Source organism: Canis lupus, chromosome 12, assembly GCF_048164855.1.
Source record: "Canis lupus baileyi chromosome 12, mCanLup2.hap1, whole genome shotgun sequence".
Lineage (NCBI taxonomy): Eukaryota > Metazoa > Chordata > Mammalia > Carnivora > Canidae > Canis > Canis lupus.
Genome location: NC_132849.1, coordinates 16,622,325 through 16,741,839, shown reverse-complemented (window position 1 = coordinate 16,741,839; position 119,515 = coordinate 16,622,325). Strand labels below are relative to the sequence as shown.

The 119,515-nt window shown below is 45.9% G+C and overlaps 1 protein-coding gene across 1 annotated transcript; it reads right to left on the bottom strand.

Annotated features, from left to right (window-relative positions):
* Positions 1 to 29,391: 29,391 nt before the first annotated feature.
* On the bottom strand, positions 29,392 to 92,035 carry HK2 (hexokinase 2). Its single transcript, XM_072769968.1, has 18 exons — positions 91,517 to 92,035; positions 71,571 to 71,733; positions 55,898 to 56,046; positions 50,783 to 50,902; positions 50,058 to 50,153; positions 49,138 to 49,237; positions 48,681 to 48,864; positions 45,962 to 46,117; positions 44,423 to 44,656; positions 42,902 to 43,206; positions 41,228 to 41,376; positions 40,882 to 41,001; positions 37,305 to 37,400; positions 36,756 to 36,855; positions 36,476 to 36,659; positions 35,065 to 35,220; positions 33,641 to 33,874; positions 29,392 to 31,692 (listed from the first exon to the last, which is right to left on the bottom strand). The coding sequence occupies exons 1-18, from the start codon at positions 91,577 to 91,579 to the stop codon at positions 31,548 to 31,550; spliced, it is 2,754 nt and encodes a 917-aa protein (XP_072626069.1). The 5' UTR covers positions 91,580 to 92,035; the 3' UTR covers positions 29,392 to 31,547.
* Between the last annotated feature and the right edge of the window lie 27,480 nt (positions 92,036 to 119,515).

Here is a 119,515-nt window from a genome sequence, read left to right as displayed (position 1 = left end):
GTATTCCAGACACAGAAGTGGTTCTAATCCTCTTGTGAATTGGTAAGTAGACATTCTGGTTTCATGCATCTGCTCTCTGAGCTTAATTAATCAGAGAGCAATGAGATGGATCCACATTCAGTATGCTGACAGATCCAATTTCTAAACATGCAGGGTGGAGACCAGACCATTGGCAGAGGGTATACCACTGTGTGAGGTATCTTGGGAGATGACCAAATCCTCATCCTCTGATATCCCTACATTGCCTTCGTCATGAAATTCCTCTAAGCTTTGTATCTGTTTGCTCACTCTGAGAGCATTGATTTATAGGGAAAGAACCAGATATGGATTGGCAAATCTCTGATGCAGATTAGAGAAAGGATATGAGAGTGAATTCAGAGCATATTTGACCCCTTTCACTAACCAGCTAAAACAACTCCTAAAACTCCTAATGTAATTGACTTCTGAAGATGTTCTTTGATCTTGGCCCACTTTTAGTTAATTTTGGTTAATAAAATACCATTTGTGTCTCTGGGTTGTGATTATTAAGTATCTTTTCATATCTGTCCATTTTCTCCACTATAAAATGAGGATATTGACTCTTCTCATCTCATTGATTTTACTAATCATTCATTCAGCAATATTTATTGAGTGTCCGCCATGTGAGAGGCACCATGCCAAACACTGGTGATATTGAGGAAATAGAGACAATATTGGAGAAATTGACTTCTAGTGGAAAAGACATCATTTAAATGAATTGTGTTAGTCTGCTTGGGCTGCTATAACCAAATATCATAGATTGGGTGGCATAAACAACAGAAATTTATTTCTCATGGTTCTAGAGGCTGAGAAATCCAAAATCAAGGTGTCAGTTGATTTGGTTCCTAGTGAGAACTCTCTTGCTGGCTTATAGACAGCCACCTTTTCACTTTGTATGCACAAGACCTCTTCTTTGTGCATGCATAGAGAGGGAGAGCTCCTTGGTATTTTGCCTTATAAGGACACTAATCCTGTCAGATCCAGGGCCCCATTCTTATGACTTCATTTATCCTTAATTACTTCTGTTAAAGACCCTATCTCTAAATACAGTCACCTCTCTAAAGACTCTATTTCCAAAGAAGGTCTCATAGGAGTTAGGGCTTCAACATATAAATTTGAGGAGGACACACATCGTTAATGGCAACTGAATCAACCATCCCAACCCATTGATTTCAGAGGTATAGCCCCGAGATCCAGTTTATGGTACTTTATTATGGCAGAAAACTAATACACTAATGTTTGAGGGTCCAGCCCCAGTATCAATATCATCTCTATCAATTTATTCAAGTAAACAGAACTAAAGGCCTTCGCTGATATACCAACACTCTCAAAGTCCTCATGTGGATCAGCCTTTCTCCCCACCATTGTTACTGCACTCCCCTTATTGCCTATAGGACAATCATCTCCTTGGGAACTAAGGATTAAACGAGCAATACTCAAAGTTTTGAAAATACAATGAAATCTTGGAATATTTTTGTTGTTCTTCTTTATTTCCGAAACTAAGATTGTACCAAGGAAAAGAGTGGAAAAGAAAGCTTAATATAAAAAAATTACTAACTGGGGTACCTGGGTGGCTCAGTGTTAAACGTCTGCCTTTGGCCTCAGGTTGTGATCCCGGGGTCCTGGGATCGAGTCTTGTATCAAGATCCCTGCAGAGAGCCTGCTTCTCCCTCTATCTATGTCTCTGCCTCTCTGTGTGTGTCTCTCATGAATAAGTAAATAAAATCTTTTTTAAAAATGACTATAACAGGCATTGACTATTAAGGAGTAAAGAGAAGTCTAAAGAAGAGAGGTATATGGATTGGGAGCAGCCACTACCCCCAGGGCTGGGGCAGGAAACAAAGGATGGAATGAACATGGGGGAGCACCCTTACCACCAGAGCTGAAATCAAAGCCTTGTTGGAGAGGATACAGCCATGACTCACTGACCAGTGAAGTCATTGAGGTACCTGCTAACAAGATTTGCTGGCAAATACCTTCTGGATGCTTTGAGAAGATGCCTTTAAAGAAGCGTTGCACACTGCCTGCCACTGTGCCCTACAAAAGCCTGCTCCAAGAAAAGCGCCCTGGAACCAGGAAACGCCCCCCTTTTCCTCCAGTGCCCTCTACTGATGAAGCATAATGTTCCATCAACTGACCAAGGAGAAATGTTCCAACATCACCAACAGACAATGAATGGATTTGTTGCTGAGACGCAATGGACTGATAACATCATGTTAACCCTGGTTAAATCGAATCGTGTGCCTGTTCTACACTGACACCCGTGCAGCTGCGTGAAAAGAGAAAACAACATCAATTAACAAAACCCCACTGACCGGTCTTACTAGCCTGGTCAGTCTCAAGTGGGTATCGGGGCAGCCAGCTGCCCAACCCACTTCCCTGGCCTGCTCACTGGCCTACTCACCCCACATGGCAATTCCTCACTCTCCTCTCCTCTCACATGTGTCACCTTCTCACCATCCACACGTCCTCTTTGCTGATGACCTCGCTTCCTATTTCATGAAGAAAATAGAAGCACTGAGATGAGAGCTTCCGCCCACTCACCACCACACCTACCCACCTGGCAGCACCTGCACCCACATACTCCGCCTTCCTGCCTGCTACCAGGCTGAAATGCCCCGGCCCCTCTCCTTGGCCAGCCCGTGACCTCTCTCCTTAGACTTCCGTCCCTTCTTGCCTACTCACGGAAACTGCTCTCGCTCCTACAGCATCGACATTTCCTCCCTCTGCTGAACCATGTCTATCAGCATACACCTTAAAAAAAAAAAAAAAGCGGACTGTTTACCACATACACTCCTCTAACTTCTGCTCATTTCTTTGCTCTTATTTACAGCAAGTCTTTTGAAAACTTCATCTATATTCATTGTCTCCAATTTTTCTCTTCTCAATCCCTCTTGCACTTATTCCAATGAGGTATTTATCACCTCTGGTCCACTGAGACCATTTTCAAGATCACCAATGACCAGGGGCACCCCTGGTGGGCAGAGCCCTGGACAGGTATTTTTTTCAAGGTCCTCGTCTATCTAAACAATTTTATTTTAAAATGCATTTCAAGAAAAATGTATTTCAAGGTTCATGGTCCTGTGTGAGATGTTGACATTTATCAATGAAGATTTAGAATCATCAGGAGTGAAGAGGGACTTATATATTTGTTTATTGTTCTATCACTGTACATGAAGGTTCTTTATAGAGTCCAGGCACCAAGTACTTCTTTTCAGATGCAGGAAACATCTCTTCTTGCTCTTTTAGCTAATGTTCTGTCTCTCACAGCAAGAAAAAGGCAGCAACACCGTTACTGCTCACAGTGTCATGCTTTGAAATCTGTTTGTATTGAAACAAGATGGTTTTGGGCTTGGGTTTTTTGTTTGTTTGCAGAGGGCTTTGGTGTGTGTGTGCCTCTGCAGTTCTCTAGTACCATTTATTTAATGCTGATTGCATCATTACTTATGACATTGCTGCATCTATCATGGCAGCTGTGCATGCTGGCTTCCAATCACTCTATCAAAGGTTGTCTCTGTACTTCACTGATGATGACCAAGAATGTAAAACTTACCCAGAATATGCAGAAACATATGAATGATAATCTATTTTCTGATTATGTTAAATTATCCAATTGGCATTTTATAGTGTTAGAATAGAAAAACATGTCTCCAAATCATGTATTCTCTTTAATTCTTTAGGCCATAATCACTGCATTTTCTAGAATATGATCACTTCCAGTGTTGCCTGTACCCCTACTTCCACACACCACTACCAAGAAGACATGGAAAGAACAGGAAAAACAGTCTTATTCACATAGGGAATTTCCATTCCTTATTGGGCATTGCTTCAAGACAGACTTGGGAAAGCAAGTTGATGACCATATTATTGGAGGCAAAAGAGGACATCAGGTAGGAGAACTTGTCAGCATTGCAAAGCAACAGTCTTAAAAGCCCTCAGAGGAGATATGCATAGCCTCTGCTGAAGGCCTTCTTAGTAGGCGATGTGAAGCCTGAGGAGTGCAGGGGGTGACAACCCCAAGAGGCAAGGGAGGATGCAAAGTAAAGGATGCCTGCTACTATCCCATATCTTTGAGTGCTATAAATCAGAGATGGCACTATGCTGGAACACAGATGGGTGAAAGCTGGGGCATGGGCTCATACACACAGCTCAAGGCCACAAGTGAGTGGATCATCAGTAGCCCAGGACACTGAAGTCACAGTGTCTGATGTGAGAGTCACCCTCAATCACTGTGTCAGAGCCATTCTGGTGAAATCTCACACAATCCCACACCAGCCAGCAGAAGCAATCCAACTGCCAGACTGCCCTCCCAGACCAGGGTCCAACCAAGAACCCTCAGATGACTCCACTGACACTAATTTGGAGTGCTTCGACCTAACAAGTCAACCCTTCACATAGAGTGCAGATTCAGAGAGTGCTCCAAAGGGGAGAAAACAAGGATTGAGTCCCTATCTAAAGACAGGGGCTGCCATTTGTTTCTAATCACCTGGAGAGTCTGTCACAATTAAACCAGCTCTATTGAAATCAGAAGTCACATAACTTCACATATTTTGCCACTTCCATTTATGCCCTAGCTTCCCTCCTGGGATCCTCATTTCTCTTCTTGGCTTGACTTCACCCATGATTACTTTAAAGCCTAGATACAAAAATTCCTCACTGTCAAGAATTATTTTTTGTAGTGTTTGGAGAGACCCAAAATTTCATCAGGAAGTTTGTTTTTTCAAAGATGCAATAGAGTCACAGAATTTCCCAGCTTGAGGGGATTTGAGACATTCATAAAATCATAGACATTCGGACCTGGAGGAGCTTTAGACCAATTCTTTCTGTCTGAAATCACTCTTTCCAAGCCTCCTCTCATTGTTTCTGTGACATCCAATGCCCTGACTTCCTTCTTATCTTTTTGGCGACTCCCGAGTCTCCTTTGCAGACTATTCTTTCTAGGGCTACATCTTCATACTCTTGCTCACTCTAGATCCCCAAGTGAGCTCATCCAGACCTATGGCTTTAAATACCATCTACATGCTGATGATTCCCAAATTTATTTATATTTCCAGCCCCATATTCTCCACTGAGTTTCAAGCTCACATATCCAGTCATGCAGATGGAAATGGCTCCACTGTACACAGTCCTTACCTAGCCCCAGCTGATGCTAAGTAGACCGAAGAAATACTGTCTCTACCAGGCCCCGCCTAAATTGGTAGGTTCATGAGCAAAATAATTGCTGTCATTGTTTGAGCCACTAAGTTTCGTGGTGGTTTGTAACATAGCAGTGGATACCTGGAACACAGCGGAAGCCCCCTTCTCAGAACTCCCCTCTCTGAGCATCCTAAGTGTCTTTTGGCTTCCTCCATGACTTAAAAGTTGTTATTAACCTCAATGCCTAGCCTGGAGCCAGGCACACAGGAGGAGCTCAATAAATATTTATGGTATGATTGGATGAGTGAGTAAATCCTCTTGCCACATTTGAAGTTTTCAGCCACTGATAAAAGCGAGGTTTGTTTAGTCATTTGCAGGGTGGTGACAACAAGCATGAATTCAAATAGAGGAAAGGATCATTAAGGAGTGTGCTGTCCTGGTACCACTATGCAGGAGCGGGGGCAGACTTTCTGATCACCAGTCAGAGCCCCCATGACCAGAAGTCGTGTACATCTGGGAAGGTAGATGGGAATGTCCCAACCATCCTAGTACTGGTGTCAATACAGGAGACAATATGCCTTTTCTTTGTTGAGGAAGCAAAGGACTCTTTTTGTTGTCTGTCATGCCCAAAAGCATGTATCTTTCTCAGAAGTGGGGATATTCTCAATTTGGGAGACAGAAGACAGGGGATCGAGGCAAAGAAGTTTCAAAGAATCAGTCTTGCAGGAGATGCTGCACTTTGGTGGTGCTGATAATGACAACATGTCAGAGGATTGAGTTTCAGGCGGGTTCCTTGGGGCCCTGCTCATCGCTTTCTGCTCTGATGTGTGGTTTCCTTGGTGACAGGATGGCTGCTGGGTGGACAGAAGCTTTGGGGCCACCTGACTAGCTCTGACACTAACAGGCTTTGACAGCTTTGATTGGGATGAAAAGATTTAGGGTCCCTACTGGCTTTCTTAAATTAAACCCTCTCTTCTGGCATGAGTTTGTTTATAAATGTTGCATTGGATGAGGAGAATTTTCCTGTGCACAGAGCTCCTTTACCATAGAGGCTGACTTGTTGGAGCTGCTGGCAGAGTTTCTAAGGTCAGGCACCCCCAAAGCAGCCCTGCCAGGCGGGGTTACACCCTGGTCTGCCTCTCAAGCAATGCCTCTGACAGCATGTACCAGTCAGTCGCAGTAGGAACACAGGAGCCACTGCAGTTATTTTAACAGAGGGAATTTAATCTAGGCAACATGTGAGGCAGGTATGGGAGGCTGAAAAGGCAAAAAAAAAAAAAAAAAAGAGAGAGAGAGAGAGAGAATATCAAGGTAAAAACAAGGGCAGTGACTGCAGGAAACAGCTCCATTTCTGGGGAGCAAAGGAGGGAGATGTGAGTTCCAGTCACTTAGAGGCTTGGAACAGGAGCCTGCAGAGTTGAGACCCAGACCCCCACTGAGGGGCAACTGTCTAGTATCTCTGAGGCTGGTGCTGGAAGCATAGAAACAACTGGCAATTGGAACACACTGTCATTGGAAGGAACTGTCACAGCAAGGTAAAGAGTCACTGCTGGAGTGATACTCAGAGGAACAAGAAGCAGCAGGGAAGGAGCAAGCCCACTCCCAGCCCCTTACGGACAGAGCCTAAGCTGGAGCTGGCTGTGGTTTGCAGCATCCCGGCCCCAGCCTCACAGAGTATAGAAGGTAGGTTTGAGCTGAGTGATGTCAGCTTTATAACCAGCAGTGGGAGGGCTGAAGAAGATAATCATAGTGGGGGGGCCAGATGGAACACCTGGCCAGGGACATCCAGGCCTATCCGCTCACTATGGAAATCATCCAACTTTCACTGAGTTCTTTGCACATTACAGGCAGCTTTTTACGTTATCTAAAAGTAGATAATGGTAACTGCTAGTGTGTTCTAGCACTGAGGAGAATAGAGACTATCCCCAGCTTCCAACGTTGGTCCCTTTCGCCTCAGCCTTGACCCTGAGCTCTTGCTCTCACAGCCTGGAATAGCTTGATGCACCATGACCTGTGCTCCCCTCATCCAGTGCACTTCCCAGATCTGGAAGTTTTCACCTTGTTCCTCTGGAGCAGATGGACAGGTCCCCAAGCAGGACCGTCACCTTGTCCCCAGCCTTGTTTCAGCTAGAATAGATCCACAGCATTTTCTTCTCACACTGGGTTTCCAAGCCAGCTTACATTTGAAGAGAAGGTTCTACAGGAAACAACAGCTTGGAAACCCCTTACCCTAGTGGAGAATCCTTCAACCTGCCAGCTGCCATTGAGCCAGCAAGGCTCACTTCCCATGGTCTCCTCTTCCGAGATGTCCTCTGTCTCTACCAGCCTCAGGCGGTCAGTCCCTATTTGTCCCCTACAGAAGCTAACTGTCCCCCAAATCCCTCTAAAGTATTCTTCCAAAGGTATGTTGGTGGGTGGTCTGCTGAGTGCTCTGTCTCTGGGCACATGGTTATGCCTGTTTGCATGTAGTGTAGTTTGAAGTACTATTTTTTGTTCACTTATTGGTTGGTGTGTTTTTCCCCAAAAAGCCTTTTAATCCACCCTAGAGGAAGGAAAGGGTAGAGAAGGGAGTGACTTGGTAAAAAGAAAGAGTAGTATTTTTCTGTCCCAGATGGACCCTAGGCCCACACTTGCCTGTAAGGTTTGCAAAAGTATAAACAGAGGCAGTTTGCCTGCATTCCCACCTTTGCTTCCCACCCCCAACTCCACCCAGCAGGCAGCAAGCAAACACCTCATCCCCACTTGTCTAAATTCTACCCAAAGTCTTGCTAAAAACAGCTGCCCTTGGTTGTCCCTGAGGCCTCGGTGAGCTCACAACAGACAGGATAGATGCAGAAGAGGCTCATGCAGCCCTGGAAGAGGCTGGGACATTTAGGCAGAGAATTTTGGATCCCAGGTACCCAAGGGATGGGACAGTCAGAAAAGACTGGCCCTGGTTGGCATAGACTTGGCCCTTGGCCCTTCTCATCCAGTGTGGAGGGATTGACCCCTACCAGAGCCAAAGCAGGGCACCTGAAACAACGGTCCAGGACTGCAGCCTGAGAGAAGAAAAGAGGCTTCCCTGGGCACAACAGAGCCCAGAAGGAGGGGTGGCCACGCAGCCAGGCTCCTTCTGAAGTCCCCACCCAAGCAAGCACTCCTAAGCCAGTGTGAGAAGCAACAGACGTCAAGGTATGGGCCAGTGCTCCATTGCAGCATCCCGTGGCAGAGGTGGCAAGAGTGGCTGCAGCCATGCAGGCTGGCCTGGGGCAAAGGGCCAGCGCTGTTTGCTTAGACAGAAGCCTGGAGGAACTCTGCTTGGGCCTGCACAAGCCCCAGCGTCCAGCAACTCATGTGGAGGAGGCAGGCTTCCAGAGATGAACAATGGGCCCTGCCCTGGCTCGGCCAGTGCTAGGGCTGGCAGCAGTGGGAGCAGAGAGGAAGGGAAGGAGATACCTGGTTGTATATTAATTCTAGAAAAGCCCAAATATGACATTTCTTCACCTTGTTGCACTCACCAATTTTAGGCACCTTCCCTGCTCTGCCCAACATCTCCACTCTCCTACACTCAGAGATCTTGGGTTTACTGCCCTTTATTTTAATACCTAATACCTTTCTTTAAACCTTTTCCCGCAGAGAAATTCAGACAAAGGCAAGAGCAGATGGGAGAGTACCCCCACACGTGAACCCCCACACGCCCCTCACCAGGCTCAGCATCATCAGTTCAGAGTCCATCCTGTTCCACCCAAGCTCCCGCCTCTGTCTCCCCTCCTGTATTATTTTGAGGCAGGGTATGTCTCTTTAAAATGATTCCTTTTTTTTTTTTTAATGATTGCTTTAAAAAATGTAACCTCAATGCCTTTAGCACACCTAGATTAAAAACAAAAGAAAAAACCTTAACACCATCAAATATGCAGTCAGTGTTCTCATTTCCGTGTCTCCTAAATACTACTCACGGCGCCCTGGGGAGGGCACTGGCAAGAGCAACATGGGCCGTAGGATGCCAGTGGGCCTGGCTGTGGCCCGGATGAGGCGGGTGCCGAAGGTTCGAGGCCGGGGCGGATTGTGAGAGATGGCCAGGAGGCGTGGGGGCTGCAGGCGAGCGCTCAGCAGAGGGGACGGAGTCCTCCCCCATTTCTTCGCAGCCCATGGGAAAGGAGAGGCTGCAGGAAGAGGTGCGGGGGCAGCAGCCCTTGCGGGAGAAGTGAGTTCTTCCTGAATGCTGGCCAGTGCTCATTATCAGTAAACAGAAGTGGACGTGCGTCACCTCAGCAGGCAGGCTCCCTGGGATGAGACTGAACTTCCTCCGGAGGTGAACCGTGTGCTGGGCTGGCGGAGGGGGCAGGAAGAAGGGCTGGATTCGGTTAGTGAATGTTAGACCTAAGGCGGCCCCTTTGGAGAGGGAGCTATAAAGGGAAAAGCAGGGGCACCCGAGTGGCTCAGCAGTTGAGCATCTGCCTTTGGCTCAGGGCATGATCCTGGGGTTCTGGGATCGAGTCCCACATTGGGCTCCCTGCAAGGAGCCTGCTTCTCCCTCTGCCTGTGTGTCTCTGCGTGTCTCTAATGAATAAATAAATAAAATATTTTAAAATAGAATAAAAAATAAAAGGAAAAGCATGTAGACTTTGTCCTCACACCAACCTAGGCATAACATCTGCAGCTGCCAGTTACTAGCTGTGTGACCTGGAGCAAGATCTTAACCTCTCTGAGCCTGTTCCCACATCTCTAAAACCATATAATGGGAAACATAAAAGACCCCTAAAGGAATCGATTCAGTAACACGTGTGAAATGCCTCATCAACACTTAGCCAGAGAGAGAGCACCTGCCTGCTGTTTCTATCCCAACCTCTATCTTCTTTCCCCTCACATCTAGATTCAGTCACACAGGTTGCTGAGGAGCCAAGGCTCTGAAAGGGCTCTCACTATGACAGAGATTCTGTCTTTGTCTACCATGCCATATTGTCCAAATGGCTTTCACGCTCATGGGAACTCCAGTCTTTTTCCTCCACTCAAGAAATCCTTCCAGAACGCAGGTGAGGTGGGAGAGAGGTTTTCTGGGACCGGGACATGTTGGGATAGCTGAGGACAGCAGTAATGACTGACCAATGGAGAGGACAGGAGAGACAGCAGCTCTGAGACACCAGGGGGATCAGATAGCCCTAGGAGCTCTGTGAAAGGGGATCTGGGTTTATGACCTAGCACCAGGGTTCCAAGGGTACACTACCCATGCAGTCCCATGGAGTCCCATGCTTAGAAGGGCTTCACTTGGTTTAATGCCTTGCTATCACCATCTTGAAATTGTTAAAAAAAAATTTAAGATTGTATTTATTTATTCATGAGAGACACACGAGAGAGGCAGACACACAGGCAGAGGGAGAAGCAGCTCCTTGCAGGGAACCTGATTCGGGACTTGATCCCAAGACCCCTGGATCACGCCCTGAGCCAAAAGCAGATGCTCAACTGCTGAGTCACCCAGGTATCCCAAAATTTTAAAAAATTTTTAACAAGGACTCCACATGTTCATTTCACACTAGGTCCCACAAATCATGCAGCCAGTCCTACCTGGCACCAACCTGCCAACTGTGTGGATTCCTGCAGCATCCCCAGTGAAGAAAAGAAAATCCCAGCTGATCCAGCTAGTGGACTTCGAAAGCAGGTGCTTCGAAGTTAAGGGACTATCACATGGTTCCAGTGATCACCTATGGTGTCTTGGATGGGTGGGCAGGGGGCTGATTAATTAGAAGAAAAGGAAAGACTCTAGAGTCTGCAGGTCTTACAGACACCACTAGTTGGGGTGGAAGTAGATGTGTGACTGAGCCACAAGAAGTGATTTTATTATCTGCTGATAATAAAAACAACCCAGCATTCAAGCTGGGGCTTGAAGATTTCACAGGTGGAGCACATGGTGTGGCTGAGCTGGGGCCTTGGAAAGCAGATCTTAGTGGAAGACCAGGCAAGCTGCAACTGTAGATAATGGGGTCAGGATGGCGATGGGAAAGTGTGGAGAGGAATGGGGGCTGTGTGTCAGGTGGTTGTACAATAAGTGGAGGACAGTCCTTGATATTCAGAAATCTAGGCAGCAGACAGCACTGAAGAAGATGATCAGTAAGGCTGGAGGTCCCAGCCCTACACAAGGGTTGCAGGTGACACTGCAGAGGGGGATGCCTGAGCCTTGACAGGTTTCCAGCACCAAGACTAATGGAAGAAGGAGGAGGAGGAGGAGGAGGAGGACCACCAGTAACAGGAATGGAACACCAGAATGAAGCCAGTTGGGCTTCCTGGGAAGATAGTGAAAAGGCTGGCATCTCCATTCCTGCCACTCCTGTCCTCGGCATCTACTTGGCACATTCCCCTCCCAATGCTTTGATCTCCCTTGACAGCCTGAGGCTCCTGAAAGGCAGATGCTTTCTCTCTTTCACCTGCTTACCTCTAATGCAAAGGAAAGTACTTAGCACATGGCAGGTGCTGAATAAATGTAGTCTGGTTGGCTGGGCACTAGCTAGTTGGACAGTTCGATGGCCACCCAGCTCAACAGTCAGAGGGAAGCCGGGCTGTAGAGTAGAAAGCCTGCAGAATGCGACACCAGGTGCCCAGGGTTCTAATCCTACCTCTGCTACTTGTTAAATGAGCAATCTTGGCCGAGTTATTTAACTTCTGCGTCTGAGTTTCCCCACTATAAAATGTAAATTTTATTTTTTTTATTTTATAGTGTGCCTTTGAATCAATGTATATAAAGCTTTTAGAACAGTGCTTGACAGTAAGTGTGCTGGACAAGTCATATAATTGCTTTTATCATTATTACAACCGATAAATAACATTTTGTGGGTGTGTGTGTGCATGTTGCAGCTGTCAGCTGCCAGTGGAGATGCGACTCCTTCCCCTGGCACCAGAGGCTTAGACAACACGCAAGAGGCATCGGAAGGCGGGACGCCCCTCCTCCCTCCCCAGTTAACTTCTCTAAAATATCTATGAGGTCCACGTGCACACGGAGGCAATGCGCCCGTGACTCAGAAGAAGAGGCCATGCGTCCACCTGGTGACGGGACCTCTCTGGGTGCCTCAGAGACTACCCCCCAGGAGCCCTCACCTCTGGGCAGTGGGCGCCACCTGGAGGCCACCTCAAGACCTGCAGGGATGCTGCAGGCACTTAGGAAGACGGCAAAATCCTTTCGTTCTATTTTATCCTTTATTAAGCCACTGCTGTGTGTTAGGCTCTGGTGACTTGGGTAGAAATAAAGCTAACGTCTGGTCGCCCATGACATTTATGGCTTGATGGAGAAGACAGACCCTTCACAAATAATTCAATGTGTAATGCTACAGCTGGGAAAGAGATGGATACAAGGAAGGAATAACCAGGACACCTGGGTGGCTCAGTGGGTAACGTGGGACTCTTGATTTCGGCTCAGGTCTTGATCTCAGGGCCCTGGGATCAAGCAGCAGGTAGGGCTCCATGCTGGAGGTGGAGCCTGCTCAAGATTCTCTGCCTCTTCTCCTCTCTCTCTGTCTCTCTCTGTCTCTCTCTCTCTCTCTCCTGTCTCTCTCTCTCTAAAGAGGGAGAAAAAAAGAGAGAGAGTAACCAATGTGGTCATCCCCAAAGCACTTATTGGTGCCAGGCGCCATTCAAGGAACTAAAAATAGAGAAACAAAACAAGCTCCTGCTCCCTAGGAGCTCGTTACAGGTAGGACAGACCGGCAAACCTAGAAGTAGGGAACAGAGCAAAGAATGAGCCAGCCCAGGATCAGAGATGTCTGGAGGGAAGTCAGGGACATCCTCCAGGAAAGTATGACTTCACTTGAATTTTAAAGAATGGGCAGGATTTCTCCAGGCTGAGGATGGAGGTGGGGGGTGGGGGCACAGTATCTTTTGTGAGGTTGTGGAAGAAAAAAAGACATGGGTTGGAGAGTGGCAAGTTTCCGTGTCTGAAATACAAGGAACCTGGAAGAGAGGTGCTGGGACATGAGGCTGGAAAAGGATATTGGAGCCAGATTGTGAAGGGCTCCATCTGATGAGTGAAGAAGTCTGGACCAGATCCACAGGACAGCAGGGAGCATCCGAGGTTCCACAGCAGAGACCTGCGCTATGGAAAGCTCACCCCAAGATGCAGAAGTGAGGACAAGTGAGAATACTAGCAGCTCCAACTCTTAGGTACCAGGGACAAGCTGAGCACTTGGCACCCTCTATATGGGCCTAGGAGCTAAGTATTATTATTATTCCAATTTTGCCAATGGAAAAAACAGGCAAGTGCCCCTACATTGAAGCTAGATTCAAACTTGTGGGCCAGCTGCAGGGCCTGGGCAATTCTGCAGACAGCAGAGCTAGCTGCACCCCGGGGGGGGGTCGAGGGCTAAAGACAAGACTTACTTAGTGGGTGCCATCAGCAGTATGAAATGACTGTCCAGATCTGCAAGATGAAGAATAGGAAAGAGCTAAACCAAATTATTAGGAAAAGTTTACTTTTGAGATAATACATTGTTAGACCTGGAAAATACCTTGTTGCTCATCCAGAACAACCCCATTCTGCCCTCAGTTCAGGCACTGATTCAAGCCATATGAAGCTGTGTTGCATCTCTGCTTTCTGCTCCCACCACCCCCTACCCTCCTAGCCCACACCTCCCTACCCAGGAAGCATGAGATCTGCATGTTCCCAAGTGAAGGCCTCCACTGGACCTACTCACCAACACCACTTCATCCATCAGGCCCTCTCACACTGCCTGCACATTTTTTTTTTAGAGGGAGAGTACACATATGCACGCATGAGGGGGGTGGGCAAAGGGAGAGGGAGAAAGAGAATCCTAAGCAGGCTCCATGCTCAGTGGGGAGCCCATCATGGGGCTCAATCCAGCAACCCCGAGATCATGACCTAAGCCGAAATCAAGAGTTGGTCACTTAACCAACTGAGCCACCCAGGTGCCCCAAACAATTTGTTTTATTTTTCTCTCTACTGAAGGAAACATGGATATGTTCCCAAAACATGCAGATGTACTATAATTTATTCCATCTAAAAACGTTTTATTTTAAAAATCCTATTAACCCCAGATCTCTCCCACCACCACCATTCTATTATGTCAATCCTCTTCAAAAGAGTTAATTATGATCAGACTGCACTTTTTCTCCTCTTAGTCTTTCTTGAACACACTTCAATCAGTTTCATTCCTGTAACGCCACCCAAATTGCTCTTGTGGAGGTCACTAATCACTCCACAGTGCAATCTCAAGTCAATTGAGAGTTCTCATCTTGGTGACCTGTCAGCAGCATTCAACACAGTCGCATGTCTTCACTCAGTGCCTTAAAGCAGTCTGTGCTTTTTCCTACCTGTATCCACTGCCTAGTGACCTGACCTGGCCTCCTGCCTACAACTCCCAAGTGTGTATTTCCAGCCTGACTTCTCCCTGGAAATCAGACCCACGTCTCCAGCTGCTGACTTAACATCTGCGCTTGGATGCCTGATGCCTGGTGCCTGATATGAATCTCAAACTTAGTGTGCCCCAAAACAAACTCCGAATCTTCCCCCAAAACTCATTCCTCCCATTCTCCCTCCCATCTCAAGAAATGAAAAGGCCAATCCTCCGGTTGCTCAGAACAAATCCTCTAACCCTGTTATCTGATTTTGTCAGGATAAATTAGGTGATGCTGCAGTGACACAGAACTCCCAAATCTCAGAGACATAACTCACAAATGTTTCTTTTGTTGCTCATGCCCAGCCTGAGTTGGTAGGAGCTCTACACATCATGCTCACCTGGGGACTTGATCAAATATTTCCACATGCTTTGCTTTGAGGCAGAAGGCAGTCTTGCTCTCACACTTAAATGACACACACATTTCTTCTGCTCGCATTTTACTGTCCAAAGCAAGTTGTATGGCCACACCACTTAAAGGAAGGTAGAAAATGCAAACCTACTATGTGTAAAGAAAAGGAAACAACCGAAATATTGTACACAGTTCCCACCATCCCCAACCGCTCTCTTTCCCTGCCTCGCATTGCAATCCACCAGCAGCCCTTGCCTTTCTTTCAAAAATGATCTAGTCTGACCTCTTCTAACACCTAACACCAAGTTGGTGTTCTAGCACCGACATCTTTCACCAGGGTTACTGTAATAGCTTCTTTACTGGACTTTCTGCTTCTGCCCTTGGCCCCTCAGCTGATTCTCCACACAGCACCCTAGTGATTCTTCTCAGTCCTTTCCAATGCTTTCCGCTGGGGGAAGGTAATAGAGTCTTTACAATGACTCATGAGGCTATACAACCTGCCCACTCTGTTCCTACTTCTCAAACCTAATCTTCTACAACCTCTCCTTTGATCCCTCCTGTTCAGCCCCACTGGGCCCCAGGGGATTCTGGGATACTGAGCATCCTCAGTCTCAACACCTTTATACCTGTTTGCTCCTTGCACCTAAAATGTTCTCACCAAGTAACCATGTGTCTTTCTCCTTCAGATCTCTGCTCAAACATCTCCTATTCATAGAAGCCTTCCCTGATCACCTTTAAAATCACAATCACACACACACACACACATACACACACACACCACACACGCAGCACTCCCCATACCCCATCCCAACCCTGCTTTATTTCTCATTGTAGAACTTTTCACTGCCTGGCATATTACATATTTGTTTTAATCTGCTTAATAGCCATCTCCCCAACTAGAATATATGTTTTATATAAGCAAGAATTTTGTTTTATCACTGTTGGATTTCCAGTGCCTGCAACATAAAATGTGTTGAACTTGAGGAAGAAGCCTGAAGCTGGTCAATGCAGAGCTTGAAATAATCTGTAGCTCTCCAGACCTTCCATCGCAATATACCATGAAGCATCTCAAAAAACCATGTTTAGGCCCAAATTGCCCGGGGAAATGAAGAGCTGCTCACTTCCTCAGATCAGAACTAACACTAGGGCATGGGAAATCTATGCTGTGCATTGTGAGCCCCACCCTCTGGGAAGTGGGTGTGTGCAGAGGACTCATCACGAGCGTTGAGGCTTTTATTTGGAGGAGCCACGTGCAGACCCCCAGGAAGGCAGACTCAATCAGTGGTGATATAATATTCATGATTGGTACCTAAGGGTCTACCAGACTTACTATAATTCATATAATGGAAATAAAATGAGACAATACAGGAAGTGCTTATGGGGGGAAAAAAGGTGTGTTGGCCCAAAAAACCATAAGGGCCAGACAGAGCTCCTCCAGTGTCTTCAGTCCCAGCACCTGCTCTGGTCCCAGCTCCACTCTCAGCCTTACCTCTAGCCCCCACCTCACCCAGAAGCAGCATGTAGACTTCTTGTCCCCAGCAGGGACTCTAGTACTGACCGGCTGGCTCTCCCAGGTCCTTCTGCAGCACGTGGTCTGGCCATGCCTCATCACTGTGTCCTCCATCGTGAGCAGCTACCAGGAGCAGCAGAGCAACGGCACAGCCTGAGTTGTTTGGCTGCTGCTGGGAACTGTGCACACATACTCATGCTGGAATCAGAAGTCAGCAAGTGCTTTGCAGTGGCACCCAGGTTGTGGAAGGAGAAGATTTAGCTAAGAATGTGTACATGTTGCCCAAGAATGTATCCCCAGATGTGCCCAGAACCTCACAAGGCACCCTGTGCTCATCCAGGAACCCTAAGCTTGGGGTTTGGTGGGGTGGACAACCTCCTGCCCTCACTGTGGACTCAGCTCCAGAATGGCCAGAGGAGCATCAAAACTACATGAACACTTTCACAGAGCCCCCAGGAAGGCCATGCGGTGATATTCAGGCTTGGGACAATGAAATGAGTGTGTGAGAACACCAAATGCATCCTAGTGAAGCTGCTCATGAACCTGTTTCAGGCCCACAGGGATGATCCAGAACATCCTGATAGTAATCGCCCTCTTCCCCCATCATTATTTATTCTATCTCTCTACTGCATGATTCCCATCAGAATAAAAACACACTGTAATTCCTCCCACCTTGAAAACTAACCTGTCTGCCGTGCCCCCCTCACACATCTGTGCCATTTTTCTGCTGCTATCTTGCAAAAAAAAAAAAAAACTCTTCTAAAGACTCAAGCATGCTCACTGCCTCTGGTCTCCTTCTCCGCCTTCCAGAATCCACCCAACCCTCCCCACAACCGCTCTGGTCCAGGTCATCGATGGCCTCTCTATGCCAAATGCAATGGTCAGCAGCGCCCCTCCTTTCCTGCCTCATCTTCCAGAGCTCTCAATTTTGGAAATCCTCAAGCAGCCTGTAGCATGTCTTTTCCCTCATTTGTATTCACTTTTAAGGTGATCTCATCTAGTTCCGTGATTTTCATATAATTGTAAATTTAGGACTCCTTGATTTTTGTCTCAGACCGTAATAGTCTCCTGAACTTCGGGCCCATATAGCCAACTCCAACTACCAACTCAGCGTCCCCATCAGGACATCCAATTAGCAGCTCCAACTTCCTGTGCCCGAAAGAAAACTCTCTCCTTCCTCTCGTTTCTCCCTCCTTCCTTCCCTGGTCCCTTCCCTTCCTCTATTCCTTTCTGTCTTCTTAAATCTTCTCCCTCTCCCTCTCATGCTCTTTTACTTGTGATGGGGAATTTCAAATATGTACAAAATAGACAGACTGGTCTAATGAATCGCCATGTGCCCATCACACAGATTCAACATGACTAACTCCTGGCTAACCTTGCTTCTGCCCCTGAAGCCTGCATTATTTTGAAACCAGTACACACTGCATCATTTCATCGGTGTGTATTTCAGTGCGTCTCTCAAAGATAAGACCCCATGGTTTTTTTTTTTAATTTTTATTTATTTATGATAGTCACAGAGAGAGAAAGAGAGAGAGGCAGAGACATAGGCAGAGGGAGAAGCAGGCTCCATGCACCGGAAGCCCGATGTGGGATTCGATCCCGGGTCTCCAGGATCGCGCCCTGGGCCAAAGGCAGGCGCCAAACCGCTGCGCCACCCAGGGATCCCAAGCCCCCATGTTTAAACATGATCCTCATAACATGATTGCACTCACAGAAACTAGCAGTTCCTTCATAGCACCTCGTACCCAGCGTTCCCATTTCCAATGGTCTCATTAAGTTTTGGTAAGCTTGTGTGTTTGAGTCAGGATGCGAAAGAGATGTACACAGTGTGATTGATATACATTTTAAGTCTCTTTTAATCCCTAGGTTCTCCCTCCCTCTCGTTTTTCCTTTTTAATGTATTTGTTGAAACAGGACCATTTGTCTACAGAGATTCCTTAATTTGGGATTTTGTTGAATGTCCCAACCTGTGTATTACCTACAAATTGGTATTTAGATTCTGGAGGTGGTGCTTCTCTCTCTTTTCGTCATACTCAAAACAGTTTATGCTCACCACGTGGGCCCATTACATCATTAACATTGTCCAACAGTGACTTTTAAATTTGTTAATTCTTCTTTATTCCTTAACTGGAATACCTCTGGTGAAGAGAAATGTCCCCTCAGCTACTACTTGGTTACCCCGAGGTATAGTTTGTATAGGAAAGGCAGTATGAATGCTTGACATTTTTCCTATATTAACCAGTTTTCAAAAGAATGAGTGGGTTCCTTAACACTCTCCAACAGAGACCAATTAGGTGACCAAATTTACTACCACCATAAATGCATAGATTTAAATATCTTCGAGAATGTTTCAATGCATCACAGTTTTATCTGCACTGGTGCTCAAATTATCCAGCTTCAGTGTGTGGCGCAGTCCTCTTGACAGGGCCCGAATTGTCTTTGACAGTCCTTGTTATCTGGTATTTGAAGATGCTCCAGGATCAGGTGGTGCATTTCCTGCCCCCAGACCTGGGATCAGTAAACCTGGGAAATGGTATTTTAAAACCACCATCTGGGTGCTGGGGTGATCATTGTTTCTGAATTGGTCCAAAATAGACCTCTTGATTTTGCTCTTCAAAACCTGTCCCTGTCTCAGTTTTCCCCCATGTCAGAGGATGACAACTCCATTCTTTGAGTTACTCAAGCCCAAAACCTTGGGTCTTTTCTTTCCTTCACACCTCCTGTCCATTCTGTTAACAAGTCTATTGACTTTATCTTCAAAACATATCTAGTTTGACAGCCCTCACCACTGACACTGCTACCTGCCTGGTCTGTGACCTCTCACCTGGTTTGCCTCAGTCGGCTCCTAACTGGTTTTGCTGTGTCTGCTTACTCTCCACGTGGCTGTTAAGGGGCATTTTTTGAAAACATAACTCAGCTCTTGGCATCATTTTGCTCAAAACCATTTCCAATGACTTCTCATTTCACTTGGAGCAAATTCCAAAAAGGCTTCCAATGGTTTGTGAGGCCTCACGTGGTCTGGCTTCCAACTACCTGCATACCTCATGCCTTCTCGCTCGCCCCTCGAGCACCTTCCCAGCCATACCAGCCCCTGTCATGCTCCTCAATAGCTCTTGCCTTTGCCTCTGTGTGGGCAGCTCTCCTCCTACAGAGACATGTGGGTCTCCTTTTATTTTCTCTCCTTTATATAGAATAGCCACACTGCCCCCACACACATTCTCGATTTCCTGATCCTGCTGTATTTTTCTTCATAGCACTAACTACATGTGACATAATGTATGTTAGGTGCTCACTTTCTCACTACAAGGATGTAAGGTAGGAGTTTATTTTGTCCACTGCTGTATCCTCAGCATCAAAATCAACGGTCCTAATCATTGTCCAATTGATATTTGATGAATGAGTGAATTAAGGCAAGAAAGAGGAGGGAACATCTGGGGGTGAGGCTAGGCCTCTGGGGCAACTTGCTAGTTGTGGAGTTCCAGGGGCAAAGGAGTAGAGTTGAGAGGTGGAAGGAATGAAGGGTTAGACCAGAGAAAGAAATCACAGATCCAAGGATGTCAGAGCCGTAGGAGAGAGGAGGCCTCCAAGGAGGGAATGCTGGCAGCACCAAGGATGGATGAAATAAGGGGTGTCATGTGAGGTGCACTTTCCCCACACTGACCTAAGCAGGGAAGAAGCTGAAGCTAGTGGGCAGAAGATTTAGCTCTGCCTGTTTTGGGGTGGTCTCTGCCTAGCAACAGTGGAGTTGTGCAGGAAGGGGCCCAGAGACCTCTCCTAAAGGGACAGCAGTGGTGTCATCCCTGATCTCACTCTCCCTGGTGAGGTGTTGCCAGTAAGAAAGAACATAGAGCTCTTGACTGTTCCAGACTCTCCGATTAAAATGTCCCTTCATGATCTCCTATAAAAACATCCCTCATCCAATCTATGGACAAGTCAGGATTCAGCACTGAACCATAAGCAAGAAAGCTTATTCCAGAAAGCTGGAAGAAACAGTGATAGAAAAAACAAAAGAAACAGTGTGAGCCAGAGAAAAATAACCACTCCTGCGTTTCTATAAACACAAGAGAGCAAGAGAACCCAGAAGTCTCTATGTTGGCTAGATGTCAAACAAAGCTGGCTAGGCCCTTGGAAGCATCCCAGGGAGAGGCCCAGGGCCCTGTGGATGCGAATTTCTCAGAGTGCGCGTCTCCACAGCCAGCCTGCTCTCTGCTCCCACAACAGCATTCAGGTGGGAAATTTAAAGTATTGATTTACAATAAACCCAACTCAGTATCAATTTATTAAATTGTTGATTTACAGCAAATAACTGACTTTTAGACTGTCAAGGGTAGACCACTTGCCTTGGGAAGTCTGATGTCTCTCTAAGACAATCAGCTCTCTCTAGTCACAGACCTGGGCTTTGGGGGCTACCTCTGCAGGAGGAGGACCTGGAAGATGGGGACCCAGAGGTCCTGGGGTAACGGTGGAGCAAGGTGGGGATGGACCGTCCCCTGAACACACGCACCAGACAAAGCCTTCTGCCAGTTGTCCCTCCGCCTCACCACCCTCCTCCCTGCCCCCGACGATCCTCTGGAGTGTTCTTAGCAATTTCTCCCTCCTCTCCCCTCCTCCTTCCCCTCCTCCTTTGAAAATACTAAGGAAACACGCACTATTTTAAAATAATCTGCTTGCTTGAGGGGAATGGAAATGAAAAGAACCCATCCAGCGTCTGAGGCTGGAGCAGCCTCCAGGCGTTAAGGTGAATCGCAGGCCCGAAGCGGAATTTGGGGACCTGGATAACGGGGCGCAGCGCCGGCGGCCCCCGGGGGTGAAGGCTGCCGTCGTTCCCACGCGCAGCCACACGAGGGCGCCGCGGGGACCGCGCAGCCCGCGCAGGGTGGCCGTGTGCTACCCGGGATGTGCCTGCCGCCGCCCGGGACGCCCTCCCCTCCGCAGGGACTGGGCCAGCGTCGGGCGCCAAGGGAGGTGGCTCCTTGCTCAGGGGCCCCGGCAGGCTGGCAGGCACCAGAGCTTCTCCAACTGGTCACCTGGGCTTGGAAAACAGGGGTCCCCTATGTGCTCAAAACTGAAGATCCTTTCTCAGGTGCTTCTGGACCATGTTGTCCCCAGAGACTCCCTCTCCATCCTGGGGAGGGGAAGGGCACCCCAATAGTACCCGATATTGGACACATCATCCTCTTGGGGAGGGAGGGCTCAGAGCTCATTTCAGTGCTGTGCTGTTGCTTGCAACCAAACGTTGTGAAGCAAACTCATACCCACTTCATGTATAATGTATATAGACTGAATAATCCACATGCACACCCGCTGGCTCCCCTGCACGTTCACTCTCTCCACTTGGGGCAGCATCTGAGGCTTTGAGATGTGGAGAAATTTGCCCAGGATGGGTTTTTTTGGTTTTGCCGATGGAATGGGGAGCTGGTCCCATGGGGCAATTCTGGAATTCCTAGGTGAGGACATTCCGGTTATGACTGAGTAAAATAGAAAAATAGAAGCTGAGAGGCCTACTGGTGCGCCCTTCCCCATCCCCAGGGTCAGCACACGGCTGCGGACTGTTCTGGTATTTCTCACTGCTTAATCAGAAGGAAAACATTTAATAAAACAGAGAGCACACAATCGTACCTCAGCAGGCCTGAAGTCCTGGCCCTGCCAAGGGTAGTCCACCTGTTTATTTCAACGTTCTAAATGGCGCCCTTCATGTCTGCTCCCCCTGGAAAAAGGCTTGCAGCCTGGAAACAGAGAACATGCCGGAGAAAGAAACAAATTCATCTCTAAGGGAAAGAAGGGAAAAGGCCACATCATCTCCTGTTATTGCAGTGAGGAAGGCCTCATCCCCCTGCCTGTGGGTGGGAGCGTGCTCTCCCTTGAGGGCCAGTTTGTGAGGCTCCCAGCCACGCTGGCATCCAAGCCTGGACTATAGTGCCAGGATTTTCAGGTAAACACGCCAGCAGCAGATGGAGCTTACAAATAACAGAATATAAACGTTCAAGCTGGGCGGGAGCTTAAATCCCTTCATTTCACAGAGCAAGATGGCGGGCCAGGAAGGATGAGTGAGTCACCCACATGATCTACGGTGGCAGATGTCACCCTTTGTCCGCACCAGTGCCCTTACCTATTGGGTGGAGGCGGGGAGGGGGGGGGAATCGGCGCATGTGAAATCCTTGACATCAATTTCAAGAACATTTGGAAACACAAATAAAAACAACTGTTGTCCAATAAGAAGAAAATAAAGGTCACCTGTGCTTCCAGTGTCAAGAAGCTCAGAAATGATTTCTGTTGATGCTAGAATATATCCACAGTCACTCTGCTTCAATGCTTGTCTTTCTCTCTAATTCTGTGCCCAACACCAGAGCATACAGACTTTTCAGACACACAATGCTAGAAGGTCACAGCATTGCCCATACAGTATGCCACAAAAGATGACTTAATAATTCTAAAGATTCAGGGATGCCTGGGTGGCTCAGTGGTTGAGCATCTACCTTGGGCTCAGGTCGTGATCCTGGGGTCCTGGGATCAAGTCCCACATTGGGTTCCCCACGGGGAGCCTGCTTTTCCCCCTGCCTGTGTCTCTGCCTCTCTCTGTGTGTCTCTCATGAATACATAAATAAAATCTTTAAAAAATAATAACAATAATACTAATTCTAAAGATTTAGTATCAAAGAGTCCATATTCTCAGACCATCATGCCAAAAAATAAGAAACAAATAACAAAGTTATACTTTCAAAGACATATTACTAGAAACTAAGTAAGAGAATATTGAATTTTGAAAGGTTAAAAAAGAAAACTTTTGCCAAATTACTAATTACTTAAAATTCCAATGCTGTGTATCAAAATGTGTGGGACCTACCACAGTAAATAGAGGGAAACTTAAAGACCAGCTATAAGACTCACTTAAAAAGCTGGAACAGGAGCAGTAAGGCACACTCAAGAATCAAGAAGGAAGAAACATAAGGGCAAACATTAATGAAGGGGAGAAGAAAAAACAAAACAAAAATTTAACAGAACTCATAAGCTAATTCTTTAAAAAGATTAATGAAATAAAATTCTGACAGGACTGATCAAGAAAAGAGATGAGAAAGAGAAATTATCCATTGAGATATACAAATAGACAATGAAAGGGAGGAGAAAGCACAGGTACAACAAAGATAAATAATGCAATGACCCCTCTGAAGTGGTCTTGCTAAAATATAAAATGCATAGGGCCCCCCGGTGGCTCAATCAATTTTGTGCCCAACTCTCGATTTTGGCTTGGACAGGCTCTGCACTCAGCAAGGAGTCTGCTTGAGATTCTCTTTCTCCCTCTCTCTCTGTCCCTTCCCCCGCTTGCACTCACTCTCTAAATAAACAAAATCTTTTCTAAAAATATCAAATGTACATCTGATCAAGAGTTGAGGTTACACCACCAAGTACAAGAATACAGAGGACAGGGGGAACATGACAGACTAGAAACACAATCATGGGAAACTTGACAAATGACACAATTTCTTCAGACAAAAGGAAAACAGAGTGCAGGGAGCAGAAGATTATGGAGAGATTAGAAGACAGGTCAACGGAGTGCAAGGCATAGACTGCTTTGATTCTGATTTAAACTTTGTAAGTGATATTTATGAGACAACTGGAACTTTAAACACTAGTGGTTTCTTGATGTTGAGGAATTCTTAGTTTCTGGCAAGAGGTGATGGCATTGTAGATAGGTTGAAAATAGACAGTCTTTGTTTTTTTTAATCTTTTTTTTTAAGATTTTATCTATTTATTCATGAGAGACAGCGGGGGGGGGGGGGGCAGAGACACAGGCAGAGGGAGAAGCAGGCTCCATGCAGGGAGCCTGACGTGGGACTCAATCTGGGGTCTCCAGGATCAGGCCCTGAGCTGAAGGCAGCGCTAAACCGCTGAGCCACCCGAGCTGCCCCAGTCCTTGTCTTTTGAAGATTATACAGGAGCCTCTGCAGTTGTCATGGACAATGTCAGAGGTTTACTTCACATTAGCATGAAGGGATGAGCAGAGGCTACCGGTGAAACAAGGTGGGCCAGGAGCTGATAACTATTGAAACATAGGGGAGCCAGTAATCCTTCTGTCTACTTTTGGATGTGCTTGAAATTTTCTAAAATAAAAGTCTTTTAAAGTGTTACAGAGAAGTGTACCCAAAACGATATAACACTCTAGATGTTATTGATGAATTTCTTGGGAAATATGAAGCATCAAGATATAGAATACTTGGCTAGAGCAGTAAAGATCAAAGAAATGGAAGTGGTAATCTCCAAAGCCCCAGCCGCAGATGGCTTCCCAGATGTGTTCCACCTAACTGTCCAGAGACAGATAATCTTTATCTCATCACAGATTGTTTCAGTAAATGAAAAAAGAGAGAAAAGTGCCCAGACTTCAATGTGAAATTAATGTAATCTTGATTCAAAACCAGATCAAGACAATACAAAGGGGGTAAAATGACAGGCCTCTTTCACTTATGAATGAGAATGCAAAAAAATAAGATGCAACTGAACTAATCCAACAATGATATAAAAATATATACTTTATCCCAGCAATAAAAGATTTGCCAGTGAATGCATTGATGTTACTCATCACAGTAAAGACCAAAGGAGAAAAACCACATATCTTTCTCAACAGATGCAGAAAAAGCATTTAATGTAGTACATCTATTTAAGATTTTATAATTTAAAAATTTTAGCAAAGTAGGGATAGAAAAAAACAAGTCCCTTAAGTTGGTATCCAAAACCTAAATCAAACACCTTTCTTAATGGAGAAAATTTAGGCACGAGATTGGGAACAAGACGAATGTGTACTATTACCGCTACTGTGTAGTAGTGCTAGCTAGAGATCCTAACCCATGTGGTAAGAAAAGAGAAAAAAGAGGTAAAGCAAAGGAAAAGATCAAACTTCAATTATTTATAAAATATATGATCATCTATATAGAAAAGCCAAAAGAATAAAGCCCATTATAATTAATAAAATTGAGCAAGTTATCTGAAACAAGATCAACTTACACAAATTTCTAATGTTTCTCTATACCCGAGGTTCTCAACTGGGAGCGATTATGCCTCTCAGGTAGGGTTGATACATTTAACAAGTAAAATTTAAAAGGATAATCAGTTAAATCTGAATTTCAGATAAGCAGTAAGAAATTATATGGTAAAACATGTCTCATGTAATTTTAGGGGTTAAATACCAGGTCAGTATTTTATGTGACAATCCTACCCCCAGAGGACATCTGGCAATGTCTGAAGACATTTTCTCACAACTGGGGAAGGGGGGCTGGCTACTGGCATCTGATGGGTATAAGCCAGGGATGCTGCTAACATCACACAATGCACAGGACAGCCCTCACAATGAAGGATCATCCGGGCCCAAATGGCAGTCGTGCCAAGATTGAGATGCTCTGGGATACAACCAGCCAGAAAATATAGTAAAAATCAAGGACCACACACAGCAAATATAAACTTTCTGGGAACTAATTTAACAAAGAATGCACAAAACCTCTATAGAGAAAACTTTGAAACTCTGAGAAAAGGCAGAAAAGATTGAGTACACAGAGATGTTCTATGCTCTTTTGAATGTGAAAAGTGTCAATTCTACTCTAAAAATTGCTAAATTCATTGTAATTCTAATCAAACATTAAGCTGATTTTTCTTCAGAGACTTGGGAAGCATTTTAACATGTACATGGAGGAATAACAGACCATAAGTAACACAGTCGAATCTGAAAAAGAAAAGTGGAGAAACTTGCTTTGCTAGATATTAAGGCACCTTAGAAAGCCATGGTATTAGAAAGTCAGTTACTTGCTTAAAAACAAACAAAAAAGATCAAGGAGCAGAGACAGACCCTTGTGAACTTAATATATTTTAGAAACACTGCCACAAATCTGTGGGGAAGGGCAGACTTACTAATGACATGAAAAACCAAACCCAAACAAAACTGGACCCTACCTATTATATGGAAGATGCACACCCACAGGGTTTTACACTAACTCTTTTAAGTAAAGGGTAAAACTATACATAAAATTAACAGAAGACAATGTGAGTGGACTATGGGTGAGAAAGGTCAGAAGTACAAGCCTCTGGGTGGATTTGCTTACACCAAAAGAAAGGACTCCTAGTCAACAAAGGATGCCGTGGGCACAAATAACAGACTGGGAGAAGATAGTTGTCATATGTGAGGCAACAACAGACTGTTACCTCCGTCAAACAAGGGACTCTGGTAAATCAGCAAGTGAGAAGAACCCTGCTTAAATAGCCAGCAAAGAATATGGACAGACAGTGAACTGAGGACCTTAAAAAGCTAAGAAACCCATAAAGAGATGCTCCCACTTATTGTAGTGTAAATGGAAACGACCATACAGTCTCACTCTACGCTCAGCACAGTAATAAAAATCAGGAAGCTGGATAATGCCAAGGGCTGCCAGAGATGTGCCGTCGAGGGCTTGGGGGCAGCCTTTCAGGAGAGGAACCTGGCAATACGGGATCAGATTAAGTAAATGCACAATCTGTGATCCCGCTATCCGGATCCTGTGAACGTGCCCAGAGAGATCCTCCAAGGATGATTAATGGGATTTGTGCAAAGACGCTCCCTGCAGCGACCTCTGTGCAGCCAGAGAAGGCTGGGCCGCGCCCTCTGCCCCCGTGGGTCCCTCCCTGGGAGCGCACAGCGCAGGTGCACACCAGAGAATGTGCAGTGACACCAAGGAATGGGTTAGAGCTACATGCGCCAGCATCTATGGGTCTTTAAAAGCGTGATGCTTAATGGAAAAAAAAAAAAAAAGACTTTTGGCCAATAACACTTGTAAATTAAAATGCATGTCCACAAAGCAATAGATGCTTCAGACACACATATAAGTTGCACAGCAACACAGTAACGTGACGGCTGATCATGAGTGAGTGCAGAATGGGATAAAGAAATGATAGGGGATCCCTGGGTGGTTCAGAGGTTTGGCGCCTGTCTTCAGCCCAGGGCGTGATCCTGGAGACCCGGAATCGAGTCCCACGTCGGGCTCCCTGCAGGGAGCCTGCTTCTCCCTCTGCCTGTGTCTCTGCCTCTCTCTCTCTCTGTGTCTCTCATGAATAAATAAAATCTTAAAAAAAAAAAAGAAAGGATAAAGGGGAATATGAAGATAAAAAAAACAAGGAAGATCCTTGCAAAGATGAGAAAATAAATATGCTGAACTGAGGGGAATGAGTAATTTAGCCTCCTGTACCTGGAGCCCAAAGAAAACAAGGCGACAAAGGCAAAAAAAAAAAAAAAAAAAAAAAAAAAAAAAAAGGTACAATGGGCTTGATAGAAGCTGGAAAAGCTACTTCCCAGCTGCAAGTTAACTGGGGTGCAGACTGTCCAACTGTTCCCCCCACTCACCCCCCACTCCTAAGGAGACATCAGGAGCTGGACAGAGAGGCAGCATGAGGGGAACCAGTGAGCATAGGGGTGGGGGGCTGCTGAGGGTCTCCCAGGGCTGGTGCCAAAATCCCAGAGGTGTGAGGGGTCTGCTGAGGGGATGTTCAGGGAAACACAGTAATCCTCGAACATAGTATATATATATATAATTTAACAAAAACAGGATCCTGATAGAATGTGGTGTTCAACTTTCAACTTGAAGCAGCGTGCTGTCAACGCTTCCTGTCATATTAAGTGTTCTTCAACAACTCTCATGCTTTTATGGGGTCCAGGCCCCACCCTCCGCTGCTCAGTCCACAGCTTCCCTTTCCAGCTGGTTCCCAGGCAGGCTCTACCAATGGAGACACTGCAGAGAGCCAGATGAGAGGGTTATTTCTTTTCTTTTTTTTAAAGAGGGTTATTTCTAACCACCCTTCCTCCCTGCCCAGTGGCTCCAGATCCTGCATCCCCTCCCCAGCTTTTGGACTCTGTCCAGCCAGAGGGCTAGAAAGGCTTTTTTTTTTTTTTTTTTTTTTTTTTTTTTTTTTTTTTGCATTGCTAATCTCTGGGTTGCTTCTCCATACTCCGGCTTCTCAGCTTTTCAACACCTGTATAACCAAGCCCCAGAACTAAAATCTGACATAACTGGCTCAGATGATCTTCCTCACTGAACTCTGATGCAGGACAAGTAGACCCATTGTACAGGATGCCCCTTTTCTTTTTTTTTTATAAATCGTGTAATCATCAATACACTCAGAGCTAAATCTTGGTCTCCAACTATCTGTGTTTCCTCTGTACAAATTTCTAGAAAATTACACAAAACATGCTTTGGATGCATGTCGCCTGTCCCCCCTAAATGGTTGTACCAACTTGTACTCCCAATAGTGTCAGAGATGTTTTCATAATCTCATTCTCAAACAGGGCCATGTCAGTGGGGGTCAGCAGGGTCTACTGAGGAAAGGATTGCCCAGGTTTGCATTTTGTTTATTGGAGAGAGGGGAAAGGTTAAGGAGAGAACAAAAGGCACATGCTTTTTAGATGTTCACATAAGTAGGGCTTTCTATCCTGAATGTGAATCAAATGCCTAAAGAGACCAGCTAGAGCCCCAGAGTCCCCTGCTAATGGCTCAGCTGAACTCCTTCAACAGTAGTCTACTGCACCAGCCATGCTTCTTCACTGATGCTTGAAAGCTAGAGGCTCAGGGATCCCTGGGTGGCGCAGCGGTTTGGCGCCTGCCTTTGGCCCAGGGCGCGATCCCGGAGACCCGGGATCGAATCCCACATCGGGTTCCCGGTGCATGGAGCCTGCTTCTCCCTCTGCCTGTGTCTCTGCCTCTCTCTCTCTCTCTCTGTGTGACTATCATAAATAAATAAAAATTTAAAAAAAAAAAAAGAAAGCTAGAGGCTCAAAACTGGCCTAGGAAAGGTCATCTATCTTCCAGCTTCATTGGAACCATGGTTCTGAGAAGAAAGATATCCAGGGTCAAGACCAAGTCTTGGCCACATACCTGCCAAGCAAGCACATGCAGTCAAAATCAAGATAGGCAATTATTCAGACCAGTCAGGAAGTCATAATATGCCCCACAGATGACGGTACCCTTAAAAATCCTCATGAAGCACACGTTGGCTATTTTGAAAAATGTTAAAATTTATTAATAGTTAACCTCACATAGTTAATTCAACTAGTTCTTTATTATACATGACAACAACTTTACTAGACTGAGTGCTCAAAGATTTGAGATTCAACACTTCCCAGTCAAAGATTGAGATTTACTGTATTTACATCAGGCAAAGCAGCATCAGCAAGGAACTGTCACCTAACCATGGGGACACAGACATTCAAAATGCATTTTCCTTTTTGGAAACCAATGACATAACTAATAGCCATACATACAGCTCTACCTTTAAAAAAAAAAAAGGTGCAATTTCACAGACAGTGCCTAATTTTCAAGTTTAAAAGTTAAAATTCATCTCTACTTCTTGGGCATTCTTTAGTGATACGCAGACCCAAACATTGTTCTCAACAAGTATGATACGTGTGCAAAGTTGGGTGCTAGTGAATCCTGTCTTTTCTTCCTCATGATCCTTGATTCCTACTCAATAGTGTTCTAGGGCCATTCCCTCTTTACCATGTAGTCGCAGTATGTGGGTGTGCATAGCTTAGGGAAGACGTGGCTTTCAGATTCAGAATGAACTGCACTCCTGAAAAGTAGAGCATAGATTTTATGCCCCCCTCCCCCCACACCCACCAACAGTTTGAAATAAATACTGTATATAAAAACAGCTCAGCGTTGAGAAGCCCTTGGACAATGCTTCTTGTAAAAACATTTACAAATAAACCAATTTTGCTAGGAGGGCACAAATCTACCAAAGGTGTTGTTCCTGAGGTTTTGTTTGATTGCTTCATTGTTTGGTTTAGGTTTGCTATTAATAATAGTTAGACGGAATTTTCTTTAAATGTTTTTGGCGGCTTCCTTTATCTTCTTAGATAGCTTAAAAATACTACTGGCTGTCCTAATGACAATTCTTAAGCAGTGAGTCTGTCTGAAAGGATTCCTGTTTGCTTTGGTTAAGAGCCCATGTAATATTACCCCAGGAAGGTCTAGACAGAGCAGCTAGTTGCTGTGGTCTCTGTGATCTGTAGACTCAGCTTCCCTCACTGCCTCCTGCCTTCCACATTTCCCAGTCTGCAGGCTAAAAAGGAGCTGGGAAGGAGCTACTTGGCCATTCACTCACCCTGAAGAGGCTTCCCTTCTCTTCCTGCAGGCGAATGAGGTATTTCTAGTAACCTATCAGTATCTTCACCTTCCATCCTGTAACTACGTTCATGGACTACAGAGGCCAAGTCTGAAAAGACCCTGTGTATTTATATACAGAACAAATTGACATATAAATATATTACATACAACCAATCATTACATACAGTGTCAAAATAAAGGAGCAGATGGACTTCATGAACTAAGTAAATTTCAAACATAAATTAAAATGAAAATAGAATTGTTTCCACTTCTGCAGGAAAATTTTAAAAACAGACCAAAAAAGTCTCCCCTGCCCCAAAGGTCCATTGCTTATGGGTGACTCCAGAACCCACAAGGAGATATGACATGCTCTCCAACAGGATTATCAACTCATGGCCTTGGTTTTGCTTTCTCAGATTCAGGATGCTTTCATTCCAGGAAGAGCATTCACTGGAACCCACCAGGCTTGTAAATGAGGTTAAAAAGGGACTGCCACCTCGCCATCCATGGATTTCCCTCCATTGCTGCCTCTATGCTTCCCTCTTCCCCCCAACACCATTTCTGCCTATGGGAGAATCAGGATCAAGCTAACTTGATCTCCAGAGGGATCTCAGAGGAGAAACAATAGCAGCCCCCGCATGCTGGGCGATGCTCTTCACTTAGAAATAAATATCATGTTCAAGGTCCATGGTGAAGCAACCATATCTTTTCATTAGTGTCCCCATCCTGTAGGATGAGACAGGGACATGGAATTTGGTCAGGGGGATTACTAGAGGTTAAAATTTGTCTGAAGTTTTAAAAGAACTGGTAGGAATAGTTGTGACAAATATGAACAAGTCCTTACTTCAAAACATATTTATCTCAAGAGGCCAAGGCTTGGGGATTGAACTCAAAGTGGGTATCCACAGACAGCACACCCAGTCCCACGGGCTCCTCTCTGCCGAGGAAAAGCTGAGGGGCCTGTCTCTGACACAGGGGATGACATCTTATAATTTAAAGTGGGGGAGAGGGGGAACCAGAGGAAGTCCCTTCTGATTTCTGGGACTCTATCGCTGTCCAGCCTCGCGGATGCGGCAGGCCACGGCGGTGATGAGAGCGGCCCCCTTCCCGCTGCCGTCCTCTGACTCGAGAAAGCTCACGTCACATTTCGGAGCCAGGTCCTTCACTGTCTCATGCATGATTTTGGCAAAGCTGCAAATGTTGGGTAGAAGACACAGGAAAAAAAAAAAAGAAGCACCTTAGTCATGATTGATTTGTGTCCTCCGAGGTGAGATCCTAGAAAGTGATGCTGGAACCCCAGGAACTACTAAGATAAGCAAAAGGATGACAGCTACCATGTATGAAACACTGTGTATTGCATATCAGAAAACCAAGGCTTCGAGTGGCTAGCAACATGCCCAAATTCTATGTCACAGCAGGCAAATGGGGAGCCGAGAGCCACTGTGAGGCAACTGAGATTTTGGAAATTGTGCTTTTTTTTTTTTTTAAATTTATTTATTCATGAGAGATACAGAGAGAGAGAGAGAGAGAGAGAGAGAGAGGCAGAGACACAGGCAGAGGGAGAAGCAGGCTCCACACAGGGAGCCCGACCCCGGACTTGATACCAGGTCTCCAGGATCACGCCCTAGGCTGAAGGCAGCGCTAAACCACTGAGCTACCCGGTCTGCCCAGGAAATTGTGTTCTTAAAACTCATCAGTGGGAAGAAAGATTCAAGAGTCATGGGCACCTCAGGAAGGAAGACCAAGCCCCATGCATGAGATATTTTATTTCCCAGGGGTAGGGATTCACATTAGACCCACATCTAATCCAAGATGCCATTAAAGGACCAGGCTCGGGGTTGTTGCCTGCACATTGTGGTGATCACAGCCTTTCAGTGTGGGACTAGGGAAAGAGATAGTCACCACTTTCCCCAACCGAGCAAGGGCAGGAAGCCCTCATCATCTACGAAACAAGTCTCAGTGCCAGTGCCTTAACTTCTATGTCCCTCTCAGCTCTCAATTCAGACCAAGATTCCCACTTATGAGACATTAATCATTAATGGACTTGGAACTTCAAGATTCTCTTTTTACTTTGTAGCCCTGGGCAAATCTCTCAACTCCTTGGAACAGTCATGGTGAGAGCCGCCAACATTTCAAAAGAGGAGTCTCTCTATCTTCACTCTGTCCCACCTACTGTCCAGACTAGGATGTATCAGCTCTATTCTTCTTAACTTTGAGCTGAGAAGCTTCTAGGGGAAAGGGATTGGGGTACTTCCCGACTTCAAAATGATTTATCCAAAACATATGCAAATAAGTGAAGAAGGGACAGGAACAATGGTTGATGAGAGGAGAGAAGAAGAGAGCTGGAGAGACAGGGAAAAGTATTGAAAGAAAAGGGAATTCAACACTTCCACTCTGGTGGGAGTTCGAGGGACATGTTTCCTATGAAAGAGTCAGACAGTAGGTAGATACACTTGCAGCTTTGTGAGCAACCACTCTGCCATTATAGAGTGAAAGCAACCAGAGGCAACACTTATGTCACGTGTGGGCACAGCTGCATTCCAATAAAACTTTATTTATAAAAACAGTCGTGGCTGCAGTCGGCCAGCCCCCACTCCAGACTGCAGAAAATACCTCACTCCAGGGTTCCAGCATCCGTTTCCTAGAATGTTCACAGGAGCACTGTTTGTAGCAGACAAAAATCTAGAAATAACCCAATATCAACTAGCAGTACAAGAAACTATAGTAGACTCATTCAAAGGTATGCTACCCAGCCCTGAAAATTAATGACCTATACCCACATACTTCAGTGTGGATGCATCTCAAAATTATAAATGCTGTGTAGGAAAAGCCAGTCATGAAAGGAGAGATGTAGAGAGAGAGATACATGGCAGAGGAAGCAAGGGACTAAGTCACCAGAGTACCTTCCCCTGGCAGAGGGACAGGGGTGTAACCCTGAGTCCTCCAAGCTGGGTGGTAAAACACAAGCCTACTTCTGGTTATTAACCTTTAAACTAAAGTGTATGTGTTATAGACACGCATTTTAGATGCTGGGTGGTTTGCTAGAAAATAAAAAAGGGGGAGAAAGAGAAGGGAATGCAAGGAAAGAAGAGATGGGGAAAGAAAAGACAGACGGGGCGAGTGGAGGTCAGGCACTCACTGAGGATGGAGCTTGTAGAGGGTCCCATCCACGCCCACTGTCACTTTGAGGGTGTCCAGCCCACGGTTTTCTCGTATTTTGTCCACCACGGCGGCCATGCCTGCACCACAGAGCTGGGCTGCCCGCCGTGCCACCACAGTGCACACCTCTTTGACAATGATGCTGTCGTCACAGGTGCTCTCGAGCCCCAGGTGGTGCAGGATGGCACGGACCTGCAGCAGGGCCAGGCAGTCACTGTGGAGTGGGGGTGGAGGGAGACAGCAAGGGGTCAGTCACATACACCAGGGGCCTGGCCAGGCGGCAGCCCCCAAAACACAGCTCCTATGTTTGAAGCAGTCTAGGAACCCGTGCCCATCCCACTGGGCCACACAGAGCCCCTCCTAAGTGTGACAGGAGCACAAAGAAACAGCTCCTATGTCCACTTGGCCTGGGCAAGGCAGGGCACTGCTACCATACAACTGGTACTTAAGAAAAAAACAGGAAATTCACTGTCTAGTTTTGCACTCATTTGGAAAGAATAAAGACAGTGATAATGCCTGTGGTTGGCCTTTTCGGCTGCAAAGCTCTCTCATACCCATTTCGTTTTTGTTCACGGGTCAACAGGACCAGCATAGACCTCTGTTCTATCTCCACTCCCCCACCCGGGGTGGTCTGATAGTTACTCATGTGCTCTTTATGAAATAAATGTAAATCAAATTTTAAGAAGAAAATGAATTTATTCTATCAAGGGAACTGTTTTAGAACTCCAGAATCAGCTTCCTGCACACAAACGGACATGCAAACTCAAACATATTCTTTTTATTCACTGATACAGATGCCCTAGCCGCCACCCCCCCCCCACCCTCCGCCCCACTCAGGCTGGTCATCCAGTTCCTGGTTTTCCATACACCTGAGAGTAATGCACAGCATTAATTTTTAAAGGGCTCTGAAATTCACTGTTCTCATTTGGAACAGGCTTTGCTGCCGTTAGACTGGAAGAGGGAGGTACTGCTTTAATGAGCTGCCACATGGCCTGATTTCTGATTGCCTGACGTGCCAACCTTCACTCAATCCTGCTCGTCTTATCGCCATGGCAGCAGTTAAGAAGCGCCCTCCTGCCAGGCGCAAGTGCTTTAATAGACTATATCCTCTGTGTGTTCCAATTTATATCGTAGAAGCAAGTTTCTTCCTAACTTAGATGGTTGACCTAAAACCCAACAATATTACTTTGCATGGGCTCCTGTCAGTTCAGCAGGATTTTCCATGCTTAAAATGCCAACTATCCATAAGTTACTTTAACAGTATAGATATGAATGTCTCTGCTACCAAACTGACCAGTAGATAAGCCATGCCCTAATCTTACTTGAGCTATGGAAATCCTTTCAGCTTGTCTGTCCATGAGAGGGAGAACACAGTCCCACCCTACCCCGGGCCCAAATTCTCACCTCTCAATCTGAGACAGAAACTTGGTTTCAAAGATTCCTCTTGTCTTGAGCCGCTCAGAGATGCGGCCACGGAAAAGCAGCCCACGCTTGGTGAAATCGATGAGGATGTTCCGGACAATCTCACCCAGGTACATTCCACTGATCATTTTCTCGAATCTGCAATGCAGGTGATGTTCATGGAGGTTACATAGGAAGGTGAGATGCCCAGAGAGTTAGCAAGTAGAGGGCATGCAGATTCCCACCAAGGAAGGAAGTCCCACTTGATTCACTTGGGCAGGATTCCTGGTATCCATACACACTGACCCACAGCCTTCTTGAAACTGACAACAGCACCTGCCTGAGGCCCATGGGGTTCCCTGGGATCATCCCCATCTCCTGGGCTCAGCACCTTCCAATGCTTCCTCCCAGCTCCTTGAGCAGGAAAACATACCCAAAGCCCTCCTCCAAGAAAAGGGCAGGATGCTGAGTCTTAATCGTGAACTTCCCGAGGTATTCTGTCTGCATGCTCTTTCCAAACCATGACATCACGATCACCCAAGTAACTAGAGCCAACTGGAGATTCCCTGTCTTGTCCACTGGAATTGAATGGGACTACTCAATGGCTTGAGGATCTTCTGGCCCTGCATAGTGCTTTTTAAAAAGTTGAGACCCCCAGTTTCAACCAAGATCCCCATCACCACTCCATCTTGTCTCACCCTTTGTTTCATTAATGACACCTGTCTGGCCCCTATAAGCATTTTAGTCTGTGACCTCTACTTTCAACAAAAGTATATTCTGCAGAACTATGGCCCTTGATTAATCCAGTTAGGAAACACTATACACACCTTCCCAGTGGGAAGTGTGCTGGATCTTATACTATCATCCCACAGCTCAGATCCCCTCTCTGCCAGGCTGGGGCTGGCCCTTGTCCAGTCCTGACAATACAGAGAGCTACATACCGCATGGATGGAGGAGGAGGAAGAGACACAGTCCTGTCTGCTTCCTGTTCCTCTCTCTGCCACACCAGCTTCTTTATCCTACTTCAGCAGATGGCTGTTTTCCCTCACCATCCCAGACCTAGGTTTTAACCCCCTCTCTCCTGTTCTCACAGGCAGGGGTGGGGAGGCTGCTTCTAGCATTTCCTTGTTCTGTGTTCCTCAGTGTCCCCCTTTCATGTCTTTTTGTCCCTCTAAAACCTATGTGACCAATTCCCTATAGGAAATGCTCCTCCCAACTGAGCTTTGAAAGTGTCACAGTCCAGCAAGGAGAACTTTCCAGATATATTTGACAAGAAACTTTCTAAGAAAACTTCCTCTTTTGGGAATGCTGGGATCCCAGTGTCCTGGGATTTGCTGCTGTAGACGATCTGATCACTTGTGGCCATAGTTTCAGGGTACCCATACCAGGACCCACATGCACCAGGGGTGCCTACCTCTGTTTGCCGGGGTTAAGGGAGAGCTCATCCACAGCCACATCAAACTCTGTGCGGATGTCGTCAAGGCATCCATTGTCCCCGAAGGCCCCCCATTCCATGTTGACACACATCCGACCCTCTTCCCCCTCCACCAGCTCCACGTTCCGCATCTCCTCCATGTAGCAGGCATTGCTGCCCGTGCCTGCCAAACACAGACACATCAGCATCTCGTTCAATACCATCCTCCCCTCACCCGAGGCTGGGGGTCGCCGCCCAGGAATGACAGCCGGGTCCTTACCAACAATGAGGCCGACTTCACAGTGAGGGTCTTCATAGCCACAGGTCATCATAGTCCCAACTGTGTCGTTCACCACAGCAACCACGTCCAGGTCAAACTCCTGACAGGGTAAAATCAGATCCCCAGTCCACACCAATGAACCACATTTTCCTTCAGACACTTGTGCAAGGGAGATTCCTATGTATATGAAGTGTATTTTATACAGCAGAGCTGATTCTCTTTTCATTCAGGTCTCTACTCAAATGTCACCTCCTCAGAGACCTCCCCTGTTTGTGCTATTTGAGGGTGCCCTTCCCTAGCCCACTCACCCTGTCCTCACCCAACTTCATTTTTCTTTCACAGCCCTAGAGCACCTGACATAGGCTCATGGGTTTGTTTACAGCACAAGAGTTTGTTGTGCTCACTGCTGAATCCCCAGTGCCAAGAGCAGGGTGGGCTTGACACATGGGGGACACTCAGTCATCACTGAAGGATCACATTAATTCTTCCCCGAACCCACTGCCCTCCTTTCAGCACTCAGGTCACTACCATAGGCCATGCCTCCCCCACCTCTCGCCGGTGGATGGCTTCCTTCAGCAGAGTGACCACATCCTCTCCCTCGCAGCCTGATGCCTTGAAGCCTTTAGTCCACTTGAGGAGGATGCTCTAAAAATCAAGAGCACAGATGAGGGTGTCAGAAGAGGGTTCCTGTGTGATTCCTACAGCCTGGCCAGGCTTCCTATTCCCACCCTCCCCAGGTCATACGGGGCCCCTTTCATAACCAACCATCTCTCCTACACATGACTGAGCACCTACTATGCATGCGTTCTATCATTTAATCCTCACAGCAAACTGGTGAAATGGTTATCGTTACCAGGCCCATTTTCTTGGTACCTGCAGCTCTGGAGTAACCCTGCCCAGGGCCAGAAGCTTGAAGGGAGAGGAGCAGGACCCCCAGCCTCACCGACTGCATGGGCCCCAAAACACCACACAAGCACTCCTGCCAGGGAGCGAAGTTCTATTACATGTGTTTCTTTCACTGGTAAAAGCAGTTTGCTCTGTCCTGTTCTATATTTACATCAGAAGTCAGAGTCTGTCTCTTAATTGTCAAATTTCAGTAGGGCATGAACAAGTGCCCTGACCATAGTTGGGTGACAGCTGGGCTTCATACCACCCCTATGAGGGAAGCACTCTAGGCTCCTCAGAGCACCCCCATGAGCCACTGTTTTTAATGTGGCCATCTGTCATGTCACAGGGGAACAGAGAGACATGGTGGTTTTACATGTGGGAGAACTGCTTCGTGTCTTGTCCTGACTCCCTCTTTGCAGTTGTAGCCCATCAGGAGACAAGCATTAGGGACTCCTGAGCCCCATCCTGCAAGGCCAGAATCCACACATGGCTGTATGCTCACTATCCACCCACCAGCATGGTTCCCCAGGCCTTGCTCGGCATTTTATGGCCCAGCAAGGGATCACAAGCCACAAATCAACCTGGATGCATCACACTGTGTTCAGATCCCAGGAGATTTGGAAAAACAAGATATAATCTAAGCCAGTGTCCTGCTTTACATACTTATATCCTAACAACTGTGTGCTCACCTCCACCTAACTCTCTTGCCTACAAATTAGCTTCACATCTCTAATGAAATTTTCTATTTGGCACTCTCAAGTTTACAGAATGACCAAATAACATTATTCCAGGTGGTCCTTAATAATGAGATGTGGAAAGGTGCCTGAAGCTGGGGAGACTTGCCCCAGGCCACCAGGTGGTCAAGGCAGCTTTAAGTCTCTGGGCCTCAGCACCTGCTGATTTTCCACTCAACAGGATGATCTTACCAGAGCAGAACCCGGTTTACAGACAGACCAATGACAGAGAGAAGAACTCAGCTTCTACTTTATTTGCTATTAATTTTTACAATGCTAGACTATTCACGTGCTCCCTAGAGAAACTTAGAACATACAGAATGAAATCTAATACAATGATCTGGAGTCTTATAATTCAGATAAAACAGTGAACATGTTCTTGAGCCACCTGATAAATACATAAAGATATATACATGTTGGCATGAAAAGTAAGGTGTGTCTATTTAAGAATATTTCAGTATGAAAAGCCTGGAAGCATATATACTGGAGTACTATGTTCTCATCTTATGAATTATAATTTTTACAGGCTTCTATATTGTAGAGACTATCTTTTTCTTAAAAAATTTGTTAGTCTTACCATTAAGTTTTTTTTCCCATATCATTGCAATTTCTTCCAAAAAAACTAGTTACTGCTAAGAGGCAGTGCATGGCTCAGAATTTGTTAACTATTTCCCAACTGTTGAATAATTGGATTTGTTCCTAATGCTTTCATTATAACATGCAATGTTTCATTAAGTATCACAAATATTTATCTTCATGTTCCCTTCGGTAAACTGATGCAAATGGAGAAGGCTTTGAAAACCCAATGCATCGACACTGAGAACCATAATGTTTCGAGACAAAGAAATGAGAAATGCTGGGGAGAGGGAATCAGAGGAAGGTGGTCAAAGGTACAAGCTTCCAGTGATAAGGGAAATGCTCAGGATGGAATGAACAGAGCAAACACTGCTATACAGCATATTTGAAAATTGTGAAAGAGTAGATCCTAAGAATTCTCATTACAAGGAAAAAAACTTTTTTAGCTCTTTTTCTTGTTTTTTATCTATATGAGATGACAGATTTTTTTTTGAGAGAGAGATGACAGATGTTAACTAAACTTACTGTGATGATCATTTCACAAAAGATGTAAGTTAAATCATCGTGCTGTTATCCTTAAACTTACATGGTGTTCATGTTACCATCTCAATAAAACTGGCAAAACAGAAAAGCAAAGAGTAACACTGCCCTATTAACACCGGACAAATGGTGAGACAGATGTTGGGAAATATTGGATTAGGCAAGGGTTTTGATTGTAGGACATCCCAAAACCTCCACTAGACTGGCGCATATGATGAATTTAACTCAGAGGGGAGTAGGAGGAAGCACTTACGAAACTCAGCTGAGCAACATCAAGGCTGCTATTCCAGGATCCTGTGGCAAATGCTGGCCTCTCTTCCCCACTGAACCAAGCTCCCTGTACCTGAGATGTTTCCCACTTCTGTGCTCTCCTCCACACTGCCAGGCCTGTCTGCCCTTCTTTCCCATCCACTCATTCTTCACACTTGGATGACGATCCAAGTCTTCTTCCCAGGTATGCGCTTAGGTTAAAGTCATACTGTGCAGCCTCCGGGCTCCTGTACCTGATGGGTGCCCTGTTCCCAACAGCAGCTCAGGCCTTCCTGAGCTTGCTCACTTTACATCAGCACAGTCTGTGTGTGAGCCCCTAAAGCAGGAACCATGCCTTGTGTACCCTGGCCACTTTGTCCACTGCATACGGTCCATTCGTAAACAGGCAGGTAAGCATCTAGAGAACCAACTGACACAGAGAGACAACTGCTTGGGCAATAGTATCCTAACAACCAATATGCTGACTGTCAACCCACAACAAACCCAGGCCTGGTACTCAGCTCTCTTACATTCCCAATACACCATGTCCAGAATATCTGAGCACACCAGCTCTTCATTCACGGAAGGCAAGTTGAAAAGGAATGAAAAGGGAAGCAAGGACAAGAACTAGGGCATCTAAACAACAGGAGATGAATGAAAATGTCCCACAGGAGCTGGTGGGTACCATTGAGAACAGGGGCTCAGATACAGGAAATCAGAATTCAAATCTTAGCTTGGCCACTCTTAAGCCTTCTGATCTGGTGCAAGATACTTGACATCTCTTTTGTTTTCCTTTCTGCAAAATGGGCATATAAACACCTACCTTATATAACTGCTGTGAGGGTTAAATGAGATAACACATAGGAGGAAGCCTAGCGCAGTGCTTGGCATAAAGTGCTGCAAAAATGTTCACTGTTGTTTATATTTTGATTAGCATCATCGTCATCATCCCAACCATCGTGACCTACTTAACCTCCACTAGCTCCAACTGAACCATTCCTTTCAACAGGCCCCTTGTCACCTCTGCTTACTCATGCCCTTCTTCCCTCCTTTCAACTCAACTTTCTCCCCTGCTACAAACTCTGGCTGGGGTAGATCGACAAAGCCCACAGGCAAGCCCTCTGGGAAGACTCCATTACCTCATCCAGGCTGTTCTGCTGGCAGGGGAAGGAGAAGGTGAAACCCAGAGGCAGGGACACGCCTTTCATGCCCATGTACTCAAGGAAGTCGGCGATGCACTGGACAATATGGTCAAAGAGCTGCGGGGAAAAGTCAGGCTCTGAGGAAGAGGCCCTGCCCACGAGCTCGGGAGGTTCCACTCAAGAGAAATGCAAGCTCGGGCACAAACCTGAGTGAAGACCAGGCCAGGGCCCCAGCCCACCTAGCCCTCCTTGGGACATTGGGTGAGCAGAGAAAGCATTGCCCTCCTGGGCGAGAAGCAGGTATCTACTGGGGTCCCCTCCCAGAGGTGCCACCTTGCCTCACCTCATCCCCAGTGCCATGCATGACCTCCTGCGGGATAGAGTAGATCTTGTTGTGCATCTCCACGCCGCGTCGCTTTCCATTCTTCACACGCACCAGCAGGACCCGGAAATTGGTACCTCCAAGGTCCAAGGCCAGGAAGTCACCTTTCTCTAAAAAAGAAACCCAGGAAGATGATGTGCTGCAGCAGTGCCATGTCACCACTGCAGAGTGACAGTCGCAAGCACTTTCCCCTAACAGGCACCTCCTCTGGCAGCCCCTCAAATGGACTGTGTGCTCCATTTAACAGGAAAGAAAATAAGATCCCTGGGACCAGGGCCTTGCTGTCTCCTTACTGGTCCTCAAATGAGTTCAGATGGCCCCAGAAGCCACAAGGAGGTCTGCGGGACTCTAGAAATTGTGATACATGATACAGTACACTCAGAAAATCTAGGGGCACCTGGGTGGCTCAGTCGATTAAGCGTCTGCCTTTGGCTCATGATACCAGGGTCCTAGGATGGAGCCCCACAGTGTCGGGCTCCCTACTCAGGGAGGAGCCTGCTTCTCCTTCCTCCTCTGCCCTTTTCCCTGCTCATGCTCCCTTACATGTGCTGTCTCTCTGTCAAATAAATAAACAAAATCTATTTAAAAAAGAATTCTAAACATGTCATTCATGCTCAAAGGCCACCTTATCCTATCTTCTAGAATAGAGAAGAAATAACAGAGTTCAACTTTTTAAGGGAAATCTTTTTACATGAAAAAACCCTCCTTTGTTGGGCAATCCTAATGTGCTACGTGCCTCAGAAACACCCTTCATACAACCCTCAGGCAGCCCTGAGGAGGACACATGGCTTTTCCCCCTGGTGGAGGAGGCAGACCTGGCTGAGCTAGGTTGAGTCACTCACTCAGGCCCACAGGCCAGAAGCCGGAAGAGAAGGGACCAAGGCCCAGTCCCTACCTCTGGCACCCGTACCAATGTGTGACACTGGCCTGCTCAATGTTAGTTTTCTCTGAATTGGGAAAAGATCACCATGTCTCAATTTGCAAGATCCAGACCATGGGTCAGCAATCTTGGTCTATAAAGGGTTGGGCAGTAAACATTTTAAGTCTTGTGAGTCACAATCCCTGCTGCAACCATACAACTCTGTCACAGTAGTGCAAAGCAGCCATAAACAAACAATACGTAGACAATTGGGCATGCTGTGTATTGGTAAGACTTTATTTAAAAAATTAAGTAGTGGGCCAGACTTAGCTCATGGGCCTTAGGTTTGCCAACACCTGACCTAGGGCTTATAAGAACTGAACCTTAAACCAAAATTCCTGGGTTTGAACCCCAGCTCTACCATTTTCCAGCTGTGTGATCTTGGGCAGGTCTCTTAATTTCTCTGTGCCTCAGTTTTATGCCATACGTCTTAGTTTGTTAACAAAATTAATTACTAATCTCTGTTAACAGTTAAAGATTAAATGCTTACAGAAGTGCTTGACACATAGCAGGCATTCAATAAGTATTTATTATTATTATTAAATTTAGAGGAATGCCTTGGTTGAACTTACTAAACACTAGAATCTCCTAGTACCGTAGTTGAAGAAACATGTTCTGGTCCAAATAGCCAATGCTAAAGCTAAGGGAGTGCCTGGGGCCTGAACATCACAACAAAGACCCGCCACAGTGAGCTGGGTAGCAGCTGCACCGCATACCTGTGCCATCAGGGGTGGCGCACACGTAAGTAGGCAGCATCTTGACGGGGGCAATGGCATGAGTCTCCTTGCTCAGACCTCGCCCCATTTCTACATTCATCCTCCTCTTGACCTCCAATAGCTGCTCGCGGCTCAGCTTCAGAGACTCCAGGGTATTCTGGCGAGCTCGGTGTTGGTCAGCCAGCCGGTAGGCCACCGCCGTCACCATGGCCGCCCCCTTGCCACTGCCATCCTCGGAACGCAGGAAGCGGACGTCACAGTCGGGCACCAAGCGCCTCACGGTCTTGTGAAGACGTTTGGCGAAACTGCAGTCACCGAGACAGGGTAAGAGATGTTAGAGTCAATGGGGCAAAAGGCTGGCCGCCTCAGCCCCAAGGTCAGGAGGCACCTGCAGGAAGCAGATGAATGGACTCTCCCTGCCCTCCCAAGTTGGCAGTCAACACTATTAAAGCTCACATATTCATCCATGACCACCCTGGCTGGGGGAAGGGAAAAGGATCATTGTCAGAAGGCACTCCCCCCTGCACAGGGTCACATTAAGAACTCCCCTTCCCACAGGCCACAGCTCTTCCACCCCATACATGGGCATCGGAATCAGGGGACTCTGACACCAATGATGATTTGGGCTTCGGTGCTCATTTCATTAGATGCTGCCTGGGAAAGACCCAAAACAGAAAGAGGAGAAGCGCTTTTCTGGACTTTGGTCTCTATGGCCAATTAGTAACAACAATCCCAAAGGTGCCTGAACAGCTCAAGACAACAGGTGTGTTCAGCAAGAAATTCTCGGGTGGTAGCTGCTCTAAGCCCTGGTCTCCAGGGCCTTGCTGTTCCAGGTATGGTCTGTGAGCAGCACACCAGGGGCCGAGACACAGTGTCAAGGGCTGGACCCTTCTGAATCAGAATCTGTCTCTTAACAAGATTCCCCAGGTGATTCATGTGCACTTTCAAGTTTTGGAAGCAATGGATTAGAAGACCAATTCAGTTAACAAAGGCATGCTGCACTGGCACTCGTATCTGATGAAAATGAGATAAGTGAGTACCATAGAGAGAGCAGCCAGGACCCAAATGAAATTTGATTATTTTGATACTTGGGACTGAAGGGATCAAATGTGGAGGGGAAGTGCCAGATTATTCAATGCCCAGGTCAGTCAGACAGACTGAGCTCGGGTGTCCTCTGGCACACCACCTGAATGGACCCTCCAGAAACATGAAAGTCAAGGAAACAAGTGCAAAGAAACCCAACTCCTCAACAAGAGGGTGGTAGACAGAGTCCCATGGCCAGGAGAGCCTTGAGTGCAACTCTAGTCATTGGGAACCCTCAGGAATCACCTCCAAGCCTGCCAAGGAGGACATGCTCCCAATCCCCACATGCCCAGCTGGGAGCTTATTCTACAGAGCCCCTCAACTCCATGGTCCATCACCACCCCAGGATGCAATATGGAGTTGACCGTGGAGTTACTAGGGTCCTCTTTCAGGCCTGTCAGGGGCCCCGTCACTGTGGATTCCAGCACACTGACTCACTGTGGGTGCTTCTTGTAGACGGAGCCATCAACCCCAATGGTGGAGCGCAGCCGCTCCTCGCCCTTGTTCTCCTTGATGCGCCGCAGCACGGCTGCCAGGGTGGCTGCACACAGGCTGGCTGAGCGTGTAGACACAATCTGGCAGACTCGGTGAGTAGCCACGCAGTCCTCCTGTGTCGGGTCTATGCCCAGCCGCACCAGCACCTCACGGGCCTTCCGGATGCCATCCTTTTCCCTGGGAAGGAGGACAGTGTGTGAGCACATGGCCAACCCACTGTGGCCAGTGGGAGGGCAGGCTGCAGGCCGACAAGGAAGCCGCTCAGCGCCAGCAAACACCATCTCCCAACAAACACCGCCTTCAGGGCTCTGCCCATCAACGGAAAGGCAGAACAAAGGGGAAACACAACAGAGCCAATGTGAGGCTCCTCTCTCAGACACACACACTCATACATTCACACACACATACACAGTGCTCAAGTGCTTCTTTTTCCCAATGGGAAAACCAGTATTTTTTATGCACATACTATGTAAGGACAAGGCTCTGCTCTTATGGCTTCACACACCAAGTTTTGTGTGTGTGCGTGTGTGTGTGTGTGAGAGAGAGAGAAACAGAGAGAGATAGAGAGAGGAAGGGGGTGGGGAGAGAACATGCTATGTTTTTCTATCTAGGGGTAGAAGGAACAGTGTCCCTGCCACCAACCACCCAGCTGCAGAGCTCATTTTCTATGAAGCAGTCAGCTCATTGCCTTTCACAACAGAGCAGGCACTGCTTTAACCTGTGCTAGAGACTGTGCTAGTGTCTGCTGCCATGAACTTAGCAGTATTCTCAGGGGAACTAAGTGCTCTCACAAGCATGCATTATTCCGTCCCCTTAGCGTTTAACAAGCAAGCACAATTCCCTCAAGAGTTTCCACTTGAGGTCACTGGAACTGTTTCACTGTTCCCTCTAGCACCCAAATCCCTTCCTCTCCACATCTGGTCCCTGAAACAACAGGCTCCTCAAGCGACAAGTGAAAGTCTCAAGAACAGGAAACTGAGCCCAAGTCTTTGAATACTGTTAACTGAAAAACAAGATTCAGGCCATCCTCACTCAACCATGCCACTGTGTGAAATGCCGGCTTCTGCTATACCTATTGGAACTAAATGGGTAAATCTTAGGGCCATCCAAAGACCTATTCTTCTGTTATAAAGCAGGACAGAGCCCTTTTGGAGACTCACCAACAGAGAAAGAAATGTCAGAGCTTCAGGAGAAGAGAAGGAAAGTAGATACATGAGTCATCAAGGGCCCACTGGGAGCCTCTGGCATTAAGCCAAGCCCCAGTCCCACCCATGTAGCACCAGGAGCCACCTGGGTAATGGACAAGGGTACAGACAGTCTGAAAAGTTAAGTCAAGCCACATGCCTGCCAAGGACCACATTGCACAAGACCTTCTTGCTGTCCAAATCTGAAGGGTCAACACCCAGCCCCCCTTTTTCATTCCCTAAGGGCCTGTCCACTCTTCTGGAGACCCAGCGAACAAAGAGGGACTTGGAAGCTTACCCTTCGATATCTGAAACATCTTTGGTCTCAAACTGGCCAGTAGCAAGGAGCCCTGGGCTGAGCTTCCCCCCGAAAAGTAGCTCTTCCTTGGCCATCTTCACCAAGATAAGCCTCACCAGTTCTCCCATGTACATCCCACTGATCATCTTCTCAAATCTGCAGGGATACAGACCAAACAATAAATAACAGTCCTTGCTCTCAATGAACTCACAACTTCCCTATGAAGGCAACATGCACACACGTGAGGTTGATGCACAACTGTTAACTTGTGTGGCACTGCTGGGACTCAGATGTTCAGGGAGGTGACAGCTCAGGGGAGGCTACAGGATCGGAGCATCTGGGCCATCTCTGCAGGCAGGTGGGGCTTTGAACTATGGAGGGAAAGGGCCGTTAGCAGCCAAACAATATCCAGGGGATTTGGAACATTGTAGAACAGCCTGAATTTTAGGTTAAGTAACTTATGTGTAGGGTATTGACTTAATTTTTTTTCTCTAGCAAGGAAATACTTTTTAAAAATGAAACCTTATGTAGAACCTCAATAGTTATACACAAGAGAAAAAAAAGGTCAATATGATCAAATTAGCGGCACAGACCCAGCAACATCTCACACTGCCCTCCCCTTGCAAGGTCATTTGTGGATTCCTAGAAAACAGTACAAACAACCCGGGGCAGGATTAGGTCAGATTAGAACATCAGATGGTCGTGGGAATCTGGGAGTGGGAAATGTTGGAAGTTTCTGAGCAGGCAGGTGACAAGATAAAGGCATGTTTTAGAAAGACAGAGGGCTGCCCCCAAGCTGAGAGCTAATCAGCTAATTAATTTTTTCAACACTAGGTGATGCTGTTTTCTTTAGAAGCCAGGCTTTCAGGCTCAAACTGTGTGATAGGAGAAACTGAACCTTCTTCAGCATTCTCTGTGGCAGCAAAGAATGCCCTTTCTTGGTATCTAAGGATCTGGGGTCTGGAAAGGAGGCCCCCAGGGCCAGCAGATGCTACCTAGGCAGGGCTTCAGCGAAGAAACCCAGAGCGAGGGTGTTAAGGGGTTACGACATCATCTGGTACAATCTACAGGAGGAAGCCGGGCCCTCAGGAAGTGACCCAGGGCCAGGTGTGGCAGAACTGGAACTAAGTGCGGAGCTGACAAAACTGCTTGAGCCGAGGGTGCACTTACAATGTCCAAGCCCTAGCACAGGCACGCTGTGCGGGAGGCAGCCTGGCTTTTACAGGCAGGAATTCGTGTATCTGCCTCTGCACCTTCTCCAAGTAGCTAGGTCTGTAGAAGATAGGGAATGGGTCCAGTGGGACTCTGAGGTGTGGGTGATTTATAAAAGCTTTTATCTCAGCTTTTTAAAAACACTTTCTTCCCGGCAACATTTAGGAAAATATTTATTTAGAAATACATAAAGAGTGGGGAAAAGTTCCTACTGGAGACCAATGATGACTTCGGGGCTACCATGGCTGACACTTTGGTCTATGTCCTCCCAGACTTTTTGATTTATCTAAGCCTGGGCCAATGGTGTGTTGTCAAGGCAGGGTTGGCAATTGTCTTCAGACACTTTAACGGGCATATGGCTCCTCTGAATGGCTTGGGTGTGCCTCATTCTTGGAGGCAGACATTGAGTGAGTGACTTTTCAACCCATAGATTTTCACCAGCCATGGCAGACATAGCCAGGGTGTTCCTATGAAAGCTACAGATCAGTGGACTCATGCTTCAGTATGTGGGAGAAGCTTGTGACTTATATAAACCATGCCTTGAGGAAGCAAGGACTCTCCCTGTAAAGAAAAAGGTACCCCGTTGCTGAGCTGGCTGATAGAGTTGGGTTTTACTCTCTGAGCCAAGATATATGCCAGAAGGTTTCCTGCAACAGTCATACCAGCAAGAAGACCAGAGGGGACCTGAATTGCTCAAAACATTTTGTAATTGCCTTCAGAGCTTACAGCAATCCCTGTTTCAAGATCTTTAATAGGGACATTGGGCCAATGTTGGTGTAATAATGACAGCGAAATAATGTTTTGTAACAGTCAAAAATAACTAAAAATCAAGTCCAGTCAGGCTGGAGAGTATAATATTCAGGGTGCAAAATGTTGGAGGCCCTCCTGGTTCAGTCCACCCAAGAACCCCTGCTGGGCCACAGGTTCAGGGAAGTGGCCAAGGAGGTTCCTAAACCTACTTTTCCACAGGCCTCGGGTCTGCCTAAAGCTGGTCCAGCTCAGCTCCTGGACAGCTCTAGTAGAGGTTGGAGTCACAGCCTCAGCCAATACATAGGAGGCAATTGTCATAGCCTCATCCTCTGGGCAGTGGCAGGGGTGGGAGCTATGAAGATAGCTTTCAGGAGCCCTAGGCTTGGCCATCTCACGATGACTTTTCCTCTGTGTCTCACAAACTGTTTCTTTGGACAACTTACAAATTGAAGGTGGAAGAAAGAGCAGGGCCAACAATTAGCCTTCTAAAATGATGGCTCTGAAGGACATAGCCCAATTATTACCTATAATCTGGTCTGTCTGCTTGTTTTGTCATTTTTAGAGCCCTCTCAGCAATTTATAGTCATGATGCGTGTGATGAGCACATCATTCCCATAACCAGGGGGTGCCCTGGCAACCTTTCAGGATGTAAGACTATAAAGCAAAAGTGAGAACCAGCCCCCAGCCCTGGTCAGCCCGCACCAAAGTTCCTGAGCCCACCCCCATGAGCCCACTGCACACAGGGGCTGCTCCTCACAGTTGTTTCCCGGGGTTCAGGGAGCCCATGTCGATCTCCTGATCAAACTCAGTGCGGAAGTCATCGAGTATGCCGTCGTCTCCAAAAGCCCCCCATTCCATGTTGATACACATCCGCCCCTCGTCGCCCTCCACCATGTCAATGTGACGCATCTCTTCCATGTAGCAGGCATTGCTGCCCGTGCCTGGCCAAAACAAAGGACTGCTTAGTACCCACTTGCACCAGCCTCTCCCCCACCCCCCAACACCCTCTTATTCCTGAGGCTGCCCAGGAATGCATGTATCCCAGCATGACCTAATCCACAACCACCCCCAACTCTCAAGTCCTGGCTGAGGCATACCATGATCTTCTAATATGAAGTATAAAGAAGCATCCAGGCCATGACGCCTTCTCCTTTTCCAGCCCACACCCCCATCCATTAGCCAGCACTGACTCCCCATACCTAGTGTTCACTCACCTACAATGAGACCAATCTCACAATTCTGGTCATCATAACCACAGGTCATCATGGTCCCAACTGTGTCATTCACTACGGCCACGATATCAATATCAAAGTCCTGCAGGGATAAAAGGGGGGCTCTGATATCACCATCACAGAAAGGTTACAATTGTGAAGACAGAGAGAAAGAGCAGCAAGACACACAGCTCAGGTGCATAAGGGCTGCCCCCTTACAAACCCTACTGGGAGCCAAAGAAGGTTAGAGCTGGGAATTGGGTCCCGATCTGGTCTGACAGCAGTGACTCACTCCCCACCCTGCCTGTCCTCACCATGGAGGCCACCAAACCCACAGTCTAGTTTATAGACATCACTGCATTCACAAGAGCCCATCTTATCATTGCTGTCCCCTTCTCCTTCTCTTTCTTCTCCTTTTCTTTCTCTCCCTCCTTCTATCCTGATACCAACATTATCCCAACCTTCTTACTTGAAAATGATAATCAAGCTTCTTCAGGTTAAAGACTGAAGGGTTTTTCTTGTACCAAGGCTAAGATTATTAATCCATCACATTATTATGAGAAATTCAAATGTATCTGGTTGTTATCCATCATGCGAATGTGAAGACCCAAGAGGCATCTAATTATATATAAGATTATCAGTGTGGCAATCATTTCACAGTATGTGGATGCCAAGTTATTATGAAGCATGCCTTAAACTTAGCCATACATCAACTATACCTCAGTAACACTGGGGAGAAAAAATTAATAGTATTGGGTAAACCTAGCCTGGAAGGAAAAGAAAACCTCTCCTTAAGAACTACAAAAAGGTTCTCATGCTGATTTGAGGACAGACTAGGAAAGATTTCAGAACAGACTCAAAAGAATGTAAAAAGCCTCCAGACCCCAAACTCCTGCCTCCCCATCCCTGCTTCCCCTACTCACCCCTCTCCTCTGGATGGCCTTCCGAATCAGAGTAACCACATCTTTGCCTTCCACACCACTGGACTTGAACCCCTTTGTCCAGGAGACCAGGAAACTCTGAAAAAAGGACCAAGGAATGAACACTGATTCCTCACAAAATTCAGATCACACTACTCAAACAACCAGTCATAAGTGGAGACCTCTGCCATGGAGCTAAGCTAAACTACAACCACGCTTAAATATTCATACTGCTTCCTGACTAGCCTAGGAAAGAGAAACGGGGCCCCCATCAAACCTCCAGAAAGAAGATTCAATGAATGATTCCTTCATGATCTACTGCCCCCAAGAAGTGGAAAGAACAGGCTATGGAAATGCCAAAATAAGATACTCTCATCCTTAACTCCCTAGACATCTTTCTTCCAAGAAACTTTATCATGATACTCCACAAAGGAGTTCTCATTCCTGGTTCCCTAAAAGGGATGAGAATAATGTACAACCTATGGGGGGTTGTATATTATCCTTTGAGAGATGAGTGATAAAGACCCTCTCCCCATTTGACATTTCTTCACCACCCACCCACACCTACACACACTCAACCAGAAGGACAGAACTCTCAATACTCAAACCCCATCCATACAACCATCAGAGCCGCCTCTAAAACCACAGAAGCAACTGGCTCAAAGTTCATCCCAGACCTTCCAACCCAAAGAATGAAGCAACAAAAATGTCTAAAGAACTCATCTTACCTCATCTAGTTTCGTTTGGACACAGGGGAATGAGAAAGTAAAACCCAAGGGGAGCTTCTTGTCTTTGATTTGCAGCTTATCCATGAAGTTAGCCAGGCATTCGGCAATGTGGTCAAACAGCTAAGGGCACACAACACAGGAAGATGAGTAGGGAGGGAAAATAGCATGGAAATTAAGAGCATACCTGGACTTGAAGCTTAGAAAAGAACTAGTTGAATTTGTGCAAAAGATATGTATCCCCTCTGAAGTCTTAATTTGCTCATCTATAAAATGGAGGTGATAACTATACCTGCCCTCAGCGTTACCAAAAGGATTAAATGAGTCAGTACAGATAGGCTTAACATTAGTTAGTGCTTATTAAATACTGTCATCCACACAAACCGTTTATCCAAACCACTGTCACTAGAACCGTGTGGGGCAGGGGAAATCATAGGTAAAGCTAATTACAAAGTTATCAGATACCCTAGGAACAGAACATCCCTTGGCGGCTCTGTCAGAACCCTCCTTGACATGGGTGCACAGCTGACTGTCTTGCCAGAGAGGGCAGCCTATCTCACTGCCAAAAAGTATTTTAACATCCCTGTCTCTTGTGATTGGGGAACAACATTCTCTGTTGGCATTCTATGAATGAACTTAACAAAAATAAGTAACTCATATTTTTCCTCCATTCTGGAAAAGTAATTTCCCAGGAACATTTCAAAGAAGTTATCTTTGATTTCTAACTTCAGAATGAAACACCAAGTGAGTCCATGAAAAGCACTAAAGAATAAACAGGGTTTTATGGATGAGCAGCTTCACAACTGTGACCATGCCAAGCAGGACCCACAGCTCCTAAGAAAAAGCTGTATTTACAATTACCCAGGCTTTCAATCAGCCCTAAGGCCCACAGTCCCATGGCTTCCTTCTTGCCCACTCAGCATTCTCAGAGACTCCCTCTAGGAGAGACCCCCTCTAGATGTTGACAGCCTGAGGCCAGGGGCATTCTGGTACAAAAAGTAAGCAGAAGCCAAGGAGACCAAGTAGATGCCAAGAGCCAGGGTGACCAGATAGCAAAACCTAAAAGCCAAGGTGGGTAGATAAGAACATATCTTTTCCTCTCCAGACAGAAGTAAGGAAGATTCCACTAAACCAGAGGCTCCCAGAGGTTGCTTGTCCTGGACCAGCACATCACCAACATCATGTTATAAATGTAAATTCTAGGGCCCAAACCCAAACCTGCTGGATCAGAAATTGTAGAGGCGGGGCCCTCCAAGTGATCCTGAAGCAGTGTTTTGAAAATCACTGCACTAACCACATAAAGTATTTACATTTACAAAGGAACTGACAGGCTGGGGGAGGGCGGGTGGCAGAGTAGGCTGAGATGCCACTTGGCTCCCCAGATGTCTGAGGTATGCTTCCAGGGAGCAGTCCAGGAAACAAGGCCACCCTCATCTAGAAGGAGGCCAGCTCTAACAACTTCCTGCATTGATCCTGTCCCTGTCATGTCACATACAAAATTAACCTCAGCTGATGCTGAAACGCTCAATTTCCAAATCAAAACATTCTCAAAAGCAAAGACTGGGCAACCACAAGACTCTCTCACAAAGAGGATCACCAGTGCAAAAGTGCCAACTACTCTGAGCAGAAGCTAAGTATTTTAATATGTACGTAAGGTTTCTAGATCAATACTCAAATTCTGTTCTTCTATTGTGAAGTTGACCAGAGACAAAATTTACAATATAACCAAATTCCCAGCACCTTCTTCCTGGTAGTCTAGTCAAATGACCTTTAGTAAAAATAGTGTTTACTCAAAAAAAGGAAGTTGCCGAAGCAGTGCAAAGAGATAAGGCCAATCATCAGAAATGAAGGGAGGGGGAACTTTAAAGGAGGAAAAGCAATATGGGTTCCCTTATCCAGCCCTGATCCACCGTTCCCTTTCCAGTTGTGCTGCCAACAAGGAGAGGCAGTGAAGAGGTAATAACTTCTATGCAGCCTGATCCAGTAGCTACTAGCTATCTGTGGTTATTTTAATCACTTAGAATCTTAAAAAAATTTAATAGTCATTACCTCGGTCACACTGACTACATCTCCAGTGCTCAGTGCCACCAGTAGCTAGCTGGTGGCCAACATATTGCAAGGGGCAGATATGAAGCAGCTCTACTATTTCGAAAAGTTCTACTGGACAATGCTTGGTTAGGAGAACCTACACATCTTTAAAAGCAGGGAAGAGATGACCATCTGCTCTCTTAATTGGAAGACTATCTCCTTTCTATTAGCTGATGATCTCAGGATAAGATACTGGGAGAAAGAGCTAACACCTTCCTGCCATAAAAAGGCTCAAAGGGCATCATTTCATAAGGTTAGAAGAGGTTTCCTTTTCCTTATTGGTCTGAGAATCTGCTCACTCTTCTTCCCACAAGATCCACTTTAAAAATCTATTAAAGGGATGCCTGGGGGGCTCAGTGGTTGACTGTCTGCCTTCGGCCCAGGGCGTGATCCTGGAGTCCCAGAATCGAGTCCCACATCAGGGTCCCTGCATGGAGCCTGCTTCTCTCTCTGCCTATATCTTTGTTCCTCTCTCTGTGTGTGTCTCTCATGAATAAATAAATAAAATCTTTAAAAAAAAAATCTTATTACAATTTGTAATGCACTGCTCCCAAGTGGTAGAAGTCCTCTCAAGTGCTAAAAGACAGATTTTAACCGGGGACCTACACTTCCAAGTTCACAGATACTCAGAAATTTTTGCAAGTTTAGGGCTCAGTGATTTGGTCACGGTCTTAACTAAATTTTATGTTGGAAACCCATTTGTTTTCCTCCAATTAAAAGATTGATACCTATGATCCAAAAGAAATTAAAAATATAGGGGAAAAAAGCACCGGTAATTCCATGACTACAATAACCACTAGGAATTTCCTTCCAGTCTTTTGACCAACTGTTTTCTGCTTTTAGGCATAGAGTATTCTTTCCCTTCCTTAGAGTGAAATAAACACCTATATTTTCTTCATGTTTCATTTTTATGTAGCACTTTTCCATTTATTCAAGACTTTTAAGATATCACAATAGCTTTATAGTTTCTTCTAGGTGGCACTCATAGATTTTTTTTTTTAATTTGGACTACAACATTGTTTATGTATACCAGAGCTGTGACCACCCCCATAGATCTAAAATCCCACAATCTCCGGGACTTCACCTCCCTTGTCCAATTCCATCATTAAAACAAGGAAAGCAAGTTTACCCTCAGCGCTGTCCCCAGAGACAAATAAAGAGTCTAATAGTATGTCCCCCACGTTCTACTTGTGTTCTGAAATTCCCTTCCGAAGAGGTGGCCCAGTATGGTGGGGAAGAACAGTATATTTGGAATAAGAAGGGTCCACCTCTTCCAAACCCTAAGGCCTAAAAAGTGACCACTGGAAGAGCATCTTATGGGCTATTCACTCTTTTGTTTAGTACATGCTGGGTAGAAAATCAGCAGGAATAGCCAGCACTCTAGCTGAAAGTGATCCTACAGCAGTGCCATCTCCAGGAAGGTCTTCAGTGATTCCTACCCATGAACTGATAAGCAGCTGAAGCAGGAACAAGAAGAACATCCCAGGGAAGGTTTTTGCAGAGCAGCTGAAAGGGGAGACCCATTTCCCTGGACACCCAAGAGCAGAGAATCATGCTGGACCAATGGCTGTCACCCACCAACTGGCCAGATACTTCTGGTGTGGTAGCCAGAAGGTCCCCTCTGTAGGAGGGCTCTCCTGATGGAACTCTTGAGAGTGAGAGCCACCAAAGGGCCTGCCCCACAGGACTTCACGTGTGCAGGAGCACCAGCCCCTTCAGGGAGTGCCTACTACTCTGGAAGCAAGGGCAGGTAGTTGGGATCCAGGACCACCATGTTGCATAATTCCAGGAAGTACCACTCACATGGACCACATCACATAGCTTACCAAGTGGACGGAGCCCCTTAGAATTGTGCAAACACATCAACCTTGCTTTGTGTTGTGACTCTGACCCCTACCACCCCTATGATCTAAGGCCAAATCATTCACTCAATCTTTCAAAACCCAATCCTACATCTCTAAAGTGAGATAACAGAGGCACTCAGCCTCATAGGGCCAGTATGAGGATAAAAAGAAATGTATATAAAAAGCTTTTGCTCAGCCCGTCGCACACTAGGTTACCAAGTGTCAGCTCCTCCTGATGGTCACTCATCCACTTCAACACATTTATTACTCTCTGTAAGGGATGGGTGTGTGTCCTGGTGGTCCACTTGTGCTGAAAGCCATGGAGGGGAAAGGCAGGGACTTTGATTCCCACCAAGGATCACTGCTCAATACACAGCAGAGGCTCAATACATGTTTGGAGATTATCACAGTGGCAATTCCATCCTATCTCCTTTTCTTCTAGCTATTATTGAGAGGATTCTTACTCAGATTTCACACTTCTTCTTTATCCACTCCTTTTATTGTTTAGATGCTCTAGAAGCCCCAGAAATATGGGGATGACTAAGCATGATTTGGGGCAATGTAGAAGCACATGGAGTCCCCTACAGTTCCAGGGGGACAGACACCCCAAAGCCGGATTTTGATGTCTTCTCAATAGGCTTCCACCCCTATACGCAAAACCTCTTCTGTTCTAGACAGTAAGAAGAGAAAGAGCAAATAACCACAAAGGCAAGAGCCAAGTTCCATCTTCCTGTGATGCTATGATAATAAATATGAGTCAGAGAGGGCTGCAGAATGACCATAGGGGCAGGTGGCAGTGTCAAACCACAATCCCATGCTCTGACTTGCCATTCAATGGCACCACTAACAACCACAAGTGTCCAGCAGTGTGGGTCCAGCCTCCAGCAGGCTTCCATCAATAACCAGCCCTTGCAAGCAGATCTTAAAAGACATGGCAAATCAAAACATCACTACAGCACATCCAGACACTGGGGCCTCACATGTGCTCTCTGCTCTATGGTCCGTGTGCACCTCTCCTGATGGAGGTGCCTCACTCAGCCTCCAGGCGTAGGAAGGGGTCACCAGGCAGAGAGAGGACAGAAAATCTGAGCCTCAGTCAGGGTCTCCTCCCTTCAGACCAGAGAAAGAGCAGCATCTGCGCCTGTGGAGTCCACAGCCCCAGCAGCCACTGAGAGAAAGGTCATACCTGGGTGCCGCTGCCTCTCATGAGGTCCTCGGGAATGGCATAGATCTGGTTCTCCATCTCGACCTTCTGGAGCCCGTTGTCTGTTACTCTTACCCGAAGCACACGGAAGTTTGTCCCTCCAAGGTCCAGAGCCAGGAACTCTCCATGTTCTGCAGGGAGACGATGGACCACTATTAGTTCAGGAAAGATAAGCTCCTCACAGAGGCCAGGACATAAAAACCCACAAGTCCCTCCATAAACACTGGTCATCTCCCAGTGATGAGGTGGCCAGTGTCTCTTTTTATCACACATATTTATGTATGGCCTGATTCTTTTTCTTCATGCTAAGCATTTTTATATTACTTTTAGAATTCACACAAACAATGGCATGGTCTTACATCCAATGATGGGGTGTGCAGCCGCTCCTAAGAGCTAACTATCTCAGGGGCCTTCAGCCAAGCCCCCACCAAGCTCAAGAGGCCCATCAAGCCCTATCCCAGGAGTCCACGCCTCAGTGTTCTTCATGCCCCCAGGACACTCAGCACACTGCAATAGGCCTGTGGGCCTCTGGGCTTTCAGCCAAATTGTGGTCCCCATACAAAATTTATTTTTTAATGTCTGCATACAATGATGGCAATGTCCTATGGCAGGATAAGAGGGTCATGTGATGGAAGTGAATGGGATCCAAACAGCTATAAATTAAGAGGCCTAGCAAACCAGCCAATCAGGTGCTCCCCAAAAAGATCCCAGGCTTATTAGAATGTGAGAGAATGCTGACCCAAAGGTATGTAAGACAAGAGTCAGGCCACTCAGCTGTTCCACTCAGGACAGACCACAGAGCCAGAGTGGAGGGGGGACGGGAGACTCCACAAACACGAGTGGATCAAGATCTTCAGGTGTCCTTTCTCTCCAGGAAACAAGCAGTATATACAGGAAACATCCAGATTCTAGACAATAATACAGCAGGCTACAGGGACATGCTCCATTGTATGGCACAGAATAAAAGTGCTGAAGAGGCACAGAGGCCAAAGCCAGGGCTGGGGGCTGGCAGGGTGGGAAAGGGTTGGGGGAGGTGGGTTCACCCCCTCAGCAGCCTTCTCCTACCAGTAATAGCTCTGCCAATCTTCCACTGCCCTGCCATATACCTTCTCAAAGGAGACAGTGTTATTTCTTGGGGAATTAACTTATTGGAGTGTTTGTCAATGCTCAGCCTATTTCCCCCTCAGTGACGGCCACTGAAGTAAGGCAGCATGGACCACAGGGGCAGGGAAACACTCTGACTGAGTGGGTCAAAGAGAGTCCATTCTGTGCCTGGGCCCTCTGAGCAGCAGTAACTGGCCCTAAGTAAAGCTACTTCTGCCCGGCTCCCTGGGGGTACTACCCACAGCCTCTACCGTCCAAAGGAGCAACTTTGTGTGTGTGTGTTGGGGGGGGGGTGATGTCATCTAACCAAGATTCTATGGGACTTGCCTCCACACTACCATGGTCTGGTAGTAGTGACATGCACAGCCTGGCTCTGGAGCCCACATTACCTCTGTCGGATACCTGGCCACGTGTTGGCCATGACAAGTTCCTGAGGCTCAGGAACCTCACCTCTAAAATAGGAACGTCATAACTCCAGCGGTTGTTATGAGGGGGGAAACTAGATAATGTGCCTCCAACACCCAGCACGGTGCCAAAAACTTAGGACAAACTCCATAAGTACTAGAAACTTTCCATCCAGGCCCACATACTACCCAATCCCCACACTGGAGTCCTCTGGGCTCACAGTCAGTTAGGGCTGCCTCTCAGACTGAAAAGCACAATCACCCTCACCAGCGGGGACTGAAGGAACCTGTCTAAGAAAAGCCATTGGCATCTGGCCCAGTGACTTCAGCGTTCCTCCTCAGGGGCGCTAATTTCCCATCTGCTCCCTGGCCTATGGAGAGCCTCCCAACCTCACTAGCTACAGGTGTTCAATAGCTGGGCAACCTCAACTCCACCTGGGGTGAGTCTGCCCTTCTCATGGCCATGGGCGACTTTTCCAGGCACTCCAGTTCTGAGCCTCCCCTGGTAGTGGGAACCCTGCCAGACTGCAAGAAAAGCTATGTGGTGGTTGTCATGGGGGATGAAAAGGAAAATCAAAGATGAACTGCCTGCATCAGCACTCTGCAGGCTAGGACGCATGCAATGCGCTGAATCGGCGACCACGGGGGTCATGATTCAAGGCCAGCCCAGCCTCCGTTCCCAGGAAGGAATGTCATCCCTTGCTTTCTTTTCAGACTCTGCCGGAACAGACATTCCTCTCGGCATCCCTCCTCCCCGGCACCCTGTTCTGCAAACACATAGGATCATAACTACCACAGCCCAGGACTGTATTCCTTCCAGGGTCTGATATCTCTGGGGCAGACCCAGCACCATGACTCCTAGAGCTAAAGCTTAAGGTGACCCTTTGGGACAGTGGATAGATGCATGAGAGGCCCCTGTAGAGCAGGAGTGAAGAGTTGGGCCTTCAGGGATGGGCACACAGGCTTTGTTTTGAATTTCAGCTCAGCTACTTCACTGCACTACCTGTATAGCCTCTGAGCACGTCACCTCACCTGTAGAACAGGGCCCACAATACTGACTTTTCCTAGGGGTCCTGAGGCAGACACGAAATATAGAACATACTATGTGTGAATATGTAGGCTCGGAATAACCTGTCAATAAATGGCTACTATCACCACTGCTCCTATTCCTGTGTTTGACCGTGGAGTTTTCTCAGCCCTCCAATTGCCACCTACACCTACCTACTTGTAGCTCAAGTCCCACCTCCACTGTGAACCTTCCAGGACATTCCAGAAGCCCAGAGCAGGCAGCGTGGGAGTGTGTGATGGGGCATGAAGGAGCATCACATCTCTTGGCATGGGACTATCAGACTGGACGGCTCTGGGGCAGGAAAACATGCTTACGGCAGGTTTCTTAAAGAAGTGCACAGTCATGTGACAGAGGACCCAGTACGGTCCAGAGAGATCATTCTGCTGAATTATAGTTGCTATCTTAGGCAACATATTAAGAAAACATCTCCTATTGCATTTGCTCATTGACGGTTCATTTGTTAAACAAAATGTCTGAGTACGAACCGATTTACAATATGAAACCATCAGGTCAGAGGTAAGGTTTCTTTCATTGTTGAGCAGGCCGTTATGTCTGGAAAGCAATTTAACTTGCTAAAAGTAGTAAAGTATAAACATCTGATTTTTTTTTAAAAAGCCCAAGTAATATAAAAGTGGGGAAAAAAATAAAAGCAAGTATCTCTCTTTCTTCTCCACACCCCAAAGGTAATAATTATTAATATTTCCTGAGTGTCCTTATGTACATTTATTTTATAAAGACAGCAGAGGCTATTAACAGACACATTCAGAGAAAGGGGTTGGAATTGCTGGTGCTAAGGATGTATGCTTTTAACGGGGAAAACATCGCCTAAAAGTTCATGCTTAGAAGTTCTCAATGATTTCCACACAAACCAACAGCTGAGTTTTGTTCTCACCAAGGTCTCATGTTATGTAGCAATTAATCTCAACCAAACTGGGTTTCCTTCTATTGTGTTAAGGTTACACATTTTGAATTGTTGACTGGCCTTTTGAATTCCTTGTTCTGTGAACTTGCTATTCACATCTTCTGCCTTTTTAGAAAACGCATTCATTATTTTCTTAATAACCTAAAAGAGCTCTTTGCATATTAGAGAAAATAGTTTTGTTGGTTGTATATTTACAATTATTTTTTTCCAGTCAGATGTCTGTCTTTTCACTTTATTTGTGGTATTTTTGCCATGCAGAGACATTTAATTTTTATGTCTAGGTTTTATGTTTCATCTGTAGAAAGTCTAAAGATTAAATTTGTTTGCCACCTTTTCTAACTCTCACCAATTCCTCCTGGATGTGACCACCATCACTGCTAAAATGAAGGAAGCAAAGTTTCAAAATCCATTGGAAAAACCAAATTCATCTTCTATTTTTTTTTGTTGTTGCTTAAGCCCCCCATCCCCTCCACCTCTCCCTCGGGAGAGGCGCACCACTAGGGCACACAGTTGCTCACTGCACAGCCACCATTTTTGGGTACATTGGCCCAGACGGGTGTGGGGGATCCCCCTTTATAAAATTCAGCCCTGGAGAATGCAGGCATGTATCCTGCTACCTCACACATGCTAAGCAAGTGCTCTACCATTTGAGCTAATTCCCCAGCTCCCATTTTCTAGGTTTTTTATTTGACTTTTTGGGAAAAAAAGGAAGCCCAGAACACTGTGTCCTCATCTCTCTTGCCCCCGGGACAGAGTTCAGACTTCATCACTGGCATCTGGATTACTGTGGTAATAAAACAATGGAAAGGCACAGACAGGTGTGGGGGGAAGATTTAGTTGAGAGAGGGCCAACATGTAGGTGTTTTTAATGGAAGAAAAACTAACATCTGTTAAGTTATGGTCACTTTATTTATAAGCATTATCTCATTACTCTTCAGCAACCCTACAAGACATTATAATCTCAATTTTCCAGATGAGAAAACCAAGACTCGGTCAAGTAACTGAAACCAAGATTCAAATTCAGGTCTGCTTCTCAAGCAAAGTTTTCTACCGTAATGAGCAAGGAGGCTCCTCATGGCAAAGTTATAAATCCTCAAATAAGGAAATCTTCATTAGCAATGCCATGAACATAAAGCCCAGAGGTCACCAGCAGCCTCCAAGCTGGCCTGGGTGGCAGAGGAAGTGACACTGTGGTTTAGTAGCTCCATAACTTGATTAAGGTCATGCAGGGGTAAATGATTGATGGGTTTGAACTCAAGTCCATTTGACCCCAAAGCCCTGCCTGTCCCACTGTACCGCACCCATGTCCCTTGTTCCTGGAAGCTGAGGAGGATCTGACACCAAATCCAGAATGAGGCATAAGCCATAAAGTGGTGAAAAAGAAAGCAAAGATGCCTTAATCTTTATTAGTAACTATAGTTCATCCCTCCCTCCTCCAGGCCTACTGGATGGCCAAGGTGCTCTCAGATGTGACTGGGAGGTGGCAGACCTACTGAATGCAGGTGACATACCCTTTTCCCCTCAGAGTCCAGGATCTTCTAAAACTTGATACCGTCTTTTTTGGTAGCCACAAATCACTGCCCTCTCACATAATTATATGGAACCTCTGTTTCCACCAAGAGATCTATGCCAAAGGTCCTCCTAATTAAAAGCATCCCCCTCCAAAAGAAGACAAGATTAGGGGCACCAACCTTCTTCTAAAAGAAAGCAGGACTCAAAGAAGCACTACTGGCCCACAGTTAAGAGGAACTGGCAATAGGAGCATTATTAGGTTGTCCCCCCACCTCCCCCCCCCATCAAACTGCCCAACAGTTAAGATCCAAGTTGTTTCGTCTGGTGGAGTGTGTTTGCTGACTCATTTCCCATCCTGGACTACCATTCTGCCCACTTCCAGTGAGGCTCTTATCAAATACATAAGGTCAGCCAGATAAAAGGGTTTCAATTTCTCCTGGGAACTCACCTGTCTCAGGGAAAGGCTGAGGAGGACTAAAATGGCATTAGACTAGCCACCTGACATGACAGTCACCATTGGGTTAGTCAGTGAGACATCAGTAATGTATCTGAGCAGGCCATAACTCCAGCATTGTCAGTGATACACAAATAAATGGCTTCTACCTGGCAACGTCCACGTAATTTTTGAGGAATGAAAGTCAAGGGCCAGTCAACTTTTCCAACAGGATCTATTTTCAATCATTAGGTACTTGCCACTAATGAAAATAGCTCACCACCTGTTCCTCCCATCAAGCACTCAGAGCACTGTGTCTACTAGGCCTCAAGAGAGACTTACAAACAGGTTCAGTTTGGTTTTGTATTTTGAAGTAGTGGTGCCCTTCGTCAAAGGCCACTATGTCCAGAAAAGGTAGTGCCCTGCCCGTTCAAGGTTGGAGCCAGAACCTGGTCCCCTCACTTCAGAGCTTTTCCAGAACAAGCTCTAGAAGTCTCTTTTTGAACAAGAAGAGGCTTTTACGCAGTGTTCCCAGAGTTCTGGGGATTCTTTTTTTTTTTTTTTTTTAATTTGTTTTTTTTATTTATGATAGTCACACAGAGAGAGAGAGAGAGAGAGAGAGAGAGAGAGAGAGAGGGGCAGAGGGAGAAGCAGGCTACATGCACCAGGAGCCTGACGTGGAATTCGATCCTGGGTCTCCAGGATCGCGCCCTGGGCCAAAGGCAGACGCTAAACCGCTGCGCCATCCAGGGATCCCGAGTTCTGGGGATTCTTGCAGGTGTTAAGGTCTGGTCTTAGCAGGTTAAGGAAGGCCAATTAAGGCACAGCTTCACCTCCCACCTCCTCACTTCCAATTTTATATCCTTACCCTATTGTTACTGTCTTAGATGGGGGTTCTACATAAGATTTCATTTTGTTTAAAGTTGGGAATGGGGTCCACTACTAAAAAAAAATAAAAGTTTCAAAAATCACTATTTTAAGAATCAAACACAGAATCTATTCTAGGACCTGCCAATAAAATACTTCCCATTCTGCATTTAGCTATTTCAACACGAGCACTGAACATAGTACTAATGGCTTCTTGGCTATCTGGTGCTGTATACAAACCCAGTCCCAGACCAGACATCGAGAAAGGGAGTAGTAGTTAGATCTACAGTGGCAAGTACATGATAGAAGGAATGACTTGTTTTTGCTTGGACAAAGAAGGTTTCTAGCCAGGTCTGAATGGATGATATGAAGCTGCCAGACAGGGAAAAGTGGGAGTTAATGGAGTGCTCAGGGAATGGCATGTGGAGTGGCTACAACGTAAGGCTCCTATAGTATGGCTATATGCATGTAGCAAATACCAATGCCAAAGACTTTGGATCTTAAGCACGGGGCCAGCTTTGTTTTCAAGAAGGCTTTAGTAGCACTGTGGATGATTGGTCTAGAGCCAGGGATGATGGTGAGGAGGACACCACAGGACAGTTAGGCTAAGCAGTGATGAAGCCCTGCGTTCCAGGGCCATGTCCGAGGGTCAACCACCTCAATTTGCCCAAGACTGGCATGGGACTTTCAGTGCTAAAATTAGGAGATTCCCAGGCACACCAGGATGGCTGGGCACCCCAGGACCATGTTAGATTGAAACATAATGCCATCACCCCTTATCCCCTAATGCCAGAGGCATGCGGCCTTGAACTTAGAGGGAGGTCAAAGACACACATCCATACTTTCACATTCAGTTCCTGAATCAAACTTTACTAATTCAATGCCCCCAAAGGGACTAGCTCCCGCCTGCCCTGCCACAGCAGGAACATTTCCAGGGGCCCCAGATGACTGCACTGAACATTTCAATCTTTCTCCATGGAGTAGCTCTGGGTTGGAGACCTTGTTTATCCTTTAGTTTTCAGGTGCCTGCTAGCTAGCACATTGCAAGAGACTGCTCTAAGATTGTATGGTATGGACTCCAATTAAGAGGAATAAAAAAAGAGAAATCTCCAGGTCCTAGACAGGTAAATCCAGCAAAACTTCCTCTGGCAGACATAGGTTTTGAGGCATGTATTTCCCATGTACCTGGAACCACACAGCCACTACCACATCTGGGAGCCTCTTTTCAAGTTCCAAGATCCCAGCTACTCCAGTATAATGTAATACAATGCTGGTCTCCACTCAATAGCTCAGAAATAAAGTAACTCCATGTCACTAAAAGTATCAAATCACAGTTAATGCTGGTGTCTAGTACAGTCATGGAATGGGGGTAATCTGATCTTCTACGCCATTGGTCTTCTAATCATTTCAAGCAATGGGATGCCAAATGCCAAGACATAAAACTAGAGAAAAACAGAGCTGCTCCAATTGAAAGAAGGGGGCTGGAGTACAATAACACATTGTTAAGTGCCCCCAAAGCTCCCAGAACACCATCAGAAAGCACCATTCTGGTGTTTTGATACTCAAGAAATGGTTCTTAAGCTCAAAATATGTGCCAGTCACAGAAGTGTTACATTCGCTCCACAGATGTGAAACCATTCTTCAAAGGATTAAAACATGTTTCAATCCATTGAGTGTGTTAAGATTTTCAGACAGGCAGACCAGGAGTTCAAATCCTGTTTTAGTGTGTATTAGCTGTACAATTTCAGGCCAATTACTAGAAATGTCGAGTTTCCTCATCTGTTAAAAGGGGATAGTAATGACTTCTCTAGCCAACACCTCCCCTCCACTCCCCAAGGCACAGGGGCACAAACGTGTGTGCGCACACACACAGTTTTTGGTCAAGATTCAATGCAATAAATGTGTAAGGTGTTTGGAACAATGCCTGGCACATATAAATGTTTAATAAACTCTAGCTACTACTACATGGAAGCCACTTATCAATACAATCTTTGGTTTATATTGTAGGCACCATATAAATCCACTAACTTGCTGGTGTGCTGGCTATTGATCTGTCTCCACTGCACGCCTGTTGACACAATGCTGAGCAACCAAGATAAGGGCTCCTTTAGGGTTTTACTAGCCTCCATGCAACCTACCAGCAGCCTAGTCTCTCTTTATCATATTGTGTGCTTACATTATATGACTGGGTACCATTCTGTAATCATTTCATCTATGTAAGCCTTATCTCCCCAAGGACAAGTTTCATTCTTCAAAGGCGGGGCACAAGGCAGTTTTAGCATACTGCTGCCCTGCAGAGGACCAGCCTAGGGGTGGAGGGAACTCTATGGAACCAAACTGAAAAGACAGGCCTGAGTTACTAGCAGAAGAATGAATGTATTGTGCTAGCAGGGGGCAGAGGGTTGGGGGGAGCAGGTGGCAGATAAGCATAAAATACACCGTTAGTGGTGTGCCTAAGCACCCAGGCATTGGCACATAGCAGGCAGGCTTAAAATCAAACACTTCCATTTGTTTACTATGTGAGTTTGGGCAAGTTGCCTAATCAAACGAATCTAGTTTTTCTACAAAATGGGGTTCATAGCGCCTACCACTGGGTCAATGGCAGAATTAATGAGATTGCTCAAATACAGTGCTCAGCACAACAGTCAGCATTTAACAAGCCTACAGTTTATAACTCTCACTGTCATCATCATCCTCCTCCTCCTTTTCCTCTGTTCTCTCGGGAGTTCAGTCTGGCTAGACAATAGAGGTATGCTCACCTGTGAAAATAATTCACAATTCAGGAAAGTGGGGAAGTATCAAATGATCAATAAGCAAAGCCTTCAACTCACTCTGCCTTAGAAGGCTTCTTTACATCTAAACAATCTTGTCGAGGGTGATAAAGACACCACAAAGATACTTTATTTCTATGTTGGAACTTGCCTCTGGAATTATTAGTAGATCTCAGTTAGGTTGTGCTTGAGCTTCTTATTTTAATGGTACAATGCCAAACCCTAACTGTGATGTATTTAAAAAGGTGATAATCCAATTTGCTCTAGAAACCTTGGTTTAGCAACAGGAGTTAATGTAAATTATGAATGTTATGGCCATGGAGTCAGGACTACCTCTGCTTAAACCCTTAAACTCTTCAACTCTTCACCTCTGCCATTCACTGGGCATGTGTGACCTTGGCAATCACAAACCTTCATTAGCATCATTTGCCTCATTTTTAAATATCTCTCTTATAGAGTTTGCATGGGGGAACAAACAGATTATTTATGCAAATCACCTAGCACAGACATTGTGGATGTTCATTAAATGGTGTCAATTATTCCTGCATTTACGCTTAGGATGGAATCATCCTGTCCTCTGAAAACTGGATCCCTATGTTATCTGTGGTAGGCCCGCCGACAGGACTGTGGCTGGGGCTGGCCCCATAATCATACGCACAGCCATGGCTTAGGTCAGGAGAGGTCAGAGATGGCGGGGTTCCTGGCAGATACAAACAAATGCTTTCTTTATTCAACTTTGCACTGCAAAGAAGGTAGGGAAAGGGTACCGACAACAAGCATCAGTGAGGATAAGGGGCAAGTGGCACTCTCGCGCTGTTGGTGGGAGTGTAAAATATAGAGTGGAATGGTTCAATCACTTTGGGAAAAGTCTAGCAGTTTCTTATAATAAAATACACACCAAACTTTATGACCCAGAAATTGCACTCCTAGTTGTTTACCCAAGAAAATGAAGGCATGAGTTCACAAAGAGGCTTGTGCAAAAATGTCCATAGCACCTTTGTCCTAATGGGCAAAAACTGAAAACAGCCCAGGCATCCATCAAGATGCATGTCACACAGGCTTCCAAACAGCATGAAATCAGGTACCAAAGGAATGAACTACTGATATACATAACCTGGATAAAGCCCACAGTATGATGGATAGATGAAGCACTGCATAAAGAGTAAATACAGTATGACTAGATTTATGGAAAATTGTTCAACAGGCAAAATGCATACACATGGAAATGTAAAAATGATTGCTGCTGGGGATCAGGGACAGGGACTGCCTGGGAAGGGGCACAAGGGAACTTTCTGGGTTAGCGGTAATGTCCTCTCTTGATGGGGATTATATTAAAACTGTATGTATTTGTCAATTCATCCAATGATACTTCTAATTTGTTATGTGAGATGACAAATACTGAAGTATTTGAAGTTTGAAATACATATAGTGAGATGACAAATACTGAAGTATTTGAAGTTTTAGGGTTGAAATAAACTGATTTCTGTAATTTACTTTGCAAATGCATCAAATAAAACAAGATAGGCTGATGGGTAGAAGGATGGAGGAGTGTGGTAAAGCAAATCTAGTAAAATATTACTATAGAAGAACCTAGACAGTCAAGATATTGGTGTCTGTTATACAATTCGTTCAACTTTCTTAAACTGGGCGGGGGGGTAGGGTAGGCAGAGGAAGGGGGAGGACTTTTTTTATACACTCTGACTGACAGCCATCTGAATAAGATATTCTTAGTCCATTGACATATCTCATTTTTTTTTACATATCTCATTTTTTCTGTGCACATTTCTGTGCAAAGATGGTCCACACAATCTATGAAGTGAGGATATTTGAGAATCAGCCCCCAAGGGCTCAGTGTCTATGAACATTCTGTTCCTTCTCACACAGAACTCAAACCATTTTCCTTCAGCGTAATGGAGGCCTCCATCATAAATGGATGGCCCGAAGCTTCTTGAAGTTTCTCCCACACTTTCTTTTTTTTTTTTTTTTTTTTTTTTTTTTTTTTTTTAATTTTTATTTATTTATGATAGTCACAGAGAGAGAGAGAGGCAGAGACATAGGCAGAGGGAGAAGCAGGCTCCATGCACCGGGAGCCTGATGTGGGATTCGATCCCGGGTCTCCAGGATCGCGCCCTGGGCCAAAGGCAGGCGCCAAACCACTGCGCCACCCAGGGATCCCTCTCCCACACTTTCTACCAGGACTTTCATTATCATTAGACAGCTGGGACCCATATAAAGAAGAATTGGAACCTGGTCCTTGCTCCAAAATGCAGGGCCTCTGGTGATGGGGATGAATCCTCACAGCCACCCCCACCAAAAAGGAAGGATCTAGAAGGCTTACCCGCCCTCTCTCAGTGAACTTGGTGCTGGCCCTGGCTCTTGCAGAGATGGGTTCTGGCTGCACAGGACTGTTTACAGAATACATGAGGAGGTCATATATCCACTTCTCCCTTAGTTCTTGTGCCTCCACCCCAATAATGGTTCCTCCTTCTACAAATGAGGAAACCAAGGTTCAGGGCATACATGAATTTCTCTAAAGCACACAGCTTTAATTCAACCCCATTTAACCTAGAATTCTGATCCTCACCCTTCCTGACACTGCCCTAAAACCACCTCCTGTCCCTATCAAGAAAAAGCCTATTTTACAAATGCCCATCTAGGACAAGACTGGGTGAGGAGCTTTTAAGGCAACAGCTTTCAAACTACAAGCTGGAAAAAACTCAGTGGCTCCAGACCAGCAGCTTTTTAATGAACAGACAGCAATAGATCTGACTGTACCACTTGTAAGAACAGACACTGGGCCCTGAAACTTGTTTTAGCCGTATATAAATATTTATATACATGTTATTTCTTGGTGTAAGTGTGCAGCCCAGAAAAGTTAAAGGCCACTGATTTAAATATTAGGTCTCTCTAGATTAGAGATTTAGATCCAAGAGGTTTAATTTCCCAGATTCAAAAATTAATGCTGGAAAAAAATGAGCTGAGAAAGGTACTGAGGAAGGCCAACATGGAAAAGGCATCACTTGAGTGAAAACTGCTAGCCTTCTGTGGGAGAGACACATAATCACCAGTCACCAGTAGCAGCAACAGAACTCAGGCTGTGGCCTCAGCTGGGAAGCAGATGTACACGGGCTGTCGAGGGGAGAGGTACAACTGACCCACACTCCTTCCTCACAGCACTTGACTAAGATGCCAATAACAAAGCAGAATTTTCATTTTTGATAGGATTTATCTATTGAAGAGTCAGATCCTTATTACCACATTCCATAACTCAGAGCCACAACTAACAAAATAAAAAAGTCTTGGCGTTGACCATTTTAAATTACAACCTCTCATGTTCCCCTCCCCAAGCTCATTTTCCTTTCTTGATTTTCCAAGAGCAATCCCTATCACTCATCTTGGATATATATTCCAGTTAAGATCCTAATAATTTTACAACGTGTGTGTGTGTCCCCATAAGCAATGCACAGCATTGTTTCAGTGATCTTAAGTTATATACAAATACTAGGAGGTACAATCGTTCCTCAATGCTTCATACATTGTTTTTTTAGATGTATCCATATTAATATATACATTTATGTAGCTGCATAGTATCCCTCCAAGGGATACTCCACAAACTGTTTCCAATATGCTGTCATTATAAGCAACAATGTTATGAACATTCTTGAACATGGTTCCTCAGTTGCTATGGGAATTTGTTCAAGTTACAATACAGCTGGAGGTAGTACTACCAGGCTGCATATACACATACCTTCAACTTTACTAGTTATTGCCAACCTCATATACGGGAAAACTACTGTTAAGAGTTCAATGTGTGTCCTTGAGACTTTACCTGTGAAAATATATATATATATATATATATATATATATGAGTTTCCAGAGTACAAGTATAGATAAATCTATCTCATACTTTAAAATGGGTTGCAGAGGACTGGTTTTGGCATGAATTGACCAGTGCCCAGCTAATGGACATTAAGGGGTTTTCCCCAATCACGGTATTTCAAATAATTTTTGAGGGCCCTAAGTCATGAGCTAAGGTAAGGAGCTGACCCAAAGACCTCAGCAAGGGAAAAATGAAAGGGCTGTGGCTGGGGTTCCTACAGTCTGGTCTCCAGAATCCTAGGGGGCACTTGCTCTGCTTAAGTGAATACAACATTCCAGTACCCAGTATTTACACTGTAGAATTTGACATTATTAAAAGGTACTCTTTGTATCAGAAAGGTCATGTAAAATCTCCATTTCTGTGTGCAACAGAGGCCAAGAAAAAGTCTTTCTTGTCCCAGGCACTTCTGCCCCAGAAGGCTACAGAAGTCAGCCTTGAGGTCCCACCTTCAGTCCCAGCAATTCACATTCAGAGGCTAAATGCTACTTGCTGCTCCACATCCTGGATTGCAGACAAGATCCCAGGACTCAGCCTGAGGTCAGGGAAGAAGACTCAATAACCACATAGCACAGTAACTGGGGCAAACCCTAAGAGGCAAAGGGAGGTGGCCAGGTCTCCAAACTCAGGAAAGCAGGGAGAGTTTTAAAAGCCAGGTCCCATATCTAGTTCTCCCCAGCAAATTTATTTGGCCACTTAAAGCCAGCCATCCAGCCCCATATTTCAAACACTTTGAGCTGTGCTTGTGCCGTGTGCTCTGGTGCTGACCACACAGGCTCACGCGTGCACGCACACACATAATGGATTGGGTGCCGTCTTGATGCCTGACCTTTAGCATAGATGAGTCTGAATCCTGACTCAGCCTCTCATTAGTTGTATTTGACCAGCCAAGCTTCAAATTCCTCGTCTAAGGAAAAAAAAAAATGTAGATAAAATTTGTACTTACCTTATAGGGTTTTATGAAAAGTAAAAGAATTACAGCACATAGGTGCTCTGAAAAGCTCTTAGCCTGTAAAAATTTAGTAGACACTGGAGGTACTTGCCTAGTGGTGGTGCCTGAAATAAAACAATGTCCCTGGCCTTAAGGAGCTAGTTAATTTATCAGAATGTCAAATAAAAACAATAGAAGCAGGTGTGGCCACCAGTCTGAGGGAGTGGTAGGCACAGTCAACAGTGCTAATCTGGAGGGCATATGAGGGATAACCAGGTATCGGAGGCAGCCATTCACTGGGCTCACACACACACACACACACACACACACACAAACACACTCAAAACAATTCTGTCAAAGTCACCCCCTCACTGCTGGGTCCAGGCTGAGTCCCAAGGCAAACATACCTATTTTACAAACCGTAGGAAGGTCCAAAGTCTTGTTGGACAAACCAGGTCCCCAGAGGCTCTCAGGCAGGTTAGCCTCAAGGAGCCAGATATGAGGGACGCTCAGAAGGCAAGTGGTGCGTGGCTGAGGCCTGCCGCATGCCGTCCGCCAGCATCCTCGGCACCGCTCTGCAGCCGGCCGGCCTCTCGGAGCTCGGGAGTCTGTGCTTGCCCGCTCCTCCACTGCCCTGGAGGCTGCCCCTTGGGCCCTCTCCCCCCTCCTCATGTGGGTGGCTACCCCCCGCTGCTCACCCCCATCGGCCCCCACAGGCGCCTCATCTCTACCAGTGAACAGTTACCGCGTGTGTTTAAGAGAAACAAGCCGCATGATTGTGCTGACACAACTGCGTTCCATCCTTCTCTGAGGATGCTGCCTCCCCCGGGCAGCGGGGCTCAACATCCCGGCATCACCTCTGACTCCCGACTCGGCCCCGCATGTCCCCCCAGGGCCACACCCTGCCCCAACCAGGCGCCCCGTCATGTCATGCCGGCCCGCGCTGCAGCTGCTACTGCTGACAGGCAATACCGAGACAGTTCTGTCTGCACCCCGACAACCCTGTTACTCCCCTGGGCTTCCTGAAGAAAGACCCACTGTTTTAGGTGTGCAGGCAAGGCTTTGTAGCCCAACCTACCTTCCAACCTCCATCTCCACCGCCACCCTTTACTCTGACTAAAGCACCTGCTGGGTGGTGCATCATGAAATACAGGGTCTGGACCCAAATAAGGGGATGCCACAAAGCTTGACACAAAGCTTGATACCTAGAAATGCACCGCAGCTCTTCATGTTCTGCCAAGTATGTGTGGAGTGGACTTCAAGTACTTGTTTTTCTCAAGCTCAAGAAACAAATCTGAATCTGTACCATACTGTTTCTCACACAAGGCCTTGGAATGTGCCACATGGAGTGACCGCCCTGGCCTCTGGTTGTGACCATCTCAGACACGTCTGTTCTTCATCACCATTGCCGTATGCAATCTCAATGGGACTGCAAGGTCCTAAGTGGAGCCCATCAGCCTGTCTCATCACAGGGACAGGAAACACAGGGCTGGCAGCAGTGCTGTGGTAGGGCTGACAAAAACCTACTTCCACCTTGATTGCCACGGCTGCCTGCTTTCCAGTTTTCCTGTCTACCCCTCCCTGGAGACTTCATTAAATTTCCTGTATGCCTAAAGTAGACAGGGGTGGTTTCTGAGGTATAAAACCAAAGAACCTTCACTGATACATAGTTCTTTGGTCTCTGAACAAAAGGCCGCCCAAATCTCTCCCGAGCAATGGAGCACTCCGATCCATTCCCACTGCCCCCGCTCCCTCAGTGCAGCACCTGTCCCATCTGGAGTAGACCTCACAAAGGTGGGCAGCATTTTCACTGAAGCGGTGGGGTGGGTGGTGGCTCCAAGCCCCTTCTCCATCTCCTTGCGGAACCGCTTAGAGATCTCCAGAAGGTTCTCATCAGAAAGACGCATGTGGTAGAGATACTGGTCGACCTGCAAAGGAGGGGAAAACAAGAGTAGAGAGGTTATAGGTAAAAGCAGTAATGGTACACATCTATGTCACGGAACAACACTCGGCCCTTCAAAAGAATAAAACCTGTTATGCCCAGAAGGTTATCATTAAAGATCATTTACTTGGAATCTGGATTATTTAATTTTGTCTAAAAGACAAAAACGAGAAACATAGGTTCAACTTTATTTCTGGAGAGTAGTAAAGATGAGGGGAAAAGCATGTTAGGGAAGAAGAGTTCTTTCCAGAAAGGTTGAGTTTAAGGTCTATGACAACACCCTGGGACCTGGGGTTCGTTACTGACCCTCCTTGTTCCCCACCCACCTCGAGCCAGTCGTGGCAATCCTATCATCCCCCACCCTAGGCCGAGCAGCCAGCACCTCTTGCCTTGCTTATACAATCCCCCAATTCTGCCTTAACCTCTTCTATCCATTTCCCAGCCCCAGCCAGACTCTAGCTTTTCTCCTGCTGAAAAAACCTTTCAGCAGCTTCCCATTAGAACCAAACCTGAAATCCTTCCAAGGCCCCACATGACCTGGCCTCTCCCCACCTCTGAAGCTCACTGCACGCCTCTATACTCGTGTGCAAACCCTACCCTTGGGTCAGTCCTTCTCTGCCTCAGAACCCACACATGGGCCCCACAGCCTTTATTCCATCTGCCCTGTCTCTTCAGCCCTCTCCAGACCTCTGTCCCTGGAGGCCTCTTATCCTTCTAATGAAAGTCAGGCCTTCCATTATTCCAAGAACTCAGGCTTTTCCCTTCACAAAGCCATCCACAATATGTATTTCTCAGTGTCCAAATCATAAGAACCAAGGGTAAGAAGAACCATGTCTCTTTGTTCACCCCTGCATCCCTGGCACGTGCTGACACGGGGGAAAGCCTCCTCTCCTCACAGGCAGAGCTAGCTCTCCCTAGTTACTTCATTGATCTTGTTTCCAACATAAATTTACAGGAAATTTCCCCAGATTTACCACCAGTCAAAGAAGCAGCAGGGGTCCCTCTCACCGGGTTTCCTCCTTGGAAGCTCCTGTCTGCCTTGGCCATGGAAATTCCCAGTTTTCTCTGATCAGGAAAAGGTCTGGTAGAAATCCATCCAAGGAGGCACTCAAGTTTCCACAGTAGCCCTGCTCTCAGCAGCACTGTCCAGGACAGGTGACACTGCTGGCCGTGGACGGGTAGGGGTAGACAGAATCAGGAACATTGGGCCAGGCCCCAGCTGTCCCCTCAAGGGGTAAGGGTCACAGTCCTCCCAGCTTCATCTGCAAGCTGCGGGACTTCAAGCAACCCTGCTCTTCCTAGCTCTAAAATGGCAAGGTTCTCAAGGGCAAAGCTTGGCTGATGACCACTGCCCTGTTATTCCCGTGAGAAACAAGCAAGTACCTACCTGCCCCCTGCCTTGCTCAACTTTGACAAGAAGTACACAATTTTTATAACTAGAGTTCCCAGATGAATGTGCTTGTTGTTAGTATTATAGCCTGTTATATTTTCCAGCCCTTTTATGTCAGGCCTTCTTAATTTTTTTTTTCTTTTTAGCCAGCCTTGCAGCCTAAGATTTCCAGAGGAATGGCAAGAGGTGCTTAATCCTTTAAGAAAAGAACAAACCCAGTTCGTTCAACAGAGACAGTCCCCTCACTCACATCTGCTTTATTCCAGGCTGTATCCTAACTCCCTATGGGATCTAGGGCACATCCTCCTCTTTGGGCCTCTTTCTGCCCCTGTAGAATAAGGAAATTGGCCCTTCTTGGACCATTTCAAATATCCTGCTTAGGACACATCTTTGATCATTCTTGTAAAATCCCAAAAGGCCTAAGATTAGAGTGTGGAGTAAAGTGCTAAAAACAGCTACAAGCGAGGCAAAGGAGAGTCTGTAGTGTGTCAGCCCAGCCTGCTTCACAACTGCTATGTGGTTAAAATACAACCTTGAGACGTGACCCTCTCACGCAGCGGGTGGGAAAGAATAGGGTAGGAGTAGAGAATGGTAATAGGGTAGGAGTAGAGAATGGTAAAGGAGTAGAGAAGGGCCACTTCTCTTCTCCCTCCCCAGCCAACAGAAGACCAGGTTTGTCATGTTGGGTTTCATATTTGCAGAAATAAGGATTTTCCAGAACTCATTTGTTGCCAGCATTTATTAAAAAGCCATCACAGACTACCCAAGTCTATCAGCCTAAATCAGGAAGAACCCAATCATCCCTTCTCGTTCCTGACCTCAGGTCCATGATACCTCACTTGCCTCAGCCTCTCAGGGCTATGCGGACACTGGCCCACACCCCAAGATGGGTCACTGAACTGGGTTTCCTATCATACTGGAAAGCCAGAATGCTCCTGAGAAGCCCTGGCCTCCCTCACAAAGACGTTTGAGGCTCCCCAGGAGGTAAACTGGTACAGCTTCAGCCCAACACCAGACAAGGCCCCTCCCTATTGGTGGGAGGAATATCTCTGGTAACCCCAGGCCCAGGGCAACTTTAATCACCCTGGAAGCCTCCTGGCTCCTGATCCAGCGACACCTGGGCTGGCCCAGGAATACTATCTCACGGCTTATGATGTTAATGTACAAAATCCAGGGTCCTCAGACCAGAGGTCAATGACAGGCTACATCTGAGAAGAGCCTGAGAGGCCCTGGTGGGCAATGGTAATAACAGTAAATCCTTATGTGGCACGGACACTGTTCTCAAGGTTTTACATTCATTATTTAAGCTTCACAACAACCCTGTGAGGCAGGTAGTATTATCACCTCCATTCTACTGAGAGGGGGAAGGTGACATGCCCAGTCAGAGAACCAAAGGGCCAAGCTGGGACTGGACTGGATTGGACAGCCAGGCTCCTCTGTGCTCTTGTCTACTCTGCTAGAAGAATGCTCCTCTTCTGCTGGACAGCAGTGGGGTCTATAGACACAAAGGGCAAACAGCAGAGAGGGTGGCCCTTGGGGCTTGTCTGGCAAATCAGAGGACAGCAGGGGCAGCAGACGGGACTCTGAACATTGTCATGAGTTTGACACATGACAAAGTTGGAGCTCCCATATTACTACTTTCCCAAGAGGTATAGTGCCAAAAGCCTCACTGCCACCCACTCCCTACTCCCTGCCACCCTGCCACCACAGTTGGCTTTGGGTGTTACCAAGGAAGCCAGGAGAACAGAGTCTGTACTGCTCTGTTAAGACGATGCATGGCCACTTCTTGGAATGTGAGTTCATGTACACAAAGGTGGAGTGGCCACAGTTCTACAGTAGTCATTCTTAGTTTAACTTTGATGCTTAAGCTACAACAGGCTAGTTAGAATTCCAGGCAATACTTCTCATCCTTACCCCTCAAAGACTCTCAACAAGTAAATAGCCTTAATTCAAGTCATGTTGCCTTTTACCCAATAGAGTACAATCACCTTTTAGTGTTCGGTGACAGATGAAAACAATCATGATGATTGTTACAGTATTTAAACGTGTACCAAGTATTTCTTACCTGCCAGACACCATCCTATGACTTTACGGACTTAACCTCCATTGTCCTTTTGTACAACTACTACATCTCTGCTTTACACAGGGAAGACCAGAGCTATAATTCAAACTGGGTGCTTGGGACCCCCACCTCCTCTTCACCTGTCCTGCAGGCCCTCCTGGTGTGGGTGGACACTCCCTGCCCTGTGGTTTCCTGGATGACCAGAGGGCCCTATTTCCTCTAACACATAAGACTAAGAAAGGATGGGACAGCTTTGAAAAAATGCAACAAGAACACCATGGCCCAAACTTCCCTTCTTTCACAGGATGTTATGTGGCCTGAGTTTATTGGGAAGGAATGTTTCATCACCTCATGCCACAGCTTCCTAAAGATGCCGAGGGGTCCACCCATCCTTGGTTGGCACTGCTGTGTTGGGGGAGGGATGGCCAAGGGAGGCAGAAGCCAGGAACAAGAAAGCAGCCTCCATACAAAGACAATTTCCCTAGATTGGGAAGGAAGTGAATGCACTTTGCAGAATCCTGCCAACCCATGGTGTGGCCAGAGGGAGGGAACACCAGACCCAAAGTCATGGGACAAAGTCATTTGAGAGCTATCAAATGTATGCAGGCCAGTCCTACTGTAATAAATACTCTTAAAAATGCCCTTGGGGCATCACGTTCAAAATCCCACCACATGGGATCCCTGGGTGGCACAGCGGTTTGGCGCCTGCCTTTGGCCCAGGGCGCGGTCCTGGAGACCCGGGATCGAATCCCACGTCGGGCTCCCGGTGCATGAAGCCTGCTTCTCCCTCTGCCTGTGTCTCTGCCTCTCTCTCTCTCTCACTGTGTGCCTATCATAAATAGATAAAAATTTAAAAAAACAAAAAACAAAAAAACAAAAACAAAAACAAAATCCCACCACAGGTAGCATCCACATGTGTCAAGTTTGCCTCTCTCACCCCAACGGTCATCAAGCCTACGTTGGAATGCTTCTAAGCATGACATGCTCAGTACTCTAAATTGGTTAGCTACTACTACTGGTCAGCGCTAATTGGAATAAAATTCTTTATCAAACTGAGATAAATCCACTTCCTGATAACTTCTATCTAGGCCCCATTCTGCCATTTGGGATGAGAATTCCCAAACTTGGCTTTACATCAGCATGACTGACATGAGGAGCCTTTTAAAAACATTAAGAATCCCAAGATCCATTCCAGACTAACCAAATTGACACTTTTAGCCCTGGGTGCTCAAACAGCTCTCTCCTGGAGCTGCCATCCCCCATGCCAATAATCTGATAACAGAGGGCTAGGCTCTGGGTCTACATCACCCATGGTCATTTTTACCAGTTTTCTCCCTTTGAATCTTTGTCAGTCAGCAGTTAAGACATTAGGCTAAGTGTGAAATAATCCTGTGTTGATCCTGGGTGCTGGGAACTGGAAAAGATTAAACCCTGTACTTGCTGGAAACCCTTAGGTCATTGGAAACTATCAAAGCAGAATTATTAGGGCACCTGGCTCAGTGGTTGAGCATTTGCCTTCGGCTCAGGTCGTGATCCCGGGGTCCTGGGATCAAGTCCCAAATCAGGCTCCCTGTGGGGAGCCTGCTTCTCCCTCTGCCTATGGCTCTGCCTCTATGTGTCTCTCATGAATAAATACATAAAATCTTTAAAAAAAAGAAAAAAAGCAGAATCATTCAGGCCAACCCTCATTTTACAGCGAGTGACAGTCAAGTACAGGCTGTAGCATCAGAAAAGTCAGTGTTCAATCCTGGTTGTAGCACCTGTACAGGTGTGTAACAGTGGATGAGTCACTCTGACTGAGACCCAGCTCCCTCCCTGTCAAACAGGATGAACAGCCCCACACAGCAGTCACTGGCATAAATGAGGAACATAAAACTCTATCTACTCCTTCTCTTTTTCTCTTAGACTCCCCACTGGCCAATGGCACCCTCAGAGGCTAGCAAGGACATTTCTTAACCCTACCCTAGTCACATCCAGAGTTAACAAAACAGAGGCTGTTTCCCCAAATTGTTCCTTCTCTTTCTGTGGTTGAGTGTGTGGCCTATCACACTGGACTGCCTCTCTTTAAAACCCTATCCGGGAGAAAGAGGGAAAGAAAGGGGCTTTCCAAGCTGGAGAGACCAAGGTAGCCTGCCTTGGAAGCAAATGAAGGCCGCTTGCCTGCCTGGAAGCAAGCATGTGTATTAAAGAGAAAGAGATAGCAGTTTTAAATGACACCTCTTTAGCAATCTTGAGATTAGAACTTCCTCATTGGGCAAATTTGGTCATCTTTCTTCCTGTAACACACCAGTCTGAAACGCCTGTTTCCTCTAGAGAACTGGGAGTAGAGGCAGGGAAAGTTCGAATGAGAAATTAACCCCATACTCTTGATGAAATAAAACAGCAACCCAAAATGAGAAGCCCATACCCACATTTCCTCAAGACTAGCACTAAAAGGAGGGGAAATCATGCAAAGAGTGGATAGAGCAGGCCAACCTCCATTCAGAGGATCCCCCTCAATGTGTGCAGTGGCCTGGTGGAGCAGACAGAGCCCTGGCTAGGTATGCGGAAGCCCTGAAAAGAAAGGCCTAGAAGTAGCTGGAAAGGGACCTCAGAAAAACTGAGGCCAGGGGGTAGCCTTGACCAAGGTCACACAGTTAAGGCTACAGTGTAGATCACCTAGACACCTTCCTCTATTATCAAGAATAATAAAGGACAGTCTTACTGTTAGTCCACCAGGGCCCATGTCATCTTAGAGGCAACCCCAGTTGAATGACTGGTGGCCACTGCCTAGATCCTAGAGTGACTCTTTCTGGTCCCAGAGTGAAAATGGTCCTGATCAAACTATTCATACCCAGAAAAGAACAATATTTTGATCCTGACAGCTGGTTATATAAAGTACTACAAATCCTACCTTGAATACCTTCCTTAAGAGGTTTCAAAGGGAGGGAAGTGTAGAAGAAACTTCAAATTTCAACACCTGTAAGATTTGTATCATTCAACCCCAGAATCTCTGGTCACTGCTGCAACCTCATCTTCTCCCATTGTACAGCTTTCATTGAAAACCAATTATATGCAAAGCACTTCAGTGTACGGGAACATAATTTTAAAAGAAGTCAATTCTGGGGGCTCCTGAGTAACTTGGTCAGTTAAGCGTCAGACTCTTTTGATTTGGGCCCAGGTCATGATCTCAGGGTCATGGGATCGAGCCCCTCATCAGGCTCCATGCTGAGCAATGAGCCTGCTAAAGATTCCCTCTTTCCCTCCCCTTCTGCCCCTGCCCGCTTCCCCTTCATGTTTTGCGTGTGCTCTTGCTATCTCTCTTGCTCTCAAATAAACAAATAATAAAGGAAATCACTTCTAGAAATGGATAGTAATGATGGTTGTAGGACAATGTAATGAACTGTATACTTTATACACACACACACACACACACACAATTTTTTTAAAGAACTCAAGATTCATGTTCTCTAGGACTTTTTACAAGAAAGGACAGAATTCAGCTCATATTATAGACCCAATAAATGTCTCTGAATTGAACAGAGGGATGGATCTCAGTAGATAACAAAGGCAAAGGCAAGGTGGCCCATGGAAGTATTACAGGTGTAAGTGGCCCATGAAAACAGCAAGCTGGGGAGACTGTGTTCTGGGATAAGAATATATATATCCAACATACATGTCAGTGGATATATGGTGACCTAGAGAGGAGGGGTATCCTGTGAAAGGGCTCAAGACAGTGTGGGCCAATGTCTTGGAAGGACATTATGAATTCCAGGACCAGCACGCTACTGTATTACATTAACTCTCTCTGTGATGTCTTTGTATTAATCTGATTGAAACCTACCGCTTTTAATCAGAGGATCATGGGAAGGAACTGTGTAAAGTCGCTGTGTTGTTTACTGACCAGTTAATTCCTGTAGGGTTTGGCTCCAGGATAAAGTCTGGCTGCCCAGAGTTACTGCTTTCTGCTACAGGCCAATGAAATTCAAACCACTGACTCTAAGACAGCTGTCCTTTTTGCCTGGACTGTCAGGAAGCTCAGAGCTTTGCTCTCAGCTCCAGTGAACTATCCCTCATGTAAGTATGTCAGTAGTTATCCCTGCCTGCTCCCCGCCCCCCACTTTTTTTAAAGATTTTATTCATTTATTCATAAGAAACACCGAGAGAGAGGCAGAGACAGAGCGAGAAGCAGGCTCCCTGCAGGGAGCCTGATGTGGGACTCGATCCCAGGACTCCAGGATCACACCCTGGGCTGAAGGCAGATGCTCAACCGCTGAGCCACCCAGGGATCCCTCTGCCTGCCCCTCTTACTGAAAGCTGAGCTCTATCACCTAATCCTTTTAGTAAGGAGACAAAAGAACTAATATAGGATCAAGCAAACCCTCATCAGTCATCTCTACAGTACACATCCTCCTGAAAATGAAATTCAAGTGAACAAATAAGGTAAGAAAGCATAAAAGCGTCAGGGCTGAGGACACAGGGACACTGAAGCAAAGGACTTTCTTTCTCCAGGCTTTGCATATTTCTGATTTAATAACCCAGAACCTTCTCTCCAGAAGACGCCAGATGCACAGTAGCTAATTCCTACCTTTTAGCTTCTTCCTGACCCCAAGCAGACCAGCTGACTGAATTCCAGCTTTCCTAGCACTCTGGTTCTTGTCCCAAAGATATAATCAGGTCATATATACAGAAATTAGGCAAAGGCTTCAAGGCTCCAACCTAACTTCCCGAAAGGAAATTTAGGAAAGACCACATCCTCTTGAAAGGCTTTGACTGGTCTCATCCGCTTTAATTCAAACCAGTCAAAATTGGGTTGGGGGTGCAGGGACAGGGATACTATACAGCAGGCAAGAAGACACTACCTACCATCACATCCAGCCACATATATAGATGAATCTCACAATATAAAATCGGGCAAGAAAAGCCAGACATGGGACGTCTGGGTGGCCCCACAGTTGAGCATCTATCTGCCCTTGGTTCAGGGAGTGATCCTAGAGTCCTGGGATCAAGTCCCACATCAGGCTCCCTGCAGGGAACCTGCTTCTCCCTCTGCCTGTGTCTCTGCCTCTCTCTGTGTGTCTTTTATGAATAAATAAAATCTTTAAAAAATAGAGAGGCCAGACACAAAAGTAGACATATCTTATGAGTCTATTCTTCTGAAGCACAGAAATAGAGCTCTGCTGACAGAAGGTGGGATAGTGTAATCACTCTGTGCTGCTAATGATCTATTACTGGATCTGGGTGGTGGTTACCTGGTGTTTTCAGTTTCCTATGTATACTATACTTCCATTTTTAAAAATAGGAAGAAAAAAGGGCAAGGTCCTGATTAGGCCCTGGTCTACCCACTACACATGGCCAGAGGGCCCAAGAGATCAAAGGAGGCTGTAAGAGGTCAAACCAGGGGGAAGAGCCAGGATCTAAATGCAGCCACACATAGCCTTCCAGTAGGCTGACACAGGCTTACAGCTTCATTTCAAAAGAATTTGTTTCTTGCATTACTCCTTTGCCAGTGCCACCTCAAATCTTTGACAACGAAAACCAAACCTCAGAGAAGCTTCCCCAAACCAAGGGCCGGCCAAGTCCCTGGCAGGACTCACTACATCCAGTGGTCAGCTGAGTGCCCTAACCTGGGGCACAGGTGTGCCCGTCCTGGGAAAGCCAGGTAACTACTGTCAGTGACCTCATTAATAATAATACCTTCACAGACTTCTCCTGGGAGGACCAGGGCTGTGCAAAGAGCAGCAAGTTTATTCTGTAATGGTGCCAAGGCAAGGCCAGATGTCTCTGATTAAAAAAAAAAAAAAAAAAAGAATGAAAACAAAAAAAAAGATAAACTGAGGAGGAAAAGACACAGCAGTTCCTCGATTCTTTAAGACTCCCTTCTCTGAAAGGCACCTAACCAATAGTAACAGGTCTGCCAGAACACTTTCCTCAGATGCGACGCGGCGGACGTCGCAGGGGCCACCAGGCCACCTCGGGGAGATTCCAGCTGACGCACCATGAGCTCACAAGCCCAGGGTGCCAGGGTGAGTGTGGAGCTGACCCAGGAGGCTTACAGGCCACGCCCCCCGGATCCTGTTGCACCTTGGTGAGTCACAGGCTTTCCTGTTCTTCCAGTTCTTGCCTCAGCTGCCTGGAGTTACTGCCAGACAGACCTCAGGCAGCAGCACCCCTTCAGGGGTCCAGGAGATGGGCATCTGGGACACCAGTCTTGGGAGCCTCCTGCCCTCACACATTCTGGGCCAGCTGTGAGGCAGCAGTGCAAGAATATGTTCTGATGCACAAGACCCTGGCACAGTTCATTTACACACCATTGATGGAGGATGCTAACTGGAGAGGGCCCCGGCCAGGGGCTGAGGGCACCAGTCTTTGCCTGCAAGGGGCTCAGTCTATTGGTGTCAGGTAAATACATTAGCAAGTAATTACAAACTGAAGGTAAGGCCAGAGTAGGCAGTTTTTTTCCCTGTAATAAAATACAGATTTATAACACTTAAACATGCATGTGTCAATACTATTCTAAGGAGTGTCTCAAAAAGGATAGAAATGTGTATATGTTGACCCCACACCTAGAATGTTCTCCTCCTCTGGCCTAACAAACTCCTACTTTGCCCTTCAGGGCCCAGCACAAATGGCCTCTCCCCAAATTCCCAGCTGCTAACACACTTTTGACACCTTATGTCCCCTGCTCTCGCTGGCCCTTGCTGGTCCCAGAGGACTAAAAGCACCAACTACATGTTCCCAACTTCATGTTTGTGATTCCAGCAGCTCTCTCAGTACTGCGATATAGTAGGTACTGAAGTCATAGGTCATGGTCACGTACAAGGGTCTATGAGTGTGCAGTGGGAGGCAGTGGGAGGCAGTGGAGAGTAACCTGGGTGACGGGGAGAGTTGGCCATTCCAGAATGCCCAGGAGCTCAGAGCCTGACCCTGTTTTTCAGGCCTGAGCCCTCACTGCTTGTGACTCTGGGGGCAGCATGTTTTCCTCTCCAGCTGCCTGTTCAGTCCCCCTGGGTCCCCTAAGGGTCAGACTCTGCCTCCCCTGGACAGCCCCATGACAGGGACCAGAGTCTGCCCGAGCCTCTCGTCCCACAGGGACATCTGAACTCCCTACTCCCGCCTGCTGCCAAGTGTCCCCTCAATCCCTGTGGATCTGTCGCTTGGCACCATGGCACCCCAGACCTTCCCAGTCTGCCCCACTCATCCCATAAGCACCAAAGGCAAGGCAACCATATACCCCAGATTGTCCAGGACAATCTCAGTTTATGCTGAGGCAGCAGCCTAAGTATTAACAGTGTCTCCGTTTACTCTCAAAAGTGGCCCAGTTTGGACAAATTATAGGGTTCCTCTAGGTACAGGCCACAAAGCAAATCCTGCCTTTGTTCTTGGGGAGCCCACACCTGACTGATGAGAAGAGCTCATGCTGCACGACTGGTGCCAAAAAGGAAATGGGGACCAAGAAACTGGGTTCCTGCTCTGGGGCTTGTCCTATATAAAGTTGGGCTGGTCACTCAGTAGACAGCACCTGGTTTCCTCATCTATAAAATGAAAGACTGGAACTAAATGATCCAAAGGTCCCTTCCCAACTGACACCTGACTCATAGCCCCATGAAAAATGGAACAAGTGACCTGTCTCCAGTTGTCCCAGGCAGCTCATGCTGGGGTCGGGGGTCTGGGTTCTGAGGTCAGACTGAAATTCAGGTTTGCCCTTGTGCAAGGTACTATCCCTTTTCTTTGCCTTGGTGTCTTCATCTGAATAATAGCTAATAATAATGTCTACCAGGGTGGGCTGCTTCCAGGGCGGGCTACTTCAGGATGGCCAGAGTTAGAGTGCACAGACAGAGCCCAGCACTTAGTAGTGTTTGTTATTTGAAAAGCTTTAGAAATTGGTGGGGGTGGGGGAGATGGAACTGATGAGACATGGCTAGAAGGCTTCATTGCAAGGTTGACAGAAAAATTTGGAAGGAAGAAAGAGAAGAAAATCTCTCAAATGGGAAAAAAGAAAAGTGCAGTTTCGCCATGCCCTTGTTTAACCCTAGTGGCTTATCTGGCTTCATTCCTTTATCAGACAATATGGAGATGCCAGAGGAAGAGTCTAGGAATAAGGCCTTTCAAGAACATTGAACATACCTCCATGATAGAACCACTGAGGTAAGGGTGAGGAGAATCAGGAAGGCTGGCTGGGTGGGTACCAAGGGCCAGGGTCTCAGCATGACTCACTCTCTTAGTTAACTCCAAAATAAATTTTAACCAAGATCTCTCCAAATAAGGAACATAGGGAAATGCTCTGAGACCCATACACAAAAGTGCAAAAAGTATGGCCACTCCTAAGAGAGGGCAACATTTCAGGGAAACAAGGCCAAGACTCCCACCTGGGTTTGGACAAGCCAAAGCCTGTACAGGAACAAGGGGAGGAGAAAGTGGGTTCCACAGAGGGTTGCCTTGAGCTTTGTCAAGAGGCAGGGGCACCTGAGTATCAGGAGGGGCCACAGTGGACAGCCCAGAGTCCGCATGAGGGGCCGAGAGCTCTCTGCTCACACCCAAGATGGCAAGACACACTCCTCCTGATTTGCCAAAAGACTGTGGGAATGATGGTTCCCTTCAGTGAAATTCTAGGGGTCAGTGGGACCAAAACCTACCATGACCTGGTCCTATGACTCAACAGCCCAGGGTACACAGCCCCCACAAGCAGTTTCCCCAGCAAGAAGCCAGAATCTGGGGCAGAGGTGAGGAGAGTAAGCAAGCATCTCACTGGCCAACTACAGTGTAAGTGGGCCTCAGCAACTGCCCTGGGAGCCTCTGCCCTTTGGTGTGGGGGACTGAAGAGGAGGGGACTAGGTTTCTACAGTGAAAAGGATGGAACTAATGCTATGGTCAGTCATGCCTTCCAGTGAGGATGCTTTAATCTGTGGTACAATGACTGTGGCATCACACACACACACACACACACACCCTACCCCCCACAGTGGGGAGGCTACTTCCCAGGGGACCCAAAAGAAAGCAAGTTAGAGAAAGAACTCAGGAATGGTTCTCCTATGCCCAGGAAAGAGACAGTTTTCTCTGTTTTTTTTTTTTTTAAAGATTTTTTTTATTTATTCATGAGACACAGAGAGAGGCAAAGACACAGGCAGAGGGAGAAGCAGGCTCCCTCTGGGGAGCCTAATATGGGACTCGATCCCAGAACCCTGGGATCACGCTCCGAGCCAAAGGCAGATGCTCACTGAAGCCACCCAGGGGCCCCAGAAAGAGACAGTTTTAGAAGGCAGAGAGGGCAGCGAGGACACTTCCTTATCCCTCAGCCTCACGAAATTTCCATCTCTGTCCTCCTTGTCTTCTACTCAACCCGACATCAGATGGCATCAATGTTCCAGGACCCATATGTCCTAAAAGCCCTTGGGAAAAAAGAAACAGGGCCTCTTTTGCTCCTGCCCAGATGGACAGCACCGTAGGGTATCTAAGAATGTAGTACTATATGTATGTAGTCTTCTATGTACTAATATTTAACACATACAGAGTTGACTATGTGTCAAGCACAGCTCTAAGAGCTTCACATATACTAACTCTCTTTAATCCCTACAGTAACCTATGAGGGTGTTATCCAAAAACTCTCCACTTTACCAGAGGAGGAAACCAAGACCTGGAAAGATTAAATTAACTAACCCAAGTTCACAGGGCTGGTTACATAAGGCAGGACTCAATCCTGGGAGACTGACTCTATCACTCCCCATACAGCCCCTTCCAATATGACTGTTGGAGTGGCCCTTAATGAGTATCACTAGCCCTGCTTCTCTGTTCCCAGCTAGAGCAGCACCTGGGCTCATGTTCCGCCAGGCTCATCGGCTTTGTTCACAAGTCTGATGGATGCTTGGCCTCGGTGGAAATCCCAGCAACAATCAGGTAAGAGTCTCCTGGGGACAACTGAGCAGACTTCTCTCCCACTGGCTTCCTGCAGTGCTTACATTGTAGGCATTTTATTGGTGGAAGGCAGAAAAACAGTAACCCAGGTAACCCACCCTTCTTCAACCAGGGGTCATGGACATCTGCTGACTGCTGTGGCCTGCAAACTTCACCTCAAATTCATCTATTCGTCTTTTGTAAAAGGCCACTCACCACCATGATCTCTTCACAACCTGCGAGCTGAAAGCCAAGGTCCTGGTTACAGCTACTATTAACTAGCTGTGTGATCATGAACAATGTGCTATAAAGCTAAAGGAAGGGATGAACTATGTTCTTCTAACACAGTTTCTCAACCTACGGATATTTAGGGCCAAAAATGTCTTTGTTGCAAGGGGTTTTCCTGTGCACTCTAAGATTGAGTAGGTCCCTTGCCTCTACCTCCTAGAGGCAGCAACACATCCTGACCCACCTACCTGGTGACAGACAAAAATGTCTCCAGACATACCAAAGCCCACTGGAGGGCAAAATTGCTAACACTTGAAAACTATGGCTCAAAAGAAGTCATAACAAAAACAAAACAAAACAAATAGAATACAGGTTTTGGCTCTATAAACTTGGGAGGCTGGGAATTTTTCCTCTTTATTATAGGTTGGCATACAGATAGCCCCTCATAAAAGATTGTGTGGCCCAAAATGCCAACAGCACCAAGGCTGAAACACCTGCTTTAGGAGTAAAGCAGAAAGAGCCACTCCAGTGCAAGGAAGTATGGCCTGTCCCTTATGAGCATATGATATTAAGACTCAGGCAATGAACTCTGGGATCTGATCTGCTCTCTGCCACCCCCCACCCCTCATTCCACCCCTGGCCCCCCACTGCTTTGGAAAGGAAAAGACAGACAACACACAGTGTTGGAAAACAAACCAAACTTGCTGACTTCAAAATTCAACAATGATAATGAGGAACCCATTATCAAGAGTCGTCTTGTAAAGAAATATCTGAACAAAGGGCATCAGTTTTCTAGGGTTCCTGAGGTCTTTTAGTACATCAGATCTCCTTAGGCTGGCTGCCAGATTTTGAGAAAACTGTTGTGAATTGTGCTGTTTTGATTTCCCCTGGAAAAGGGCCCCTAACTGCCCTCAAACTCCTCAGGGTGCTGGAAACGTTCATCTTTGAAAAGTGATGTTTGAAAAAAAAAAAAAAAAGTTGGCTTTGTCTGAGGAGCCTCAGAGGGAATTTTAATTAACTCAATGGTAAAGAAAAGTGCTTCCTAGCACTGTCTGAAATAGTAACTGGCCAAACAAAAATAAATAGCAAAAAGCTACAAAATATTCCTCCTACCATCAAATGCTTTTGAGCAGGGAAGGGACAGTATTAAGACACTAAGTATTATGTACACAGTGAACAAATGAGAAACCGTATCTGTCAATGTCAGTTAACTGGGTCAAGAATAATCTTAGTGAGGTTGTGGTCAGTAGTTTACTCCTGCTACTTTAAACCCTTCCCAGAAGATTAAATGGCACATAGTAGGTGCTCAAGGCACACCAGTCAAGGCTCCCTTCAGGTCTCCAACCTCTTACCTCGTGATGCTCCCACTCTTGGCTGCTGCCTTATCTCACTAGACAACTGAAAGGTATCTGAGTTTCAGTTTCTCACATCATAGCCAGAGGGCCTGGTACCCCCAGTAAGTTCTCAAAAAACATTGAAACTCTTCATCTTTCTTGACTCTTGGGGGCTCTCTGTTGAATTTTCTGCCTCCAAGATATCCACCCCCCCATAAGAGTTGAAAGCCACCCCTCCCTCACCCAGAAAAGAGCCCAAGTGAGCTATCTATATTCCATAATCAGAGTGAAAATATGACACCACTCTATGCATGTTAAAACAATTTGGCGAAGGTCTAAAGCAAGGCATGCATACTTCATTTCACTTCTACAGTTAAAACTCATTCTCACTCCTAAGAGGCAAAAATCCTTTATCTTGAATATTAATTATACAACAGTTAATAAAAAAGAATCCTCTATCTCTCCACAGAGAGGACAGAGCCTTGATTGCTAGAAGACAGGAAAACACCTTTACCCTCCTCTTCTCCCTCCCTGTGTCCCCCACCCATTCCCTTTCTCCTCAGGATCAGCCTCAGGGTCAGGATCAGCCTCAGGCCTTAATGAAAGAAAAGCCCACCACCTTTCTTTTTTTTTTTTTTTTTTAATCTTTTAAAATATTTTTATTTTTTATATTATGATTTTTTAATAATAAAATTTTTTATTGGTGTTCAATTTGCCAACATATAGAATAACACCCAGTGCTCATCCCGTCAAGTGCCCCCCTCAGTGCCCGCCACCCAGTCACCCCCACCCCCTGCCCTCCTCCCCTTCCACCACCCCTTGTTCGTTTCCCAGAGTTAGGAGTCTTCCATGTTCTGTCTCCCTTTCTGATATTTCCTACCCATTTCTTCTCCCTTTCCCTCTATTCCCTTTCACTATTATTTATATTCCCCAAATGAATGAGACCATATAGTGTTTGTCCTTCTCCGATTGACTTATTTCACTCAACATAATACCCTCCAGTTCTATCCACGTCGAAGCAAATGGTGGGTATTTGCTTCGAATGGATAAAGAAGATGTTTATGTATACAATGAAATATTACTCAGCCCACCACCTTTCTTAATGTCCCTCTATCCACTCATCCCTTCAGCCCGGTACCAGCCATCCCCCAACCTGCCTCTCACTCTCCTCTTCTGGCAGCCCTAGCTCAGCTTGTCTCCAGAAAGGTCCCCTCCCTTTTCCTCACACTCACTAAGTACCTCATCAGTGGCCAGAAATAGTGGCTACAAAGGTGAGCAGCCAGGATTCTCGCTGCCCTGAGGAAGGAACTAGAACTGAAAACCACCTGGTCTAATGCATGGTGGGCTGATAAAAATGCCATGATGGGGGCACCTGGGTGGCTCCATCATTTAAATGTCTGCCTTCGGCTCAGGTCATGGTCCCAGGGACCTGGGATCAAGCCCCCATAGGGCTCCTTGCTCAGAGGGGAGTCTGCTTCTCCCTCTGCCTCTGCCCCTCCCTCCACTCATACTCTCTGTCTTTCTCAAATAAAATCTTGAAAAAAAAAAAAAAAAAAAAACCATTGGTCATAAGAACTCCCATTAAAAAAAAAAAAAATGCCACGATAGAGCAAAAGCACCTCGTGTGAAGAGCATGGCATTCAAAGGAAGGGTGATCCAAGTCCTTGGGGAGTGAAGGGGTCAAGGCGCATTCAACCAGCAGGGTTAAAAGGCTTCTGAAATGTTCCAGTCTGACTTCAAAAAGAGACTGGAAACAGAGAAACCCTAGGAGGCCTCTGAATTAAGCCAGAGACTGGTTGACAAATGTGTAGCAATCAGAAAGGAAAGTCAATGAAATGAGTCCAGAGCTCCCAGCCAGAATAGCCAGAGGGTAGTGGTGCCATTAATATAACCAAGAGAAGAGCTAGTTGCATTTCTGGGCATGCTGAGTGACAGTGCTGCCAGCATCCCAGAGTGAATGCAGACACAGGCCAGGATGGAGTTGACTATTGTTCCCAGGAGCAGGTGAGTGTGGTCAAGAGCATGGGGCTCTGGAGCCCAACTGCATGGCTTTAATTCCCAGCTCTTACAAAAAAATCTAGTGACCTTGGACAAGTTCCTGTGCCTTTGTTCCTTACCAGTAAAACAGGGATGCTGATAATAACCGCATCTACTTTGTGAGGTGAGGTTGTTAACATTAATGCGCTAACACATGTAAAGAGCTTAAACCAGTGCCTGGTACACAGTAAGTGCTTTATATGTTTGCTCTTGAGTTTCAAAGCATCAATCAGCAAATGTTAGCAAATAACCCTTACTCTCCTCTTAATGGTACAAAACACTGGACTTGTTCATCAGGAGACAAGGTGGGTGGGGACTAGTTCTAGGTAGGTGAATCTAAGTTTTCCATGCCTCCAACTACAACCCCGAATATGTAAGATAATGATTTCAGGAGAGTCCAAATCAAGGCTTTTTCAAAAGACTCTCTAAAATTAAAACTCAAGCTTCAGCCTTCTCTCCTAATTTGTTCTTGTAGCAGGAACTGAAAAAGAGGCTTCTAGGGGCACTTGGGTGGCTCAGTCAGTTAACTGACCTTGACCTCAGCTCAGATCTTGATCTCAAGGTCCTGAGTTCAAGCCCCACCCTGGGCTCCACACTGGGCGTGCAGTGGAGCCTCCTTAAAAAAAGAAATAAAGAAAAGATAATTCCAAAATATTCTCTGATTCTCTTTCTACTTCCTATCTAATGGCAGCTGTAATCAAACAGCTTTACTCAATTACGTCTAGAGACCAAGTCCCAGATTCTGATACCTGGTAAATTAAAGGCCTGACTCTATTGTGCCCCCATTGGTAATTTAGAGGAAGGACACCCAGTGTCCACCCAGACACTTCACAGGCTAAAAGGAAGCTGTGAGTGTAGATAAGAGTAGCCTACAAAAGACACATTCTACTTTACCGTGTTTAATCATCACAACTCCGTAAAGTGGACAAGTCTGCTGCTGTCACTCCTGTTTTATAAAAAGAAACCAACAGTCCAAAGAGGCAAAGTGACTTGCTCAGGGTCCTGTGGTTAATAAATGACAAAAGAGAGATTAGAACTCATTTCCAGATACCCCAGCTTATTAATTCTCTTTCCAATCTGGGACAAAAGAGATGATCGCCATACCAGGACAGTTTGAGTCTTAGCCTCCTTCCTCTGGATTAGGGGAGAGTAAATTGGTAAAAGAATTAAAATGTCCTGGAGTGATATTCACACGACTGAGAAGACCTTCACCAAATTAATAATCCTCCAGCTTCCTACTTTAGGATTGCCAAGGGATGAGTCTTGCCCAAGGGTTAACTCACTTCTTGGGCAGAGAAGCCCAAAGAAGATGCCAAGATCCTACCGGCTCACACATACATTCTTAAACTGAAATAAAGTGCAGAGCAGGGCCACATCCCAGGAGTGAGAGAGCAGCAATCTTTTATTTCGAAGCAGAGTAAAACTCAACTAAACCAGCCGCCCACTCCTCCCTACTCCAGTCTGAGGCTAAATATTGCCATGCTTTATTTGGGGGTTCACCTGCCACCGCTCTGAAAACACGAGGGTAACCCACCATCCTCTCCTTTGCTCTCGGAACCCCCAGGATGGGAGTACGAGCCCGTCGCGGCGCCGAACAATTATATCAAGATATTCTCCCAAAATGCGTTCCCTCTAAGACAACAGAAATCTCAAGTATGTAATTGGGCAACGCTGTCATTGCCTCACAGCTCTGGACACCCCCACCGCCGCCCAGCCCGTCCCCTCTTCTCAAGTCCTAGCTGAGGTCCAGGGTCAGGTGCCCGTCCTGAAATCCCGGTATTTCAGAAACTCAATGCTCCCCAGGGTGATAGCGCCTCGGGCCCAGCCCCGGCCCCGGCCCCACCCCCACCCCACGCCCGGAGGCACCTAGAGCTGGGCTCCCGGCGGGGCCAGAAGCTCTTTCTTATGCAAATGACCTGGCCCCGGAGCCCGGGCCTCGGGGGCCGCCGGGCCCGAGGTGGGCAGACCTGTCAGAGCCTAGGGCAGGGAAAAAGCTCCCTGACGTAACGAAAACTTTCCAAAGAAGACGGGAAAGCGGGGCGGGGGTGGGGGTGGGGGTGGGGGTGGGGGTCCCCTTCGAGTAACTTTCAGTTGCACACCAACCAAAGCTCGCCTCCTACTTGGAGGCGGGCGCCGGGGACTCCGGGTCCCGAGGCACCTCTGGAGGAGAGTGCACGCCCCTCGCGGGGCCTCCGTTCCGGGGAGGGGGCGCGGCGGGCGGAGCTCCCCGGCCCGGCTCCCGGCTCCCGGCTCCGGCTCCCGGCTCCGGCTCCCGGCTCCCTCCCGGACGGGCCTCTGCCCCAGCGCACCTCCGCAGGCCCCGAGGAACGCCGAGGGGAGCCGTGCGTCCCCAGAACGCTGTCCTTCCGCACTGGAGCCCCCCACCCCGGCATCCCACGTGGCGGCGGGGCCTCCCCCCACCCCCACCAGCCACGATTCTCCCCCACGTGCTCTCGCCGGAACTCCGGCAGCGAAAAGGGGGCTCCTCCCACGTGGGCCTCGCAGTCTCAGACTACGTGCCGGGCGACCCGCCCCTCCAGCGAGGGAGAAAAAAAAAAGCGCGACTGCGCGCAGGATGGCAGGAAGGCGGAGAGCCGCGCGGTGCGCGAGCCCCGGCGCCTCGCACGCGCGCACACGCCTGCCCGTGCCTAGCGGACGTGGCTCCTCGCGCCCCGGGGTTGCCCGGCGGCCCTGACTTTTTCCGCGTCCTCCAGCACGAATGCGGAGGAAGCGGTTCCCCGCAGGGGCGAGGAGGAGCGTCGCGGCCGGCCGGGGCCCCAAAGTGGGGGCCGGGGACCACGCAACTTTGCCAAAGGCGAGCCAGCCGCCCCTGCACGCGCTCACTGACCTTCTGCACCTGGTCGTGGTTGAGCTCCGTGAAGAAGTAGGCGAGCAGATGCGAGGCGATCATCCTGCCGCGCGCGGCCTGACGGCGCCGAGTTAGGAAACCGAGGTTGGTGAGAGCGCGTGCGGGGGAAGAGCGCAGCGCGGTCCGACCGCTTTGTATCCGGGCTCGGCGGCCCGGCGGGGAGCCGCGAACCGGGCGGCACGGAAAAGAAGGCGATGGCACGCCCAGCTGGAGAGTCTGGAGTCTCCAGAAATCGGTCTGGGGAGTCCCGATTGCTAGAAGGCGCCCAAAAATCACTGCCGGGACGTGGCGGGCTGCCCCACCGCTGAGGCGCTAACTCCTCCACGGGATCACTGGAGGCTCAACTTGGGAAGAATCTCGGTCCGGCCTCCCTTGGGCGAGCGGACCCCTCCGGCTCCCGCGCGCGCTGCCCTTGCCCACGGCACTCCTCCGCGCGATGACACGGCGGCGCTGGCGGCAGCCCGGGACTTCTGCTCGCGAGTTTCGTGCAACAATGTGGCTTATTGAGGGGCTGCCGGCTCGCGGGCCTCCGGGCGGGTGACGCGCGCGCGCCCATTGGCTGCAGGGGGAGGGTGTGTGCGCCCACGGGCCGCCCGCCGCCGCGGCGCAGCCAATCCGTGCGCACGGCCCGCGGGCGCGGCCCCTCCGACACCCGAGCCGGCAAACTGGAGGGGCGCGCCCGGGGCAGGGGGCGGGGCCGGGCGGCCGGGATGGGACGTGTGGTCCGTGGCGAGAGGCTGGGACGGCAAGGCGCATGAGCCACCGCCGCGTCAGGCTCAGCTCTGGGTGGGGGGCGCGTGATCACAGACCCGGCGTGTGGCACGACTGGGAAGACGGGTCACCCGACCAGCACGTGCCTTGTGCGGGAAGAGGGATACCGTCTGGTGTCTCGGGGTCACGTGAGGCGCCCCCCCACCCCTCACTGCTGGGTCACATTTCTGAGACATCTTAGTCCTCACCTGTTGTGGCTCAACGGGGCGCAGCGCTGAAGCAAGATGAGGCGCTGCTTACTTTATGTCAAGCGTCGCAATACAGATAGGCTGTGGGTTTTACTGACCTCTTTTTACAGATGAGGAAACTGAGGCACAGGCCGTTAAGAGGCTTGCCCAGGGCCCCACAGCTATGCGGCAGATGGAGGAAGGAACCCATGCCCGCCTGACTTTGAAGCCCAAAGGTTTTCCCTATTTTCCTATCCTACCGCTCTAAGCGCCCGGGGAAGTAGAAAGCAGGAAAGGAGCTTTATCAGCAGCTGTAGGATGGACGCGTGGGTGAAACTGGGTGGGTGAGAAGTGAGTAACGGAAGGACCCTGGACGTGTGTGGGGTGGGGGGCTTGGGGATGTTGAGAGGAGTGGCAGGTCCAGCCACAGCTAATGCCTGGCACCAGACTGAGTTTATGTATGCGATGGCAGCTTGCAAGAATGTGGAGAAGAGGGATCCCTGGGTGGCGCAGCGGTTTGGCGCTTGCCTTTGGCCCAGGGCTCGATTCTGGAGACCCGGGATCGAATCCCACGTCGGGCTCCTGGTGCATGGAGCCTGCTTCTCCCTCTGCCTGTGTCTCTGCCTCTCTCTCTCTGTGTGTGTGACTATCATAAATAAATAAAAAATTAAAAAAATAAAAAAGAATGTGGAGAAGAGCAGAGCCTGGGGTTGGAGAGGTCACAGAGGAGGCAAGCAAGATGAAGGGATGCCCTGTTCTACTGAGGAGTCCTCTCCTCTCCTCTCTCCAACAGTCAGGTGCTATCTGCAATGTATATATTATTATAGTATTATGTAAGTTAGAAGTGTTCATGGTTGGAATATACCGGCAGAAATAACAAAAACATCCATGATCCAGCCTCTCAGCAAAACTTCTTGAAAGCTACATACCCCTGCCAACTATACCTTCACCCTTCTCCTTCCCCGTACTCCAGTCGGGCCTGGGTCCCAAACTTCTTTTGTTACAGTCACCATAATGACTTATTCATTGCCAAATCCTGTGTTCTTATCCCTTTTTTACCCTTTATCCACTTCTAGTGATACCCACGCACAGTTGACCGCATCCTGCATCTGGACACACCTTCTTCTGTGGGAGCTGGAGAAGCTCCATCCTCCTGGTGTCCCTCTAGCTCCTCAGACCCTGTTTTCTCTACTGGTGAGTGCTGGAGTATTCCAGGGCTCTCCTCCACCCTCTGCGCTGGTTATGCTCTCTTCCTGGGTCATCCCTCCCAGCCTCATGATTGTTGCTATCATGACAGGCCGGTAACTCACAGATGGAAATCTACAGCAAGGACCTCTCTAGGAGCTCCAGACTTATTTCTCCAACAACCATTTGTCATCTGCATTGAATGACTACCCTCTCACACTTAACATCCAAAGCCAAATGGAACTTTTCTTTCCTCATCTATTTCTTTTCCAGTTGCCTCAGCAAATGACATCACCCTCCACCCTAAGTCATCATTAATTCAGTCCTCCCCCTCATTCTCATATCCAGTAAGTCCATCAGCAAGCAGTCAATTTGGCCCATAAAATAAACCCTGTAATTGACTGCTTCTCTCCATGTCCTTGGACACCTTTTCGGACACAAGCCACCAACAACTGGCCAGAGCCAAAACCACATCAGCCCACCTTGTCCTAGCTTCCATTCATGCCTGTCTCCATCCTGACCCTTATACAATCTTCTCGTTCAGGGACCAAAGTGAACTGTAAAAGGTAAACCATTCAGAGATGCCTGGGTGGCTCAGTGGTTGAGCATCTGTCTTCAGCTCAGGGTATGAACTCCGGGTCCTGGGATCGAGTCCCACATCAGGCTCCCCACAGGGAACCTACTTGTCCCTCTGCCTATGTCTCCACCTTTCTCTGTGTGTCTTATGGATGAATAAATAAATAAAATCTTTAAAAGAAAGATTTTATTTATTTATTTATTTATTTATTTATGATAGACATAGAAGGGGGGGGCAGAGACACAGGCAGAGGGAGAAGCAGGCTCCCTGCCAGGAGCCTGACCCGGCACTTGATCCCAGGACTCCAGGACCATGCCCTGGACCAAAGGCAGGCGCTAAACCACTGAGCCACCCAGGGATCCCCAATAAATAAAATCTTAAAAAAAAAAAAAAAAAGATAAACTATTCTATGTCTCTCCCTCCCTCACTCAAAGCCATCTAGTTGGGTTTCTAATCCTAGAATAAAATTCAAAATCCTGACAATGATATGATATGGCTTCCTTTTCACCTCATCCCATACTACTTTTCCCAATACACTGCTTGGCATTCACAAGGGCATGTTGTCCTCAAAAATGACAAACTGTTCCCCACCCAAGGACCTTTACTCTTTGTTTTTCTTCCATCTGGAATATTCTCCAGATCTGGGTCCAGCTAACTCAGAGGTTAACTGAAATACCACCTCTTCTGAGGACTTTATTCTAATCAATTTATCTCAAGTGATTCCCCCAGTCACTCTCATGTGCCCCTGGCTGACATCCTACTGATTTTCCTATTGTTCTTTCTCTCTGTGCTAGACTGTGAGCTGTAAGAAGGCAGAGTCTGCAACTATGTTGTTCCCTCACATCTGCAGTGCCTAGAATGGTGCCCAGCATATGGTGGGCACACAGTAAATATTTGTTGAATATCTAAATGAGTAGAAGAAATTTTAAAAATAACTATTGTTCATGTTTTGTATAACAAATATACACATGCAGAAGGAGAGAGTTTATAGTTTTATATATTATTTCTCTAATCTTTTCCACCTCTAGATCTTTCCTAGTTCACACACCCAACATCTCACATGACTGAAACAGCCTCATAACTGGGCTTCCCTCTTTAGATAAGCACCAAAGATATATAGGTTTGGATATACAATAGGAGCTTCTTAGAGAAGTGATGTGACCGGTTTTGCTTTTTTAGGTCAATAGCTGCCCACCCTTTTGGGTGTAGGGTGGGGAGATTAAAGACCAGAGGTGGAGGCACCTGGGTAGCTTAGTAGTTGAGCATCTGCCTTCAGCTCCCGGCCTGATCCCAGGATCCTGGGGTCAAGTCCCACATAGGGCTCCCCGCAGGGAGCCTGCTTCTCCCTCTGTCTATGTCTCTGCCTCTGTGTGTCTGTGTCTCTCATGAATAAATAAATTAAAAAAAAAAAAAAAAAAAAAAAAAGAGGCAGAAAGAGGCCCAAGCTGTCAGGTAGGACCAAGACCTGAACCAAGGTGGGGATGAGGCAAGGTGTCAGGCTACAGATGTAGATGTTTTAAAGTCTGAGGTAGAATGATGCCTTGGGCTCAGAGTGGGGGATAAAGAGGAAGATGCCTGCTACTGGGTATACTTGGAAGTCCATGTTATAAAACCTGTTGGCCCCAGGCAGGCCGGACCAAACCCCATGGGTCATGTCAGCTATGCTCCCTTCTCTATACACTGACTTTAGAGCTTCTTCTCAACTCCTCTCTCTGGTCCCATTTCTTGTGAATCAGATAGTAATCACAAGGTGCGTTAAGTATACATTATCTCTTCTGAAGGCCCCAGTCCCAGGAGGTAGTTAGAGTGGGTATTGTTATAAACCCCAATTTATACATGACCAACTAAGGGTAGGTTACTCATAAGGCTGAGACTTGTGTCTTTGACTTTTCTAGCTCCAAACTCCATGCCTAGAGTTTATGATTTATTGACTCTTAGATCTCTCTCTCTCACACACACACACACACACATACACATTTAAGAAAAATGAGACATCTATGTAATTTACACTCCACAGCCCCAAGAGAGAAATCAATAAGCAAATATTTATTAAGCAAACCCTTACAATGTTCAGGACAGTCTGTTCAGTGCTGTAAAAAAATATAAAACAAACACAAGATGTGGTTCTTGCCCCTCTGAGGGATTGTTTAATCAGAGATGCAAAACCAACACATAATTATCGCAGAATGGAAAAGTCTATCACTGAGAGCCAAACCTGTGTTTCTATGTGATGGAGTTTCAGAGGACAAAGAGAGCCACAGGCCAGAGTCAGCCAAGGATGGTCTGATGGATACAAATGTCAGCTTTTATACCAGGCTGTCTCTGGCCTCACATAGGACAGACCTGAGCCAGGCCATCGGCTTTTAGGGAGCTGTCCTGGGAAGAGACGACTTGGCCAAAAGACATCCGTCTTCCAAATATTCCTTTTTCTAATTAGGATTTATCAAGTTGGAAGCAAGTTATAAGTAATGGGATTATATAGAGGGTTTTAAGACTGAGGGTGAGCCTTACCTGAATGTAAACACTTAGGACTCTGTGCACTGTGTTATCTTTAACACTGGGCCCTAATGAGCTCCATAATCTCTTGCGTGTCATAGTTCAGTGATAACATATGAATTTGAGAGATTGGGGGAAGGTATTAAAAGTATCTAAAATAGAAAAATGAAAGCCTTAAGATACACAACAACCTCATTTTATCTGTCAGATTTTCACAAAGGACCTATTCAAGCTAGTTTAACCAGAAAAAGTTGGTAGAGGAATATTTGGTCTCTTTCAAGATCTTCAGCAGTGTCAGAGAATCAGGCTTACAGGGCATGCCATTCAAGAGTGATGCCCAAATTATACCATCAGACTCTGCCAGTGGAAATGCTATTGCTCCAGCCACCGGGCTCAAGTATCTCTGCCTGCACTCCTGATGCTGGACCCAAGATTAGCCAGGACAGGCCACAGCCACCTTTGACAATTGGATGTCTGTCTCTCAGCATCCTTGCTAGAAGAATTCTGCACAGCATCTCCTTTATTGTGTTTGCATTCAAACTGACATCTTGCAGCTGGTTGCTGGAGCTTAAGCCACATGCCCATGCCCTAGCTGCAAGAGAAGCTGGGAAAGCAGCCCCAGGAGTCAGGAGCCATAACTTGGAGAAAGGGGCTAGGTAGGCCCAAAGCTTGATACACATCCACCACACCCAGAAGTCACTGAATATGCTACATTGTAAAGTTTAAAGGGCCTTTAGACAAATTGGCTTCCTAAAAAATCCAGGACACACCAAAACAATTAAAAAATAAAACATCCAGGGGCACTTGGATGGCACAGTCAGTTCAACCTCCAACTCTTGGTTTTCTGCTTAGGTCATGATCTCAGGGTCATGAGATTTAGCCCCCTGTCGGGCTCCATGCTCAGCACAGTGTCTGCTTGAGATTCTTTCTTCCTCTCCTTCTGCCTCTCCCACTTGTGTGCACTCTCAAATAATAAATAAATAACTATCTTTAAAAATTGGAACATCGGTAGTAGGGCAGCCCAGGTGGCTCAGTGGTAGCACCGCCTTCGGCCCAGGTTGTGATTCTGGAGACCCGGGATCCAGTCCCATGTCGGGCTCCCTGCATGGAGCCTGCTTCTCCCTCTGCCTGTGTCTCAGCCTCTCTCTATCTCTGTGTCTCTCATGAATAAATAAATAAAATCTTAAAAAAAAAAAAAGAACATCTGTACCAGATGAGGGTTAAACTAGAAAGAAAGTAGGCAGTAGGCCAAATGACACCAGGAAACAACTATAAATAAATTGACATGGGCTGGATAATTCATCCTCTCCACACACTTTCTGTAACCCAGTACTGGCCCAATGCCTGCCCAGTGCCTGACCAGTGCCCAGTGCCTGCCCACAGGTGTATTTAGTACCACAGTAAATGAAGAAATATTGTCAGGAGGCCTCACTCCAATGCCACCCCAAACATGAGGGCTATGGAGTCGGATACTCTCATCTTGATAGCCATAGAGCTATATATCCCCCAGAAGGTCTGCCAAAGAAGATCGTGGTGGCACTCATGGGATCACCATGTACTCTTGGGCCTCCCTGCGCTCCAGCGTCCTCCCCTGCAAAGTGGAAATCAGTGAGATGGAAAAAGCAAAGACTCTAGTTCAGAACCTGGTACATAGGAGACCCCAAATATCAGTCTTCTAAACACATCATTCATAATTTCAAGTCTTCTATGTAATAAGAACTCAGTGATTTAAAAAATTCCAGATTTGGGGCACCTGGGTGGCTCAGTGTTCGAGCATCTGCCTTTACCTCGGGTCGTGATCCCGGGGTCCTAGGAGCGAGTTCCGCATCGGGATCCCCACAGAAATCCTGCATTTCCCTCTGCCTATGTCTCTGCCTCTCTCTGTGTCTCTCACAAATAAATCAATAAAATCTTTTTTAAAAATTAAGTTAGGGATCCCTGGGTGGCGCAGTGGTTTGGCGCCTGCCTTTGGCCCGGGGCGCGATCCTGGAGACCCGGGATCGAATCCCACGTCGGGCTCCCGGTGCATGCTCCCTCTGCCTGTGTCTCTGCCTCTCTCTCTCTCTCTCTGTGACTATCATAAATGAATGAAAATTTAAAAAAAAATAAAATAAATAAAATATTAAAAAATAAATAAATAAATAAAAATTAAGTTAAAAATTCCAGATGCCAGGAATAGTGAATGCAGAGTCTCAGGGACATGGGAGAGATTGGTTTGTTCCAAACGACATGCAGCTCTCTGGTGTAGAGAGCGGATTTCAATGGAGAATGACAGGAAGAAGGTTGGGCAGGTAGGCAAGAGGGTTGAACAAAAAGGGAAGTATTAGAATTGTCAATACTGAGGCTAGAAGCAATGTGGAGGACAGCTTGGGGCAGAGGTCAGGGGTAAGGAGTGAGACCAGAGTCCTGGGGAAGGATGCTGAAGGCTTCTACAAGGTTTATGGCAAAAGGTAAGAGAAGTGAAAGAAGTGAGAAAAGTAGATCAAACAGAACTTGATGGATAATTGAATGTGAGCAGTGGAGACAGGAAAGACTCTAAGACAGTGATTCTCACCCTTGGCAGCTCTTTGGAAGAGTGCTGTCCCAACACATGGAGGTGCTTAGCCCAGGGTACAGACCACAAGAGGTACCTTGTTGTAGAGAATGTATAAATAATAATAATAAATAATAATAATAAAACCTTTAGTCAGTCTGGGATTTTATTATCACCATGGGCTAGCAATTCTAAACAATGTCTGTGACAAAGTATGCTTTCCTGGATTACAGCTAACGGCCCTCCCTGCATCCCACCTCCTGCCCTTATATAGCCACTTTATTAGAGTCATCTGGAGAGCTTTTATAAATCCTGCCATATAAACAAACAGCAGATGTTAATGGCATCTTTTCTTCCACTGCAGTAGTGAACAAAAAGACAAAATATCTAGGAATTTAAGTGTATAAGGAATTTAGGATGACAACTAGAACAAGTAGGGAGGCTGAAAGTTGCCTCACTGAACTTCATTTCCTCTTAGGTACACTTGTAAACTTTAAATGTGAGATCCAACTGAAAATAATGGACTTTTAAAAATAAATGGGCTTTAAAAGATTCATATGGAAACATAAACAAGACTCCTTTTGGAAACCACAGGAAGAAGCTTGTTCATTTGCTTTTTTTAATGTCAGAGTGGTGAAGTCCTTTCTGAGAAAGACTAAAAACCTAAATGTCATAAGCAAAAAGACCCATAAAAGACTATCTATTAAGTAAAGCCAAAAGACAACCTAGACAAAAATACAAATCAGATACAAAAGACTCATTTTTCTACTATATAAAGAGCTTCTTCAAATTAATAAGAAAAGGAAATTAAAAAAAAACTTGGGTAAAGAACACAGAGTTCACAGGAAAGAAACAAATGGCTATTTGATACATGAAAAAATTATTAACATCACTGAGATTGGTGAAAATGCACTTTTAAAATATACTGATAGACCATTTCTTACACATCAGGTTGGCACAAATCAAATAATGATAATACACCTTACCATAAGGAAAGAGGTGTTCTTTCTCCCAGCACATTTTTTTTTTTTACGGCATTTTATTTATTTACTTGAAAGAGAGCAAGAGAGCAAGCACAGAGGGAGGAGGAGAAGCAGACTACTCTCTGAGCAGGAAGCCCAACATGGGGCTGGCTGGATCCCAAGACCCTGAGATCATGACCTGAGCCAAAGGCAGACGCTTAACCAACTGAGCCACCCAGGAGCAGCCCCCCTAACAGTATTAGTGATGGAAAACCACAGCCTCTATAAGGTCTGCTTAACGCTCTCCATCAATTACAAGTACACCTACCCATTGACCCTGAGAGCACATGTTTCTTACAGGTAAACCCACGTATGTTGTGTGAGGTTGTTCACTGGGGCATCATTTGTCAAAGCAAGTCTGGGACTGACTTAAATCCTATCATTTGGGGACTGGGTAAGTAAAGTTCATCCATACAATGGAATAACTTAACTGCAAATAAAAAAAGAGAAGAGGTTCCCTAAGTATTAATAAGGAATAATCTGTAAGGTACAGTTTAGTAAAAAAATGTAAGATGTAGAAAAGTATGCATATGAAATCCTGTCAAATAAAAAGGAACTGAAAATAAAATAAGCCTACACCTGTGTAGAGTTTTAAACTATCCTCTAGGTAGAGGAACTGAGTGACTGGAAGAGACAGGCATGGGAGAAGACTGTATCATGCAGTCCTCTGTATCAGGTGTGACTATTATCTATTTAAAAAAATGAGATGAATTAAGAAAAGAATCTACTGATGTAAAGGTAGGTGGGGCAGGGAAACTAAAGAGACCCATGAAAAACTGCTTTTCCCCCTCTTCCTGATTCTGTTCTTGCTAGGACCTACATTCCTGCCTTACATGCACCTTATGAAATAGATAAAGGTCAAGGAGTTAATGATTTCTTTGGGAGTCTTCCAGCACAAGAGATAACATCTAAGGAATGACCAGGCAGGGTCATCAGGAACATTTTCCAAGACCACTGACTCACCAAGACCCCTCACTTCAGGCATAAGTGACTTACGTAGAACACCCAAACACTCGTCTGTGTTCCTGGATGTCTGAGAAGACTTATGCGCTGGACCACAATCCTCAATAAAAACCCCAGACTCCAAGCAAAGACTAGACATACTCTTCTTTCCTTTTTGAGTGTCCTGGATTCTCTGTATCTGCTCTCTCTGTGTCTTCATTAAACTCTGTTCTCACTTCCTCTTGGCTTGGGTTTTATTTCTATCCTGCATGAAACCAAGGATCCTCTTGGCTGGTCCTGAGGGTCTCGGCTCTGGGTCCTAAGACCCAGCCAGCCTGCATTAAAGGCAACTCAATAGAGTAAAAAGGACATGGGATGAGATACCGGAATCCGCCAAAAAATTAAAAATTTTAGGGACACTTGGGTGGCTCAGTGGTTGAGTGTCTGCCTTTGGCTCAGGGCGTGATCCTGGGGTCCTGGGATACAGTCTGCATTGGGCTCCCTGCAGGGAACCTGCTTCTCCCTCTGCCTATGTCTCTGCCTCTCTCTCTCTCTCTCTCTCTCTTTCTCTGTGTGTCTCTCATGTATAAATAAATAAAATCTTTTTTAAAATAAAAAATTTTAAGTTAAAAAAAAGGATATCCAAGCCACACCCCAGCCCAATTACATTAGTATGTCTGGGGGTGGGAGCCAGGATTTAGTATTTTTAAAGCTCCCCTGGTGATTCCAATGTGCAGCCAATGGTAAAAACCATGACTGTAGCATGCTCTGGGTATTTTAGTCTTGGGTCTTGGGTAACTCCCGAACCCGTGTCAGTTTTGCGTCTCCTCCACCCACTAAGCCCTATTTCTTTGCGCTTACTTCTCTGATCTTTGTATCAGTTCCTGGCCAGGGCTATCTAGTCCTTATCTTTGTAGCTGCCTCATTCTTTCCCTCTAGACAGTAGGACCTCAGTTTTCTTCTTATTGACTTGCCAAAAAACAAGTAAATTCCTAGCTTCCTGTCACTTCAGTGATGGGAAATGTATTAGTTTGAATTAAGAGGGCCCTTGTCCCAGTAGGAATGGATGAGGGTCCTGCCTCTCTTGGTGCCAGTTGGATGGTTTCAGGTACAAGAAACAGAACACGCTGGCTCCAACAAAAAGATATTTGTTATGTCAAATAAAAAGCCACCTGATGGTGGGCCGAACTTCTCTGTCAGGGCTCTGGCCCTCCTTCTCTGAGAATCTCTTGGCTCTACCTCACTTCCTGAGTTGGCTTCATCTTCATTCTGGTAGTGAGACAGAGGCAACATGTTCAGTGCTCAGCCATAAACTATAAGATCAAGAGAAAGGGAAAGGAACTGCCTTCTCCTGGGTGTCTCTCTCTCTCTCTCTCTAAATATATATTTACTTGAGAGAATTTTAAATTTCTAAATATATATTTACTTGAGAGAGAAAGAGAGAGAGAGAGAGAGAGAGAGTGAGCAGGGGGAGGGGCAGGGAAAGAGGGAGAGGCAGACCCTCCCCCTGAGCAGGGAGCCCAACACAGGGCTCTATGCAGGGCTCTATCCCAGGACCCTGGGATCATGAACTGAGCCAAAGGCAGATGCTTAACTGAGCCACCCAGGCACCTCCTCGTTCTCTTTTTTATAAAGAAGAAAACATTGCCTTAAACCTCTCAGCAGCTTTCCTTCCTCCCAATCTCATTAGCCAAATTGTCACATACCCAATCTTATACTAGCTATCTAGAAAGAAGAATAGGATTATAATGATTGGCTTACACTAGTGGTTCTCACCTGGGGGTAGTTTTTCCTCCCAGGAGACCTTTGACACTATCTAGAGACACTTTCAACTGTAGTTGGGGTGCTACTGGCAGAAACGCTGCTCGATATCCTATAATAAACACAACACCCATTACAACAAAGAATTACCCAGGCTCAAATGTCAATAGTGCCAGGATTGAGACACCCTGGCTGAGACTAATCAGGGCCCAAGCCTAGAGATGAGGACAGGGTCACCCTCCCTTAGTCATCTAATGGCTCACAAACAATATCAGGGTTTTTTTTACAGAAATGAAAGTATGTGATAGGCAGCCTCCAGTCTTCCCTACATCACTGCCTCAAAGGTGTTGGGGCTCTGTATCAATTTCCTGCAGAGTTATCCAAATGGAGAATTTGAAATCAGTGGTCTAATCATAATAGATTATATGGATCTACAGTCCGAGGACCAATGAGGCTAACATTCTTTTTTTTAATGTTTTTATTGAGATATAATTGACATAAAACATATTAGTTTTAGGTATACAATATCATGATGCAATATTTGCAAAAAAAAATGATCACCATGATAAGTCTTGTTAATATCCATCACCACACACAATTTTTCCCTTGTGATGAGGACTTTTAATATCTACTCTCTTAGTAACCATTAAATACACAATACTGTTAATTACACTTACCATGCTGCGTATTACATCCCATGATATTTATTTTATAACTGGAAGTTTGTACCATTTGACTTCACCCATTTCACCCACTTCCATACCCCCTAACATTCTTGATTTAATATGCATATTTCTGCAGAACTAGAAGGCTAGGCACTCAAGATGGTCATGGGACACTTGCTCATTGGTCAATCAAAGAACATTACAAAGGTGCTTCTCTAAATCTTTACAGAGAGGAAGGTATGTATGACACTACTATTGCTAGAATTTTAGCAATCAGGGAAAATGTGAGGTTGGCTGCTCCTGCTTGCAACATTGGTTGGTATCTCAAGGAGACATGGGAGTTCAAGGAGCCAAGATTAAAGTATCAGCTAAAATACCCAGAAGAACAATATATCCCTGTTCTTTGTTTTTTGCTGAGACAGTTATTTATCCAATATCTCTTTAGCCTGAAAAAAAACCCACTAATTATAAAGACCAACTTTTTAGAGCAAAGAGCAGGGTTGACATGCCATCCCAAGGGCTGTGTGTGTCTGTGTAGATTTCTGATTCCTAAGCCTCTAGAAATATCTTTAGAACTAACTCCTGTCCATAATAGGCACAGATTTCTGGTGTATCAGGGCTCAACACCCCCCCCCCCCCAGTGGATGGCAGCAGGGTACATGCCAACATACCTGTCCCAGAGTTCTCTTCTGAAACTTAAAGTCAGGTTAATTCACTCACACCCCTATAAGTTAGTCACTACTTATGGTAATCGTTAGTCCTAGTCACCAAATATTTCTAGTTCTCCCTCAAGTTCATGATAGGATGGCACATGCTATCCTTTAAATTTAGATGTGATCATGTGAATTGCTTTGGTACATGAAAACTCCAGCAAGTACGTACGTACACACACACACAAATGAGCAAATGAGCTTTGGCTATTGCTAGAGCATAGAGACACAATCTCCATCATCCTAGATCCCTAAGTGAGGATGCCAGGGAGCAGAGTCCACATCAACCTATAGTGGACAAATAGTATAAACAAGAAATCACTTTTTTAAGCCACTTAAATTTGGGGTCAACTGTTGCAGTAGTATGGCCTGTTGTATCCTGATACAGTTCCCAACATGCTGACTTGCTTCCAGTCATTTGCGCCCTCCATCTCCTCCCTGTATTTCTCCAGTCTAATTTTCTACTTCTCTTTTCACATCACAAGGCAGTGTGTCTTCCAGACCCCCAATTTTGCACCAGATTCCTTGCATCTTTGGCTGCTCCACAGAATGTGCCCTTTACTTCTTACCTGAAGGCCCTGGCTCTCCTCTAGAGGCCTCTCCTCTCACACATCTCAGACCTAGGGGCTGGGAGGTGACACTGGTACTCCCAATGCCAACACTGCTTTTATCCTTAAGTCAAAGTTCCACTCCCTTAAGACTCATGGCCTCCAGCAGGGTCACCTCAGGGCCTTTTCATATTTTACTGACATCCTGGTCACTCTTCCTCTTTCACTGCCCTCTTGGGCATCTGGATTATAGTTCTCCTCTCTTCTCCAAGTCCTACAGAATCCCAAGAGACTTCGGTGACCCTAGGGACAATTACCAAACACCCTAGCCTTACAGCTTCCTGACTTTTCCACCCCCAATAGTCTCCACCTCTTTGTGCTCTGGCCATACACTCTGAGATAACATCATAAACCTTGTCACCAACTCAGAACTGCTTCCCTTCTGCAGCTGAAGCTGTGATGACCACTATGGAGGGACAGTGAGATGGCTTAGGAGGTTGAGCTCCACTGGATCCTAAACAACCTCCCATTTTCCAAACTATGTCCTAGAAGAGAGGTTCTTAAATATTAATGATTTATTCTAATCACCTGGGGATCTTGTTAAAAGTCAGACTCTGATTAGGGGCATCTGGTGTGAGACCTGAGTTTCTGCAGTTCTAACCAGCTTCCAGGTGATGGCCATGCCTCCTGACCTCACTTTCAGTCGCAGAGAGTGAAGTGTCCATGAGATGTGGGTTCCCTGTGCTTCCTATTTTTCCTTGAGAAGAGCCTGCCACTGCTTCCTTGAGCCATCATCAGGACCCAGGAACCCACCCAACTGGAGACCTATCTCAAGGAGTCCACACAACTGTGAGTTCTGCCTGGAGACTTATATTTTGACTTTAAATTTTTAAAAGGATCTCAGATGCAAATGGTTCACTGATCTTCACTACATAGCACACTCTCATCAGCCCATGAAATGCCCCTCTATTCGTGGTTTATTTCTTTTCATTTTCAGTTATTGCAACTCTTCAACCCTGATACCCCCTTTTTCCTTCCGTCTTTGTCATAAGGTCAGCACTCTAATATGTTTGATATAGGTCCTTAAATATGCTGCATTCAACCTTGTAAAATGAGTTTTGTATGCTTACATTTTTAAATTACAAAAATGATGAGCAATTTAAAAAGAAAAAAATAAGAGAACTTCCTATGTGGTGTTGTATGGATCCTCCTGATGAGGTGGCCAACATTTAGGCCTCCCTTCTTTATATAGGAAAACAATGCACACCTTATTATTTGAACCAGCCCTGGTGATCTCTGTTTCTTGCAACCAAAATAACCTAAAGAATACCCTATTTCATGGGGGTGGTTGTAAGGCTTAGTTGAGAACAGGATGTGGTGTCTAAACTTCCTAGGCTCGTCGTTCCTAATGTCAGAACCTCTTTTGCTGTATTTGACAATGGGCTGAATGAAGAGTGATTTAGGCCAGGATTAAGGATTCAGTCTCCATATGGCCTCATTAGCTTCACCAGATACCAAGAGCATCCCTACCACTAGCATAAATATTGTTGCAACCTCTTTGACATAAAGATAGAAATAAAAAGGTTTAAAACATGCAGCCAGACTTGATTAGATAGACCAATGGGCAAAGAAAAAAGTCCAGAAACAGACCCAGAGACATGTAACGGTTTAATATATACTAAAGATGGTTTTTCAAATTAGCAAAGAAAAAATGGATTAACTAGTAAATGTTGAAACATCAGGATGACCATCTGGGAAGACAAATTAACTTGGATTCTTATCTTACTTACTGCTTATAACAACATAAATTCCAGTTGAAGCAGAGATTTATATGTTTAAAAAAATTTAATTATTAGAAAAAATTTTGGGAGAGTTTTTGAAATAATCTCCAATTAAAGCTTTTCTGAGCATCACCCAAAAATCCAGATACCTCAAAAGAAAGATGTATTTAGGTATGTTAAAAAAATTTTTTTTAATTACTCCAGACAAATCCATCATAAACAAACTTCCTTAAAACATAACTATACAAATCAGTAAGAAAAATATGATTGTCCCATTTGAAAAACAATAGGCAAGAATATGAAGAGTTCATAGGAAAAAACTATATAAATGCTCTAAATATATGAAAAAATACTTGGGATCACTTATAAAAAGAAAAATACTAATTAAAATTACAACGACAATGCATTTTTCAGTTCACAGATTGACAACATTGAAAGATTTAGAAATTAAGCTGACAAAGATGTATGGAAATAAGCACTCTCATAAGTTTCTCCAGAGAATAATTTGACAATCTCTATCAAAATAAAAATGAGGGGCCCCTGGGTAGCCAACTCAGTTTAAGTGCCCCACTCTTGGTTTCAGCTCAGGTCATGATCTCAGGGTTGTGAGATCGAGCCCCACCTTCGGCTCCATGTTCAGCAGGGAGTCTCCTTGGGATTCTGTTTCTCCCTCCCTCTGTACCACCCCCTGCCCACAGGCACGCATGGTCACTCTCTCTCAAATAAATAAGTCCTTAAAAAATATGAAAAAATGAACATACCCTTTGACTTTTAGGAATGTATTCACAAACATACTTGAATATGTATGAAATTCCATGTGTCATTTTATTCCTACAAATTATCATTTGTCCAAGTAATGGAATACCATACAGCTGTGAAAAGTTATGAAGCTTTGGGATTATTTTTTTAATAATAAATTTATTTTTTATTGGTGTTCAATTTGCCACATACAGAATAACACCCAATGCTCATCCCGTCAAGTGCCCCTCTCAGTGCCTGCCACCCAGTCACCCCCACCCCCCACCCTCCTCCCCTTCCACCACCCCTAGTTCGTTTCCCAGAGTTAGGAGTCTTCCATGTTCTGTCTCCCTTTCTGATATTTCCTACCCATTTCTTCTCCCTAAGCTTTGGGATTATTGACGCAGAATGTGTCCTTTAGAGAAAAGAGCAAGATACAGAACAAAGTTGAGTGGGGGGAGGAGGAGAGTGAAATCACACACCTGCTTGTGAGTACACAGAAGATCTTCAGGAGGTTACAAAAGCAACTTTGAGGGGAAATAGGAGCAGCACAGGCATGGGAACAAAACTTAACATTTCATGTTTACCTTTCGTTGGAATTGAATTTTATACCATGTGCATCATTATAAAATTTAATAAAGCTTTAAATAACAATAATAAATATATCAAATGCTATGGGTTTTTCCAGCAGAAACATTGGTGCCCACTGAGTTATGGATTTTTGTCAACTGTAATTTCTGTCGACTATCTATACAAACAAATAAAAAAGGAAGCTTAAAAAGGAAGTAGAAAGAAACTGTAGAGAGGGGGTCTGTTTTTATTCTGCAGTTTGGTTTTTCTAGGTATTTGGTAATGAAGTAATGCTAGCCTTCTCAAACCACAGGAGCAGGAGAAGTGGCTCTCCTTCCTTTCTAAGAGACAGCTACGTACAGCCTCAGAGAGTGGGCGCCAGGCTACAAACATGACGTACTGATTAGAGAGCCAGTGCTGATCAGTGGGGGCAGGCAGGTGATAGGGGCTCTCTAGACCAAAGGGAAAGACAGTAGCGTAGAGGCTGTTGGTTCAGCAACAAGTCAGGGGTCAGAATGCCTGGGACCCCTCTGGAACACAGTTGACCAAGAAGAAATGGCAACCTTCTGGGCATAAAGAAGGGAGCACAAAAGAAATAGATAAATACAGGCAGAACCCAATGGCTTGAAAAGGCAAAGAATATTAGGATTTGGAGTGGGAATGTAAGGACTAGAGGAGAGGCAGGGGGTCAATGTGGCTGAGACAGGGACTCCTAATCTCTCTTTATCTGGTGATCATGTCAGGAGATAAGGCCTTCAACTAGCACTGCACAGCTTGAGCTCACATTCAGGTAATGACAGTGGGTTAATATTTAGCCCCACTTTGAAACCGATCAGTACACAGTTCTAAGAGCTTTCACAGATGGGACTCTAAGAGCAGCACTCAGCATACCATGCCCTCAAGCTTCAAGCTTCTGTCAATATTGGTACCATGCTGCTGCTTAGTTCATCTTTACCCAGCCTTCTATCACCCTGCTTCCCTTGCCCTATAGACTTGGATTCATTCATTCATTTATTCGTTCATTCATTCAACAGGATCTACAATACCAAGCATTGATTCAAGCCCAGAGACACAATGGTTAACATGACAAACATGATCCCCACCCTCACGGAGCTTACAGTTTACAGAGGAAATCAAATAAGTATGTAACAAGTTATGATATATGCTATGAGGGAAAACAAAAAGTGCTCTGAGAATGAGAAGCTGGAAGCCCAGTTTAGATTGTGTGGTCAGGCAAGAGGGCTGCCTTCGTATACAGTTCCAAGGGACATTGCACATGGGAAGCACAGTGTGCATGGCATCCCTAGATGTCAGCCAGGCAGAGTGGGGCCAAAAGCCTTCTAGAAGAGGGGAAGGCATGCTCACAGGCTCCAGAGAAGGAAACTTTTTGGCAAGGACAAACCACTGCAAGAAGTACAAAGGAGGGGCAGCATAGAGGAAGGGAGGCATGAGATGAGGCTCAGATCCTTAGAGAATATGGGAGACTCTGAGAGGAAAATGATATTTTTATCCTAAATTGAGTGGGAAGAATAAAGAATACTATGCAGGTGAGTGATATGGTTTAGTGTATAAATATTTGTAAGCCACCCTGGCTGGCATCTGGAGCATGGATTGGAAAAGGACAGAAGAAGTAGGTAACCAATTTGGACACCATTGAGTGTCCATTGAGTCAACCAGGCCAAAAATGAAGGTGGCTTGGCAAAAGATTACAGCTGCAGAAAGAAAAACTTATTAAACTCAACAGCAAAGAAACAATCCAATCATGAAATGGGCAAAAGACATGAACAGAAATCTCACAGAGGAAGACATAGACATGGCCAACAAGCACATGAGAAAATGCTCCGCATCACTTGCTATCAGGGAAATAAAAATCAAAACCACAATGAGATACCACCTCACACCAGTGAGAATGGGGAAAATTAACAAGGCAGGAAACCACAAATGTTGGAGAGGATGTGGAGAAAGGGGAACCCTCTTGCACTGTTGGTGGAAATGTGAACTGGTGCAGCCACTCTGGAGAACTATGTGGAGGTTCCTCAAAGAAGTAAAATAGATGTGCCCTACGATCCAGCAATTGCACTGCTGGGGATTTACCCCAAAGATACAGATGCATTGAAACGCCGGGACACCTGCACCCCAGTGTTTATAGCAGCAATGTCCACAATAGCCAAACTGTGGAAGGAGCCTCGGTGTCCATCGAAAGATGAATGGATAAAGAAGATGTGGTTTACATATACAATGGAATATTACTCAGCCATTAGAAATGACAAATACCCACCATTTGCTTTGACGTGGATGGAACTGGAGGGTATTATGCTGAGTGAAATAAGTCAATTGGAGAAGGACAAACATTATATGGTTTTATTCATTGGGGGAATATAAAAAATAGTGAAAGGGAATAAAGGGAAAAGGAGAGAAAATGATTGGGAAATATCAGAAAGGGAGACAGAACATGAGAGACTCCTAACTGGGAAATGCACTAGGGGAGGTGGACAGGGGGTGGGGGTGACTGGGTGACAGGCAGTGAGGGGGCCACTTGATGGGATGAGCACTGGGTGTTATTCTATATGTTGTCAAATTGATCACCAATAAAAAATAAATTTATATATATAAAAAAAAAGAAAAACAAGTGGATGGAGTTAAGGTAAGTTTTGGAGATAGAAGTGAGGTAGGTTGCCTGTAGGTTGGATATGAGAGGTGAAGAATAACTCCAGGCTTCCGGCTTAAGCAAATGCATAGTACCATTTATTGAGACAGGGAACATGAGGAAGAATGGATTAGTGGGTGGATCCAGAGTTCCATAAGCTGAAATGCTTATAGTAATCGAAGTAGAGATGGCAAGTAGACAGCTGGTTTTATGAGTTTGTGTTCATATCAGAGATCTTATTGGTGATACAGTATGGGTAGCATAAGGTTGTATTTAAGGCCTTGGGAAAGGATGTATCCTCTAGTGAGGGAGTGTGTGCACAAAGCTTTATTTTCTGATGTGCTTGAAAGTTTTTCAGGGTCTCCCATGCATTGTGGACCACACCCCAAAAAGTGTTTTGGGAGCAGCTGGAAACAAGTCTTCACCTTTGTCTTTAGCAGTGCAGACAGTGAAACTAACTTCTCTCCTATGAGCAGATGCCGGACCAACTTAGTATTTGCAGTGTCCTGGGCTAGAGCATAATGCCTCACTTCCCAGCATCTCTGCTCACTCACATGTGGGAATCCTTCATTCATCCTCTACCTCTGATTCTGGGTCCGGTCACACATTGATTAAAAGGCTTAGGATGCAATAATGTTACAGTACAAACTTTCAAGGGTGAATCAGAAACAGCATTGAGGGTACAAAGGAATATGAGGGCATGCAGGAACTGTTCATCCTTAACTTTTTGTTTTTGCCAGGTTCCAATGTATCCTGGACTTGGATGACCAGCAGGCCTCAGGGAGAACTGAATCACCCATAGCTTTGCTTCCTAAAGGTATGCCAGCATCTCTCTGTGATCTGACATTCATACTCTCCAATAGAGAGGATTTCCTTGGGCTTGTTTGTCCCAAACAATATGGGTCCCCCATACTGAGTTAAGTTTTTCTTCAAGCCACCTCCCATCCTATGGGTTGAGCTCCATGGTGTCCAAACTATACCTGAATGCCTTTGGTATGGATAATGATCCTCCTCTCAGTCAGTTACTGTGATGGAAATGAGGTTAGTTTCACCCACGGTACCTGGACCACTGCAATAAATGCAGCCTCCATTGGAGCCCTCTGACCTCTGAAGGGGCTGAGGATGTATCATACCCTTTTAGAGCATTGGCTTGAAGTAACTACAATTCTTGGTCTCCTCTTTACAGCTGTTGCTATAATTCATCCTCATCTGAAGGTGCCAAAGAGTGAATCTTCAGTCTGGTGAGGTTATAAGGTGACAAGACTGGTGGTGTAGGAGGACCTCTGACTGACTAATAAAATTTTTCACTGGGTTGTGTGGTTGTTCTATTTTACAACTCCTATCTGCAAAGTTCTGTATGTATTTTATTTCTGCCAAACTTGAGAAAACTCTTTAGGAAAGCTTCTGAACATTCCTCAAACACCTCTTTTTTTTGTATATTTTTTTTATTGGAGTTTGATTTGCCAACATATAGTATAATACCCAGTGCCCATCCTGTCAAGTGCCCCCCTCAGTGCGTGTCACCCCAACCCTCCACCCACCTCCCCTTCCACTACCCCTTGTTCGTTTCCCAGAGTTAGGAGTCTCTCATGTTCTGTCACCCTTTCTGATATTTCCCACTCATTTTCTCTCCTTTCCCCTTTATTCCCTTTCACTATTTTTTATATTCCCCGAATGAATGAAACCATATAATGTTTGTTCTTCTCCAATTGACTTATTTCACTCAGCATAATACCCTCCAGTTCCATCCACATCGAAGCAAATGGTGGGTATTTGTCGTTTCTAATGGCTGAGGAATATTCCATTGTATACGCAGACCACAGCTTCTTTATCCATTCATCTTTCGATGGACACCGAGGCTCCTTCCACAGTTTGGCTATTGTGGACATTGCTGCTAGAAACATCGGGGTGCAGGTGTCCCAGCATTTCATTGCATCTGAATCTTTGGGGTAAATCCCCAGCAGTGCAATTGCTGGGTCATAGGGCACATCTATTTTTACTTCTTTGAGGAACCTCCACGCAGTTTTCCAGAGTGGCTGCACCAGTTCACATTCCCACCAACAGTGCAAGAGGGTTCCCCTTTCTCCACATCCTCTCCAACATTTGTGGTTTCCTGCCTTGTTAATTTTCCCCATTCTCACTGGTGTGAGGTGGTATCTCATTGTGGTTTTGATTTGTATTTCCCTGATGGCAAGTGATGCGGAGCATTTTCTCATGTGTGTGTGGCCATGTCTATGTCTTCCTCTGTGAGATTTCTGTTCATGTCTTTTGCCCATTTCATGATTGGATTGTTTGTTTCTTGAGTGTTGAGTTTAATAAGTTCTTTATAGATCTTAGATACTAGTCCTTTATCTGATAGGTCATTTGCAAATAACTTCTCCCATTCTGTAGGTGGTCTTTTAGTTTTGTTGACTGTTTCTTTTGCTGTGCAGAAGCTTTTTATCTTAAGTCCCAATAATTCATTTTGGCTTTTGTTTCCCTTGCTTTCATAGATGTATCTTGCAAGAAGTTGCTGTGGCCAAGTTCAAAAAGGGTGTTGCCTGTGTTCTCCTCTAGGATTTTGATGGATTCTTGTCTCACATTTGGATCTTTCACCCATTCTGAGTTTATCTTTGTGTATGGTGTAAGAGAATGGTCTAGTTTCATTGTCCTGCATGTGGCTGTCCAATTTTCCCAGCACCATTTATTGAAGAGACTGTCCTTTTTCCAGTGGATAGTCTTTCCTGCTTTGTTGAATATTAGTCGACCATAGAGTTGAAGGCCCATTTCTGGGTTCTCTATTCTGTTCTATTGATCTGTGTCTGTTTTTGTGCCAGTACCACACTGTCTTGATGATCACAGCTTTGTAGTACAACTTGAAATCCAGCATTGTGATGCCCCCAGCTCTGGTTTTCTTTTTCAATATTCCCCTGGTTATTCTGGGTCTTTTCTGATTCCACACAAATCTTAAGATGATTTGTTCCAACTCTCTGAAGAAAGTCCATGGTATTTTGATAGGGATTGCATTGAATGTGTGAATTTCCCTGGATAGCACAGACATTTTCACAATATTAATTCTTCCAATCCATGAGCATGGAATATTTTTCCATCTATTTGTGTCTTCCTCCACTTCTTTCAGAAGTGTTGTGTAGTTTTTAGGGTATAGATCCTTTACCTCTTTGGTTACATTTATTCCTAGGTATCTTAGGCTTTTGGGTACAATTGCAAATGGGATTGATTCCTTAATTTCTCTTTCTTCAGTCTCATTGTTAGTGTATAGAAATGCCACTGATTTCTGGGCATTGATTTTGCATCCTGCCACATTGCCGAATTGCTGTATGAGTTCTAGCAATCTTGGGGTGGAGTCTTTTGGGTTTTCTATGTACAGTATCATGTCATCTGCGAAGGAGAGTTTGACTTTTTCTTTGTCAATTTGAATGCCTTTTATTTCTTTTTGTTTCTGATTGCTGAGGCTAGGACTTCTAGTACTATGTTGAATAGCAGTGGTGAGAGTGGACATCCCTGTCGTGTTTCTGATCTTAGGGGAAAGGCTCTCAGTGTTTCCCCACTGAGAATGATATTTGCTGTGGGCTTTTCGTAGATGGCTTTTAAGATGCTGAGGAATGTTCCCTCTATCCCTACACTCTGAAGAGTTTTGATCAGGAATGGATGCTGTATTTTGTCAAATGCTTTCTCTGCATCTATTGAGAGGATCATATGGTTCTTGTTTTTTCTCTTGTTGATATGATGTATCACACTGATTGTTTTACGAGTGTTGAACCACTCTTGCATCCTGGGGATAAATCCCACTTGGTCATGGTGAATTATCTTCTTAATGTACTATTGGATCCTATTGGCTAGTATCTTGTTGAGAATTTTTGCATCTGTGTTCATCGGGGATATCAGTCTATTATTCTCCTTTTTGGTGGGGTCTTTGTCTGGTTTTGGAATTAAGGTGATGCTGGCCTCATAAAACGAGTTTAGAAATATTCTGTCCCTTTCTATCTTTTGGAACTGCTTTAGTAGAATAGGTATTGTTTCTTCTTTAATCATTTGATAGAATTCCCCTGGGAAGCCATCTGACCCTGGACCTTTGTGTCTTGGGAGGTTTTTGATGACTGCTTCAATTTCCTCCCTGGTGGTTGATTGGCCTGTTCAGGTTTTCTATTTCTTCCTGTTCCAGTTTTGGTAATTTGTGGTTTTCCAGAAATGCATCCATTTCATCTAGATTGCCTAATTTATTGGTGTATAGCTGCTCATAATATGTTTTTTAAGTTGTACAAACAATATTTCTTTGGCATTGATTGTGATCTCTCCTTTTTCATTTGTGATTTTATTAATTTGAGTCTTTTCTCTTTTCTTTTTAGTAAGGCTGGCTAATGGTTTATCTATCTTTTAATTCTTTTTTTTTTTTTTTTTTTTTTTTTATTCTTGAGAGACACACAGAGAGAGAGAGGCAGAGACACAGGCAGAGGGAGGAGCAGGCTCCAGGCAGGAAGCCTAACGTGGGACTCGATCCAGGACTCCAGGATCACGCCCTGGGCCAAAGGTGGCGCTAAACCGCTGAGCCACCCAGGCTGCCCTTATTACTTCTTTCAAAGAACCAGCTCCTGGTTTTGTTGATCTGTTCTACAGTTCTTCTGGCCTCTCTTTCACTGAGTTCTGCTTGAATCTTTAACAACTCTCTTCTTCTGCTGCTTGGTGTAGGTTTTATTTGCTGTTCTTTCTCCAGTTCCTTTAGGTGCGAGGTTAGTTTGTGTATTTGAGTTTTTTCCAGTTTTTTGAGGGATGCTTGTATTGCGATGTATTTCCCTCTTAGGACTGCTTTTGCTGTATCCCAAAAATTTTGAACGATTGTATCTTCATTTTCATTAGTTTCCATGAATCTTTTTAATTCTTCTCTAATTTCCTGGTTAACCCATTCATCTTTTAGCAGGATGCTCTTTAACCTCCACGTGTTTGAATTTCTTCCAAATTTCTTCTTGTGATTGAGTTCTAGTTTCAAAGCAATGTGGTCTGAAAATATGCATGGGACAATCCCAATATTTTGGTATTGGTTGAGACCTGATTTGTGAGCCAGTATGTGGTCTATTCTGGAGAAAGTTCCATGTGCACTTGAGAAGAATGTGTATTCAGTTGCGTTCGGATGCAAAATTCTGTATATATCTGTGCCTCAAACACCTCTTAATTATGAGTTCAGCCTTTGGGGCCAAGTAAATAAGATTGATCCAGTTTCACAAAATTTCAAGCTAGTCAGGAACTGGAAAGCCTCGAAGTAAAACAGATCAAAGTAGCCTGAAGACCTGATCCATGAAGGATCATTAAACTAATCATGTACAGACATGTTGACAGACGAGTTGAACTTCCCTTTAGGGACCAACTTCAGATACATAGTGGTCAGATCCTGAGACATTTTAATGAATACCAGTATAATAGAAAGTTCCACCTTTTAGGTCAACCAGAAAAGTCACCTGTGTATTGTGGGTCCAATGGAGGAAAGTGATTGGGGAGTGAAGAGGGTTTGTCATCCCTCCAGGGCATCATTATCAGAGCCTTGTCATTTTAGGATACAGCTCTCCACAGTTTTTGGCATTTCTGAATATATTAGGGTCACAGGACTACCAGATTTTAAGACTGTCTTCTCAAGGATGTTGGTATAGCAAACAGCCTTGGAAGACAGAGATAATGGACTCCTTCCAGAGTACTGGCAAGTTTGTTTACTGCCTGGTATAATAAAAACAGTGACTCCCTTCGGGGTAAAGTTCAGGTAGGCTTATTGTCCATTACAAAAGATTCAAGTTCCCCAAACTTAGGGTTCCTCTCTTCTAACTTAGCACCCTACTTGTGCAAGCATTTCCTAGCCCTTTCATGTATTATCCTGTGGAATTTGAGGTTTGAGGAACAAACACAAAAATGATGTTACTTGAGTTACTGCTGTTGCTGTAAGTAATAAGCTGTGCTTTATCTTGGACACAGGAATCTTGTGTCTTCTGCCAGCATCCATGAAGCAGGCTTATCAGCTTGCAGGTAAGGTAAAATCTCAAACCCTTCATAATTCTTGACAGTCAAGCACCTGTCCATGTAATCCAGGCCAGTGTTGGAGCTTCCAAACAAGACTTCCCTGAGAGCCCAGGTGGAGTGATTCTTTACTTCTGCAGATCATCATTGTATGAACAAGTACATAGTATTACAATTTCCATAAGACTCTAACTTTGGAAGCTTATTACAGAAGATCTTCAAAAAAGTCCCAGCACTGAACAAACAGGGGCAAGCAGGAATGACCATCTGTGACAATGGCCACACAACTGGACCAGAGGTCTTCTAAGTTTTCCTCCCTGGTGCCAAGAGCATAGGTTTTAGGGTGGAGAGGAAGCCTGTGGCCACAAACATAAGTCTGTAAGGCATTTTTTCTTTCTTCCACATTCCTTCTCTTGTCATAGTGTTTTTCATTTGCTGTTTAATATTGTTCTCAGTAGAGAAAAATTAAAATTCTAAATTATTTGCATGAATTTTACTCATCTTTGCATTATGCAATGCCAGTTTTAAATGCAAACATAAGAACACTTGACTCATATGTAGAATCACCGCAATTACAGAATTTGTATTTTATAGCTGGCACATGCACATGTGTTTCATTCTTACCAGAATAAAATTAACTCGCCTGTTTGTATTTTACCTCTTGATGTACATACCAATCTACCAACAGTCTCCATTTTATGCTTACTGAAGGAACTGGGGGTCCCCCAATCTTTCCCTTTCCTTCTGCATCACCATTTGCAAAGTAAGTAGCTAGTTTATGATACAATAAGAAAAGATATGATAGGATTCCTTGGTTCTTTTTGTTTCTTAAAGTGCCTTCTTCCTGCATTTAAAGCAAGGTCCTGTTGGAACAGGAAATGTGGCCTCTGAGGCTATAAAAATCCCACTTATTCAGTCACAGAAATAACACGCTTACCTAGTATTCATCTTATCTTAAGTCTCACTGAACTCCCACACATCATGTGTCCACCAGGATTCTTTCTTGTGGGGCATCATGAATGCAATACACATGGGACAGTAAGGAATGACAAACCCACATGTTGCACGTTATCTCCTCTGTTAACATGCCTGCTCCATTGTTCTATTGGATTTCAGTTGCTAAACACAAGTTCAAAGACAAAATCATCAAGAACTTCAAGATGGAGCACCTTGCTAGCTCAGTTGGTAGAGCATGCATCTCTTGATCTCAGGATTGTGAATTCAAGCCCTACATTGGGTGTAGAGCCTACTTAGAGCAACAACAACAACAAAAACACCTTCAAGATGGCAAGAGGGGAGCATTAAGCCACATGTGAGACCCTTCTGAGTGTGGAGCGCTGTGACCACCCTGGTCAGGCTGATGTCAGTGATGAGACAAAGTGGCTGAGTCAGAAGGCATGGCATGGCCTGCAAAAGAGCTGGTTTCTGGAGCACCTGGCTGTCTCAGTCAGTAGAGCATGTGACTCTTGATCTTGGGGTTGTGAGTTCAAGTTCCACATTAGGTGTAGAGATTCATTTAAAAAATATTTTAAATAAATAGTTGGTTTCTGAAAAACAAAGGAGATAGAGGAGGAGTGATATGTTAGGAAAGAGTTTGGAGAACAACAATAACTTCTGCTTCCTGATAAATATCCAGGAATGCCAGAAAATACAGTATATTCCTTGTAAGATGGAAAATTTAACATAGACCTGCTAAATCAGTCATAAGGTCAGGGAACTTTGAGTCCTGATATAGGGTGGATCAACCACATGGTTAAAATTTTCCATGATGACACAACTTGAGCTGGCTAGGGATGCCTGAGTGGCTCAGAGGTTGAGTATATGCCTTTGGTTCAGGGTGTGATCCTGGAGTTCCGGGATCAAGTCCTACATCGGGCTCCCTGCATGGAGCCTGCTTCTCCCTCTGCCTGTGTCTCTGCCTCTCTGTCTATGTCTCTCATGAATAAATAAATAAAATCTATTAAAAAAAAAAAAGAACTTGAGCTGGCTAAAAATACTGTGACCTGCTTCCCTAGGACCTCGAGGACTAGGAAGAAGAGCCACAAAGCACACTAGCAAAACAAGCTGGTACTGCCCCAAAGGGCAGAGAGTTTTAGAAGAAGTAGTTTGGAAAATGTTTGGGGAGGAGCAACAAAATGCTAGGAGAATTCTGACAACCTGCCTCCACTCTCTAAATGGGAGATGGTCAATGAACAGCCCAAGCTTTCCAGAAAGATTCAGATGTTGAGGATGAACTGCTCCAACAAACCTCTGTACCTGAGCAGATCACCTTCCTTGCTTAAGAATTCCTTTCAGTAAACTCTACATAGCAGATCATCACTAAAATGAACACACAAGCTAAATCTATACACAGAATGCATTGGAAAGTATTGAGCATTGGAAGCTCTGGGTAGCAGAAGTACGGGTGATTTTATTCTTTAGTTATTTGAATAATGCTCCCCACCCCCATCCATGTCCACCCATCCAGAACCTCAGAATGTGACCTTATTTGCAAAAAGGGTCTTTGCAGGTGTAAATCGTTAAGGATCTTGAGATGAAATCGTCCTGGTTTTAGGGTAGGTCCTAAATCTGATGACTGGTATTCTTCTAAGAAGAGGTGGAGACAGAGACACAAAATCAAAAAGGTCATATGAAGACAGAGGCAGAGACTGTGGAGTGATGTATCTATAAGGCAAGAGACGCCAAGGCTCGTGGACAACTGGGAGGCTGGGAGAAGCTGGGAGAGAGGCATCAGTCAGTTTCTTCCTCAGAATCTCCAGAAAAAGCCAAACCTGCCAATACCTTGATTTTAGTTTTCTGGCTTCCTGAACTATGAGAATAAATTTCTACTCCTTTAGGCTATCCAGTTTACAGTAATTTGTAACAGCA

Excerpts from the sequence above, each read along its gene's own strand:
- HK2 (XM_072769968.1), bottom strand. The coding sequence starts at position 91,579 with ATGATCGCCTCGCATCTGCTCGCCTACTTCTTCACGGAGCTCAACCAC. Across the intron at positions 50,154-50,782 it reads TCCAAACGAAACTAGATGAG|AGTTTCCTGGTCTCCTGGAC; the intron begins GTAAGATGAGTT and ends TCCTTTTTTCAG. Across the intron at positions 46,118-48,680 it reads CTGAACCCCGGGAAACAACT|ATTTGAGAAGATGATCAGTG; the intron begins GTGAGGAGCAGC and ends GTATCCCTGCAG.